The sequence below is a fragment of the Musa acuminata genome, chromosome BXJ3-7 (assembly GCF_036884655.1).
Source record: "Musa acuminata AAA Group cultivar baxijiao chromosome BXJ3-7, Cavendish_Baxijiao_AAA, whole genome shotgun sequence".
NCBI lineage: Eukaryota > Viridiplantae > Streptophyta > Magnoliopsida > Zingiberales > Musaceae > Musa > Musa acuminata.
Genome location: NC_088355.1, coordinates 13,983,455 through 14,127,633, shown reverse-complemented (window position 1 = coordinate 14,127,633; position 144,179 = coordinate 13,983,455). Strand labels below are relative to the sequence as shown.

General features: G+C 36.8%; 5 protein-coding genes across 7 annotated transcripts; 1 reads left to right on the top strand and 4 right to left on the bottom strand.

The window, feature by feature from the left end:
- Nucleotides 1-27,009: 27,009 nt before the first annotated feature.
- On the bottom strand, nt 27,010-30,015 carry LOC135584204 (type I inositol polyphosphate 5-phosphatase 5-like). 2 transcript variants are annotated; one of them, XM_065158741.1, is made up of 10 exons: nt 29,807-30,011; nt 29,612-29,699; nt 29,452-29,523; nt 29,256-29,346; nt 29,058-29,162; nt 28,284-28,803; nt 28,007-28,200; nt 27,784-27,892; nt 27,440-27,588; nt 27,010-27,356 (listed from the first exon to the last, which is right to left on the bottom strand). In XM_065158741.1, the coding sequence occupies exons 1-10, from the start codon at nt 29,858-29,860 to the stop codon at nt 27,140-27,142; spliced, it is 1,599 nt and encodes a 532-aa protein (XP_065014813.1). In that variant the 5' UTR covers nt 29,861-30,011; the 3' UTR covers nt 27,010-27,139. The 2 variants fall into 2 exon arrangements, with proteins under 2 accessions (XP_065014813.1, XP_065014814.1); XM_065158742.1 differs by having other exon boundaries at nt 29,256-29,523; nt 29,807-30,015.
- A 5,393-nt stretch (nt 30,016-35,408) lies between these two features.
- Nucleotides 35,409-37,083, top strand: LOC135643846 (FCS-Like Zinc finger 5-like). The gene is made up of 2 exons (XM_065161214.1): nt 35,409-35,801; nt 36,653-37,083. Exons 1-2 carry the CDS (start codon nt 35,500-35,502, stop codon nt 36,807-36,809), a joined length of 459 nt encoding a protein of 152 aa, XP_065017286.1. The 5' UTR covers nt 35,409-35,499; the 3' UTR covers nt 36,810-37,083.
- A 3,966-nt stretch (nt 37,084-41,049) lies between these two features.
- Nucleotides 41,050-49,089, bottom strand: LOC135642309 (uncharacterized). Its single transcript, XM_065158344.1, has 10 exons — nt 48,822-49,089; nt 48,454-48,746; nt 47,622-47,760; nt 46,964-47,085; nt 46,606-46,809; nt 46,099-46,158; nt 43,952-44,090; nt 43,707-43,825; nt 42,388-42,612; nt 41,050-41,784 (listed from the first exon to the last, which is right to left on the bottom strand). The coding sequence occupies exons 1-10, from the start codon at nt 48,982-48,984 to the stop codon at nt 41,590-41,592; spliced, it is 1,659 nt and encodes a 552-aa protein (XP_065014416.1). The 5' UTR covers nt 48,985-49,089; the 3' UTR covers nt 41,050-41,589.
- Nucleotides 49,090-50,902: 1,813 nt separating this feature from the next.
- Nucleotides 50,903-52,225, bottom strand: LOC135643872 (protein SODIUM POTASSIUM ROOT DEFECTIVE 1-like). The gene is made up of 3 exons (XM_065161261.1): nt 51,779-52,225; nt 51,350-51,425; nt 50,903-51,235 (listed from the first exon to the last, which is right to left on the bottom strand). The coding sequence occupies exons 1-3, from the start codon at nt 52,073-52,075 to the stop codon at nt 51,114-51,116; spliced, it is 495 nt and encodes a 164-aa protein (XP_065017333.1). The 5' UTR covers nt 52,076-52,225; the 3' UTR covers nt 50,903-51,113.
- Nucleotides 52,226-55,386: 3,161 nt separating this feature from the next.
- On the bottom strand, nt 55,387-69,191 carry LOC135641995 (protein CELLULOSE SYNTHASE INTERACTIVE 1-like). 2 transcript variants are annotated; one of them, XM_065157732.1, is made up of 8 exons: nt 69,033-69,191; nt 68,320-68,445; nt 65,578-65,651; nt 60,618-63,672; nt 57,889-60,433; nt 56,443-56,897; nt 56,020-56,136; nt 55,387-55,893 (listed from the first exon to the last, which is right to left on the bottom strand). In XM_065157732.1, exons 2-8 carry the CDS (start codon nt 68,383-68,385, stop codon nt 55,753-55,755), a joined length of 6,453 nt encoding a protein of 2,150 aa, XP_065013804.1. In that variant the 5' UTR covers nt 68,386-68,445; nt 69,033-69,191; the 3' UTR covers nt 55,387-55,752. The 2 variants fall into 2 exon arrangements, with proteins under 2 accessions (XP_065013804.1, XP_065013803.1); XM_065157731.1 differs by lacking the exons at nt 68,320-68,445; nt 69,033-69,191 and adding an exon at nt 67,046-67,237.
- Between the last annotated feature and the right edge of the window lie 74,988 nt (nt 69,192-144,179).

The window sequence follows — 144,179 nt, the reverse complement described above, 5'->3', positions numbered from 1 at the left end:
TGATATAGCAAATTTCTTCATTACAATTATCGAGCTAGCAATAACTTTCTCCCCTTTTGTCAATGCCAAAAAGAAGGAGAGGAACCAATGATTTAGACTTTTACATCAACTTTGCATCAATCAATATTTCAATCATCACATGATGCATACAAGATAATAATGCAAAGAAATCATTTTATGAAGGATACCAATGTGAAAATTCACCAAGGATCACATGAAACAATCGCAAATCATGATATCATTATGCGATACATCATGAGATGATAATTTATCATATCAATGAAAGATATCAATTGTTAAACATGATATGATAATAGTCTCAAAAAATTTAATTTATGATACATGTGATACATTGCGATACACTAAAAAATTTATTGCGATGCTTTTAAGGATATCAATATATTTTTGATACAAAGCATGGCAAGAACAATTTTGTTGCAAGTTTTCTAAGTTTTGCACTTTTTGCTTCTTTCAATAGGCACTATCTTTCTCTCTTTTTTAGAAGTGCAAGCTTGCAAGTTTTACTTAGAATGCTAGGAAGTTTACTTTCATTTTCAATGTACAAGCTAGCAAAACCTTCTCCCCCTTTATCAAAGTCAAAAAGAAAGGGAGAACTCAATGGCTAAAAATTTCAACCATTCAAGAAGCTAAATATGCAAAGAATTCATGAAATATATAAATAAGGATCAATTCATGAATACCAAAGATATGATTCATGGTTCATTAAAATTCTTCTTAACAAGTTCACGATCAAGATTCATATAATTCATAATAAAGCAAATTGATGTACAATCATCACATAAGGCATACAAGGCAAAGAAATCTTGTTATTTCTATATTATGAAATATATGATATCAAGGCTCATGATTTATTTGAAAAGATATAGCACAAAGAGCAACTTGAAATGTTCTTATCAAGATCACATTTTAAAATATTCTAAGTATCAAGTGTTTAGAGATAAAAAGTTCAATACATTGTATGAAAAAATTATAATATCAAGTTTTATCATCATGCAATGTAGCAATTAAAGATTTGCAAGTTTAGCATTTTTGCTTTTCATGAGATAGCAACTATTTGCTTCTCTACACGCTAGCAATTTTTACGATATGTAAGTTTTATTATATACAAGCTAGCAAATTTAAAGATTTACAAGTTTATACATTTTCTTGACTTGTGCAAGCTAGCTAATTTCTTTTTGAGATGACCCTTTACATCAATTCAAGATAGCACATTAGCAACTCTTTCTCCCCCTTTGTCATTGGCAAAAGGAAAGGAAGATTCAAGTCACGAATATCAAAATAATAATTTTATCATGAATATTTCATCATTGCGTGCATCATTATCATACGTTAAAGTATTGCATACATAATACCAAATCATCATATATATTTTTAAAACATATAAACTCATCATTATAATTCCAAATCATCATTCATATTATTTCAATCATTGTTTCAATCATCACTATAACTCATCATGCACAAAATGTAAAATCATCTAACATGATACAAGCATTTATTTTTAAAATATTTATCACTATTTTCATATATGATAATAAAGTATTCATGATACACATTATATGCATATATCATCACAATAAAAAGCAATTGCTTGCATAATTTCAAATCATAAATGTTTTAAATCATGATGGTATTAACTTGTCAAATTTCATTCTACCATTCATCATCATAACTTTTCATCAAAACAAATTAATGAATATTTCATGTATTCATATCATCACATAAGGAATATCAAGGAGAAAATAATTGGGTGATAAGATAAACATTTCATGAATACAAGGAATTACATAAAAATCATGCCATAAAATATTAGAATATGTGAATGCTAAACGACATGATTTCTTTTTGAAAAGCCTCCTCATAAATAATCAAAAGAAAATCTTAGGAGATCAAATAATAAGATATTTTTAAATAAAATTTTAAGTCAAGAATTTTCGAAAAGGATATTCTCTTTAGTAAATCACAAAAGGAAACATAGGAGAAAAAGATTTCAATTCATGTATAAGAACACTTATGATTCATATTGAAAATTTTCTCAAAATGTAAGAGAATAAAGAGTAAGAAATCTTGATTTATAAAGGATTTCATGTTATAAATTTCAAGAGATCAAGATCATGATTTCGATAAAAAATTATTCAAATTTAAATCATCAAAATCATTATCAAAATCCAAGAGATTCACAAAGATGATACAAATAGATTCATCAAAATCAATAAGATTCAGCAAAATAATTTTCAAGAATGTTTTCCTCTTTTCGATTGTTTCAAAACATATGATTTTATTTCATTTATGCCAAATAAAAACATGTATCATGTTTAAAACCAAGAGAGTAATATTTATTACAACAAAGATCAATAAGATACTTTCATTATGGTAAAATTCAATAATCCATAAATCGTAAGATTCATCATGCATAATTTCAAAATTTATTAAACATGATCAATATGCATGACACTAAAACATGGTTTCAAAATGTTTAATATTTTTATTACACAATTTCATCATTATGCATCATTATATATAACTTTACAATGTCATGCATAAAATCATCAAATCATAGTATTAAAATATTAATATTTTTATTACAACTTTATGCATCATTAAGTATACAATTATCAAGCATGACACTTCACTATTTCCTATAAGCATGCCTATTTCATTTATGTCAAATTAAAACATACATCATTTTTTAAAGCCACTTTTATGTCAAATCAAAAAAATGCATCATTAAGCATCATCATTATGTATTACTTCAAATCAAACATGATTTCATTTATTTTTAAAATTGAATAACTTCAAGACAAATAAATCATCATGTATAACAATCATCAAGTATGATACAAACTTTTCAAAACGTTTATCATGTTAAGACATATAAGCCAAAGAAACTATTAAATATAAGGCATATTCATCAATGATGGTTTCATTGGGCATAAGGCATTTTCAAACAAAATCATTTTGTTATTTGTTGTAGTCATTCATTTTTCTTTTTAGGTGAATCTATCTTTTCATGCTTAAATTTTTTTTAATTTTTCAAAGATGCTAAAAAGAAAAACATGATATAATTTTTGAAAAATAATTTTTTATTTCCTATTCCTACTATCTAAATTAAGCACTCATGAAAAACTTCAAGTAATTTCAAAATAATTCAAGAGAGTTGAGTGACTTACCTTGTAATCGAAGCCCGTCAAAGCCCAATTCGCTATTTCACCTTTGGAAGTTCTTGATTCATCCTTGGGTGCCTTCGGCCTTCAAGTTCATTATTTATTTTAGATTTTTGTTTAATGAACTTATTAAGATTTAGTATTCGAAGTTCAAGTTTATCATTGTCCTCATCACTTGAGTCATCGCTCAAGTGGTATTCATTTGTCCGGAGTTCCAAATCCTTCGTATTCTTTGGAAGGTGATTCAAGTGTTCATCATGTTCATCAAGTACATTACGCACCATTTCATATATCATTAATGAACCGATTAGTTCTTCAAGTGGAAAAATATTTAAATATTTTGTTTCTTGTATTGCAGTTATTTTAGGATCCCACCTTTTTGGAAGGGATCTTAAGATCTTGCTTACGAGATCAAAATTCAAAAATATTTATCAAAAACTCTTATATTATTGACGACATCCGTGAAACGGGTGTACATGTTACCTATAGTCTCACTTGGTTGCATTCGAAAAAACTCAAAATCATGCAATAAAATATTAACTTTTGAGTCTTTGACTCTACTAGTTCCCTCATATGTGATTTCAAATGTTCGTCAAATATCAAAAGTCATTTTGCACATAAAAATCCGATTGAACTCATTTTTGTCCAAAGCACAAAATAAGGCATTCATAGCCTTTGCATTTAAAGAAAAATACTTCTTCTCCAAATCCGACCATTCGTTCATCGGTTTAGAGGGAAGTTGAAAACCATTTTCAATAATATTCCATAAATCTAAATTCATAGAAATCAAGAAAACTCTCATTCGAGTTTTTCAATAAGTGTAGTCCAATCCGTTAAACAACGGTGGACGAACAACCGATAAACCCTCTTAAAAGCCATGAAGAGTCATTTCTCTCGAGTGTAAATCTGAAATGAGAAATACTAGGCTCTGATACCAATTGTTAGGATCGGAGAAGCACTAAGAGGGAGGGGTGAATTAGTGCAACGGTAAACTAACGTTGGTTTCAAAACTTTCGTACGATAAAAACCAATATTGATGAAAACCGATTTTGGAAGCTTGATAACTTAGAAGCGTATGGAAGCGTAGTGACTAAGTAAAGAAGTTTGCAGTATGTAAATGGTAAGAGTAGGATGCAAACTAGATAACACAGTAGTTTTAAAGTGGTTCGGTCAAAATGACTTATAGCCACTTACGAAGCCTTCTTCGAAGAGGCTCCTAACTTCCACTAGCAAATCTCTTTGTAGGGGAAGAACTAATACCCCTCTTACTACCTTTATAAGTGGTTCACACTCTTACAATTCTTTTCAACAAGATGGGAGGAGGTGAACACTCAATCAATTTGAAAAACAAAAACTTGCTAAAGACTTTGTTAAGACTTTTAACTCACTCTCTTACTTCTCAAAGGTTTTAATCTCAGCTAAGAATTGAGGGGTATTTATAGGCCCCAAGAGGATTCAAATTTGGGCCCCAAGTGGCACCGCCCAGAACTCGCCTGACACTTCGGGTTCTAGGCGGTGTCACCGCCCAGTTCGACGGTTCCACCGCCTGTCCTTACAGATTTCTGGTTGGGCTTCACGTCCGACCCAAACTAGGTCACTTTTGGGCCCAGTTGACCCCTACTTGAGTTGTAGGATTAACACCTAATCCTAACCCTAATTAATGTACTAACTACGAATCTAAAAACATTTCCTAAGCTATTACAAAATTCGCAAGTCAAGACTTCTTCCAGCGAGCTTCCGGTGAACTTTCGGCGGTCTTCCGATAAACTCTCGGAAACCATTCTACGGACTCCCGGCAAGCTCCTAGACTTCACGATTTGATCTTGGTGAGTTCCAACGAGCTTCTTTGGCAAGCTTCGATCTTTCTCGGTGAGCTCCACGAACTTCCAACGAACCTTCTGGCGAGCTTCCAAAAAACCCTTCGACAAGCTCCCTACTCATTCTCGGCTAGTTCCGGCAGCATTCCCGACGAACCTTCGGACTTCCATCGAACTCTCGAACTCCCAACGAATCCTTCGCGCCTGACTCCGACACTTTGTTTCGCTTTGTCTTTGTCATTATCGTAGTTATTCCTACACATACAAACTAAAACTCTACTCCGATCTAGACAATTATTACAATGCGAATTGACATTCTGTTGCCCGGCACGTCATTTGTTGGTGCTTTGTCCGATTCTTCAATGCATCGTCCTCTCTTGCGGCTTGTTGCCCAATCGGCAGTTGACCTCCACAACCCCGATATCCTTGGTGCAATTCCGCTCTCCTTGGCCCGATGCCCGATGTCCGAAGCCTTCTGCCGTCCAATATCCTCCAGCGTAACGTCAATTCCTCCTGCGTCAACTGTCTAATCCTGATCGAGTAGACCTACATCACTCAAAATATAGTTAAACATCTAAACACAATCAATTATTTTCATCATCAAAATTCGAGATTCAACACACTATAGGCCTTTCTTTAATAGGCGAAGGCCAACTACTTTTTTACAGTTTCACTCCTTTTGACGGGCTTAGGAGACAACCCTTACAAAATTTTCTCTCCTCTCTTAAAAGATCAAAACTTGGAAGAAAAGAGGGAGGAGAACTTCTAGCCTTTACAATACTTTTGAGCTCTAAAATCATAGAGTGAGATCAAGCTTTCGATGCCCTTTCATGCAAGAAAGGGTGGGGTATATATAGGCCCCAAACTAGTTTGAATTTGGAGTTAAAAAATATCACCTTCCGGATTTTCGGGGTCCTGGAGGTACTACCGCTAGACTGGGTGGTATGACCGCCTGATAGAGCTAGGAGACCGAGCTCTGGCGATGCCACAGCTTAACTAGGGCGGTTCCACCGCCCAGTCTCGCTCGGAGATTGAGCCCAAGCAGTACCACCGCCTAACAGGGGCGGTACCACTGCCCAGTCTCACTCAGAGACTGAGCCCATACGGTGCAACCACCTAGTCTCATTTTCTTGGGAGACCATCTCCTGGGCGGTGCCACCGTCGACCCTGGCGGTGTCACTGCTTGGCATGAATTCTGGTCTGAATGAGTTGATATATTGGGCCTAATTTGGGTCTCTCAAGGGCCCAATTGCCCCTAAATTAAGTTAATGGGATCACCTTCCATTCCTAACTTAATCTACATGCTAACTATGATATTTCTTAAGATATTTACTGCAACTTGCTCTAGTGCATCAATCGCTTCTTCTGGCAAGCTTCCGATAAACATTCGACGAACCTTCGGTGATGCTTCGGTGGACTTCTGGTAAACTCCTAAACTTGCGACAATCCACTTAGCAAGTTTCAACAAGCTTCTTTGGCAAGCTCCTAGACTTGTCGGATTTGTTCCCACAGAACCTTTGATGATCGTCCGGACTTCCGTCGAACTCTCGAACTTCCAACGTGATCATAGTCTTGACTTCGGAGTAACTCCTACTGTATATCTTACTTCTATCATCGTTAATCCTGCACATGTAAAACAAAACTTCTATCAAGATAATTAATCCTAAGCAATTAACCAAGTTGTCCGGCATGTCATTGGTCCCTCGAAGCTTCGTTTGATTCTTCGACGTATCGTCCTCTTCTATAGCCTATTGCCCAATCGGCCAGTTGACACTGCAACTCCGATATCCTTGGCATAATACCCGCTCTTCTTGGCCCAATGCCCGAGTCCACGGCCTGAAGCCTTCTGTCGATACGTCGACCGATCCACCGGCCCGACATCCAATATTCTGACATGTTCCTTTGGCCTAACATGATTTTTCCTACTTTAATTATCTCATCTTGATCAAAGCATCCTATGTCACTCAAAATGCAGATTAAAGCATAAACATAATTATCAATTGATTTCATCATCAAAATACGAGATTCAACAATCTCCCCCTTTTTGATGATGACAACCAATTGATGACGGAGTTAAACTTAATTCCTAGAGTTTAAACAAACTCCCCCCATCAATATGCCACATTGATAGAACCTTGAATTCAAACTGAATTCAAGTGATTGAAATATTCATCATGAATACTTGCAACACGTCATCATGAACTTATGCATAAACTTATGCATAACATCATACTTCTCCTCCTTTGTCATCAACAGAAAGAAGTCCAACTATTCTTGTGTTTGGAATATAAGTTTAACTCATTGCATGAAAAACATAATATCAAGTTTTATCATCATGCAGTTTTGAAGCTAGAAAATTTAGCTAGTGTTACATCATGCTTAGAACATTCAAGCTATAAAGTTTTAGATATGCAAGTTTTACAACATACAAGATAGCACTTGTGCTTTTTTTGATATAGCAACTTCTACATCATGCAAGCTAGCAAATTAGAGATGTTCAAGAATGCAACTCTTGCTTCTTGAAATTTGTAAGTTTATACATTTTACTAGGTGTGCAAATTTGGCATATTTTGCTTCTTGAGATAGGCATATAGCAATTTTGGTGATGTTCAATATAGCAAGTTCTTTTTCTCTTTTGAGAAGTGCGGTTTTTGCTTTCTTTGCAATGCACACGTTAACAATTTTTGCTTTCTTCTTGTATTGAGCAAGCTAGCATATTTTATTTTGAGATATGCACATTAGCAACTCTTTCTCCCCCTTTGTCATTAGCAAAAATAAGGAAAGACCCTTTACATCAATATCTAAATCATGACAAAGGTAAATAGCATCGATGAAAATTCAAGTCATGAATGTTAAAATAATTAATTTATCATGAATATTTCATCATTGCATGCATTAGTATCATAAGTTAAAGTATTGCATGCATAATGCCAAATCATCATATATATAAAATATAAAATTATCATTACATGCATGATTCTAAATCATCATTCTATCAGAAAATGATAATTATTGATTTTCACATTATTTCAAAAAAAAATCAAAGTATTGCATGAATTTTTATCTAAGAAAAAAATTATAGTATTGCATACATCATTCCAAAATATTTCAAGCCATGCAAGCCATAAATACAAAGAAATCATGTCATGGAGGATAAAATCATTTGAATACCAAAAGACATAATTCATATAGTAAATATCTTTTTTAAATAAAATATCAAGAAAAATCATAGGAGTATAAAGAAGATATCTTATTTTAAAATAAAATCAAGTAATAACTCCAAGAACTCACAAGGAAAAAATCATGATTCATTTAGAAAATATCAAGTAAAATCATAGAAGATCGATTAATGAGAAATTTTGATTCATAATAAAATCTCATGTATCGAATGTCGAGAAATCAAAATGATAATTTATATAAAAAAATATCACAAGTTATATTCAAGAGAAAAATCATCATTCATTTTCAACTCATTCAATTTGTCAAATCAATATTTCTTAGATATGCATGATACCAAAACATGGTTTCAAATGTTTGATATATAACATGCATAAATTCAAAAATTGAAAGGAGAAGAGAATAATTCAAATGTACAAAGATTTCAACCATCTCATAAACAAATGTAAGACTAAGTCATGAATCCAAAATTCCATGAATCAAAATAATCAAAATGATCATCAAAGGTAATCTCATGTTATTCCAAGAAATCAATATCATGATTTTGATAAAACTCATTTCAAATTCAAACCATCAAAATCACTTTTATGGTTCACAAAATTCATAACATAAGTAGATTCATGATTTCATTGATAATATATTTTCTCTTTTTTTAAGTATTTCATTTTAAGTGATTGATTTCATGTTAGCATACTTTTTCATTTATGTTAAATAAAAACATGCATCAACGTTTAGGATCGAAAAATGAATTTTGTCATAAAATCATCTAGATCAATAGATTCTCAAAAATGAATTATTAAGATCAAGAAAATCCGAAAATAAAATTTAACACTTTCATGCATTCGGACATGGTTTTGTCATATGTTTTTCAAATACACCCATGAAAATAACAAATGCTTATCATCATGTATAACTTAAAATCTCATGCATAAAATTATTAATCATGGTATCAAAATGTTTAATATTACATCATTATGCATTTCTTCAAACAGATTTTATTTAATCAAAATCAAGAAATAATAATGGAAATCAACATGATACACATTATTACTTCTTAACCACATATAGAATGATTTCATATTTTAAATCAAAATCATTTTGTTTATTTATCATAAAATATGTATTTTTCATAATTATTTTCAAAATTACGAGCATGATCATATTCTTGCATTTTTAATTTTTTAAATATGTAATTTTTAAGAAAAATAATTATTCTAAAAAAAATGTATCATGGAAAAAATCAAGTAATTTCAAAATAAATTAAGGGGGTTTCGATTACTTCATCATTGAATACCGTTAAGGTGTAGTTTGCCACCTCGCCTTTCTTGATTTTCTTCTCCTCTTCAGAGGAGCTTGATTTATCCCAATTTTTGTTCTTCTTCTTACATTCAAAGCAAGTAGTTTCATTCTTTTTACTTTTTAATTTTTGTTTCATTTGTAGTTTAAGTACACTATCACTTGAGCTTATGCTCGAGTGGTCTTCAAATGTTCTATGTCCCAAATCCTTCCTATTCTTTGGAAGGTTGTTTTGTTCATCATATTCATCATGTGTATTGTGTACCATTTCATATGTTATCAATGAACCGATAAGTTCTTCAAGTGGAAAAATATTTAAATCTTTTGTTTCTTGTATTACCATTACTTTTGATTCCCAAGCTTTAGAAAGTGATCGTAAAACTTTGCTAACAAATTCAAAATTTGAGAAACATTTGCCAAGAGCTTTTAAACCATTGACGATATCCATGAAACGAGTATATATGTCAACAATGGTTTTGCTCGGCTTCATTCGAAAAAGCTTGAAATCATGCATCAAAAAATTTACTTTAGAATCTTTTACACTACTTGTGCCTTCATGTGTGATTTCAAGAGTGCGCCAAATATGGATTGGGTGCATATCAATCTTTGATGAGAATTATAGAGTTGAGATAACCCCAACCCTTTTGTTTGATGAGAGACTCAAATTGAGTCTACTTTACGTCAGGTCGGTTGACCCAACTAGGGTAGATCGGGTTAAGCTACACATAATCAAGATTTAGGCCTCAACTCAAACCCAATTGTGCCTAAGATCAAGTTAAACAGTCAACTCATATGAGTCCAAGCCCCCTGCAAAACAACGAACCCAATTGTGCCTAAGCCGAAATTCAAGCATGGTCTAGGAGTAATCCGAGATGGTATAGATCATCATTTCAACTAGATTAATCCTAATTAGGTCAATCTAGTTCTTCAAGTTTTATCCAAACTAACTACGTCTTACTCTTAAACTTGCAATCTTTTTATTACTCTTAAACTTGAAGTTTGTTCAACTAGATTGATTAATGAGTAGCCTAAATGTTTATAAGTTTAGCCTGTCAACATAAGATGGTTGAGACCCTTTTTTTTTTTCCATTCTAGTATTTTATCTACATCAAGGCAAAACATGATAATGGAGAAACGCCAATCATCTCTTCATTCCAATCTTTCCAACATTCTCCCACCTTATCTTTTTAATATTTTTCTTTACTCTGTTCTTCATTTTGTTTGTTTGTTTCCTATATTTCACTACATTTATTGTACATCTATTGTTCTATATCATAAATCATCTTCACTTACCTTGAAATATATATAGAACACTTGTCAACTTTACAAGAGACACTTATCATCTATTATAGAGTAGAAATTAGCATAAATATCATTCATTAACCTTTTTTTATTTTTAATTAAGGTCAGTAGACAATTTATGCTTTCTTTACAAAGACATTAGCCTTCTTAGTACCATAGAGGTTTTTTTTTTCCCCAAAATTTAGTCTTATATATTAAGTTTATAATTAGTCGTATTAGTAGCTGGTATTGATATGTATGATAAGGCTTATACTACTAAAGACATTAACTTTATCTAATGCATTTCCTTTTGTTGTACATGCATTACTTGTTATACCTTAACTTTCTTTTTGCAATGGTTAATAATGCTCAAAGAAACAAATTGCATGGTCACTTAGCTTGATGAGAATATCTCCATTTCATCAAGTAAATTAATTACTAATTGTATTGGCTCCATTTATGATTATAAATAGATTATGTTTCCTTTTTTTAATTCCGAATGTCTATTCTATACCCTCTTTCTTCTTAAATAATATAGTACGCTAATGTTGTCATGGTATGGGTGATAGTTTCAAAAAGGCAACGTCAACATAAACAAGACAACTAAGGAAAATTTTGTAAGAGCAAAGAAATATGCACAACTTATACAATCACGTATGCAACCAGTTCAACCATGAATCTTTGATACCTACCATATACAGAAATCATGTAAGATGTATTTCATCACGATTGCTTTCAATAGCAGTTTAATTTGTAATATAGTTTATTCTTATACATATATACCAAAGAGAAAGAAAAATTATATTACCTTCAAAATATTAAGATCAATTGGCCACTCCTTAATTCTATCGAGCCTAGCAAAATTTGCTAATCAAACTGCAGATTGTTTTCCTTCCCGAATTATATGGATGGTTATATAATCCTAAAAGTAGCAATAGTTTTATTGTATAGTGTATGCTTGCATGTGTACATGACAGAAATAGCTATGGCACACCTTATGCTACTAAAATCTCTCGATTCGTTCAAATCAAGACGTGATTCTTTCTACTCAATCTTACGGTACTCTTGAATGAGCAGAAGATAAAAGAAAAAAAAGAGATGAGAAGAAGAGAAATAAAATTGACATTCTCCTAAGTGGACTGATTGGATAATTTTCTAGAGGTCCAAAACTTTTCCTTATTTTCTTAGATATTAGTTATGATCATGTTACTTTTCTCTACAAGCTAGACTAATGTGTCTGTCACCAAGTTATATGTATATATGTATGTATATATTTATGTATTACGGTGCTACGGTAGAAATTCAAGCCAGCGACAGACCAAAGTTTTTATGGCATAGGCGCTTCACTTGATGTTTTCCAGCACTCAGGTGTTTCGATGAACCAAGCAAGCTCATGCGGCATCCTCCTTTCCAATGGTAAAAGATGCCCCAAAAATTACTTCAATGCAGTGGAAGCTGGATGGCATGTAATTAATGATTGTCTTTTTGTAATGTTGTAGATGCATGAAATGGAATGTTTTTCACTGCCACATACATATATTATGGATCTCCAGGTGGATTATCAATGGGAGAGGGACGAAAAGCATCATTTATTCACATATTGGACTGTTAATGTTGTGAAAATTTTTTTGATTTGAAGTGATCGATAATTTTTATTGGTAATTTATTTTGTAAATATCAATTGAACTATATCAAATTATATAAAAATTATTTGTTTGAATATTTAGGTTATTTTAAGATAAAAATATATAACATTAATTTCTAACTTGCACTGTAAAATTGAGTTTAAGTCAATACAATAAATATTTGGATTTGAATTTATTTAATCAATAATTATAATTAAAGAAGATCAATAGGCAAATTTTTTTTATTTTACAACATTTTCAGAAAGATATTTGTACTTTACAACATTTGCTTGTAGACCCTTCAAAAAAAATTTATTTTTGGATCAATCTAGTAATAATAATATCAAATTTCCACTTTCATTTTAATTTATAAATTTTAATAAAATAATTTTTTTTATTTTATTAAGAGATGTTTTTTTTTCCAATTCATTCCCTTTGTAGCATTTGTTATAGTAGTCATTATACTTTATTCCTAAAGGAGTACAAACTAGAAATATAAAATATAGGAGTTACTTTTAGTATCTTCTTACTCGGTCTTAAATTATCACCCATTTATTGATGATGCTTAGAGCTCTTGTAAAGTTCATAAGTGTCTAAAATGTCTAGAAAAATTTACTGATAAGGAGTTGATTGTTAAATTATCTTACTATCACTTCCTCTCAAGTGGGGCCTTCAATGATCCTAATTTTATTGAGCGGAGAACGAGGTAGCTAAAATACCGATCTATCCCAATCTAAAATTTATGTCTTCTATTAATTTTAGTTTAAATTTTATATTAAATATGAGGACTATGGAAGCAAAAAAAAAACAAAATTTATCTACTTGGGTTAATAAAATATCTAAATTTAAATTTTAAATTGTTAGGATCGGAGCGGCACTAAGAGCGGGGTGGTGAATTAGTGCAGCGGTGAAGTACGATAAACTTTTCACGATTTAAACACTTTTCGGAAACTTCGTACGATAAAAACAAAGTTTTCGTTTAAAACTGTTTCGATTGCGTTTTAACTTGAAGAGATAAGTAAGACGGAGACAAAGAAGTATAGCATTAAAGTGCAAATGGTTTGCAATAATATAAATGACAATAAGTAAATGCAAACCAGAAATCACGTCGATTTTACGGTGGTTCGGTCAAATGACCTACATCCACTTGCGAGGCCCCTCTTCGATGAGGCTCCCACCTTCCACTAGAAAATCTCTTGAAAGGGAAGGGTAAATACCCCTCTTACAACTTTTACAAGCGGTTCACTCTCTTACAGATTTTCAGCAAGAAAGAAGGAGGTGAACACTAGCAAATTGAAAACAAGACTAGCAAAGACTCTTCGAAGACTTTTCTCTCAATCAATTGCTTCTCTAAAAGTACTGATCTCAGTTGAGATTTGAGGGGTATTTATAGGCCTCAAGAGGATTCAAATTTGGGCTCTAAAATTTGAATTCTCTTTGGGTTCCCGATGCTGGCGGTGCCACCGCCTGTCAGTTTCTGACACTGATAGTGGCTGGCGGTGCCACCGCCCAGCCAAGCGGTGCCACCACCTAGGCCAATTCAGCTCACTGGTTGGGCACCAAACTTGGCCCAAACCAGTCCGAACTCGGGCCCAATTGGCCCCTACTTGGGTTATAGGATTAACACATAATCCTAACCCTAATTAATATGCTAACTACGAATTTAAAGACATCTTCTAAGCTATTACAAAGTTCGTAAGTCAAGACTTCTTCCGGCGAGCTTCCGACGAACTTCCGACGGTCTTCCGATAAACTCTCGGAAACCATTCTGCGGACTCCCGGCAAGCTCCTAAACTTCACGATTTGATCTTGGCGAGTTCCAACGAGCTCCTTCGGCAAGCTCCGATCTTTCTCGGCGAGCTCCGTAAACTTCCAACGAACCTTCTGGCGAGCTTCCGAAAAACCCTTCGGCAAGCTCCCTACTCATTCTCAACTAGTTCCGGCAGCATTCCCCACGAACCTTCGGACTTCCGTCGAACTCTCAAACTCGCAACAAATCCTTTTTGCTTGACTCCAACACTTTGTTTTGTTTTATGTCTTCATCATTATCGTAGTTAATCCTACACACATAAGCCAAAACTCTACTCCGATCTAGACAATTATTACAATGCGAATTGACATTCTGTTGCCCGGCATGTTATTGGTTAGCGCTTTGTCCGATTCTTCAGCGCATCGTCCTCTCTTGCGGCTTGTTGCCCAATCGACGGTTGACCTCTGCAACCCCGATATCCTTGGCGCAATTCCGCTCTCCTTAGCCCGATGCCCGACGTCCGAAGCCTTCTGCCGTCTAATATCCTGACGTGATCTCCTCTGACTCAACGTCAATTCCTCTTGCGTTAACTGTCTAATCCTGATTGAGTAGACATGCATCATTCAAAATGCAGTTTAAATTATAAACATATATCAAGTGGTTTCATCATCAAAATACGAGATTCAACAATCTCCCCCTTTTTTATGATGACAACCACTTGATGACGGAGTTAACCTTAACTCTTGGAGTTTAAACAAACTCTCCCTATCAATATGCCATATTGATAGAACCTTGAATTCAAATAGAATTCAAGTCATTGCAATATTCATCATGAATACTTGCAACACATCATCATGAACATATGCATAAAACTTATGCATCACATGTCATGTCATCAACATACTTCTCTCCCTTTGTCATCAACAAAAAGGAGAAATACCACAATCAAGTGTTTGTTATATGGGTTCAACTCATTGCATGAAAAACATAATGTTAAATTTTTATCATCATGCAATCTAGTAATTTTACAACATTTTAGAACTTGTAAGCTAGCAATTTAGAGATGTTCAAGAAAGCAACTCTTGCTTTTTGAAATATGCAAGTTTTATAAGCTAGCAAATTCAAATATATGCAAGTTGGCATATTTGCTTTTCTTGAGATAAGCATGATAGCACATTTTTGTATTTTCTTGATGTTTCAAGCTAACAATTCTCGGTGATGTTCAAGATAGCAATGTCTTCTCTTTTGAGAAGTGCAATTTTTTCCTTTTTCTTGAATTGTGCTAGCAATCTATCTCCCCCTTTGTCATTGTCAAAAAGAAAGGAAAAATCCTTTACATCAATTTCTAAATCATGACAAAGGTAAGTAATCATTCTTATTTGTGCATCATTATAGTTTCAATGCATAAATTCATTAACACTACATTTCAATTTTTTTTTTTTTTATGCATGATACCGAAAAATCAATCTTCATTATGAGCATATCAAACATGATATTCAAGCATTCATGATATATCATTTTGGCAACATGATCGCAGCTATTTAAATGATGGTATCAAAATGTCAAAATTCATTACATCCTATCATGCATGATCATTAACTTCTCATTTGTATTTCATGCATTATTTCGTTTCATCTCATAAGGAATATCAAGAAGAGTTATTGGGTGATGAGATAAATATTTTATGAATACACGGAATTATATAAAAATTATATCATAAGTGTTTAATGTATTCATATTATCACATGAAGCATACAAGACAACGATGCCAAGAAATCATGTCATGAAGAATATCAATATGAAAATTCAGCAAAGATCATATGATACAATCGCAAAGCATGATATAATTATACGATATATCATGAGATGACAATTTATCATATCAATGAAAGATATCAATAAGGATCAATTTGTGAATACCAAAGATATGATTCATGGTTCATTAAAATTCTTCTTAACAAGTTCACGATCAAGATTCATATAATTCATAATAAAGCAAATTGATGTACAATCATCACACAAGACATACAAGGGAAAGAAATCTTGTTATTTCTATATTATGAAATATGTGATAACAAGGCTCATGATTCATTTGAAAAGATATAGCACAAAGAGCAAATTGAAACATTCTTATCAAGATCACATTTTACAAGAAATTTCAAGTATCAAATATCAAGTAATCATCATGTTTCTTCAAAATTCTTAAGTCAAGAAGTCAAGAGAAAGTTCATGATTCGGTTAAAACAAAATTTCATTCAAGTTAATTGATAAAAAATCATAATCAAATTATCATTTTTGAGATTCATAATATGAATAACGTTATTACTATTTCATCAAAATCAATTTCGAGATTCACACAATATCATGAAATCATTAATCTCGATAAGACGGAAAAAGCATTTTCTTTTTAAGTGATTCTTTTAACACATCATAAAAAAAAACTCATTCATAATTCAAGCGATTTACAAGATATCATAAATGAATTTATCACTTGTATTTCATCAAAATCGAGAACTCTAGAGATGGAAAATGATTGAAGCATTTAACATGATTGAAGCATGATTCATATTTAAAATGTATCTTATGTCGTAAATACGAATCAAGCATTTGTCAAATCTGAAATCATCCTTAAAATTACATTCAATAAATTCATATATGATAAGCATAGATTTATTGAAAAATCAATAAGATAGAGGATTACAATTCATTTTTATAAATTTCTATTCATGTGATTTGCTTCTTATGAGCATGCCTTTGCTTTTTTTTTTAAAAAAAATGTCAACATTCAAGATAGAAAGGTAAATTTCGTAAAATAAATTATCAAGCATTATTTCATGATAATATCCTTTTAATATCTTGATATTCATTATCAAGTATGATTTCAAAAAATATGTTCTAGAGAAATCATTAAGACCAAATGCATGATACACTCATTTATTTTCAAAATATTCATCATGTTTATTTTTATGAGATTCACAAGAATGATAAAATAAATTCATTAATCTCAATAGGATATAAAATTTATTTCCATTTTATACAATTGATTTCATGTGAGGGTGTTCAAGTCTTTTTGTGAAAACATGTATCATCATTTAAAATCAAAATATAAGTTTCGTCATAAAGCCATCAAGACCAAACACATCAAAAATAAAACATCATGATGTCACATCTATCATCATAAGACTATCAAGAAATTCATACATAGATATACATGCACTTGTAATCTTAATATGTCATAAAAATAATTCAACCAAAAACATGTTAATCCAAAATGAGAGTTTCAAATCACATTTACTTCAAAAACTCATGCATGACATAAAATCATCAAGATACACATGCATAGATTAATCCTAAGCATTATCACATATCATATAATTATCATCCCTAATGTTGCATATATCATTCAACATTTCAAAACATAACATACAAGAACCTTAGCAATATACTTTTCATTATCAACTTTTTTAATTTTTCAAAGATGCTAAAAAGAAAAACATGATATAATTTTTGAAAAATAATTTTTTATTTTCTATTCCTACTATCTAAATTAAGCACTCATGAAAAACTTCAAGTAATTTCAAAATAATTTAAGAGAGTTGAGTTACTTACCTTGTAGTCGAAGCCCGTCAAAGCTCAATTCGTCGTTTCACCTTTGGAAGTTCTTGATTCATCCTTGGGTGCCTTCCATTTCTTTGGCCTCTTCCTCCGTTCAAGTTCATTGTTCATTTTAGATTTTTGTTTAATGAACTTATTAAGAGTTAGTGTTCGAAGTTTAAGTTCATCATTGTCCTCGTCACTTGAGTCATCGCTCAAGTGGTATTCATTTGTTTGGAGTTCCAAATCCTTCCTGTTCTTTGGAAGGTGGTTCAAGTGTTCATTGTGTTCATTATGTGCATTGCGCACCATTTCATATGTCATCAATGAGCCGATAAGTTCTTCAAGTGGAAAAATATTTAAATCTTTTGTTTCTTGTATTGCCGTAACTTTAGGATCCCACCTTTATGGAAGGGATCTTAAGATCTTGCTTACGAGATCAAAACTCGAAAAATATTTACCAAGAACTCTTAGATTATTGACGACATCCGTGAAACGGGTGTACATGTCGCCTATAGTCTCGCTTGGTTGCATTTGAAAAAGCTCAAAATCGTGCAACAAAATGTTAACTTTCGAGTCTTTGACTCTACTAGTTCCCTCATGTGTGATTTCAAGTGTTCGCCAAATATCAAAAGCCGTTTCGCACTTAGAAATCCGATTGAACTCATTTTTGTCCAAAGCACAAAATAAAGCATTCATAGCCTTTGCGTTTAAAGAAAAATACTACTTCCCTAAATCCGACCATTCGTTCATCGGTTTAGAGGAAAGTTGAAAACCATTTTCAACGATATTCCATAAATCCAAATTCATAGAAATCAAGAAAACCCTCATTCGAGTTTTCCAATAAGTGTAGTCCAATCCGTTAAACAACGGTGGACGAACAAACGATAAGCCCTCTTGAAAGCCATGAAGAGTCATTTCTCTCAAGTATAAATCCGAAATGAGAAATACTGGGCTCTGATACCAATTGTTAGGATCGGAGCGGCACTAAGAGGTGGGGGGTGAATTAGTGCAGCGGTGAAGTGCGATAAACTTTTCAGGATTTAAACACTTTTCGGAAACTTCGTACGATAAAAGCAATGTTTTCGTTTAAAACCGTTTCGATTGCGTTTTAACTTGAAGAGATAAGTAAGACGAAGACAAAGCAGTATAGCATTAAAGTGCAAAGGGTTTGCAGTAATATAAATGACAATAAGTAAATTCAAACCAGAAATCACGCTGATTTTATAGTGGTTTGGTCAAATGACCTACATCCACTTGCGAGGCCCCTCTTCGATGAGGCTCCCACCTTCCACTAGCAAATCTCTTGAAAGGGAAGGGTAAATACCCCTCTTACAACTTTTACAAGTGGTTCACTCTCTTATAGATTTTCAGCAAGAAAGAAGGAGGTGAACACTAGAAAATTTAAAACAAGACTAGCAAAGACTCTTCTAAGACTTTTCTCTCAATCAATTGCTTCTCTAAAAGTACTGATCTCAGCTGAGATTTGAGGGGTATTTATAGGCCTCAAGAGGATTCAAATTTGGGCTCCAAAATTTGAATTCTCTTTGGGTTCCCGATGCTGGCGGTGCCACCGCCTGTCAGTTTCTGACACTGACAGTGGCTGGCGGTGCCACCACCCAGTCTAGGCGGTGCCACTGCCTAAGCTAATTCAGCTCACTGGTTGGGCTCCAAACTTGACCCAAACTAGTCTGAACTCGGGCCCAATTGGCCCCTACTTGGGTTATAGGATTTACACCTAATCCTAACCCTAATTAATGTGCTAAATATGAATTTAAAGATATTTTCTAAGCTATTACAAAGTTCGTAAGTCAAGACTTCTTTCGGCGAGCTTCCGACGAACTTCCGACGGTCTTCCGATAAACTCTCGGAAACCATTCTGCGGACTCCCGGCAAGCTCCTAGACTTCACAATTTGATCTTGGCGAGTTCCAACGAGCTCCTTCGGCAAGCTCCGATCTTTCTCGATGAGCTCCGTGAACTTCCAACGAACCTTCTGGCGAGCTTCCGAAAAACCCTTTGGCAAGCTCCATACTCATTCTCGGCTAGTTCCGGCAGCATTCCCGATGAACCTTCGGACTTCCGTCGAACTCTCGAACTCGCAATAAATCCTTTGCGTTTGACTCCGACACTTTGTTTCGCTTTATATCTTCATCATTATCGTAGTTAATCCTGCACACACAAGCCAAAACTCTACTCCGATCTAAACAATTATTACAACGCGATTTGACATTATGTTGCCCGGCACGTTATTGGTTAGCACTTTGTCTGGTTCTTCAGTGCATCATCCTCTCTTGTGGCTTGTTACCCAATCGACGATTGACCTCCACAACCCCGATATCCTTGGCGCAATTCCGCTCTCCTTGGCCCGATGCCCGACGTCTGAAGCCTACTGCCGTCCGATATCCTGACATGATCTCCTCCAACGCAACGTCAATTCCTCCTCCGTTAACTGTCTAATCCTGATCGAGTAGACCTGCATCACTCAAAATGTAGTTTAAATTATAAACAGATATCAAATTGTTTCATCATCAAAATACGAGATTCAACATAAATTTCTTTGCTTCAAGTGATAAATATAAGTAGAATACATAATTCTAAATTATTACAATAGAAATCTCATCACTTATAAGTTCAATCTTTTAATCTGAGATCATCTTTGTCTTTTCAAAATTTTATTCATATATTTTTTTCACAAAATAGTGACGTATACAAAAATTAGCATAAAATTTAATGTTTTAGCTTGTTATGAATTTTAATTAATGTTCTAACATGCATGCAAACTATTTGTTGTGAAAAGACATTTGTCTGATTTTTTTTATTTTCATAAAATTTAGCCTTATATGTTATGCTTATAATTAGTCGTATTGATGGCTTGTATGATATTAACTTTATCGAATATATTTCCTTCAAAGTTGTACATGCATTGTTCAACATACCTTAACTTTCTTGTCATAATTAGCTATTAGTATTTGTTATTTGTTATGAAAATAAACAGATTAGGATGGTTTCTATTTCTTTCTTTCCAATTATATAACTTTAATATTTTTATTTATTGATTGAGTAATAATATAGTGAAATAATGTTGTGTACTTAGCAGATGAAAGCCATATAGTTTCCAAAACAAATTGACAACACAAATGAGACATCAACAAAGCTGATATTTCCAAAACGATACCCTACAAGAATTGTTCTTATCAAACAAATGATGAACAAGGATCTAATAAGAGTAAAAAAGTTTGCACACCAAATACAATCAATCATGTATGCAACTAAGAGCTTCTCATGTAGGATGTACTTCATCATTATTGATTATTTTTTATACTAGTTGAACTTGTAATTTGGTTTGTTCTCTCTCATACAACATCATCATCCTCCATGAGAAAGATAATACATGAGTTAAATTAGTATTATGATCCAATCATTTGATCTTTTTATGAGGAAAGCAAGTTTGACAATTTTGATCCGTTGTGTGTCAAACCATATCAAATTGGTTGGTTTTAAGCTGTCAATATCCCTATTAGTAATTTGATTTGTAAATATCGATTAAACTACATCAAACTATAGTAAAATTATTTGTTTGAATATTTTGTTAGGATCAGAGCGGCACTAAGAGGGGGGGGGGGTGAATTAGTGCAGTGGTGAAGTGCGATAAACTTTTCACGATTTAAACACTTTTCGGAAACTTCGTTCGATAAAAGCAACGTTTTCGTTTAAAACCGTTTCGATTGCGTTTTCACTTGAAGAGATAAGTAAGACGGAGACAAAGCAGTATAGCATTAAAGTGCAAATGGTTTGCAGTAATATAAATGACAATAAGTAAATGTAAACCAAAGATTACGCCGATTTTACAATAGTTCGGTCAAATGACCTACATCCACTTGCGAGGCCCCTCTTAGTTGAGGCTCTCACCTTCCACTAGCAAATCTCTTAAAATGGAAGGGTAAATACCCCTCTTACAACTCTTTACAAGCGGTTCACTCTCCTACAGATTTTCGAGAAGGAATGAGGTGAACACTAGCAAATTGAAAACAAGACTTTCTAAGACTTTTCTAAAACCTTTCTCTCAACCAATTGCTGCTCAAAAGTTGTTATCTTAGCTGAGAATTGAGGGGTATTTATAGGCCTCAAGAGGATTCAAATTTGGGCTCCAAATTTGAATTCTCGTTGGGTTCCCGATGCTAGCGGTGCCACCGCTTGTCAGTTTCTGACCCTGAAAGTGCTGGGCAGTGCCACCGCCCAGCCCAGGCGGTGCTACCGCCCAGCTCCCGGGCCCTGGGCGGTGCCACCGCCTATAATGTTTTCAGCCCACTAGTTGGGCTTCAATCTTGGCCCTAACTAGTCCGAACTCGGGCCCAATTGGCCCCTACTTGGGTTATAGGATTAATACCTAATCCTAACCCTAATTAGCATGCTAACTACGAATTTAAAGACATTTTCTAAGCTATTACAAAGTCCGTAAGTCAAGACTTCTTCCGGCGAGCTTTTGGCAAACTTCCGACGGTCTTCCGATAAACTCTCGAAAACCATTCTGCGGACTCCTGGCAAGCTCCTAGACTTCACGATTTGATCTTGGCGAGTTCCAACGAGCTTCTTCGGTAAGCTCCGATCTTTCTCGGTGAGCTCCGCGAACTTCCAACGAACCTTTCGGCGAGCTTCCAAAAAACCCTTCGGCAAGGTCCCTACTCATTCTCGGCTAGTTCCGACAGCATTCCCGACGAACCTTCGGACTTCCGTCGAACTCTCGAACTCCCAATGAATCCTTCGCGCTTGGCTCTACACTTTGTTTCGCTTTATGTCTTTCTCATTATCATAGTTATTCCTGCACACACAAACTAAAACTCTACTCCGATCTAGACAATTATTACAACGCGAATCGACATTCCGTTGCCTAGCACGTCATTGGTTGGCGCTTCGTCCGATTCTTTAGCGCATCATCCTCTCTTGCGGCTTGTTGCCCAATCAGCGGTTGACCTCCGCAACCCCGATATCCTTGGTGCAATTCCGCTCTCCTTGGCCCGATGCCCGACGTTCGAAGCCTTCTGCCGTCCAATATCTTGACGTGATCTCCTCCAACGCAACGTCAATTCCTCCTGTGTTAACTGTCTAATCCTGATCGAGTAGACCTGCATTACTCAAAATGCAGTTAAACATCTAAACACAATCAATTAGTTTTATCATCAAAATTTGAGATTCAACATATTTAAGTTATTTTAATATGAAAATATATAATATTAATTTTCATCTTATATTGTTGGTTAAGTTGAGTTTAAGCTAATTCCACAAACATCTATATTTGAATTTGTCTTCAACGGTGATATATAAAGAAGACCAATAGGATAAATATTTTATGTTTCATAAAATTTTGGATTTTCTTTTTAACTTTTAGTAGCATTTGTTTTTGTAATCCTTATACTTATATTTCCCTTCCCCAGCAAGAGTACAATGAGGACCTTGAAGAGTCATGATGAAGTAGACTTATAAGATGAATTGTGCAAATGATGGAGATGTTTTCAGTATCTTTTTACTTCACCTTGAAGTATCATCTGTTGATTGATGATCTTAAAGTACTTGTGAAGTTGATAAGAGTCTAATATATCGAGAAAAAATTATAAATAGTAAAATAATTATTTCAAAAATCTTGTGTTAGGAAAGAGTTGGTACTAAGAGGGGGGGGGGGGCGGTGAATTAATGCAGCAGATAAAATTATATCAGATCAAAATCTCATTGCAATTAATTTCATAAAGATACTTAAATTTAAAGCATATGAAAGAGTATAGCAAGTAAAGAAGTTTGCAATTAAAGTAAATTGCTCAAAAGAAATGTAAACCAAGTTTATAATGGTTCGATTATTATTGTGACCCACATCCACTCTCGATTCCTCTTCCGTCAATACAATCAGTATCTACTAATGGTCTTGCTTCAATGGGCGAAGACCAATGACCCTTTTCTCCTTTTCACAAGTTTAGGACATAACCTTTACAAGCAACACAACTCCCTAAACAGAATTCTAAAGTTAGAACTAGATAAGAGTTTTTCCTCAAGTGATTACTATAGCGTTTTCTAACTTTTAAACTTTTTGTGCTTGTATATATATATATACTTATTTATTTATTTATATTTATACATATATATATATATATATATATATATATATATATATAAAATTAATTTATTTATTTTTTTATTTTTTTATTTATTTATTTATTTATTTATTTATTTATATTTATATATACATATATATGTATATATACATATATGTATATATATATATATTTATTTATTTATACATATATATATATATATATATATACAAGTTTTCTAATTTTTACTAAACAACATCAGCTCTAGTTTTATCAAAAATATGTTTATACAAATTTATATTCATCCATCTTTTAATATAGGCATTAGCTTTTCTATGTTGAACTTCTCATCCTTTATTGTCCATACTAGAATTCTTATCTTTAATCTTGTTAAGTTTATATAAATCTTTGCAATAGAGCAAATCTTCCATTATACGCTTCTAAGTGGAATAATTTGATGAGTTCAATTTAATCATACTATCTGATTACTCTCTTTCAATCACATAAGAAAAACTAGTACCAAATAACTTGGCTCTAATAATTGTTGGGAAAAACCTATTAAAACGAAATAATTCTTTTCCCTCTTTGTGCATCAAAATAGGTTCCTCATCAAAATACGAATTTGATATTAAAATGCTAATATCAACTAGAAACAAGATAAACAGTAAAGCAATAAATCATTCACATAGTGATATTTCTAATTTTTGCCAAACAACATCAGTTTCATCAGAAATATGCTTATACAAATTTATATTCATCCATCTTTTAATATAGGCATTAGCTTTTCTATATTGAACTTCTCATCCTTTATTGTCCATACTAGAATGTTTATCTTTAACCTTGTTAGGCTTATATAAATCTTTACAATAAAGCAAATCTTCCATTATACGCTTCCAAGTGGAATAATTTGATGAGTTCAATTTAATCATACCATATAATTACTCTCTTTCAATCATATAAGAAAAACTAGTACCAAATAACTTGCTCTAATAACAGTTGTTGGGAAAAACTTATTAAAGCGGAATAATTCTTTTCCCTCTTTGTGCATCAAAATGAGTTCCTCATCAAAATACGAACTTGATATCAAAATGCTAATATCAACCCGAAATAAGATAAATAGTAAAGCAATAAATCATTCACACAGTGATGTTTTCTAATTTTTGCCAAACAACATCAGCTCTAGTTTCATCAGAAATATGCTTATACAAATTTATATTCATCCATCTTTTAATATAGGCATTAGCTTTTCTATATTGAACTTCTCATCTTTTATTGTCCATACTAGAATGTTTATCTTTAACCTTGTTATGCTTATATAAATCTTTGCAATCAAGCAAATCTTTCATTATACGTTTCTAAGTGGAATAATTTGATGAGTTCAATTTAATCATACCATCTGATTACTCTCTTTCAATCACATAAGAAAAACTAGTATCAAATAACTTGGCTCTAATAACAATTGTTGGGAAACACTTATTAAAGCGGAATAATTCTTTTCCCTCTTTGTGCATCAAAATGTATTCCTCATCAAAATACGAACTTGATATCAAAATGCTAATATCAACTTGAAACAAGATAAACAGTAAAGCAATAAATCATTCACACAATGATGTTTTCTAATTTTTGCCAAACAACATCAGCTCTAGTTTCATCAGAAATATGCTTATACAAATTTATATTCATCCATCTTTTAATATAGGTATTAGTTTTTCTATGTTGAACTTCTCATCCTTTATTGTCCATACTAGAATGTTTATTTTTAACCTTGTTAGGCTTATATAAATCTTTATAATAGAGCAAATCTTCCATTATACGCTTCCAAGTGGAATAATTTGATAAGTTCAATTTAATCATACCATCTGATCACTCTCTTTCAATCAAATAAGAAAAACTAGTACCAAATAACTTGGCTCTAATAATAGTTGTTGGGAAAACCTTATTAAAGCAGAATAATTCTTTTCCCTCTTTGTGCATCAAAATAGGTTCCTTATCAAAATACGAACTTGATATCAAAATGCTAATATCAATCCGAAACAAGATAAACAGTAAAGCAATAAATCATTCACATAGTGATGTTTTCTAATTTTTGCCAAACAACATCAGCTCTAGTTTCATCAGAAATATGCTTATACAAATTTATATTCATCTATCTTTTAATATAGGCATTAGCTTTTCTATGTTGAACTTCTCATCCTTTATTGTCCATACTAGAATGTTTATCTTTAACCTTATTAGGCTTATATAAATTTTTGCAATAGAGCAAATCTTCCATTATACACTTCCAAGTGGAATAATTTGATGAGTTCAATTTAATCATACCATCTGATTACTCTCTTTCAATCAAATAAGAAAAACTAGTACCAAATAACTTGGCTCTAATAACAGTTGTTAGGAAAAACCTATAAAACGGAATAATTCTTTTCCCTTTTTGTGCATCCAAATGGGTTTCTCATAAAAATACAAACTTGATATCAAAATGCTAATATCAACCAGAAACAAGATAAACAGTAAAGCAATAAATCATTTGAGACCAAATTTTTAACATGAAAAACCAAATACGAAAAAAATTATAGGACCATAGTCCACCTTAAACTTTACTTTCAATAGCAATGATAATAGGTATATAATAAGTCTTTTTTAAAATAATAAGAGGATCAATAAGATCATTTATCTTCACTCAAAAATAACATATCTTCGATCTCATCATAATAAAATTTTATATCTCAAAAAATAGATATAATAGGAAAATATCTCAGAGTAAACTACATGTCAAATAGAATTCTCCTTTTGAGCCAAAATGGATAAAGTTGAACCGTTGATCTCTAACTGCACAAACGCACGTCACTGCACAAATCCCTTTCCTTTTTACCGCCCTAAACCGTACGCCTTTTTTTTCTTTTAATTATTGATTTAGGCTCTTTTAATTATTGATTTGGGCTATAAAGCTCAATTGTTCGGTCCAAGCCCACGGCTGAACCCAACACAAAATAACTACATATCTTAGTGAAGATTACTATGGCCTTTCACCATACTTTTAGAATAATATTGATGCAGTTGTCACAAAATTGTCCACCATCATCTTCTTTTTTGAACTAGATGATGAAGCCTAGTTTCTTATATTGCATGAGCACTGGGTTAATTCTATGAGATAATCAAAATGCTTTAAGTATATTAAACTTAGTAGTGCATTAGTAATAAGAACAACAAGCAAGACTCTATGATTAGGCTTCTTGATATCCATGTTAGCATGGTATCATCAGCAAGAGCTATAAGCCATCCACCAGATCATATTCGACAACTATGTCGAGTTGCATAGCACAAATGCCTTTTAGTTAGTACTCAAAGAAGCTGTGCCTTTGAGGCATGACCTCATCCAAGGGGATCCCCGCACCCACACTGGAGCAGCGCTTTCTGTGTCTACCATTATTGCTGTTGTCCACCCGAGCCTTGAACACAGCACAGACAGGTCTGTGATCAGAGAATCTCGACTCTCCTCTTATGTACTGAAGCTGTTCTATGCCATTGCCATACCATAATATCCTATCACACCTATGTCACAAAGATTAATTATATTAGATTTCCTGTAGCTGCTAATAACTGGTTTTGTTCTCGCATCGAAAGATGGTTATTACCATGCCGGTGTTCTGCGCTTCCTTTTAGATTTGGTCATCTCCCCGGCATATGCATCGGAGTTGTGCCAGTACTTGTATGTAGGAGCGAAGTAGATCTTCCCTTCTTTCCACCCATCGAACACCCTTCCCGCTTCGCGCTCTGTCATCAACTGTAATCAGCAGTTCAACAACAAAAAGGATGTAAAATTAAGCATCAGTCTTCTGATGCATATCTATTCATATGAAGCATTCCATAGGAGAAGCTAAAGATTTGTAGCTCAAACTGAAACTGTACATATCAAGTAATGCTGCACGTACTTGAGTGCATTTGATTACTTGATACTGATGAGTAGATAATTCCGTACCTGGTCTTTGTCTAGAAGAGCATCCCAATCATTAACCTCCAGTAATGTTCGTGCGTCATGATAGCTCAGTGAAATCCGGTAGTTCAAATCACCGAGCCATATCACGCGACTACAGCAGATTGAAATGCACTAGATTAGCATGTCAAAAAACAACGTTTACATTTCTAGAGTTTGCATGAAAGAGAGAGAGAGAGAGAGGGAGAGAGAGAGAGAGAATAGATACTCATGGTCAAGGATCTTTTCAGGGATTTGACTATCTGGTGTCTTGCAAATCGTCGGGAATTGTGTGCTCTTAAGGATCTCAGCAACATCCGCGTTCCTCTTCAGCTCGTCACCTTCCTTCTCGCCCGAAGTCAGGTGGCTGCAGACGAAGCAAAAGCTCGTCCGGTGCAACGACATGCTCATCGCAATGCAACCCTAGCAAGATCACACTTCCTGTCAGCAACCACCAGAGCTTTTATCTGTGTCATTGAAGCTGAAAGTTATGTAACTCCATCAACCTTGTTACCCAGGCAGCCCATGATTCCTCTCCCGACAGAGGCCATCCTTAGATGACCGATGTGTTGCACGAGCTCGCTTCGGACCCATACGGCGAGGAAGATGCCCACCATTTGCTTGCTCGCGATGAGGCAGTATTTCCCGTTGTTTCGGACTTCATAGCTCGCGTGACGTGACATGGAGTAGCACTCCTCCGACGAGCCTGAGCAGCCGCTGTCGACGAACTCCCTGGGCTTCCTTGTCCTTCGTCCGACGCCGCAGGCCTCAACTTCACAGTTGCATGTCTTGACAAGGGGATTGTCGACACCGTAGTTCTTGCTGAGGACTTTGAAAGAAGACTTTTGGGACAAGTGGCCGCTCGTCGACCTGGATTCCTTATAGTATATTGAGACATTTGAGTCGTCGACCTCGTCGCGGGGCTCGTTGAGGGCTTGACTGATGAGAGCAAGCCATTTGGCAGCAGGCTCGTTGTCCTCCATCACCAACACATTCCCTGCATTTAACGGAACTATTTCCTGAAACCTGTGAAGGAGATAGACGAGGAAGGAATCCAAATCATTAGCGACCGTGTCATAAGGGTTCTTGATTACATAAGTCTAGAATGTTTTTAACAATCCATAATGACAATTGAATTGATCGATGCCATGGCTCATGATCATTTGTCAGCAACTTTCAACCTCTCTAGCTATAGGTTTTGGTGCCGTACATCCTTTGGATCAGCTGTCACAATGCAGGAAAAAAGAAGAAAGGCAATGCATGGCCGTAGAGCTTCTTACCCTAATACATAGATATCAGAGTATCCTCCTACTTGTAGGAAATCTTGAAGGTCGAGGCCAATGTTTGGAGACTTTCCTGCAACATTCCATGTTCCAACAAATATCCTGCAATGCATGTAGACTTGGAACTTAACATATAAACACAACGTTTAGCCAATATTAATCCAACATGAATATATAGATTGCATGTAATCTTACCGATACTCCTGGCCTCGATCAAAACCTTTTATTCTGGGTCTCTCCAGAACAGACAGGTTCAGACGTCCAACTCGTGAACTCCTGTTTCTGCCTGAAGAGAAAGAAGTTTTAGACGACATATCAAATGCTAGATTTAAATCATCTTGCCATTTAACACGGGTATCACGTTCGTTTGTGCAATGGATCCACGAACCACCTGAAAAGCTTTTCTTTATTACCGGATATGCCTCCGCAAGACCTCTCTTGGACATGTACCTGCTCTCCAGATCTTTTTCGAAAGAAGAAGAAAATCTCAAACGCTTTAGATGAGCAAAATTGTGGAATAAGACATAAATATGAGATAAAAGATCTAGTACCAAAAAGGATCTCTTTTTCTGCGATTATATCTCCATCCGGGCCTCTCTTGTTCTTTCCCTTTCTCCTGAAAATTCTTGGCAATATGGACTGCAACACCGTATATATTAGTGAGACGAGAAAGCTAGCCAATCAAGAACATGTTCAGCTTCTGGCAAGAACTCAAAGCAGCAGCAGCAGCAGCAGCAGACACATACCTTTTTGCTTTTGTCGTCCTTTACAGATTCATCAGCTGTTCTGGATTTCGTCATGTCGTCAGAGAGCCCGTTGAATGGCTTCCAATTCAGGAGTGCCTTTGGTTTGTATGCTGAGCCGTCGGATGTCCTACTTCCACCAGGGAGATTTTTATGGCAGAAACGAGCTGAACTGTGTTGGCTAAAGGAAGAAAGCTCTGGATGGCAGGTAAATGATAGGAACAAAGAGGGAGACAGTGGTTGAAGAGAGGTTCTATTTCTGTGTCTGCAGTTATTGGCTTTAGCTTGTTTTTAGCTATTGTTTGTAGAAAAGAAACGCTTGTGTCACCTTCTTTAGAAACCTAACCTACAGAAAGAGAAGACTCAGTCTTCATCCCCCAATCCTATCCATGTATTGCACCTGCATGGCTAGCATATAAGTAGAACATAAAGCAAAACTAATTAATATATGAATTATCTGATCACATCCTGACCAATAATACTTATGCCAAGAGAAAAACCATTAGATACAAATATGCTGAAATAAATTATATCTACACATTTGTTACCACTTTGGATAATTATATTACTAACTTTATTGAGTTTAAATCATTGATCCAAAATACGTCCGTCGATGATCAAAGGGAAAAGATAGAAAATAAAATATCTTTTTGCCCTACCATATTTCCATGCCATTAGAAATTATGAAGATTATATCATATCTCAGTCTTAAGTACCGATTGCAATCCCTTTTACTTTCAACTACATGTTCGAATAGGCATCTGCGACAAATCTATGCCGTATCCTTGTAGATAGGATCGTGTTAGATTAATGGGCTAAGAACAGATGAAATCGAGACACAAGTATTGGTCTATCAGTGAGTTATTTCATGTTTGACGTACGCAATCATCAAGATACGTAGTGAATGACCCAAACTTAAATGCCATGGTTTTTCAAACCTAATTGATGCTTTGACTGGAGAGAGAATGAATCAAATATACTAGATGAATGTTTTCCTGGGTTGCAAGCATCTGATATATGAAATGGACATGATTGGTCCCTTTTGATTTGGTGATTGTACCATTGTCTATCTAGGAGAGATCGTGTTGTTTTGACTAAGAACGTGGCATGCACCCCCTCTTGTTGGAACAAATTCCATTCAACTTTTATGTTCCGCAAATCTGATCAGAAAATCTCGGTACCTTTTTAGTGTGGTCGTAGCATTGATTCAAAAAATTTACTCAAGCTTCAAGGATTGATGTAAAAAGTCCAGATCATCAATGTATCATGCAGCAGAAGTTGCTGAGAATGACTACCAACACTAATCAAGATGAAAATATCACCCAGTTAGCAAGTGAAAAAAGAAATAGTGGTGCTGCAACAAGTAAAGATGATCATATGATGGGTGTGTTGGTATCAGCAAATTGAGATTCCAAGGAATTTGTTGCCATAGCAATCCTGCATCTGATGATACTGATTGATCACAACCACCAAATAAGCAATATTGAGTAGAAAGTGATGTCTACTGCTACAGCTATAGAGGTCATGTATCTGATGATGACCTTTGACAGTGGAAAGTCTCAAGTAGCTGATGTGCCACAGGACCTGCATAATAATGGCAGACTAAGTACATGGTAGGCAAAGAATGAGGGGAGAATAGAGAAAGAGTGAGTAAAAGGACACTCCAAAGTTACTGATGCATGAAACTTCATTATCGTTCATTATATCAGGACTAGAAAACCTGCTCTATGGTGATTTATTTTCAGAAATTGAAGACCATACTGTGCTCCAATTAGGACTCCTGAATCAAAAGATTTACTGATCGAAGCTGTTCTTCTGTTTTGTAAACAAAAAGGGATTACATGAAATTCTATGCATCATTAACTTGCTAATCCTAAATCCTAATCGCTTAAGAACTTTAAGCCAAAATGGAATTTACATAGGACTCCACAACATTATAATAAGAGTGTATGTGATAACAAAATCCACCTAAATATACCGAAAAAAAGAAAAAACAATTGAAGCTGGCATGATTATGTTCTAACTCAGGCTAAGCTTCAAATTAGACTCACAATCTATACTGTCCTACACTAGTAAATGTTTTCTCACTGAAATATGGATCTTTCATGTCGCTTTCTGTCACTTGTGCTATTTGTATTCTGAACTATCTTGATTTTACTACGTTATTTTCTTTCCATGTACTTTAGGATGATGCCTTTCTGGAGAAATGCTATTAGGGAAAAGATCCGAGAAGGATCAATGAAATGAGTGCAGTTTTTACTCCTGCAAGCAAAGAGGTTATCCTCGTGACTCGTTCTGTAGTCTCTCAGATCACAAATGCGCAATTGTGTCAGCATCAAGGCATGCTTTCTTGAGAAAATAATTATTGACAATTGTGATTGTGGTCCAATATTTGGATTTTATCGGTTCGTCGGTAGTCATCAGAAGATTTCGGTGTGTCATTCCAAGCATAAGCTTGTTCTCCATGGCTCCTATGTGCAGTGCAGTGTTCCATTACGTTGTGGTCATATCACGCTATATGATGCAAAACAGGCACAAAGGTGAAAGATCTTTATGCTTTTGGAAAGCTTTTGATCTCACTCATGATATCAGCAACCAAAGTCTAGCTCAAGTGGGTGAGCAGCATGTCATATGCCTTACTTTTCCTTTTGGTAGGGCCAAAACCTGAATCATTCCTGCTTGTTATGCTTCCCTGCACGGGAAAGATACGCACATAAAACAAAAGCTAGTGGAAGATGAACTCTCTGAGCTGTGATTCGTCCCATGCGTCCTTGAAGAAGGAAGCGTCAGCATTAGCACCTCCGTGGGAAATACATATTCTTGGGCATGGTTGTCTTTTGGGTTCATTGTTATGAACAGTTTAGTTAGTTCATGTTGAACAACAAAGTGGAGGCTGATGCCAAGCCAACGCTTTGCGAAGGCCAGAGGGTCCGTACAATGATCAGGATTGCTTGGACAATGAAGCTGAGAGAGTCGTCAAGATTCATACTATCATTAAACAAACCATGAGAGGAGCACTATTCCAAGTGAAAGATAATTTGAATAAATTTATAAGGGTTAGATAAGTCTACTATCATTAGCTTAGCTTAAGTATTTTAGATCGTTCATTCGGACTCGATAATTTAATATATGAAGTATTATTTGGATCATAATAAACGACATCCGACCCAATATAGATATTATAAGAGGCTCGAATAGAAAACTAGGAGACACCACAATGCTGAACCACTATAGATCTATAGACAGATCCATAAATAATACTAATACCTAAAATCTTAATTATGTTACACAAATTTGTGACCATTACAATCTCCTCTAGTTTCTGATGCAAGTAAGATGATGGCAGAGGCATGGAGATGGAAGGCAATTCATCTGTTTATAGCTGACACATAAACGAGCTTCGTCAGCTTTACAAGCTAAGACCACATCTTAGTTTCATCTCAGTGCCCCAAACAAGTGGACAATTCAAGGCCTACTTCATTTGTTATGATGGTGCTTGGACTCCAGCATATACTTTATATGATTTGCTCATTCTTTGTACTTTGGAGATACTACAAGTGTATTCTTGTATTGATTATTGGTAACTTGATATAATCTTTCTATCTCTTTCATCTTAGCTTGGAACCAATATTGATGTTGTTGGATATTATATGCATGCTGAAAATATAAATAATTTAACTTGTCTTGAAAAAAATATCAACTCATGCCTTAATAGTTTCCACCTAGTCAATGAATGTGTGTGGATAGGAATGAATGAGATGTGACATGAAATTAATGAAATTGGGTACGTGGTGATCCACAATTAATCTTTTTCAATAAGCATCGCAAATTGGATTGATTTGGTTATAATGCAAGGAGATTTGATCATACGAGTCATATACATTTTGTTTAAAATGAATTAATTTTATGATATTTGATGTGATTTAACCTGAAATTTATATGGATCAGTGATGAAATTACTAAATTGGTCACATATAGGTTTGAATTCTTAACAAAATCGATATTTTTATGCATGTGATGAGACACTCTTAACACAATTTATACTTTGAACATCAATTATTATTATACTACATATGATTATTTATTCATGCAAATAAATAGACTACATGTAATTGTTTAACAATACCACCTAAAACTTTTGCAATGTGTTGGATTTGGATTGACAACTTTTTCTACACGATATGCACAAATCAATTCAACTGAGTTATTGGACTCCACATCAACGTCTTAGGCACAAATGAATCTATCTTAAACGGTTAGGCTTCTCTGATATATTTGATGTAATTGCATATGATGAACATAGACTTGAGCATGAGCTTATGAAAAGAATAAATGAGGCACAAGCGAACAAAATTAGAGAAAATGAGGTATAACTTAGGACCACTTCTTGACACCATTAATGGCCGCATTCTTAAATAAACACATCTACCACATCGATTCTTCAATAGTCTCATGTATCATTGCACACCAACCAATGGAATGCTTGTCACGTAACCTATAAATTTCGAGATGTCAATGGTACGACCAAATCTACACAAGAATCTATCTTATAATAATTAGGAATAAGAAACGTACCTCAATAATTTGATGTCAACTTTATATCATTGCGAACTCACACCGACTCCACAGTATTAGTACATCTCTTTAATTTCTTGGGTTTGTATGTGATCTCTTTTTTCTTTATTATTATTAAGTCGTAGATGACGAGTTTTTATAAGCCTTTTATTGTGATAACTTTTGTTAAATAAAACGAAGGAAATAAAAATATTTTAACTATCAAAACGACACTATATTAGATCCACTTATTAAATGTTAAAGAGTTTGAAGAACTTACTTTTAGGAACAAATCTTATATTCACCACTTAAATATTTGTAATAAAAATAAAAATATTTTTATCTCTTTTATATATATATATATATATATATATATATATATATATATATATATATATATATATATATATATATATATATATGAGTAGATGGTTGACATTAGGAGTTGAGAAGCTATCGTTTATCATCATCGACACTCATTCGATTTTGTCCTCTCGATGTGTTTATAAAGTTCTGATTCCCTAAATGAACTTTCATTTAAGATAATATGAAGATGTAAAAAGGAGAGTTAATGGATAAATGCTATAATTAAATGAGATGATATAATTTGAATTAGTGGTGCAATGAGAAGCAAAGAGGACCTAAATAAATTACTGAAACTAAATGTAAAATTTTAAATATTATTAATTTAATTAAGATTTTTTTTATCTTAGTCAAAGTGATTACAAATAACTGAGACATTATGATTTGTTGAGATTTTTTATGTACTTAAAATATTGGCATGTAAGTTGTGTACGATTTATTAAAAATTGAGAACTTAAAATTTTATCCTATGATAAAATTTTTTATTTTGATGATAAAATATTGGAATGTAAGTTGTTAGAATTTTTTATTTTGATGAACCTCCTCTTTATATATATATATATATATATATATATATATATATATATATATATAGAGGAAAAGTATAGGTTAAAACCTAAAAAAGGACAGATCAAGATTGGACGGTCCAGATCTATTCTCTTCTTATTTATCTCCCCTACCACCCTCCCTCCGTTTCCGCACGCTCGGTGATCTCCGGTCTTGTAACCGCCTCCTCACCTCGCTTGCACTGCTCCGAAGGAAAAGAAGAGTGGACGGTGATGTTGCTGGAGAAGCGGCCGAGGCCGCCGATGAGGCGGACCACGAGCTCGACGGAGTTCGCATCCAGCGTCCTCTTCGACGTGGAGGCACCGCAGCCGTTCGATCAGGTGGCGATCGGCGTTCGTCACCTTGAGTCGCGGTGGGGCGCGGACTGGCGAACGACGTGGTACACGGGGTCCATGCTGTCGCCCCGAGGCGGCGTGCACAGGAGGAGCTCCGGGGACTTCGCGGCGCCTTTCTTGAGGGCCTGCGGCCTCTGCAACCGCGGCCTCGGACCCGGCCGCGATGCTTACATGTATAGGTACTTTCACTCCGTCACGAACCTTTTGCGCTATAAACCCCGTCTTTTTGGGTTTTGTCGACAATTTCCTGTTTAAAGATCGAATCTTTTCTCACCATAAAAGATCTCGATTCTCTGCTTGTAGGTTTCACTTCAATTCTTTCTATTGTTTTCGAGACGAGGATTTGGAGTTTCCTTGTAGTTCGTTAACATATTGTGTCTAGAAGATCTAATATTGTTGATAATTTGGGGAAAACCGCAGTTAGATCTTTAGCTTCGATCCCAGATTGTGCTTGTCACGATGATAGTTCTGAGAGGAAATTACTGATTAGATCCGAAGAGATCTGTGTGCGGTGCTCCAACATCGTAACTAATGTTGTTGCATACGTGTGGATAGAATAATATTACCATCGTCTTGATTTGTTTGTATGGAAAGATTTAGTTGAATCCAATTAGTTGTCTTTTACTTTATAGTAGTTACTGAGTTTCCATGTTTAGATTCCATATGGTGTTGTTATCAACTCCATGTTGGCTTAAGCAGAAGCCTTATTGCCCTGTTTTATGTTAATTACTCTTATGGAATCCATAAAATTATAATCTCTGAAGCTTCCATTCAAAAGCAGTCTTATATGTGTCTATGCAGCAGTGTTATGAATTAAACATCTTGTGCGCATGCATATTATCTATTCGATAGTGTTATGAGTTTCATGTCTTTGTAGTTCAACAAAATGACCGATTGGTCTTTCATATCTCCTCCATGAGTGAAGGTTTTAATTCTTTTTTGTAATTCAAATTTCATGGTATTATCAGTAAATGTTTTAACTCTTGCTCTTACAAGCTTTGCATGCACATGTTCGTCTTTCATGTTGCAGAGGTGACATCGCATTCTGTAGCCTCGAATGCCGTCAGCAGCAGATGAACCTCGATGAGCAGAGAGAGAAATGCTCCCTCACTTCCACGAAGGAGATGCCCTCTGCTGCTAGTGGCTCCAAGCCATCCGACGGTGGTGGAACAGTCGCTGCCGCTTAATGTTTCATCGTCTTTGCCTACGAAGATAACTACAGATGTTATGATGCAACCAAATAGTTGTTGTGGGGTTTCATAGTTCTTGCAGCATCAACAAAATTAGTACAAGTAAACATATGTAGCCGATCTATATTGGTGCTTATGACGAGTAACATCAGAAGGACACTACACTGTCTTTTAGATTCCTTTGTTCTTCTGTAAAATGGTACTCTCTTTTTGTAATGGAATGTGATTTTGTTTGATCGGTCAGAATCATACGAGTCAAGTGATTCTCCTCCTTCTGGTGGTTCAATCTGACGTTTTCAGTTTGATAAGAGTCAAGTGTTTGAATGAAGATGGAGGAAACACATTTCTTTTGCTGACTTCAACAAGGATTTGTGGTGATTCTATTACATTTCATTCTGATATTGACATGGAGACTTAGTAGAATGTTCATAAGAACATACATGATCATATAATTGGTATTCCTGTTTAATTCCCTGATGGCAATCACACAACCATCGAGGAATATTATTTTATTTATCTATAAAAGTTACCAAACAACTGATGTGCAGATCTACCAAATAACTGTGCATCAACTGATGTGCAGATCTAACTGATGAAGTAGAAAATATAGTTAATGTTCATCTACCGCACACCATTTACCTTCTAAACTGTGTGGCCATCAGCAATCAGAGAGGGGTATCATAATACAAAGATATATAAAGTCTATGGTCTCATGTGAAGATGACATTATGACTTGTGAGCCATGGAATAATCTCCGGCGATCATCCTCATGAGAAAGACTCATCAAAGTTCCTACTAAATTATCAGTAGAGTGGTGGAGAATAGGAATCTCGTGGTGGGATCAGCGTCAGTTTGTGCGGTGTGGGACTCATCTTGACGTGTGACTGTGTGTGTGTATGTGTGTGTGTGTGAGAGAGAGAGAGAGAGAGAGAGAGAGAGAGCATATGAAGATCTCTGAAAACAGTAGGTTTCCAGCTCTCCGGCGTAGCTGCTTACATTGGCTGAAATAAAAATGCCAGCATCATTCTCAGCATGCGTGTCATCACAACATGTTTCTACAGTTCCAAATTTATCGAATAATTTGACCATTACCAGCATCGGTGAATCATCTGAAAGCTGTGTAGTCCAAATCTTCAGCATAAAAAAAAATTATTATCGTGTAGTTAAGAAGCTCTAACTTTGAGCAGCTCTATGTGGAATCATGTCAGACATAAAGAAGCGGAAATTTTAGGATAATATATCAAGTTAAATTAGGGGCTGTCAAATCTATTTATATTGTTTGTAGTAATATTCTCTTAACTCTTCTCTATTATTTCTCATAAATTTCTGGTACAGTTGAGGCAAACAAAGAATATATTTACTTTTAGAGGTAATGTAACATTAGTTTGTCCCAGAATATATATATATATATATATATATATATATATATATCCTTGTCTACTTGTGCATTTCATGTGAGTCACTTGATGAATTCAACCAGAGTATCTCTCATTTCAAAAAGCACTTGCTCCTCTGTTGACAAGAGAAAAAGAAAAAGAAAACTCTGTGATGTTTTTTGAAGCTTGTTCTTCAATTAAAGACATAAAAACTCTTCATCATTGAACTTCAACATCAGAGATTCCAAACTGTGCTCTGAAATGTCTTGCTTACTGTTTAGCCACTCCTGTCCAATGTGTCATCCTGTGTACTTGTGTTCATAGTGATTGGACTCCAAAGTGAATCCACTTTTGTAAAAATTCCTCCTAAATGTTCTGTGTGATAGCATAGCACAAATTTCAGGTACAAAAATATATTTCTTCATAGGGGCCTTGTTGGATTAAGTGGTGAAGATCTAGAAAGAATGCAGGTAATGGAACAACTGAGTGCTTCCAAAAGCATCATATTTCTTTTCCTTTGGTCTGATCGATCACCTGGATATTATATATAATCAATCCCATTTGAAAAAAGAGTGGCTTGCAGCAATCTCATATCTGTGTCATCTTTAGACTGCATTACAATATTTGTTACATGACATAAGATATTGCAATCTCTATTCAAGTTGGTAAAGCCTAGCCATAAAATGATGATGGGGGTTTTGTCATCATACATTTTTTTCAGGTCAACCACAGTGATCACTGTCTCCCTTTTCACATCAAAACTTGCCTTGGATGAGGAGGCCACGCCAATTTTCTTGATAACCTAATGAATCTAGTTTTCTCAACTTGGGTCTGGCCATGGGATTGCTTGTGTTGAGGGTTAGGGGACTGAGTGCCTCCTTTAATATGAATTTATTTGCTGGGTTCTTCCACTGGTCCAACTTAAAAAGTAATGTCACCACCAGCCAAATCAAAAGAATCATCTATCTAGCATTCATTAAAGGCAATGACTCCAAAGTTACCTGAGCAAGTGGAGATATAGAATTGGATTTATGGTTGGCGAACGAATCATCATAACATCTAGAAAACATTTATATGAGACCCTTGACATGCACTCCTGATTTAATTAGGCTGGTTGGATAAGGAATGGGACGACAAGCCCTTTTAGCCTCTGCTCAAGGAACAAGTTCTACACAAGAGCACATGGTTGGTGGTGGCTTTATGCAGCGAGTGGTTGAACTTGGAGGCATAGATTTAGATTCATGTAGCTTTTCTCTGAGTCTTTTATATCTACAAAGAAAATTGATGAGTATGTTTCACTAATGAAGGCTTGGTACTAAAGATGTTTCAGGGAGGGCATTCAAGTGACCGGAAACTGCCCTCTCTCTCTCTCTTCTTCCTTGACAACTTCATCTAATTTAAGGTTGTAACTGTGGATTGTTTAGTCTCGGGCTACAGACTGTATCTTTGACTCGAGTTCTGTAAGAATGTTGGAAGGATGAGCTTTAGAAGAGACCAAATGACAATTATCTGCCTTTCGATGATAATGCAATTTCATTTGGGCAGCAATAGGTTGGTGACCAAGTTAACAACGGAACACACTGCCCCTTTTTCAATAAGCTATGAAAAATACTATTCTATTTTTTGACAAACCCTAGGAGGCCGATCCCCTCGAAGCGATCAAGGATGGCCGATCCCCTCGAAGCGATCAAGGAGGCTGATCCCCTCGAAGTAATCATTATCATCCTCATTTCTTCCTTTATCATCCTCATTTCTCTCTTTCTTCGACGATAAGACTTTAGGGTCTTACCATTTGGTATCAAAGCCTACGATAAGACTTTAGGGTCTTATCATTTGGTATCAGAGCAGCGATCCTTCGCGTTCTTGTTGCAACGAAGCTATCAAAAAAAAAAAAAAAAAATCACTGAGGTCAGTCCTCGTTGACAGCCATGGTGTGAAATCTGAACTGCTCTAGTCTCAAGAACATCTTCCCTGATCATGCACTGCTATGTTCCTGATTAATCTTAAAGCTTCATGTGTATCAAAACAAAGGACCTTCATGTGTATCACACCATGACCTTCATGTGTATCAAAACAAAGGACCTTCATGTGTATCACACCATGACCTCAAGACAAGAAGCTGACTGCTGGCAAGATGTGCATGGATTCTTCTCCGCTGGAAATATCACTGAGGTCAGCCCTCGTTGACAGCCATGGTGTGAAATCTGAACTGCTCTAGTCTCAAGAACATCTTCCCTGATCATGCACTGCTATGTTCCTGATTAATCTTATCCACAACTACAATTATTGAGCCAAAGTTTTCAATAATGATATCACCAGGACAAAATCTACCACCGCAACTTGTTATTAGTCCAATTGTTAGCCTGGATTAAATTTTGATTTGCACATGCTTTGGAGAGCAAGAGATTCTGCTATTACAGTACATCACAGGGTTACTATTGGAAGGAAATCTCACCTTAGCATCCATCATCTGGGGCTGGAAACTATTTGATTTCTTTCATGTATTGAAAATGGATGCTAGCCATGGCCTTTTCATGGAAGAGATATGAATGTTTGGTTAAGACCAGCTGAAGTTGAACCATGGAACAATATTACATCACAAGTAGCTATCCATCCACTTCATTGTTGTCCTGTTCTCTACTATTGCTCTCATCCATACAAATACTGTACAAAGTTGTGCACTGCTTGGTCAATGTACTCTCCTGACAGCTGAGGGTTTAGGTATCCAACATACTTCTTTCTTTTCCTTGGGCACCTGTATATGAGCATGAGCCAGCCTAATTTTTAGATGTGCACCTGTACAAGAAAACAAATTTGTACCTCCACTCAAAATGAACTATCTGCCCAACATCTACAGCATGTAATAAATTTTAGCTGCAAAGTTTATAACATGACTGGGAGCAAAAGAGCAACAACAGAATAATGTATCATTTCCTTTGGTTCATTTTTACATAAAAAAATTGCAACTGCTAAATAACATTTATACACTGGACTTTAGCAGCCTCCCACTAAATTATAGAAATCTTATGTAAAAGAAAATGTTTACAGTGGACAAGGTATCCGACTGACATATGTTGGAAAAAATGATTGACTTCCACCATATTTCAAATCCAGCTGATGCTCAGAACCTCTCCTATGTTGCCACCACATTCTCACAGGGATGATATGTGCCATCCTCTTATCATAAATTCACACGGATGCATCCCGATCTCCAATCTCAGTAATGTTCTTTAGGCAAACTAATTTGGATGTCTTGACAAGACATGTCAAAGTTATTGGGCCCAAAATTTAGAGTCACACACAAATTTCATAACTGTCTTAAAATTTGCTGAACTGTGTGAAAGGAAAAATTGTAGAGTCATATACCGAAAAAATGCAACAAATACAACCTCACCAGTGGATCACTTGCCAATGCAAAACTTGCCAAATATGTTTGATAACACTTCTTCAGATATGTTCTCCCCACTTATTTCCCCAAGGGCCAATGCCGCTTCCCTCAAGTCTATCGTCCAAAAATCCATGGGCAATTCCTCACTCATTGATAATTTCAATCTGGATAGAGACTCTTGGGCTCTGAGCAGCTGCTCAAATTGCCTCTGTTTAAGTCATAAAAAATAACTCACAGTCAGATAATATATAGCTGCTATAAATCTTATATAATCTTAAATAACACATAAATCAGTTCCAATCAGACAACCTTTCTAATACATAATTAAAACGATAGACCTAGTGCAAAAAATCCAATCAATGCGGGCTCTAGAGAGAGACTGTTTTTGCAACTAAAACCTTGATCACTTAGGATTGTAAAAGACCTGGTACTTTTCTAGGTTGCAAATTTTATAATTATCATTGCAAGCCTATGGATGGCCAATTTGGATTCAGAAAAATTATACCTAAAGCTAAAAATTCTAACAGAAGAAATTTACAATCATGCAATTTCTAGCTTATCCAACATTGGTAAATCATTAAGAAACTGATTTCCAAATTGACTCCTCCAAAGAGAAATTAACAGTTCTTTAAAACACATGATTATTCAAAACATTTTTTCTTCAAATTACAAAATGTATGCAGGTATAAAGCTTTCTCTAGTTTTATAGAATAAATGTTCAATAACAAACAAAGTTGACCAAAATTTGTTAACAAAACAGTATATATGTAAAAGAAAAGAATGAAAAACAGCAAATTGTTTAGATACTAACCTGATTAACTGCCCATCTGGACCCTCCTAATTGAATTGTGTCAAAACCTCTGACCTCTAGCACAGCCCTCTCCAGTTCTGAAATGCCTTTACCATTGACAGCACAAGTTTGAATATGCTTCACGAAGGAGGTTGTACCCATCTTAAATTGTTGCATTGAAACACATGGGGCACAATCTATCTTATTAATAACAAGTATCATGGGCACAGCAGAACCTGCTGAGTTCTATTATCAAAAGAAGAAAATAGTCAGCTTATTTGTTTTTTGCATCAGCTAAGTGACAACTCAACAAAGGAAACAATAACAGAAGGGTGCATAAAAAGTGGAAAATCCAGTATAAATTAAAGCTAATACCATAGAACAGAGACACCTAGAAATGTAACATAAAGTGGAACATGTGATCAATGTGATGAATTCCAGATATCTAATTAAACATAGCAAGAGGATGACCACCTCTACACCACTATTTGGATACAAAAACATGTACTGAAGCATATGACAAGTGAATGACATCACTGTCTCATGCTTGATTACATCAAGTATATGTAGAAACACACTAGTGATTTGATCAAATTATTTCTTAAATGATGAATTTGAATTTTGCATATATATCCAATTCAGTAGACTCACTAACATCAGCAATGATGTTGGTGACTCAACTATATATTTTCAACATTACGATAATACACTGATTAACTAATTTTTAAAACAACTAATTTCAATTTCCTCAATATCAACTGATACATGTTTACCAACCTTTTACATCCTGAATTTTGCTCAGCATTAATGAGACAATGCTTTCAAAGTTCATTTGAAACTCAATTTACTGTTCCTGACAACATCTAAACATTAATTTGAGCATTAGAACACACACAATAACCAAAATCATTAAAAGTTATTTTCCTTGGCATCAGCGACATAAGATTATTTACCTTAAATGAATCAGATTTCATAATCTAGCAAGCACTACACCACCTATAAGCTGCATTTCTCCAAAACTTCAACAATTTAAAAAAATTTAAAATAGCATAGCAGCATTGGCAGCACAAAATATCAAAGACAAGGGTCAAAATTGTAATAACATATTGTCACAACTAAAAAAATGATAAATTTGTAAACAACACATAAAATGATTACTTTAGCAACTTGTTTTATTATCTAATTTTAATTCCATTGCTGTTCATATATGAAGAAAAACGCAAATCCATCAGAAAGCACTGGCTTGCAAAGTTTTCATCACTTATTTTTTCCATACTAGTCCTACATGTCGCCAATCATTTGATCTTCCAACAATAATATAAAATGTGGCATATGAAAACCTGATTCTTTCGAATGTGTTCAATAAGTGTCCTATCATCCTCAGTCCACCCATCAACCGCACTTGTCACCATAATTATCACATCTGCAGCCAGGGCAGCAGATTCTGATCTCTTTACACCTTCATGCATGAAAAAAATAAGGGTAACCCCTTTTAGCCTCTTTCCTTCTTCAGTATAAAAAATTTGCAGAAGTGTACGAAGCTAATTTGCATTTTTCTATGAGAAAACAAAGATGATACACTTACCAATTTTTTCTACAAGATCATCGGTTTCTCTGATGCCAGCGGTATCAAGAAGAGTAACAGGAATACCCTTAACAGTAATACTGGCTTCTATAACATCTCTCGTCGTTCCAGCAATATCAGTAACTATAGCTCTGTCACTCTGCATGCTATTACAGAACATTAAGAATTTAATAAGACAAATTACAACAGACAGAAAACACAGATTTGCATACACAAAGAGACACAAGAAAGAGAAATAAACGAATGAATGAATAGTTCTAGGAACCATCAAGTGTCTAACTCCTGATGTGACACAAAAAATTTGATCATGAGAATATTTTAATCATAATAAACACAAGCCAGATGAATCCAAAAATTGGTAACAAGGTAGAAACATCAGTTCTTGTCAAGATCTCAATGCAGTCATCAACTATAGTGATATAATCAGCTTTTACTTCTTTTAGTACCTGCTTACAACATATAATGATTAAAATTTTCCTATTCCATATCTAGTAAACCCAAGAAAAATTCAGGTTTTAGATGAGGAACGTCACAGGTATGCATGAGTCATCATAACTAACCACTTAAGAACACTTCAGCTTTATGATTAATGATAACACATTAAGCACATTGGCAGTGCTTTCATTTGTTTGTTCCAATGTTTTCTTTTATTGGTCTTACTATGTAGTTGCATACACAATGTAGATGTTTACAGAATCTCACTTTAAGGATGCCCATATTGGTCAAAATTTTAACTTCCAATACTCACAGAGAATTAAGTTTAATTCCTGTCCCTTTGGTTTGAGATCTTCATCCCTCCCAAAATGCTAAGAACATATCAGAGAATTCCTGAGATCATATGGATTCTAGAAAGCATCGTTGATACTGTGTAAAACATAACAAATGTGTAATGAAAATTCAGGCATAGAGATCACAAACAACAAAGTTTAAGATTGCAGAGAGAGAAAATTGATCCAGGGCAAAAAGTTACTTTCTAAGTCTAATATGCCAATGCAACATTCTAACACATCATAGAGAATACTTGTGGCTATTATGATCCATAAAATCGCTGCAAGCAATACTATGATATTATCATCACAACTCACCAAGAAGACAATAAATGAGTACCACATACAAGTTTCTCAAGATGGAAGTACCTAAACTGCAAGTTCCAGCAGCAGATTGGCAGTAATCAACCAGAATACACCGATCTAGATTAAAATTTGTCAACCTTGGCCATTTTCTGTCAACCAAATTTTTATTGGTACAGATTAAGAAAATTTCAAATCCAAGCAGAAACTAGACCAATTGAGCAATCCAGCCAATCTGATTCAGGATTTTCACATTTTGAGAGAGAGTACATCAATGACCCCTTTCAACTTCCTAATTCTCATACCCTCTGTTAGGTCTGATCTCCCATCTTCATCCAAGCTCCCCATTTCATCCATCCATATATGGTAGAAGCAAGCAGAAAGATTTTATAGGCAACTTCCCCATTACAAATTGTTCTTTTTTTTCTTCAGGCCTTAAGTTTAGTGGTTAATATCTCCTTCTGGTTTTCCTTCTACAGACTTTCATCTGTAATTAATCAAAATGTTTTAGCTCCTGCATTTATACATGTGTCAAATTTGTGACTACCATAGAAATACTAGTTGTTTAATATAACAAAATGTGACAACAAAACCCTTACTTTTACCTTGACTTTGTAGTGGTCTAAGGCTAGGTTTCATGGGTTTCCTAATTTTTTTCTTATATTTCCACCTTTTTTGTCTTTGGTACTTAGTTTTTTATTCATAAGTTATTTTTCTTCAATATGCTAACTTAGTGAATCCAGCTCCATTAGGGACTTTGGAAACACTCTCTTGCAGAATTTTAGAATTGCACATTTACACTTGAACAAAGTCCTAAAATATAAGTAATTTTTAGTTGTATATGTAAACAATCAAAGTTAGTCATGAAAGCATATTTATGCAAAAAGATCTAGCTCTGAGGCTTTCAGCACTTTAAATGGAATTCAGGTTTAGCAAATTTCATAATGTAACTTGAGACTATGGGCAACTTTATGACAAAAAGATGACTAAAATGAGCAACATAATACTACATAAAATACAGCAGCAAGAAACATGCATTATTCTCTGCACTCAACTGACAAAGATGGTATAACTTACTTTGCTCCAAGCATTGAGCAAGCTTGACTTCCCAACATTTGGCCGGCCAATGATTGCTATCTGCAAATCACCATGTAACAGTCTTGGAACAAGACAAAGTAAAATAAAAGAAACAAAGTTAAAATATACACTCATGCAGAGCTCATACGGACAGGACAGATAACAAAATGCCCCTCACAGCAAGGTGGTAGATAACTTCTAATACAATGACAAGCATACAAAGGTTCTCTAGAAATAGATATGTACTGCTACATTGCAGGTCCAAATAATATATCCAACTTTATCTAAGATATATCCTACTCATATGTGATCAGAGTAAGACCCAATGCAAAACCATATACATGTATATCTACTAAAAACGAAATCACAACATCAATTTTTTTTTAAGTTTTAAGCTTAATGCAAAATCTTGAATGAAAGTCAAAAGAAGACAGCAAGTAGAGAGATTGTGTTTCTTAAAACAGACAACAAGATAAACATTTAGCAAATTGACCAAAAATGAAATACCTGGAGACCAGACTGCAAAAGTTTGTCATAGTTAGCTGTATCCATCGCTTGTTGGAGAGTATTCCACATATCATCAATCTGATTTACCAGAAGTTTAGGGTCTAGAGCTGGCAATTCATCATCAAAGTCTAAGCGTGCCTCAATTTCTGTAAGCAGCTCGATACACTTCTTTCTCAGTGATTTGACCAGGTTCGAGAAGCCTCCCTGCAAAAGAATATATTTCAATCATTATTTCATAGCTAATGACTAGATGCTTTATTATACCATCAGGAAATTGCAGTATTGCAACACAAAATCAAACAAACATCTCTCTGCTTTATACAATTTATATTATGAACTAATGTAACTAAATATATACCTGTATACCAGCCAATGCAGACTCTGCTGCAGCCACAGACTTTGCTGCTATCAATTTTCCAACATTTTCGGCCTGAGATAGGTCCAAGCGTCCATTAAGAAAAGCACGAAGGGTGAACTCCCCTAAGTAAAACACAATACACTTTGATCAGCAAAATCATATAAAGACCAATAAATTAATTACCAATTGGGAAAAAAGGAAACATAAATTAGGATAAAACTTCCAAACATACAGCTTCCTCTCTACACAAGAAGCACAGGATTTAATATTTCTTTCAGGAAAAAGTTGCAGCAACTGTTCAACTCAATTTAAGGAGAATAATCACAGGTATAGCCACTCGAGGAATTTCAACTCTGCCTATCAATGGAACTAGGATTTTAGATACAGACACAGGCCAAACAATTTGCTACAGTTGTGATTTTAAACAAGAAGATATGCTTCCAAAGAGCAGAGTAAGGTGAAAGGAACTTCTTGGTTGAGTCCAACAGAGCAAGTTTGATATGAAAATTGACCTGACAAGAAAATTATGAAAATCTAAAGGAGATAATTTTAACAAATTTCTTCCTTTACAGCCAAATGCTAGACTAACTTGCCATGTACTATAAGCCTATGAACTCTGGACAAATAAAAAAAAAGCTACATAAAGTAAGAAACCAACCAGGTTCCGCAAGCCTTGCCCCAGCCTCTAGGCAGGCTCTTAATACTCGGTTCAAGCATACATCGGTTCCATGACACTGGAGCTCAACCACATCTTCTCTGGTATAAGATCTTGGTGCCAACATAGGAATTGCAAGGACCTAACAGAAGTCATTGTAAACTAAATGCAGAATGGTACAAAAAGGTGCACTTAGAAACAATTAACTATTGGAAGAAGAAATAAATGTGGTCAATATATGCTGCGCGAAGACATGTAACTGTTATTACTCAAGCAACCGATTATTATAAAAATAAAACCCATGCCGATTCTAGATTTGATTTTTTTTTTATTTTATCACAATAAAACGATCGTATAAAAACTATTGCATAATCAATTTTAAAAAATGATGTCCAGAGAAAAATAATCAAGTGTTTAACATCCATTAACAGCGAAAAATGAAATTAGCTTGAAAGAACACAAATAGTAACTTCTTTATCCAATTTTCCCCTATTGTAGCAGAAGAATACAGTAGGGTTTCTGCAGCTAAAAATTAACAATCATTTTCACGGCTGAGATTTCTGAATGCATCTGCAGGATGACAATAGAATTTTTTGTGTTTCTCACAATAACGACTATGAGTTGTCGGTTACATGCCTAAGGATCACAAGCAATAAACATAGGGATCACATAAGTGCGAAATGATATGGGCGCATTGTAAACACTGAAAACAAAATGAATGAACATAACTTAGTAACAATCAAAGCTCAACTGAAAAATGCGATGGTTGTAACAGAAGCCAACAATTGTCTCATTCCAAATAGCATTAAAAACCAATTAATAGAATGGCAAGTACCTCGTCAATGACATTGCCCTTCCGGTCCAAGACGAAACCATACTCCACAAAGTGGCTTCTAGGCCTCCAGGAAACCACACGAGACCCTTCCTTGGACGTCCTCGCAGGCCGGAACACCCTTGCTGCGACGTCCACCGCCGTCGGACCAGACAGCCGGACGATGCCGACGGCTGCCGAACCACCGCCCATGGAGGTAACAATCGCCGCGATCGTCCCCCAACCTGGGGACGCCTCATTCCTGCCCGCGTCCTCGGACCCAAAGCGCTCGTCTTCGGTGAGAATTAGGGTTTTTCCTAGAACAAAGAAAACAGGAAAAAGGTTAGATTTGCAGGCGGAGGAAGAGGGAGAGCTAAGGAGAAGCGGAAAACCTGAGGTGGAGAACGAAGAAACCAGGGTTTTGGAATGGGTGATTAGGGTTTTGGGCGAGGAGAAGAGCTTAGGGGGTTTAGGGTTTAGGAGATTTGGGAGGCGGGAATTGGTATTGGTCCGCCGGAACGGGGTGAGGAAGAGGCGAAAGAGGGCGAGAGCCATTCGTTCGTTTTGGATTTGGGTGAGAGAGGATTCAGGGAGCGAAAGAATACATCGAGGCTTTGGGATTCGAAAGGGGCAAGTGAATCCGTTCGATATGACTTCGAGAACTGAGATGCGACGAAGGGGGTACCTTTGTGGGCGTTGTGAGCTTCAAGATTGGAGAAATCTTACTTGACCGTTCGATCAAAAGCGAGCATGCGGATCCATTTCTATGACTGCATCTACGTGCATCAAACTTTAAGAGTCGCGTGGGACTTCATCTCTTTTTCTTCATCATTCGTCCAATGAGTTAAACCAAATAGTTGACTAAAACAGAACATCTTAAAATCTACAGTAACGAAATAAAATCTCATTCATATATTTCACATTTACAAGATTACATTAATACTTGTTAATTGAGTGTGCTTTTAATATAAAATTTAGAGAGTATCAATTTATGCAATCTTATGTCGATAATTAGGAAAGGATAAAGCTTAGCCAATGGCAACACTTTGTATTGTTTTCTTAACAATAAAAAATTCTTAGAATATCTGTATTAATTCCCAATATTGTCATACTTATATATATATATATATATATATATATATATATATATATATATATATATAATTGGCATCAGAATATTATGAATTGTTTTCCCGAAAGTGTACAGTATGAACTTTCAATGGCCAGCTTTGCATGGGGCACTAAATTCTCGTCCTAAGAGAGAAAAGTGTACATTGCTTTCAAATCACCATCTAAACGAGCAGTGGTGTTACCATGCACGTTTCATGCACAGTTTGAACTTTTTCTCTTCTTGCTTGCTCAAATGCATATCACCATACTGTCAACAAGCTTTTACTGTCGATCTATGCCCACTTTATTTCTCACCTTTTGTCTCATCCTCAAAAGCATCCGAAGAAGTTGAGAAGAAAGAGAAGCAGTAAAGAAAGAAACTACAACAAGAAGATAGAGAAACCAAACCGAAAACTTTGCCTCCTCTTTGAGGAAAAGGGAAGACTTGAATGTATCTACACATATCAGAAGTTGGGAAAGTAAGAGAAACAACAGAGGAAAAAACTACAGCAATAATATGGAGAAACTAAACCGAAAACATGACGGAAAAGAGAAGATTTCTCAGAAGCATTTATGTATACACACATACCAGAAGTTGAAGAAGTCGGAGAAACAAGTAAAGAAAGAAAGTACAACAAAAACACAGAGAAGCCAAACTCAAAAACATTACTCCTTTTCAGAAATACAATATGTGTGTGTATATATATATATATATATATATATATATATATATATATATATCAGAAGAAGTTGAAAGGGAGGTAAGAGAAACAGTAAAGAAAGAAACTATAACGAGAATACAGACACCAAACTGAAAACATTATTACTTCTCTGAGGGAATCAGAAGAAGACGAGAAGAAACAAAAGAGAAAGAATCTACACCAAGAAAACACTAAAACTCAGCTGAAAATATTGCTTCATAACAATATGATATGAAAGCAGAAACAGCCCATTCCACACTGTTGGTAGCTAAATCAAAGGACTGGCCACCCACCGAAGTGGTGCCCAAAAGGTTGGTGGTCAGTTGCCACTGCCATGAGTGGAGGATCATTGCCATTTCCCAAGCTGACGTACACTGTTCTCACTCCACGCCACCATGCCATCAACCCCACCACAATCAAAAAGTCGCCGGACCACCTCACTTGCCACAGTTTTTGGTGCCCAAAGCACTCCCCTGCAACTACCAACCCTAAATACTACTGAAAGGTGAAATCACACAGCAATAATATATATATATATGTGTGTGTGTGTGTGTTCATCATGATCAGGTGGTCCTGAAACGACAGACAGTGGTCCTCAGAAGGACAGCAATTAAACTTTATATTTTGGTGTTGATCAATAATACTAGATCGATGGCCACATATTAGGGTAAAACATGGTTCAATCAAGTAATGTACAACGGTACAGTAACATGAGTTCTAAGGAAATCATGGAACTTGGAACACTCACTATGCATCACCAATCGGGGCACATTTTCTTCCATGCCAAAGCCACAACACGGACAACCAAACATAGCTAAAGAAAGAAAAGGCATGATCCATCTTATCACCGAAAAGAGTGACTCCAAGCGCAATTCAGCAAGGCCACAACTCGGCCTTCTTCACCTTTGATATGCTCTCCAGGACCCCCACCGGGGACACATGTCCCATCACTATTACCCTCTTGGATTCCAGATCTATGCTGAAGGATGTCACACCTGTCAGATTTAGTTGTCAGAAAAAGTTCAGTAGATGGGAATATTAACGCAGAACAATAGACAAAACCCTTTTTCTTTCGGAGTGCACATATATGTGTATACACACATACATACCTTCCATTTTAGAGATGTGCTTCCTTACTTTTCCTGCACAACCTTGGCAGTGGATCGAAACTCTCATGACCACCACCTGTCAAATAGAAACGAAGGATCAGAAGAGAAAACAAAAGAAGAATATTTGTAGCGGATCAAGACAAAACAATAGTTTGGTGTTTATGGATGAATGTAACTGTGAAAATTATCCATAGAGAAGGGGGACACACAAGTGGTCCACTACTGCCTGTGTCTCCTCCGCAAGAAAGAATATAGTATCATTATATCAGTGTTGGTATTTGTACTCTCTGTAGCTCATACTGATCCTCCTATTCTAAATCTAACTTTTTTCTCTCTTCCCTTAGATTGCATCTGAGTTTGAAGAAGAACATAGAATAAGCTGCTTACATGGCACGAAAGGTAGAAGGCTAACGAGCAGGAAGGTTTTACCTGGAAGACATGGTCATTGGAAGGAGGACGGGAGGGGACAGTACCGGTGGCAGTGGTGGTCTTAGCAGGCCTTGGTTCTCTTTGCTTCTTTGTGACCATTGGAAGGGTGACTGCGCGGCTTCGTTCGCCGGAGTTGAATCTCCGGGAGTCGACGAGGCGCGAGTACTTCAAGTCGACGAGCCTCGAGTGCTCCGCCAGCGTCCTGTCCGGCCGCCGTGGCATGATCATCGACCGTGGATCCCCGGGAATGCAAACTGCATCAACATGCGACCGGCATAGGAAGCCATTGGCCTTCATTTGTGTGGGTGTGTGCGCGCGCGCGCTGTAGAGAGCGAGACAACAAGGGTCTACAAAGGGGAAGAGAATGAGGCAAGAGTGGTACTTAAAGAGAGAAAAGTTATGGTGTTCCTGCTGCACTTTTAAGTTTGGCAGACGGAGTTACTAGAGAGAGAGAGAGAGAGAGATTTATGATCTCTGTGGTTTTACCTCTTACAAGATTGCAGTGTTTCTTTGGTAACTCGATAAGATGAGCTACACATAATGATCTCTCTCTCTCTCTCTCTCTCTCTCTCTCTCTTACATAGTTCTCTGGAGAGCAGTGTAAAGGAGACATGCTTTCTTTATGATCAAACCAACATGAACGGCAGCAGGAAACAGTGGCATCTCCTAAACCCACTTATGGGACATGGGTTAAACACCAGTTCACCATGAACTGTAGCAGTGACTCCTCAAACCTGGACCATCTGATCAGAATCAGATGGATGGGGTTTTGCATAAGGGGGGTGGAATCATGACAGCAAAAGTGAGTTGTTAGGATAAAACAGCGGTCAAAACCATATGGTAAAGGAGGGAGAAAGAAATGGAAGCGCAAACAGAGATGGTAATGATTCAGTTAAAGTTCAGTACAGTTAATGCTGTAAACAGAGGGAAAGATTCGGCAACTGAAGACTGCACAGTTCTGAGTCTTCTGACGCATTACTACTGTACCATGTTTCTTTCTTTATCCCTTCCACTGCACGCTCTTAAGTATATAGATCGCAAGTAAGTGACCAATGATCATTATTTGCATATAAAAAGAATAATCACGTCTCTCCATTTACGCACTCTCAAAGACTATCACCATGTTCTCATTCACAAGAGTGTTTCTAGCTGCACTTGTAACATTTTCATTCATGTTTCTGATGGTCGTTTTGCACGGCATGCATGAGCATAACAATGGTGTTTTAGAAGACTTTGCTAGTTTTTCTTGATATGTATTTAAAAGGCAGAATACAACCAAAGAAGGATCGACCGATTGCAATATCATTTGCAAGAACCAATACGAGAAATCTTCGTTAGTCTATTACTTGGATAGGAAGCTAGTTTTAAGGATATTGTCGTCATAGTAATCTCCTCCAACATGATAAGGTTTGCGAATCTGCTTTCTTGTTCCCTCGTTTATCAGGAGAGTGGTGCAATTTGGTTGTCCCCCTCATCTGAATATGGACAATCTACTAACAAAGAAAGGAAAGAGAGAGAGAGAGAGAGAGAGAGAGAGAGAGAGAGTAGCTGTTGGAGTTCATCTAGCGATTACGAGGCAACTACTGGCTTTACCATTATGAAATTATATGATTATCAAAATATTTATTATAACTGCATATTATTATGCCTGTAAAACAAATTATTTTTTCTTATGTATACTCTAAATTCTAGTTAATCGTGTATATAAATTATAACATCTTTAAACTGACAGACACTAACATATTTTTCAAAGTGATTATGATCTTAAAAATATTAGGAATATTTTAAGCATATCACTATTTTCTGACTCAAACTAACTAATGTTAGTCGTAAGTATTTTAATTCTTTTTATGAATATAAATTGCTGAGGATGTTAATATTTATAATGTAAAAGCCTTATAATATTTGAACTGAGATGTGCTTCGTTACAGAGACGCAGATTGGGACAGGAATTGACGCCACTTCCACGATGAGGTGCATCTCCTCGGAGAACTCTTGTCGTTATATACGGCAGGTGGTCCTGCGTTATGATGACACCACGCGGCGCGTCAAAGTTCGCACTCTAGTCGTCAACCGGCGGTAGCAGCGACGTGGGCGGACGCAACCGGGCGCTTACCCTCCTCAACTTGGACCCGGCTGCGGGACCCACGAAACAAGATGGACCCACGAGAGTCTCGCTTTCATGGTAGTAAAATGATGTAGCATGGATTAATATTTGGAGTACTTATTAATGACGACGTGTCATTCCAGTAAAATGTTGGTTTCGATAAATCTTTCGTATGATAAGAACGAAACTTGAAAAGCTTAACTTGAAAGCGTATTCTTAAAGTTGTACAGCAAAGGTAGTAAGGAAATAAAGTACGTAAGAAGGTTTGCAGTAATATAAATAACAATAATGAAATACAAACCAGAGATCACGTCGATTTTAAAGTGGTTCGGTCAAATGACCTACATCCACTTGCAAGGCCCCTCTTCGATGAGGCTCCCACCTTCCACTAGCAAATCTCTTGAAATGGAAGGACAAATACCCCTCTTACAACCTTTTACAAGTAGTTCAACCTCTTACAAATTTTCAACAAAAAAGAACGAGGAGAACACTCTAGCAAATTGAAAATAAGACTTGCTAAGACTTTCTAAGACTTTTCTCTCAATCAATTGCTTCTCAAAAAGTTATAATCTCAGTTGAGATTTGAGGGGTATTTAAAGGCCTCAAGAGAATTCAAATTTGGGCTCCAAAATTTAAATTCTCTTTGGGTTCCCAATGTTGGCGGTACCACCGCCTATCAGTGGCGGTGCCACCGCTTGTCACTGTCAGACATTGACAGTGCTGGGCGGTGCCACCGCCCAGCCTAGGCGATGCCACCGCCCAGTCTGGCAGTGCCACCGCCAGACCCTTTGGTTCATTTGTTGGGCTTCAAATTTAGCCCAAGCCAAGTCTAATTTTAGGCCCAGGATTTGATACTTAGAACAATTGAAGACCACTCGAGCAAAAGCTGATAAACTTGAACTCCTTACTATGAAACTTAAAAGGTTCATGAAACAAGAATTAAAGAACAAAAATAAACTTAAAAAGAACGGAAATACTTGCTATGAACGTAAGAAGAAGGAAGTACTCCTAGATAAATTAAGCTCATCCGATGAGGAGGAGCAAACCGATGAAGATGAAACGATAAACTTCACTTTGATGACTCTCTACAATAAGGTAAACAACTCAAACGAAACTCCTACACTTTATTTTGAAATTACTTGGAAGATTTTCCATGAGTTGTTTTTATATTAATTAGTAAAAAAAATAAAAAAAATAAAAGAAAAGTGGTATGGGATGAGAGCCATTTCCCGCCTCCCAACCCAGTCCTGAAGTTGATGCTCTGCTCTCGACCCTCACCTCATCCACCCAACAACACTCTTCTTCCATGTTAGATTAGATCAAGCTTTTGGAGTTAAAAGTCATCTAATTCAAAATTTTTTTATCATGGTAGCAGAGCAGGTTATGACTTGCTTGGAGTCAACAGAGCTTGTTTTAGTTCATCTACAGCTGCAAACAATCAAGCAAATGGGAATGCTATATGCAAGATTATGAATGATTAAAACACGAGGAAAATCCCGCATGATAACAATAAGCTGACTATAATCTAGCAGCTTGAATTGACAGACATTATTATTGGGGCTAGTCAGTACTCGGTTGTAATATTTGAGCACATCTCTTACAAAGAAAGTGGGAAAAAACTCAAAGATTAGAGATACATTTTTCTCCATCTTTTGTCATTGAAATGTGTTGGAACACAAAACAAAGAGCAATATACTGCACACAAGATAACCTTTTTCTAGTGAAGCAAACTCAATAAGAATAATTCCTATGCAGACCCTATCTGATGGATACAATACCACAAGAAAGCATGATCAAGTGCAGAAAGAGGAGCAGTTTTAATTCTTTGACATCGATTTACAAGGACGGCATACCTCGAATGAGGATGTTATTTGTTTGACCACTGGAATTCTATTTCCAAGTGCCGAGGAGGGCCACTTTTGCTTTCGGGAAGTAGAATATACTCTCCGGCAGCCGATCCTAGCACAACCACCTGATCAACTTGGATCGTCACCTTTCCAAACGATTTCTGCAGTCAAATCAAATAATCGGGTCAAGTTTGAAAGGACCGAAAAGTCCAGTATTCTAAATCGTTATCGACAGCTTGTTAGAAACCACAAGCTGCAGTGTTTCTATCTTGCGTTTGTTGAAGTACCTTTCCGAATTTACTCTTGTTCTTGCAAGATATGTGGAGCTTTTGGCCTTTAGGAGGACTATCAAATGCCCACGTGAAACTTTCATCCCATTCAGGTGTAGGACCAGTTGACACAATCTGGGGAACCACAAGTACTATTAGGAGAAAAGAGTAGCAAAGTTATAAAACTAAGATGTTCTGGTTCACAAATATGCCAAGGCAACCACAAACAGACAATGGTTTTTTATTGCTTCCTCGGATGTCAAGTTCAGCTTCTTAATATTGAAAAATAACGAGTATTCCTGAAAATTATCTTCAGGCAATTAGAGATATCCATCTAAATCATATACTGTGACTCTCTTTCCTTACCAAAAGCTTAAACTACTTAAATAATTATTTCTTCAAGGATTAATGCACAAATGTAAGTGAAGATCACTGTTTTACCTTGGTGTGTATAGGTGGGTTGCTGCCAAGCCTAAGTTTGCAGTAGACACTTGGGTTTCCCACCGATTGTCTCAAATTGTTTCCACGTTTTATTATAACAGTTAGTGTCCCCGGTAAACTCTGCAGCAGAAGTTCAGCTTTCTCCTGAAATCGGGGTGGGCCACATTGGATCAAGTATTGCAGTAAAGGAATAGCCTCCGAAGCAGCAACAGTCTGAGCTTTGAAAACTTCAGCCGGGCACACAGACCATGCCTGCCTGAGAAGGAACAGTGAATCTAATGCTGCTTCCTGAGACACCTCTGATCCGGTTTTGAGGCACTTTACCAGAAGGGGAATACTCAGTGTAACAGGTTCAGTGGCTCTCAAGCGAGGAAAGTTACTTAGTAGTGCATTTAGTGCTTTTAAATACTCCTCATTCACACTTCCAGAGGCCAATAAATCCTTTTCGATTGCAGCTGCACATTTACCAAACAGTCTAAGAGATTCGAAAAAAGAAATACAATGTTTTAAGAGCTCAAATATGTGAGAAGAAAAACAGAATAGAATTAGCACAGGTAATAACTACATGAATAGATATATACGAATGATATTAGCCATGATTATCGATTACAGATGGCGCTTCTTAATATATGATGGACAGAGATCTCCCAAATTTCATCTCAGAAAGACAAATGAAAGCTATCAAATATAAGCCAGGTTTACTTGGACTCTTGTGTCCACTCTCATGAGTTGTGTTGAAGAGTGAGATGAGTTTTGGGTATGGATCTGTATGTTATTGTAGATATTTAACCAGTAAAATCTACTACAACAAAATGAGAAACAATTGTCTAGATTTTTGAGGATTGTAGCAGAGTCATCTTACAATATTTTGTATCATTGCAAAGGTGTCATTTACAACATAGTATAAGTTTGTCTCCTATGTATCCTCACATCTCATCCTGGTCTCCTTGCTGAATCAGGCACTATAAGATGCCCATGTATATGAAAAACTGATAGATAAGTGTACAATTGAAGTTCCTGTTTAGTGGTTATTCAGATAGGTGTAAAGCTGACAACAGAAGGTGCCGACAACTAGTTGTACCTCTTAGATTATTTTACAACAGAATATTCAGAAAATTATTGAATCAAATATTTTATATCTGGCGAATACCAATGAACAAGCAAGATCTAGAATATTCTTAAAATTAGTTGAGTATAGATGCAAACTTAATATAGCAGCAAATTCCATGAGAATAACTCGAGGATTTAGTAGAAAATGATAGTAGAACAAGATACTGAATGAACTATGTACCATGCTGAATAAAATCACAGATCTACCAGGGCACAATTTGGCAGCTATATGCTTCATGAAAATAAACTAAACAGCTAAGTTAGACATTACTGAACCTTCCCATTTTTTCATGAGATTTAAGCTTCCAAAAAATGATAAGGGGTTTAAGACAATACCAGTAATTGTTGTTACAGTCTCACTGGAAGCATATTCTTGGATAGTTTGAGTAGAAAACAGAAGTTTAACAAACATCGCTGCCTGGGCTGAAGTATCTGGATTGCTGGAATTGATCAGCTCAAGCACAACTTGGACACCACCAGCTTCTGCAACAGCTCTCTTATTAGACCGGCTGTAAGTTACTAGGTTTTGCAGGGCACATAAGGCTACAACTTTCATTTCTTCAGTTGGTTGATCTTCAAGGAGATTTATCAGAGCCCGGCATGCTGAAACAGCATCTGTAGTTCGAGCAAGACCTTCATTCTGGAATAGATCACCTAACGCAAGAGCTGCAAGCAACTTCCCCTGCTGAGACTGTGTTTGAGGATCTAGAAGGTACATTGATAATGGTAATATGGCAGATTTAGCAGCTTTTGAGTCTCTAATCTTCACATTGTTCAATAATGATTCCAATAATCTGGCTGCAGCTTCCTCACACTGATGACTCCTGACAAGTTCTAGCAGAGCCTCCACTGCGCCACTTTCAGCCATTGCTTCTGCGCTAGTTGAATCATCACTTTCCAAGACAAGGAGGGCATTCAGTGCACCAATAACTGTAGTTTCTGTTCCAGAGTGAAGCAGTTGCACTAGAACAGCCACAGGCACCTCCAGAAAATATTCAGAGCTATACTGCAAGATAATGGACAGAATCGAAGCAGCAGATTCCCATATAGCATGAGGCAAGGGAGTGTCAGATTGCAGTATGACCTTAGATATTTCATGGACACCACCTTGTTTTGCAATTGTGTTTGACCAGATCATGACAATTTTAACGAGAGCTTTTATTGCTTTCTGCTGTAAGATGCATATACCTGATCCAAGAAGTTCAATGAGAGGAATAATTGCTTGCTGTGTGACTGGATCCTTCTGCAGGTGTTCCTCCAAAAGAAGAATTGATAGAAGTTCTGCAGCTAACTGTTTTACCGCTTGACTGGGTGAATCCAGTAGTGCAATGACTGGTTCAATAGCCTGTTGAGGTGTCAGGTTATAATTAGCTCGACACTGGGATTGCTCCAAAATATTAACAAGAACCTTTAATGTACTATGCTGTCCATCAGCACCAAATTCAGATCTTGTAAGTAAAAGAAAAAGTGGATCCACAACTTTGGCAGCTGATGGACCCTTAACTATGCTAGCATTGTTAGTCAATATTCGAAGAAGTTCTGCAAATGCAACACAAAGAAAATCTGGAGCTTTGTGAAGAATATCAAGTATTCTTTCTATTACTCCGCACTTTACCAATTCCAACTTACAATCTGGCCTGTTTTTGCCTAATTTTATGAATGCACTAGCAACTGCCTCATGAAGGCTATAATTTTTACCAGATAGCAGATCAACCAGTGGGACAACAGCTCCATGTGCAGCAATTACTTCCGCCAACTGATCTTCATCTAAAAGCTTATCCAATGTTCGAACTGCTGAGTGTTGAGCAGAACTAAACTCACCTACTAGTAGAGACACCATAGGATCCACACAACGTGCAGCAACTGCAGTAGATCGGATTCTTGTATTTCCAAAAAGAACAGCACATAACTCAGCAGCATCTCCCTTCAGTTCTAGTGAACTATTTGAAGAAAGAATCCGGACGAGAACATCCACAGCGCTCAGTTCCACATCCACAATGTTAAAGGCTCTTGATGGGTTATCATGAAGCAGCCTAACAAGTGCAGCGATAGCAGCATGTTGCTCCCTTGCAGAGCCAGTACTCAAAATCTCTACAAGAGGTTGAATAGCTTGCCGAGCTGACTCTCCATGCCTGATATGATCTGATGAAAACAAACTCTCAAGTGCTTTAGCTGCACTATACCTGGAATTTCTTCCTCCCAAACGTAAGACTGCAATAAGTTGATTAACAGAACTATGTGCTGATTCATGATGCCTTACTTCAGCGGTGCTGAACAGAATGCCCAGTAGATCTGTTGCGGCTTCTTCTGTTGTATCTTGTGGGCCAAGTGACAGGTACTTATTAAGTGCCTCCAGGGCCCCAGAATCAACCATTACCAGCTTGTTTGATGGGCAATCTACTGCTAGCTGTGCTAAGAGGCCTAATGCAAGAAAAGGTGCACCTGGTCGATCTGGAATTGGCTTGAGTAGATCAACAAGTGCAGGTATTGCTTTCCGTGAAGTTGTGCCAATCCTAATTTCATCAACTCTGAACAACCTCTCCAGTGCAACTTGTTGTGGATTTGGCACCAAAGAGAACTCCTCTGCCAATTCTAGAAGATCAGCTATATTATTGTCAGCACAACCAAGCAAAGATATAAGCCCATTAGCTGCCCCAGAATTAGCAACAGAAAGCAAAGTTCCTCTGCTACCACCAGAAACTAGACTTGCCAAAGCCTGTGCGGCAAAGTATCTGTTCACAGACTGCTCTGATCTCAACAAACTTGCAAGCACTGGAATAGAGCGCATTGTTGCATTTGAACGTATAATATCCCTGTCTTGAAATAGCAATGCTACGAGTAAAGCAGAAACCCACATACCGTTATCTTCTCTAGAATCGCCCTGCCAGTTTCATGTTCCAAAATGCAAATAAGCTATGAAGTGACTAGGGCTATAGATTTTATGGACAAACATAATGAATTTTGAAAGCCATCATAAGCATAAAAATTGTCAGCTAACAGATATAGAAAAATATTTAAAGTTGCTTTACTATGGAATGCAACAGCAGAACAAGTTGCTGACTTACCTGTATAGACAGGAGTCCATGACAAGAGATTTTGTCAGCGAGGATCTCAACTGCCCCAGCCTCCATTATAATTGCTTTGGTATGATTATCATGAATAGCAAGTTTAGAAAGTAGCCATAGGACAATCATGTTACCGGAGATCAAAGCTGTGCTGAGTTCCACTTCACCAGTAATGGGATGCCTTTTGGGATGCCTGTTGATTATAATACCAGTTGGCCATTCATCATTTCTGTGGTCAAATGAAGAACTTGTGGGGTGTAGCATCTTCACAAGGGAATGAATAAGTCGCATGCATAAGCTTGTTTCATGCAAGGCATCTACCAGCTTCTGGCTCTGGGCTTCTGCAGCACAAATAAGGAGAGCACTTCCTCCGACTTTAATTTTGAAACTGTTGGACTCAACTACTCGTCTTGCAATGGATGGCATACACACAGAGGCTCCAGATACTAGAACACCGAGTATAGAGTGTTGATTATAACAGAGTCTTGACAGTACTTCTATAGCTTTATCTTGCAACAAGGATGTTCCTTCAGCTATACAAGAAACTAAAGGGGCTATCTTGTGGGGATTTTCAGCAAGGATTGACCATGGAGGATTTACAAGGTCTATTGAATTTTTGGACCTCGATAACATCACAAGTGCATCAAGAACTTCTGAAGTAGCTGCGTCTTGAATACTTGCAGATTCTAGAGTGTCAATGAGTGTGAGAACTGTCCCAGCACGGTTTACAATATCAGCCAATGTCTGATCAACAAAGTGACACTGAAGAAAATGAGAGATTGCTGCTGCAGCATGAGTTTTCCCTTCCATAGTGCCATCTTGCATAACACGTGTAATAGGGAGAATAATCTCCTCAGGAGATGCTTGTGTGGAAATTTCATAATCCAGAAGAAGATTAGCTAAAGCATGCGTTGCCTGCTCAGCCACTTCAAGAATTGGGGAACTGGCAAGAATAACTAATGGAGCCAAAGCATCTCTAGCAACTGCAGCAACCTCCTTGTTCTGCATAATGGAAAGAAAAATAGCAGCAAGGCAGCACGAAGCCTCTGTCAGAAATTTTTCAGACTCAACATTAAGTAGATTCATGATAGACACAAGAGTCTTCAAAGCAAAATGAGTTTCTCTTAAGTCTTTGCGGCAGTGAAAGAGTGCTGCAAGAGCTGATGCTGATTTAGCTTGAGTCTCTTCTCTTGCAGAGCTAAGGATTTTTATCATGGTCTCAATGGCATCATTTGCAGCACTTCCTTCACGCAAGATGTCATTCAGGGGTGCCACTGAGAGCAAACTTCTTAGTGCATCCAATATATGAACTTTAGACTCAGGCTCACTGCTAGTTAGCAGAGCTGACAGCTGGCTGATAGTTCCAGTGTCCGACTTTTGGATTAAATAGTTTATAGTTCTTGATGCAATTTCCTTCCCATTATCACTTCCATTCTTTAGCAGCCACAGTAAAGCAGGTACTGCATCAGCGCTTTCAACACATGCTCTTATATCTTCACTGTGGTTACAGAGGTTGCCAAGGATCATTGCAGAATCTTCTTTTGCTTTGGAAGATCCTGTTTCCAAGATTTGAACAAGAGGTGGTATTCCTCCAGCAGCAGTTATGGCCCATTTGCTTTCATCATTCTCATTGGACAGAAGGCAAAGCAAAGCAACTGCATATTCCTGCTGTTGCTCTGAAGAGAGACCAAGAAGAGATATCAACAACTGAACACCATCACGACCTTGCAATGCATGCCATAGACTGCATTCTTTGTTGCACAGTATAACCAGAGATTTAACAAGCTCCTCTTGCGCCTCGTTCATTGTTATAGTTATTAAACAAACAAGCAAGCGCTTTGCATCAGGATTTTCAAGCGTCCTTGAGAGTATGTTGTTCCCATACAAGCTGGCTAAGGCTTCAATAGTACGCTCCTGCACAAGAAACGCCATCTTTGGTTTGAATTGCTTTACTAGTATCTTCTCAATAACCAAAGGATCTGATGGCCTGATAGAGTCAGCATTTATATCATATATCATTAAGGCTGAAGCTAAAGCACCCAATGTGTCAGCAACCTGTGAAGGTGAAGAACATGATTCAAGGCTCTCACCAAGGCTGGAAATGACAAACGACAACCCACCAGATATATTTGCCAATGCACACATTGCATTTTCCTGCAATGCTTGAGCAGATTCCCCTTGCATAAATTCTTTTGATGGAGCTATAGTTGCATTGATTAAAGCAGGGATCCCACCTAAAGTAGCAATCTCACGTCTGGCTTCCTTACACTGTGCAGAAAGAGCTTTAAGTGTGCCTGCAGCCTCAGCTCTGACAGAGGCTTCATTTCCAGGCCCAAGCAATTTGAGGAGTTGTTTGGTGGCTTCTGCAGCTAAGACTCGAGAACAAATTGATGCATCTTCCATCATTACACATCCAAGAAGACAGCAAGCATTTGCCAAGGTACTTATTTGCCCGGAAACAATCAGTTTTATGAGTATATCTACCCCACCATATTCTATAGTTGCCAACCAAAATCCCTCTGCATTCTTGGATAAGTTTTTTAATGCAGAAATAAGCAACCCATCAACCATGCTTCCATTTCTAGGACTGTTCTTCAGTTGGTCCCATAAGGCAGGAACAACTCCTTCAGTTGAGAAAATCTTTGATCCAACATGGTCCCTTGCCCCACCTTGTGAAACAGCATAAATAGATTTGGCAGCTGCAGTTTGGCCCTCGGCTGAGCTAGACTTAAGGAGAGCAAGCAAAGGAGGAATGCATCCACCAAGTAGTACTTTTACTCTTACTTCTTCCTCCTTGCAAAGAGATCCTAATACAGAGGCAGATAGCATTTTGACTCCCAGTGATCCTGATCTGAGAAGAGCAACAAGTACTGGAACTGCTTGTGTGTGAGAGCCAACAGCCCCAAAAGCACTATCACGAGTTACGACAAGATCTAGTAACTCTTTCAAAGAGTTCTCTTTTTCTTGATCTGTTGAAGAAACCTGACGCAAATGTTCAATGCACTGGGCAACACTTGAAATCGTTCCATCTGGATCTCCCACATTGCCACGATCTCTGGAAGCAGATAATGAATGAGCTTAAAGTAAGTTAAAATTGATACAACTACAAAATTAAGATGACAATTCTGAGCTATGTCAGACATGGTAAGATCAAGCTTTTTAATACATCTAATTCAATGCTCACTAAGAGAGAATCAAACTCTGGGGTAGTCTTTCAGGGGGTGCAAAATGACAAGCCCAACAACATCAACATTCTGAAACCCAGGCAGATGGCAGATGAGATTGTAAAAGATTATATACACCTAGGACAACTGTATGTTGATTTTAGTCATGAGCAATTGGATGTTTAACTATATTTCTTTCTGTCTTAACAGTTTATTTCTAGACAACCTGAACTTAGTGCTCAATGGACATAATAAACTGTCCCAATTTTGTGCCTGACCCAAGTTTTGGCACATAGTTATGGCAGAGCTGTTCATGGTTTGGTCCATTCGTGTCATCTGTTATTCTCTTATACTGCCATTACCATCTGTTATACTTGCATCATGCATCTATCTTGCCAACATGGCTAGCACAAGCACCTTGGCTCGCACAATGTCAAAAAGGATTAGCACTCCAAAAGGTGGACTTGTTCATGCTAATGTCACTAGAGATGTCTAGAAGGACTAACTGTAGTAACTTATTATTTATTTATATATATATGTGTGTGTGTGTGTGTGTACATGTTTTTATTAATAATCGTATTGTTCTTACTTACAAAGTTTTACTTTCACATGTACTGTAAAGTGTAAAATCTGTCCAATTTAAGCTTCCATATTAGCAGCATAGTATGAATAAGGCACTGATGGCAGGGCAGCAGTTGCAAGCAACAACTTCAGTTTCAAGTTGTCAACAAAGAGAAAAAGGATATTTCAGACTTCTAGAATAATGGAACTTATCGTCTACCATGGTATGTAATTTTTACTTGTCACTAGCTTAGTAACTACTTTTTTGTCTTTTTCATTTTATGCTCCATATATTCCAAAGTAAAGAAGGAAAGGTGTACATGCTAATATGTCCTATGTGATGTATTGAGATATGCTAACCAATCATACTGCCATAACCCATTATGCAGATTGTAAACAGTGATCTTACTCACAAGTACACAGTAAAAGACAAAAATGTTCTTTTTAAAGTACAACAGATGCAGGATCATTAAGGAGATTTTGGCAATTTGTAGTTGCAATGTTTATACATCCATGGTATTAGAAAAGAACATTTTCTTATAGCTAACCAAGATATGTCTCCTTTTGACCAAGGTGAAATGTACCCAGATACTCCCAAAATTTTCAAGATATTAAGGAGGAATTAACACCCCCAAGCTTCTTTTGAATAATCAAGTGGATCAAGTAACAAAAGTTCACGAAAATGACACAACAATTCTCAAAAAAATTATATATTTTACATATTAAAATGTTAATAAATGTCATAAATGTGTCATGGTCACACAGGTCAGCTCTTCTTCCTATTTGCTTGAAATAAACAAGATTTCACATTGTTCAACCATTTAAAATTGCTAATATTTTCAAAATATGTACATGCAAATGAATTTTCAGTTAGTTCAGATGCAAAAATTCAAAAAAAAAAAGAACTGTGTTTTTTGGAGAACTTTTAAATTAGTTGACCATTCAACAAAAGCATACGGATTCTCTACCTTATATGTACCATGAATGCTGACAGCCATTAAACATGTTAGCTCCAAGATATGACAACAGTTTTGCCAAGATAAACAGTGTCTCTATCATTTATTCATTGCATATGAATTTTCGGTAGAAAGATTGCAAGTTTAATGTTTTTATCAAATTATGACTAGTTTACAGATCTGAGCCATTACACATGCAAGGATTTGATGCACCTTGTACCACTACTGACATTAGGCAATGAGTGTTTAAGAAGCAAAAAATCAAGATATTTCACTCACCTCAAGCCCATCTTTGTGACTGAATATGGAGTTGGTGGCTCCGATTCTTGAATCTTAGAATCCAACTTTTTCTCCTGTGACAATATAAACAATGCAAATCAGATGCTGAATCAAATGAGACAAAACATCCATTTAAACAAACTTCTTAGGTCTGCATGGACATCGGTAGTTCATAAAGAGATAGATAGCTCATGTATTATTTAGATACAGAAATGATCTATTTTATGAATGAATCACTAATTGGTCCTCCCCATAATAATAATTTTAAATGTGTTGGAAAAAGAGTTAAATTTTGCTGGCATAAGTTCAGTAAAATCAGTTAATCCTCATTCCTCAGTTCCTCACAATATCTGATCATCAATCAATGAGATTTTGGCAGTTTTCACGATGCCCAATCATGCCATTGCATGCCACAATAAAGAAGAAGCTTAATGGATGTAAACAATATGGAATCCATGGTTTGCTGAATGAGGCAAATTCAGAGAATATTGACACAGATTTAGTTTTGAAGTATTGTAACAGCAACTAACAAATGAATTTTAGTATGGTATTTCATGCACAGTATTGTGGGATATTGCGGCTTGTGATGTGATTCCATGTGAGATGTATATCGATCATACTCAGCAAGTGCAGCATTAGGAAATTCTGATGATTGATCTGTCCTTTTATTTTTAAATTTTCAATATTCATCAAATATGATGTAATAAAATGATGGTCAAGAAGATGGTCAGCCAACAAGCAATTTCAATTTGAGGGCAGTTACAAGCTCTTACTATGATACTACACATCAACAATTGCATCCTCACTGGAACTCTCACAGAAGGTTTAGTGAATTATCATTTTTCAAATCCTTGCAAGTGGATGTAAATTAAATTAAACTGGAATATCAGTTAAATATACAAAGTGAATAGTATATCTAAGGTTTTCGGATTAGAAAGGCAATTATTCTTGCATTATTTGGAACTAGGCATTTGGTAATTGTATTCACATATACCTTTTCTCAACACTGAGATTGAAGTGCATCTCCAATAAGCACTCTCATAATCTTCCTTTTTAAGATCAAATCCTCTTGGGGTATCAGTTTTCAAACATAGTCTATTGTATTTCTAACAAATCAAGAGGACACAACAAGCAAACACATTAAGAACTTCACACTACATAGAATTTGTGGCATCTAATGTCATGTATAAAGGAAAAGTTTGAAGCCTAATATTGTGGCATTTCTATGCAAGGATTTTAATTTCGAATAATACCGCCCGTATCGGGAGGTACATACCGGTCCGCTAGTAGACCAGTACATAGACTGTCTGCTACCAGGCGGTACCGTCGATTGGGGCTGCTTCCGCCCTGTTACTATCCTAAATTGGTCAATGACAGTCGATTTCAACTGTCGCTGCCCTCTATCGGGTGATACTAGCCAAGGGAGAGCCGAGGGAGAAGAAAGAAGAGGGAGAAGAGAAGGGAGAACCTGAAGATCCGACGTTGCTCTCCCTTGACGATCCCGATCTGTTGCTGCCCTCCCTTGCCGGATGCCATAGATGAGATGTTGCCTCCTCATCATTTGAGGTGATGTAGCCTCGGCGTTGTCGGCAACTTCTCCTCATCTATGTGGGGAGAAGAAACCTCGGTGATGTCGCGAGGAGAAGAAATGTTGCCTTGTCGAGGTGACATATCTTCTCCCCATGCGGGCAGAAGAAACAAGGCGGCGACATCACCTCGTCGCCCTTTTTTACACAGCGGGCAGAAAAAGGAGGCGAAGTCGTCTTTTTTTTTTAACTTATATATATATGCATATATATATATATGTATATATGCATATATATATACATATGTATACACACACACACACACACACACACACACACACACACACACATATATATATATATATATATATATATATATATATATATATATATATATATATATATCGAGTGGTACACCCTAGTGTACCACTCGGTACTCTGTACCGTACCCTACTGAGCTATGCTCGAAACTCTAATACAGTACGAAATTACGATCCTTGTTTCTATGTAATATCCCTCTGACCTGCAAAGATGCCAATTTAACATTCAATTGCCAAAAAATGTCCAAAGCAAATAAAGAGGATCAATATAAAAGGAGGAGCTAACATGGATCAAAATGTTAAAAGACACTCTAGTTACCAACAAGTCTCATTCTCAAAAATAAAAATAAAAAAAACCTTGAAGAAGAAAATTATTACCTTGTGAAGCCTATTTTCAGTTGATGCCAACCACATTTAGAAAGTATATACAGATCAATCTATCGTCAATCACAAAAAAAATACTAAGAAACAAAAGTTAGCATCACGTTTGTATATACTTGATAAGAATTAGGAATTCTTTTCTGCAAGCAGCCCATTCATTTGGTACTGCAATTAGGGGTTGACATGGTTTTATCATCGTGCCCTCTACTTACAGTTTTATATTTCTTTTTCTGTTTTGAGGATAATGAGATAACTTGCCCAATATTAACCTAGAACCATATTAAAAAAAATAGTTTGCATTGAGCCATAATCATATCAACAAAGCATTATAATTCCCAACAAGACTGTTAAGAAAACAATGACTAGCAAAGATCAGCTGTAAAAGAATAGTAGCTTCAAGCATCTGCTTTTCTCTATGATATTACAGAGGAGGAGGATTTCTACAAATGGCACCAAGAAAAGGCAATCAATTTTATTTACAGAAACGGGAAAGAAACAGTCAAAAGACTAACTACCAGATCTGATGCTCCATAGCTGCCACCATTGCTGCTTGTGTACCTCCAAGCAAGTGTTGTCGCCATCTTTACTGCAACCGAGTGATCTCTTTGCTAAGTAGATCTAGATGTCCACTTTGCAACAACCTATCCCAATATTTATTCAGGAGAAGCAGAACAACCAAAAAGAGATAATCAAGATCCACATTCATAAAAGTACAGTAACTAGCTATGCGACCAAATTAGGGCGAATTCTATGCTGACGAATAGCAATCAGTAGTAAATCTAATCAATAAAGACTCGACAAAGAGACACATTATGATTCTTTAATGCGTAATAGGGAGGGACAAAGATCCTCATTTAAACCAAATCTGCATTCGCCTTTTTCAGATCTGAGGATTTCTCGCTGCTCCCAAAATGGTCTCGAACAAGAACACCAACCCATGCCAGAAATGTACAAATCCATCGAGCGCATTCGAATCACAAGCTCGTCAGCTAATTCCTACCACCTCCCAAAGAAACGACGGAAAAATGAATCCATCTCCGGAACCGAAGGCTCCAAGATCGCGATTTTCGATGAAATCGAGGCAGCAAATAATCACATCCATGTCCGATTCCTCAAACGGGACCAGATTGTCGCCTCTTGGGCACAAATTCTTCAAAGATCCAGAATTGAAACTCGCTGACGAAAAACACACGTCACAAATTCCGCGAAAAGAAAAGCCAAGACAAACCTTTACAGGGATTCTGCAGAAAGAGGGCTTGATTTCCAGAATCGGAGCGTTGTTGTTCCTCCTCCACTTCCGATCGAGCGGAGAGGAAAAAGATCCCTGGATTGTTACGACTACTGTTATTCTTCTTCTTCTTCTTCTTCTAGTTTTGCTCGCTCTGAATCGAGTTTCAATGTATTTATACAGTGAGCTTTCTCTCTCTCCAGCGCCCGCCGACAGTTAAAACCAGTGAGGGGATGGAGCGGCGGCTCGTAGAGGAGCGGCGCCAGCCGACACCGTTGTCTTTTATTGAAGGAACTTTAGTTGCTAAATTATGCCCATTTTATTTCATTTTCCACTTACCTTGACGTGGAAAAAGAAAAAAATAGACTATCTTCAAAAGAATATCTTTACTCTATCTTCTAAGTGTAAATTAATAGCATGATGAAATAGCTTTCAAATCACAAGATAAAACATTAAAAGCTTAATATGAAATTGGATTCTTTGATCCAAGTGCTCTCGAAAGATGATAAATTATATTTTATCATCATTGATCGGATGGATTTGTAAGGAATTATTCATCTAAGATGGTAGGTGTTTATGTTTTTGAGAATAATTCGATGAATATATGAGTTATCGATTCTCCTGCTTAAGACTAAATATAAGGTGGTGTTTTCGAGCATAGAAATTAAAGTTGAATATTTTAAATATTGATCGATTTAGTATTCCTCGGTAGTAGCTTCTTATAGGAAAAAAAACTGAAAGTAAAATGACATATGATTGATTGATTAGGGCGGACTACATGGCAATTGCTTAACTGTGTACTAATCATGTTAGTAGATACTAATTAATAATATTATTTTTTTTTCTGAAAGTATTCGATTAACTTGAGAGCTAATTTGGTAATCACATAAGAACATAATTTCTTTTCCCTGTCAAACGCAAATGCTAATTTGTAGCCAGCTACGAAGGCCGAGCCGAAAACCCCTCTCTCTCTCCACTCATACATCAAGCAACAGCTGGCACAACAGCGGTAGGTAGTACAATACTCGGCACTAATCAGTGAGACTTTGATTCAATTAGCTGATAATGACGTCGGCCATCTCTCACCAATATGATGCGTTCTCCCGACCTCCCTGCGGTTGAGACACAGCCATATAAGAGTTCGTGGACTTGGGAGAACACAGTACACGCATCACCACCGTCAAAATCTGACCATTTGCACCATAGTCGGGGGTTTCTTTATGGCCTCCCACGGCAACCGTGATCGAGACCGGGCAACGGGCACGGACCTTCGCAAGCTGGGTGATTTGGACGTTACAGCAGGTCGATTGGAATAATAAACTATGTAAAGCTTCTTATAATATACATGTCGAAGTTGACGTAATGCGTTGCTCATGACTCTGCGTTGGAGTAACCCAAGTTAGACGCTGTAAATATTCAATACCTCAAAACTATTATCATAACTATGTTATGTGGTCATCATGGGACGGCTCGGTATCTTTTAGATAGGTAGGATTTTGCTTTTAAAGGTATTTATTCCTCTCTCTCTCTCTCTCTCTCTCTCTCTCTATATATATATATATGGGATATTTTAATGATTAATATATTCTTTTTTAATGCTTGTAAAAAAGTAAACGTGAAGCTTTCTCCATCATCGACCGTGAGTGACTGTTGGTAGTCCTCTGGTCCTTCTCCTTGGTCACTAAGGATGAAATCTACTTAAAGAAAGAATTATCATGCTCGGTAAACGAAGCAAATACGAAGAAGGATCACTTGTCAAGATGCATCAGTTTTATAAGAATTAAGCAGTGCTAAGTGATGGTGATAGCATATAATATTTTTCCAATTCTTACTGATCAATTGAGAAAAATCTTCTTTTCTAATATATATATATATATATATATATATATATATAAATAGTCATTACACTCAACTACTTCAAGTGTGCTTTATAATTACATCTTATTCTATCATGATATAAGATCCATTGCCTTAAGAGCAATACTTATCTCTTCATCGACGAGAATCTGCATTTTTTGCTGTCAACGCTCCCCATGGACACAATCTGCCATTGCTCCCACGACACTTGTAAAGTCCTCGAGCGACGACACCACCACTCCGGTCGGAGCTCCAAAGGCTTCTAACCAGCCTCCTCTGTTGCTCCAATGGCTAGCATTGCACTCCCTGTCGAGAGTCCAAGTGTGAGTGTCGTCGATGATGCTATCTTCTTCTCGTCATTGTTTGATCCGCACAAGCGACTGCCCCTCTTCTTCATTAGTGAAAAGTCCCTCTCTAGTAGATCTACACCCTCTCTTCCGACGACTATGATCCATTGGTCGTAGACCCCTCTCTTTTCTTTTACTTGCTATTGTCAATCACTATCACACTACTGCTCTCCAAGAGACGATCCTCGCCAAGTGATTATAACCTCTGGTTCGCTGATAGTCTTTCTCAGCGTAGAGAACTGCTACAGATCATTGCAAACAGATTCTCTACTGAACTGCAAATAGCGTCGCGCTGCCGCAGCTATCCTTTGCACTGCCAATAGTGATGCAGCTCTCTCCACCACTGCAAACAGCATCGCACTGCTACAGCTCTCTTCAGCACTGCCAACAGTGTTGCAGCTCTCTCCCGCACTTCAGCACTACAACGCAACTAAACCAAGTGGATTTAGATAGAACTCAGTTCCTAAAGTTGATTGTAACATAACTAATGATCTATAATTAACTAATATCTTTGGTAAATAAAGATACCATCGTGTTTTCATTTGAAGCTATCAGTTAGTACAAGAAAAGAAGTTAATATGATGTTTAGCAGCAGTAATTATCTTTGGTTTCTTTCATAAATGTATTTTATTAAGGTATCAATTAATAGTGATCGACATTAGAACATGCGTCTCTATATGTAAATTTGGTAAACTTATCATTTTTGTTGTAGTTGATTCCTCCGCTGGCAAAATTTGGCAAGAATAGAGTAATGAATTTACTGGCAAACATGAGTCGAGTGGTAGAACTATCTTGTGTCTACCCTTTTGGCTGTTGGGTTTCGACTGAACTTTCTTTGGTATGTCGAAGAAGTATCATTTGCTTAAATATCTTATTTCATGCCAAGATCCTTTGTGGGGTCAAAGCAAAACTTTACTGCAAAGTTAATAGCAAACATATGGAGGTGTGCATTTGCTATTAGTCAAAGCAATGCATATAAGTAGAAAAGTAAAATCCAAACATCAGTTTTACAATATACTGGATGAAACCTTATTTAGGAATAAACATTTGACATAAAAGTTATATACTGGACAAAAACTAAAGCATAACACCAAAAGTCAATGGCACAAGCATTTAAATCAAAATAAAAATTGACATATCATATAATGTCATTTTTCTGTAAAAATCATAATTTAATTTCAGCTCATTAATAATAGAGATTATGTAACATTGCATCAGATATCTAACGATTTATGCTAGGAAATATAAGTATACCCAGATTTGATGGTAGGAATTTAAGTACTCCCAAATTTGATGATTTCATAGAGGTTAAATGGAAATGAGAGTCACGAAGGACTTTGCAATGGATCTTATAGCTACAATATGCTTCCATCACCAGGGTCACTAAAGGCCCTACTCAACCTAAAAAATTATTAATGCACTACTTAGACCTTAAAAATTTATTAACTATTTAAAAAATTAAAAACCACAAAAGTTTCTAATAAAAAAATTAGAGAATCCAAAAGTTTCCAATCAAAAGTATTATGAAGATGATTTATGATATAGAACAATAGATGTACAATAAATTTAGTGAAATATAGGAAGCAAACAAACAAAACGAAGAACAGAGTAAAGAAAAATATTAAAAAGATAAGGTGGGAGAATGTTGGAAAGATGGGAATGAAGAGATGATCTATGTTTCACCATTATCATGTTTTGCTTTGATGTAGATAAAATACTAGAAGAAAGAAAATGATCCCGACCATCTTATGTTTATAGGCTAAACTTATAAACATTTAGGCTGCTCATTGATCAATTTGGTTGAACCAACTTCAAGTTTAAGAACAATAAAAAGGTTATAAGTTTAAGAGTAAGACCTAGTTAGTTTGGATAAAAATTGAAGAACTAGATTGATCTAATTAGGATCAGTCTAGTTGAAATGATGATCTATACCACCTTGGATTACTCCTGGACTATGCCTGAACTTAGGCACAATTGGGTTCATTGTTTTGCTAGGGCTTAGACTCATATGGGTTGACTGCTTAGCTCGATCCTAGGCTCAACTGGGTCTAGGTTTCCTTGCTTAAGGCCTAGATCTTGATTAGGCTCAATTAGGTCCGGATCATTTTGCTCGGGCTTGGATCCTAATCAACTTGACCTAATCTCTCTAGTCGGGTCAATCAAACCCAACTTGAGTTGGACCTAATTTGTGTCCCCTCTCAAATAAGAGGGTTGGGCTTATTTAGGATTGGCCTAACTCTTCATCCAGGTTTATGATAAACTGGAATACACCCAATCTATAACATCAATGACATAAGTATTTGACTCAAAATAAAAGTTGATATTTTATATAACATCATTTTTCTATCAAAATCACAATCCACTTTCAGCTCATCAACAATATAGACTAGGTAATACTGCATCAATGCATTAGATATCTAATGATCGATTATAACCGTACAAGTAAACCTAGATTTGGTAGTTCATAGTGATCAAAGAAAAATTAGGGTTACTCACGAAGGTGCTTCATAATCGGTCTTTTAGCTACCATATGATTATGTGCTAGAGATTTGTTAACTCAATCTAAAAAAAATGTTAATTATTTTAAAAAACCTCAAAATTTTCTAATTAAAAGACCAAAGAATTCAAAAGTTTCTAATCAAAAGTATTGTGAAGATGATTTATAATATAAAATAAAATTTGAGCCTAAGTATCAACTCATTACGAATGGACTTATAATAAAGGTAGAGAAATGAAGGAAGCGAACGTAGGAAAAGAAGAAAGTAAAGAAAAATGTTAAGAAGACGAAGGTAGGAAAGAAGGGATCCAATCAATATGTTTCATGTTGCTTCGCTTTGATAAGTAATATAACAAAATGAAAAGAAAATGACCTTAGACATTTGATATTAATATACAAAATAAGTAAACATTTAGGTCACTGGTTAACCAATCAAATTAAAGCTGAAACGATGATCTAGCCCACCTCGGACTACTGTTAGACTATGCTTGGACTCTAATCTAAGCTAAACTAGGTTTGTTGCCTAGTTGGGGGTTCGAGCTCACATCATGTATGATACCAAAAATAAGTCAATCATCATTATGGGCATATAGATAGGGGGAGATAAGGTTAACTCCGTCATCATTTGGTTGTCATTATCAAAAGGGAGAGAAATGATGATTAATATCAAAAAGTTGATTTAATGTATGAAGTGATAAATGCTTAAAATTTTTAATATCTTAGCATCATGAATGTTATGCTCAAAATGATGTATCATGAATGCTTTAGTATCATGCATGGGAGAAATGATGAATGTTTGGTATCAGAGTCACGTTTTTCTTATTTGGTTTAACACCCAAGAGAAATGGCTTTTATCGGATTTCAAGAGGGTCACTCTATCATTCGTTCTCTTATGTTCAATAGGATGAATTACACTTATTGGAAAACTCGAATGAGAGTTTTCTTGCTTTCTTTGAACTTCGATTTATAGAATATCATTTAAAATGGTTTTCAAAAGTCTTTTAATCCAATGAATGAATGGAATGATTTGGAGAAGAAAACTTTTTCTTTAAACACGAAAGATATGAATGCTTTATTTTACACCTTAGATATAAATAAATTTAATCAAATTTCTATTTACAAAACTACACATGATATTTGGCACACTCTTGAAATCACACACGAATACACTAGTAGAGTTAACGATTCTAATATAAATCTTTTGATGTATGATTTTGAGTTGTTTTGAATGAAGTCAAGCGAAAATATCGTTGACATATACACCCGTCTTATGGATGTCATCAATAGTTCAAAAAGTCTTAGTAAATATTTTTTTAATTTTGAACTTATTAATAAAATATTAAGATCATTTTCAAAAAGTTGGGATCCAAAAGTGATGGCAATACAAGAAGCAAAGGACTTAAACAACCTTGCTTTTGAAGAACTTATCAGGTCATTAATGACCTATAAAATGATGTGCAAGACATATGATAAACTTAATGAACATGAAAACAACATTCCAAAGAACATGAAGGATTTGACACTTCGAATAATAGAAGACCATTCGAGCGAATGCTCAAGTAATGATGACATAGAACTCCTCATAAGTAAATTTATGAAATTTATAAAATATGAAACTGAGAATAAAAATGAATTTAAAGATAAAAAGCTACCAAAGAATAAGAAAACACTCCAAGTGACTTGGGATGAAATGAGTGCATCTAAAGACGAGATGCAAATCGATGAAGACGAAGTTGTGAACTATGCCTTGGTGGCTCTTGACAATAAGGTAAATTACTCGCCCAAAACTCCTTTGTTTTACTATAAAAATTACTTGATGCTTTTCATAAGTTATTTATAAATTAGTTAGTAAAAAATAAAAAAAATATTAAAAAAATTATCATGCTTCTCTTTCTAGTGATTTTGAAAAAAAATTAAAAATTTGAGCATGACAATTACATGTTAACTCCTAGCACTAAGCATGAAAAGTTAGATTCATTTAAAAAGAAAAATGCATTGCTACAACAAACAAAATGATTTTGATTGAAAATGCTCTATGTTTAATAAAATCATGCTTGATGATGTAATGATGCAATGATGTAATGAAAATGTTAAAAGGTTTGGTATCATGCTTGATGATTTTATATTTAATTATATATGATGATTTGAAGTAATGATGATTTTTGGGTGATTATGGTTTATTGATCTTGATGATTTTTGTGATAAATCTTATTTTTTGAGTTTAAACGATGATGCATGTTTTGATTTGGCATAAAAAGATAAAGACATGCTTGCATGAAATCAATCATAAAATTTGAAACTAAAAGAACTTAAGCTATTTTTAATCTTATAGGAATCTATATATGTTGATTTCATTGAATTATTCGAAAAGTGATAACGATGATTTTGGATTTCTTTTTATATGATTCATTTTAATAATGAGATGATATATCCAATTGAATCATTTATCATTGTTTACGACTTGAGATATATTTTATATGAAAAATTTTCCTTGAGTCTCATATAATTTACTCTTTTAAAAGAAGAGATTCATCCAAATGAATCATGATTATTCTTTTGATTACAACTTGAAAGTTTTCTATCAATCAAGAGTTTTCCTTTGATTACAAAAAAGTGCTAGCTTGAATGATAAACTTAAATCTCCCAAATCATAAACTTATACATTTTTCGGATCATGATCTTGATTTCTTAATTTTTATGACTTGAGTATTCTTTTTAAATCAAGATCTTTTCCTATCATTCTTTCTATTTAGAAGAGAAGAAAGAACTCATTAGCTTATCTGTTCTAAAGTGATGGGAAATTTACTAAATTGCTAAGCCTATATCTCTAAAACATTGATAGTTGCACTTCTCTTTTTTGTTGATGACAAAGGGAAAGAAGTTATGATGACAATCATGCATGAAATGATGTATTGAAAATTTGATTATGCATGATTTTATGATGACATGTTGCTTGGATTCATAATTTATTTCTAAATTTATGTTTCTATCAATATGACATATTGATAGGGGGAGTTTGGTTTAAACTCTATTATCAATTGGTTGTCATCATAAAAAAGGGGGAGATTATTGAATCTCGGATTTTAATGATGAAACTAATTGACAGAGTTTGTAATATAATCTACGTTTTGAGTGACACAGGACTAGCTTCAATCAGGAGAGGCAAATTGATTAAAGTAGGAGGAATCAGATGTTGGGTTGGAGTTGAAAATGTTAGAAGATTGGACGTCGGGCTGGAGGATCAATTGACGTATCGACAGAAGGCTTCGTGTCGTGAATTTAGGCATCGAGCCAAGAAGATCGAACATTGCGCTAAGGAGATCAGATGTTATTAGAAGGCAATACACCGATTGGACAATAGGTTGAAGGAGAGGATGATGCGATGAAGGGTCGAACGAAGTGTTAGATGAACCAATGACATGCCATACAACTTAGTATTATTGTAATAATTTGTCTAGATCGAAGTAGTTTCAGTTATAATTGGGTTGGTTTAAAATATAATTAGGCCAACTCAATTAGGGACCAATTGGGCCTAAATTGGGATTGTTTTGAGCCAAAAGAAAGGCCCATTCAGTGACCCAAAAGTTAGGTCAAGCGGTGATAATGCTAGTGTCTCGATCTCCGAGACATAGTCTCCAAGATTGTGTCAGGCGATAGTACCGCTAAACTGGGTGGGGGTACCGCCCAGTGTCAAGTGGTGGTATCACCAGACTAGGCACTTGTACCGCCCAATGTTAGTGCTATAAGTGGTGGTACCGTCAGTACCCTGAAAATCAGTAATGAGACACTTTTAGGCTCCAAGTTTGAATCCATTTAGGGCCTATAAATACCCCTCTCATCCCTACTCAGCATACTTCATCCTCTCCCATAGATCTATAGGAATTCAAGGATATACGATATCTCTAGGAAATACAATATTATTATATGCGTAGCTTTTTAGTTTTGCAGCTTTTTACAAACCAATCTTTCACATGACGATGAACACCTTTTTTTTTTTAAATCTAGGAATTTTATTTTCTATTCTTCCACTGCATATGTAATGCTCTGCCTAGGTTTTCCAACAAGTAGATTAAGATAAAAGTTCTTATCTAAATTATTTTTTTTTTACAAAATTTGTTAGACAACGTAGGTTTCATGATTATAATTATCATATCTTCATCGAAGTAATTTAGAGTTCAATTAAGTTGGTTTTTGGTGTAATGATGCTAACTAAATTAGGGGCCCATTAGGCCTAAATTAGGGCTAAATTTAGCCTATTGGAAAGCTAATTCAGTGACCTGAGGTAGTTCAAGGGGTGGCTATTAGAATCAAGAGCAACACTAAGAGGGGTGGGGGGAGGGGGGTGGGTAGGGGGCGTGAATTAGTGCAGTGGAAAAAATTATCGATTTTATAAAATATTCATTCATTGAAAATCAATCTCAGAAAGTGTTTGACTTTAGAGTAAATGAACTAGCAATTAACTTAGAAAGTAATGACAGTAATTAAAAGCATAATGGAAATGAGTACACCAGAATTTATAGTGGTTCGGTCGTTATGACCTATATCCACTTCTGATTCCTCCATTGAGGTCACCGATATCCACTAATAGTCTTCCTTCAATAGGTGAAGGACCAACCACATTTTTACAGCGCTTTCTCCTTTTCATGGGTTTAGGAGATAATCATTACAAGCCTCACACCTCTCTTGAATAATCACACACTAGAAAGGGGGGAGGAGGACTCTTTGCACTTTTACAACACTTTCACACCCCAAGACTTCAATATTTTATTCACACTTTTATGCCCTTTTATGCAAAAAAGAGTGGGGTATTTATAGGCCCCAATAGCTTCAGAATTGGAGCCAAAAAATATCATATCCCTAGATTTCAAGGTAATGGCAGTACTATCACTAGCAAACTAATACTAAGCGGTGCCACCGCTCAGTCTGGGCAGTACGATTGCTTGATAGAGCTCGGAGACCGAGCTTTGGCGATACCACTGCTTGATAGGGTGGCACCATCGCCTGATAGCATTAACTGCCGACCAGTCTATGTGGCACCACTACCTAGAGCTCCTGGGAGATTGAGTCCTAGGTAGTGCCACCGTCGGTCCTGGCAGTGCCACCGCCATGACTTTAAGCGCTGAATGAGCTATTTAACCGGCCAAATTCAACCCTGTCAAGGGCCCAATTGGCCCCTAATTGAGTTAGTGGGATTAACTAAGATAATTAAGATATTTAAACAAGCAATCTCTGTCTGGTATGTCAATTGTTCTCTCAGCGAATTTTCGACAAACTTCTCGATGAACTTCTGGCGAACTATCGGTGAAATTCTAACGAACTCCCTACAAACTCTGAGCGAACTCAAGACGAACTCTCGACGAGCTCTCGATGAACCCTCGGCAAGCTTTTGGCAAACTTTCGACACATCATCTGAATCTTCGACGTATCGTCTGATCTTTGAAAATCAGACGTGAATTAGTGTAGTGAAAAAAATTATCGATTTTATAAAATATTAGTTCGTTGAAAATCAATCTCGAAAAGTGCTTAACTTTAGAGTAAATGAATTAGCAATTAACTTAGAAAGTAATGGTAGTAATTAAAAGCAGAATGGAAATGAGTACACTAGAATTTATAGTGGTTCGGTTGTTATGACCTACATCCACTTCTGATTCCTCCTCCGTTGAGGTCACCAACACCCACTAATAGTCTTCCTTCAATAGGTGAAGGACCAACCACCTCTTTACAACACTTTCTCCTTTTCACAGGTTTAGGAGATAATCATTATAAGCCTCACACCTCTCTTGAATAATCACACACTAGAAAGGGGGGAGGAGGACTCTTTGCACTTTTACAACACTTTCATAACCCAAGACTTCAATATTTTGTTTACATTTTCATGCCCTTTCATGCAAAAAAAGGTGGGGTATTTATAGGCCCAATGGCTTCAGAATTGGAGCAAAAAAGTATCATATCCCTAGATTTCAAGGTAATGGCGGTACCATCGCCATTATTGGGCGGTACTATCGCTTGCAAACTAACACTAAGCGATGCCACTATTCAATTTGGGCGATACGACTGCCTGACAGAGCTCGGAGATCGATCTCTAGCGATACCACTACTTGATAGGGTGGTACCATTGCCTGATAGCATTAACTACCGACCAGTCTAGGTAGCACCACTACCTAAAGCACCTAGGAGATTGAGTCCTAGGTAGTGCCACCGTCGGTCCTGGCGTGCCACCGCCATGACTTCAGGTGCTGAATGAGCTGTTTAACCGACCCAATTCAACCCTGTCAAGGGCCCAATTGGCCCCTAATTGAGTTAGTGGGATTAACTAAGATAATTAAGATATTTAAACAAGCAATCTCTGTCTGGTATGTCAATTGTTCTCTCAGCGAATTTCTAGTGAACTTCTCGACGAACTTCTGGCGAACTATCGGTGAACTTCCGACGAACTCCCTATAAACTCTCAATGAACTTCCGACGAACTCTCGACGAGCTCTTGACGAACTCTTGACAAGCTTCTAGCAAACTTTCGACACATCGTCCGAATCTTTGACGCATCGTCTGATCTTTGACTCTGGCCCAATATATGCTTTATGCCTTACTGCTATCGTAGTTAGTCCTACAAGCTTATGTCAACATAAAGATTAGATCAAACGATTTACTAATTGATTTCATCATCAAAATCCGAGATTCAACAATCTCCTCCTTTTTAATGATGACAATCAATTGATGACAGAGTTAATCGTAACTCCCCATATCTATTTGCCATACTTGAGAAAAGACATTCTTAAATTCAAGCATCAAACCGATAAGTTATATTCATTTACACTTATCATCATGCACATCATGATACTTATCATGATTTACCAATTCAAAATATGATACCACGTATTTATCAAATAAAAAATAATGTAAAGGCATGACATCCATTTTCAAGTCAAATGATGATAGACAATTATCATTTTCAAGTATGATGCGAATTTCGAATATAAAATTTAGCAAGATGACAATTCTCGATAAAAGATGATAATTCATCATTCCGAGGCATGATATCAATTATAAATAGCATGATAAATTTGATACCTCATCATAATGATAGACAATAATCAAGGATTCATAAAACATTTCAAGTATCTACAATATAAATGAAGTATATTTTGATATGTTTCAAGTATTTGCGATGTGTTGCGATGTATTTGACGATTCCAATTATGTTTCAAGCATTCGCAAGACCTTCAAGTATTTACAATAAGATACATTTTATGCATTTATCTAAAACATTCATAATGCCAATTTGTCATTAATTTACCATATTTCTCCCCCTTTTGTCATAAAAAAAAGGAGAACAATTCAACAATAAGTGTGGTAAAAAAAAAAATTTAAACAAGTTTGACACCAATTTATCCAAGCCATAAAGGAAGATAAGCAAAAACTTTGCATGATAACTTTTTGGATAAGCTAATATTTTTACTTCAGATGCACAAAAGCTTTTGATTCTTCTGTGCAAGTTTCTTTCTTCCTTTGTCATAAAAATAAGAATAAGAGGAAGAAGGCTAAGGAATGAATCCATTAAAAACCAATTTCATGAAAGGATTTGAACCAATTCAAATTCAAAATAATAAATGAGTTTCATTAAATGATACTTCAATTTTTAACAAAGAGAAGGGATTCATGAAAAGGATCAAAATATCCATACAAAATCAAATCCCTATTCTTGCAAGTGATTATCACATGCCAAAAATTTATAAAAAAATCTTCTTTTATGAGAAAAGGAAGAATTCATGGGAAAGGAGCATCATATGAAGGATAAAAAGAACTCCATGAATAAAACTTCATAAATCAAACCTGTTTCTCATTAAAAATTCACAAGAGTGAAATTAGTGAGAGATGCATTTGTCAATGAATTCTATGAGTGAAGGGACTAAGTGTATCAAGAATCATTAAGCTTGTATGAAATAAATTTGATACCTAATAGATTGATATACCGGATTTCATGAAAGCCTTATTTACAAAATGAAATAATTTCATGAAAGCTTAAAAAAAAATCGACAAAGTCCGAAAAATATATACATCAAATTCATGGATTTGGATAATTTAACATCCCTGACTTTTCAAATAATCATCATATTGTAAGAAATCATTGAAACCAACTTATGTTTCTAAATCATTATAATTGAAACACAATAAAAACTAATGCGGAAATAAAATAGCGTACCTCCAGCCATTGTTTTCAAGAATTTATGCAGATATTTCTTCTTGAACTTTGGCACTTCTCGGCTCAGAACTCTTGCTTTAGATGGTGTAAGAAAGCCTTTTTGCTTCAAAGAGATGATTGAGCCTAAGGACCAAAATCCTCATATATATAGATGTTCTCCCATCAAGAACATTTATCATCATCAATTCATAACGTTCAAGAATTAATTCAAATTTGTAATGTTTGGACCATAATGAAGAACTTTAATGATATTAAATATTTACTTTAGTAATAACGGTTTCATGTATAAAGAATAAAAAATAAAATCATTTAAACCATAATAAATGAAGAAATTCATGACAATGAATTATGAATCTTAATGAGAACGGTTATATTATTATTAAATAAGATATTTAATAATAACGATTACATTCTCCCACTTGGTCCATACGTTCATCTTAATAATTTGAATTAATCTTTCTCGAACAACTTTCTTAAGAAATAAATACACGAATCATAGTGATAAGTCCTCTAAGAGCGAGTATTATCATCCATGTATCACGATGTATTTAGTTTCTTAATCTTAATATGGTAATATTACTTAATGAATAAATCTTATGTTTATTCTTGGTCTAGTAACAATATATTTTCTCAAAATAATATGCACATTAATGAGAAAATTTCATAATATATAAGAGTTTCAATATCATTACAAAGTGGAACCAAGTATCATTTTCTCTACATGATCCTTGAATTTCAGAGGTGGCATGCCTTTAGTCAAAGGATCAACAATCATCAATTCAGTGCTAATATGCTCAATGACCACTTTGTTTTCTTTTATACGTTCTCTTATGGCTAAATACTTAATGTCGATGTGTTTACTTTGACTTACACTATTATTATTTTTAGCCATAAAGACAGCAACTGAATTGTCATAGAAAATTCTTAATGGCCTAGATATAGAATCCATGATTCTAAGCCCAGAAATGAAACTCTTAATCCATACACCATGTGAAGTAGCCTCAAAAGAGGAGACAAACTCAACTTCCATGGTAGAAGTAGCAGTCAAGGTTTGCTTAGCGCTTCTCCAAGAAATAGCTCCACCAACCATCATAAAAATATATCCTGATGTTGATTTATGAGAATCAACACAACCGACGAAGTCTGAATTTGAGTAACCAATCACATCCAGATTGTTTGTATATCTATACATAAGCATGTAATCTTTGGTTCCTTGTAAATACCTTATCACTTTCTTTGCAGCTCTCTAGTGGTCTATACTTGGATTACTCTGATATCGACCTAGCATCCCTACAATAAATGCAATATCAGGTCTAGTACAGACCTAAGCATACATAAGGCTTCCTACGACAAAAGCATATGGTATGGTTTTCATTGATTCCCTTTCAAAGTTGTTCTTTGGGCATTGGTTCAAATTGAACCTATCACCTTTCATAATGGGAGCAATACTTGGTGAACAATCCTTCATCCGAAATCTTTCTAAAAGTTTATCGATATAGGTTTCTTGTGATAGACCTAAAATACCTCGAGGTCTATCTCTATGGATCTTAATGCCAATGACATAAGATACTTCACCCATATCCTTCATGTCAAAATTTTTAGAAAGAAATTGTTTCACCTCATATAGCAAACCCTTATCGTTGGTTGCAAGCAAAATATCATCTACGTATAAAACAAGGAAACATATTTTACTCCCACTAACCTTCTGGTATATGCATTGATCCATGGGATTTTCAACAAATCTGAATGAAGAAATCAGTTCATGAAATTTAAAGTACCATTGGCGGGAGGCTTGTTTTAAGTTGTATATAGACTTCCTAAGCTTGCAAACTAAGTGTTCACCAACACTAGAGGAGAAACCTTTAGGTTGTCTCATATAAGCCTCTTCCTCTATATCTCCATTAAATAATGACGTTTTCACATCCATTTGTTGCAATTCAAGGTCAAAATGAGCAACTAAAACCAAAATTATACGTAGAGAATCTTTCTTAGATACAGGAGAAAACATCTCCGTATAATTGATTCCCTCTTTTTGAGTAAATCCCTTTGCAACAAGTATTGTCTTGTACCTCTCAATGTTGCCTAACGAATATTTCTTAGTTTTAAAGACCCATTTGCAACCAATAGCTTTTGCTTCATTAGGTAACTCTATAAGATCTCAGACTCTATTGCTCATCATGGAATTCATCTCTTCTTTCATGGCATCATGCCACAAATTTGACTCTTTGCAACTCATGGCTTGTGAAAATATTTCAGGATCATTTTTGGCTCCAATATTATAATCAGATTCTTGTAGATATACAACATAATCACTAGGAATTATTGATCTTTTATTTCTAGTAAATCTTTTTAATGTTGTACCAATGGTTCCTTAAGGAACTTGTGGTTCAACTAGTTGTTCAAGAGCTTATTGTAATTCCTGAACTGCTTGATCTATTAGAATACTATCAACAACTTATGAAATTTCAATGATTGGTTGTTCAGCACTAGTTTATACTTGAGGAGTGCTATGAACTATAACCAATCTATCATTTGATGTAGAAGGTTGAGATTCTGTATGATCATGTGTGGAAACTATGTTCCTGAAATGATCGCTCCCACTAATCATATCATCCTCAAGAAATTTAGCGTTTCTTGATTCCACAATCCTAGTTGTGTGAGATGGACAATAGAATATGTAACTTTTGGACTTTTCGGCATATCTAATGAAATACCCACTAATAGTCCTCAGGTCCAATTTCTTCTCTTGTGGATTATATATCCTGACTTCAAATGGACATCCTCAAATGCGCATATGTCGCAAACTCGGTTTCCAACCTTTCCATAATTCAAATGGTGTCTTTTGGATAGCCTTGGTTAGAATTTGATTTAATATATACATAGTCGTCTTTAGTGCTTCAGTCCACGAGAACTGAGGAAGACTGGAGTTGCTAAGCATACTCCGCACCATGTCTAATAATGTCCGGTTTCTTCTTTCTGCAACACCATTCTAGTCTGGAGAACCAGACATAGTGTATTGGGTAACAATCCCATGTTCTTGAAAAAACTTAGCAAAAGGACCAGGTGCTTGTCCATTTTCAGTATATCTACCATAATATTCTCCACCCCTATCTGCTCTCATAATTTTAATTTGCTTCCCACATTGATTCTCAACTTCAGCCTTAAAGACTTTGAGAAGGAATCCAATGCTTCATTTTTGTTATGAAGCAAATATATATACAAATATTGTGAGTAATCATCTATAAAGAAGATGTGTTGAATCTCAAATTTTGATGATAAAACTAATTGATTGTGTTTAGATGTTTAACTGCATTTTGAGTGATGCAGGTCTACTCGATCAGGATTAGACAGTTGACACAGGAGGAATTGACGTTACGCCAGAGGAGATCACGTCAGGGTATTGGACGATAGAAAGCTTCGGACGTCGGGCATTGGGCCATGGAGAGCGGAATTACGCCAAGGATATCAGGGTTGTGGAGATCAACTGCCGATTGGGCAACAAGCCGTAAGAGAGGACGATGTAGTGAAGAATCGGATGAAGCGCTAACCAATGATGTGCCGGGCAACAGAATGTTAATTCGCGTTGTAATAATTGTCTAGATCGAAGTAGAGTTTTGGCTTGTATGTGTAGGATTAACTACGATAACGATGAAGACATAAAGCAAAACAAAGTTTCGGAGTCAAGAGCGAAGGATTTGTTGCGAGTTTGAGAGTTCGACGGAAGTCCGAAGGTTTGTCGGGAATGCTGCCGGAACTAGCCGAGAATGAGTAGGGAGCTTGCCGAAGGGTTTTTCGGAAGCTCACCGGAAGGTTCGTTTGGAAGTTCGCGGAGCTCACCGAGAAAGATCGGAGCTTGCCGAAGAAGCTCGTTGGAACTCGCCAAGATCAAATCGTGAAGTCTAGGAGCTTGCCGGGAGTCCGCAGAATGGTTTCCGAGAGTTTATCGGAAGACCGCCGGAAGTTCGCCGAAAGTTCGTCGGAAGAAGTCTTGACTTACGAACTTTGTAATAGCTTAGGAAATATCTTTAAATTCGTAGTTAGCACGTTAATTAGGGTTAGGATTAGGTGTTAATCTTATAACCCAAGTAGGGGCCAATTGGGCCCGAGTTTGGATTGGTTTGGGCCAAGTTTGGAGCCCAAACTAGTAAGCTGTAAGGGTTTGGCGGTGGCACCGCTTGGCTGGGCGGTGGCACCGCCAGTCCATTGTCAGTGTCAGAAACTGACAAGCGGTGGCACCGCCACTAACAGGCGGTGGCATCGCCAGCATCGGGAACCAAAGAGGATTCAAATTTTGGAGCCCAAATTTGAATCCTCTTGAGGTCTATAAATACCTCTCAAATCTCAGCTGAGATTACAACCTTTTGAGAAGCTAGAAGTTGAGAAAAGCTTTAGGAAAAGTCTTGTTTTCAATAGCTTGAGTGTTCACCTCCTTTCTTTTCATTGAAATCTTTGTAAAAGGGTGAACCACTTGTAAGAGGTTGTAAGAGGGGTGTAAGAAGGAGGTTGATCTTTGCCTAGTAAAGGAAGATCGTTAGTGGATGCCGGTGGCCTCGACGGAAAAGGAATCAAAGGAGTGGATGTAGGTCACGATTGACCGAACCACTATAAACTACCGTCTTTTCTGGTTTGCATTTACTTCCTGCTATTACCTTACTGCAAACCCCTTCAATAGCTTACTGCCTTCAAGTTAAAACGCAATCAAAACGGTTTCAAACGAAACATTGCTTTTATAGTATGAAGTTTCCGAAAGTGTTTAAATCGTCGAAAGTTTATCATACTTTACCGTTGCACTAATTCACCCCCCCCCCCTCTTAGTGCCGCTTCGGTCCTAACAATTGGTATCAGAGCACGATATTTCTGATTTCGGATTTACACCCAAGAGAAATGGCTCTTCATGGCTTTCAAGAGGGCTTATCAGTTGTTCGTCCACCGTTGTTTAACGGATTGGACTACACTTATTGGAAAACTCGAATGAGAGTTTTCTTGATTTCTATGAATTTGGATTTATGGAATATCGTTGAAAATGGTTTTCAACTTCCCTCTAAACCGATGAACGAATGGTCGGATTTGGAGAAGAATTATTTTTCTTTAAACGCAAAGGCTATGAATGCCTTATTTTGCGCTTTGGACAAAAATGAGTTCAATCGGGTTTCTTTGTGCGAAACGACTTTCGACATATGGCACACTCTTGAAATCACACACGAAGGCACTTCTAGAGTTAAAGATTCGAAAATCAACTTTTTAATGCATGATTTCGAGCTTTTTCGAATGAAGCCGAGCGAAACCATTGTTGACATGTACACTCGTTTTACGGATGTTGTCAATGGTTTAAAAGCTCTTGGCAAATGTTTCTTGAATTTTGAACTCGTTAGTAAAGTTTTACGATCACTTTCTAAAGCTTGGGAATCAAAAGTAATGGCAATACAAGAAACAAAAGATTTAAATATTTTTCCACTTGAAGAACTTATCGGCTCATTGATGACATATGAAATGGTGCGTAATGCACGTGATGAACACGATGAGCACTTGAACCACCTTCCATAGAATAGGAAGGATTTGGATCTTCGAACAAATGAATAACACTTGAGCGATGACTTATGTGATGAGGACAATGATGAACTTGAAGTTCGAACATAAATCTTAATAAGTTTATTAAACAAAAATTTAAAATAAACAATGAACTTGAATAGAGGAAGAGGCTAAAGAAGAGGAAGACAACCAAGGATGAATCAAGAACTTCCAAAGGTGAAACGCCGAATTGGGCTTTGACAAGCTTCAACTACAAGGTAAGTAACTCAACTCTCTTGAATTATTTTGAAATTACTTGACGCTTTCCGTGATGCATTTTTTTATATTTAGTTTAGAAAAATTATTTTGTAATGAAAATTTTTTTTTTTTAGGAATCATGCTTATCATTCTAGTAATTTTGAAAATAATAATGAAAATTATATGTTTATGATAAACAAAATGATTTTGATTAAAATTGCCTTATGAAATATGATATCATGCCTAATAAATTTATTTTTTGAAACTATACATGATGATGATGAGTTTTGGATAATTTATAGTTTATTGATTTTGATGATTTCCATGATGATATTTTGCGATTTATGGATTATCAATTTTTACCGTGATGAAAGTTGCTTTTAAAAATGATGCATGGATTTTGTATGCAAACTAAGTATGAAAAGATAGATTCACCTAAAAAGAAAAATGCATGACTACAACAAATAACAAAATGATTTTGTTTGAAAATACCTTATGCCAAATGAAACCATCATTGATGAATATGCTTTATGTCTAATAGTTTCTTTGGCTTAGATGCCTTATCATGATAAATATTTTGAAAAGTTTGTATCATACTTGATGATTATTATACATGATGATTTATTGGTCTTGAAATTATTCAATTTTGATTAAATGAAATCATGTTTGACTTGAAGTAATGAGTTGAAATCAATATTTTTTTTGGAATTATGTGTTGCACTTTTTTATCTTGATGATTTTTGATTTTTTTTTTGTTTTAAAACGATGATGCATGGATTTGAAAGAAAAGGACATGCATGCATGGAATCAATCAATAAGTTGAAACAAAAGGAGGAAAGATTTTTTATTAAAAATTTTCTTTTTCTCTATCTTATTGATTTATACCTAAGAGACCAATAAAATTATTTATGCCATTTTGAATCTATTGAAAGAAATGTTGAGATTTTGATGATTTAGACGATTTGAATTTAATGGGTTTTATTGAAATCATGATCTTGATTTCTCGTAATTTTCTATTGAATGCATCAAGATTGTTTTCTATTTAAAAGGAGATTTGTCAAAATGTTTCATGGTCTTTTAGTATTCATGATCTTGATAATTATATTTTGAAACTTTATGTAAATCAAGATTCTTCATCATGATTCTCTCTTTTTATAAAAGAGGAGATGTTCTATGTGAATCATAAGATTTTATATGCATGAATTGAAATTTTGTTCTCCTACGATTCTTTTTGCTATTAACTAGCAAAAACTTGTTTTTGTAAACCATGATATGCTACTTGACATCTTGATAATTTATAGCTTGAGTTTTCTTTTTGAATCAAGATTGTTTCCTATCATGCTTTCTATCTACAAAAGAAGAAATTTGTCAAAAATAATATATGTCTTTTGACATTCATTTTTCATCTTTATTATTTACCCTTATCATGATTTGAAGATTATAGTAAAGAGAAATGAATTACATGATTGTATTGTTATTTCCTTCTATTTGACAATGACAAAGGGGGAGCAAAACTTGCTAGATAGCAAATTTGCTAGCTTGCACAATTCGAAAAGAGGCAAACTTGCTAGCTTGCTAATCTCAAAAAGGAAGCGAGAAGTCCTATCTTACAAATCTCAAGAGAAGCAATGGATGCCAAGTTACACACTTCAAAAAGAGGCAAAATAGTCCATCTTGCACATCTCAAAAGATGTAAAATTTTGCTAACTTTTTATGTGCAAAAGTTGATAGCTTGTATACTATAAATTTGCATACCAAAAATGCAATCTTGTCTATCTCAAGATGCAAAACATGCTAACTTGCACTTTGCAATGGAAGCAAAATTGCTAGCTCAAACATTGCAAAGGAAGCAAAAATTTGCTAGCTTACAACTTGCATATTTCAAGAAGCAAGAGTTGCTTTCTTGAATATCTCTAATTTGCTAGCTAGCATGATGTAGAACTTGCTATCTTAAACATTACAAAGAAATGCTATCTTGCACATTACAAAGAAAAACAAATATGCCAACTTGCATATCTTTAAACTTGCACAACTTGATAGCTTGAATGTTCTAAGCATAATGTAACACTTGCTAAATTTTCAAGCTTACAAATTGCATGATGATAAAACTTGATATTATGTTTTTCATGCAATAAGTTGAATTCATATCTTTAAACACATAAGAGTAGGAACTTCGCCTTTTTGTTGATGACAAAGGGGGAGAAGTATGATGATATGACATGTTATACATAAGTTTATAATGACATTTTGCTTGGATTCTTGAATCCAAGAGTTTCTATCAATAAGCCATATTGATAGGGGGAGTTTGTTTAAACTCCGGGGAGTTAAGGTTAACTCCGTTAGTCATCAGTTAGTTGTCATCATAAAAAAGGGGGAGATTGTTGAATCTCGGATTTTGATAATGAAACTAATTTATTGTGTTTAGATGTTTAACTGCATTTTGAGTAATGCAGGTCTACTCGATCAGGATTAGACAATTGACACAGGAGGAATTGACGTTGTGCCAGAGGAGATCACGTCAGGGTATTGGACGGCAGAAGGCTTCAGACATCGGGCATCGGGCCAAGGAGAGCGGAATTGCGCCAAGGATATCGGGGTTATGGAGGTCAACCGCCGATTGGGCAACATGCTGCAAGAGAGGACGATGTGCTAAAGAATCAGATGAAGCACCAACCAATGACGTGCTGGGCAACAGAATGTCAATTCGCGTTGTAATAATTGTCTAGATCGGAGTAGAGTTTTGGCTTGTGTGTGCAGGATTAACTACGATAACAATGAATACATAAAGCAAAACAAAGTGTTGGAGTCAAGCGCGAAGGATTTGTTGCGAGTTCGAGAGTTCGACGGAAGTCCGAAGGTTCGTCGGGAATGCTACCGGAACTAGCCGAGAATGAGTAGGGAGCTTGCCGAAGGGATTTTCGGAAGCTCGTCGGAAGGTTCGTTAGAAGTTCGCGGAGCTCACCGAGAAAGATCATAGCTTGCCGAAAAAGCTCGTTGGAACTCGCCAAGATCAGATTGTGAAGTCTAGGAGCTTACCGGGAGTCCGCAGAATGGTTTCTGAGAGTTTATCGGAAGTTCGCCGGAAGAAGTCTTGACTTACGGACTTTGTAATAGCTTAGAAAATGTCTTTAAATTCATAGTTAGTACGTTAATTAAGGTTAGGATTAGGTGTTAATCTTATAACCCAAGTAGGGGCCAATTGGGCCCGAGTTTGGATTGGTTTGGGCCAAGTTTGGAGCCTAAAACAGTAAGCTGTAAGGGTCTGGCGGTGGCACTGCCCAGCACCCGAGAGCTGGGCGGTGGCACTGCCAGTCCACTGTCAGTGTCAGAAACTGACAGGCGGTGGCACCGCCAGCATCGAGAACCAAAGAGGATTCAAATTTTGGAGCCCAAATTTGAATCCTCTTAAGGTCTATAAATACCTCTCAAATCTCAGCTGAGATTACAACCTTTTGAGAAGCTAGAAGTTGAGAAAAGCTTTAGGAAAAGTCTTGTTTTCAATAGCTTGAGTGTTCACCTCCTTTCTTTTCATTGAAATCTTTGTAAAAGGGTGAACCACTTGTAAGAGGTTGTAAGAGGGGTGTAAGAAGGAGGTTGATCTTCGCCTAGTAAAGGAAGATCGTTAGTGGATGCCGGTGGCCTCGACGGAAGAGGAATCGGAGGAGTGGATGTAGGTCACGATTGACCGAACCACTATAAACTACCGTCTTCTCTGGTTTGCATTTACTTCCTGCTATTACCTTACTGCAAACCCCTTCAATAGCTTACTGCCTTCAAGTTAAAACGCAATCGAAATGGTTTCAAATGAAACGTTGCTTTTATAGTACGAAGTTTCCGAAAGTGTTTAAATCGTCGAAAGTTTATCATACTTTACCGTTGCACTAATTCACCCCCCCCCCTCTTAGTGCCGCTCCGGTTCTAATAAGATGAAGTATTTCTGTCCATGTATATCCATGTCTGGACAACATATATCAGTATTAATTATCTCTAATAAGTCTGAACTCCTATTAGCACCCTTTTTGGACTTATTGGTCTGCTTTCTCTTAATACAATCCACACATATTTTAAAATTAGTAAAATCAAGAGTACTAAGTACCCCATCTTTAACTAATCTTTTAATTCTCTCTATGGAGATATGTCATAATCTCCGATGCCATAATATAGAGGAGTCCTTATTAATATTACACCTCTTAATGCTAGCGTGAACATGCATTGAACTTTGAGTATTATCATTTTGTAATAAAATACGATAAAGACCATCGGACAAAATACCATTCCCAACACAATCAGATTTATGTAATAAACAAAATGATGTGTCTTTAAAATTAAAGGAATACCCAAATGGTACGAGTCTGCAGAAATTAAATTTTATGAGAAACTTGGTACATAAAAGGTCCTTTCTAATTTTAAAACAAAACCACTACTTAAAGTTAAAATGCATGTTCCAATTGCCTCCACATGTGAGCCCATATTATTTCCTGATAAGATGTTTTACTCACTTCCCACTAGCTTCCTTAGGTTTTGCATACCCTACAAAGAGTTTGCAATATGAATTGTTGATCCAGAGTAAGTCCACCAGGTGTTAATATTAACATTGACCATATTAGATTCATAACATACATATGAGGTTGGTTTACCTTTCTTTTCAAGCCACTGTTAGAATTTCATGCATTCCTTCTTCATGTGTCCTTTTTTTTTTATAAAAGAAACACCTTTCTTCTTTCTTGATATCAGCTTGGGGTGGTATTTTACCTTTTCCCTGTTGATGAGCTTTTTGATTGGCTAAATGTTTATCAGTTTTGTTCTTCCTGCGAGTGGTTACTACCAATGTACTCTCACCCAATTCCATCACTAGCTTCTCTTCTTCTTGAACATACATGGTCATTAATTCATTGATTAACCATTTGTCCTTATGTGTATTGTATGAAATTTTAAAAGGGCCATATTGAGGTGGAAGGGTGTTCAGAATATAGTGCACTAGGAAGGATTCTGACATATTAACCTCAGGTTTCTTAAGTTGAGCCACAATATCTCGCATTTGCATTATGTGCTCACGCACACCCTTTATGTTGGTAAGTCTAAGGGATGAAAATTTCATTATACGGGTACTTGCTAATGCCTTATCCGAAGTGATGAATTATTCGTCGATAGCTTTTAGCAAGTCTCAGACATTTTCATGTTGGTCAACAAAACCATGTATAACAGTAGTCATCTTAGTTTTGATAAACATCACGTTGAGCCGATTGGATCGCTCCTATCGCTCATATACCATGATCTCAATTGTAGTGCTGGTATTAGTTGTTAGGATCGGAGCAGCACTAAGAGGGGGGGGGGGGGGGGGGGGGGGTGAATTTGTGCAGCGGATTAAAACTTGTAAGTTCGAAAATGATTCTATAAAATACAGAGAGATTTAGCTTTGATAGTAACTTGAGTAAAGTAAGAACCGGAAACTCACTGCTATGTAGATAACGATTGCAGAAAGGTAAGTATTTACATATTCAATGAACACACCAATTTAAAGTGGTTCGGTCAAATGACCTATATCCACTTGCGAAGCCTTCTTCAATAAGGCTCCCAACTTCCACTAGCAAATCACTTTGAAGGAGAAGGACTAATACCTCTCTTACAACCTTTTACAAGTGGTTCACACTCTTATAAATTTTTGAAGAGAAAGAAGGAGGTGAACACTCAAGTAATTGAAAACAAGACTTGCTAAAGACTTCTCTAAGACTTTTATCTTAATCTATTGCTTTCTCAAAGGTTGTAATCTCAGCTAAGAATTGAGAGGTATTTATAGGCCCCAAGAGGATTTAAATTTGGGCTCCAAATTTTGAATTCTCTTGGGTTTCCGAGGTTGGCGGTGCCACCGCCTGTCAGTGTCTAACACTGACAGTGTACTGGCGGTGCCACCGCCCAGTACGGCGGTGCCACCGTCGGACCTCTCGGGTGTTGGACGGTGCCACCGTCTAAACTGGCGGTGCCACCGCCTACACTATTTCAGCTCACTAGTTGGGCTCCAAACTTGGCCCAAACTAGTCCGAACTCGGGCCCAATTGGCCCCTACTTGGGTTATAGGATTAACACATAATCTTAACCCTAATTAACATGCTAACTATGAATTTAAAGATATGTCCTAAGCTATTACAAAGTCCGCAAGTCAAGACTTCTTCCGGCGAGCTTCCGGCGAACTTCCGACGGTCTTCCGATAAACTCTCGGAAACCATTCTGTGGACTCCCGGCAAGCTCCTAGACTTCATGATTTGATCTTGGCAAGTTCCAACGAGCTTCTTCGGCAAGCTCCGACCTTTCTCGGTGAGCTCCGCGAACTTCCAATGAACATTCCGGTGAGCTTCCGAAAAACCTTCGGCAAGCTCCCTACTCATTCTTGGCTAGTTCCGGTAGCATTCCCGATGAACCTTCGGACTTCCGTCGAACTCTCGAACTCGCAATGAATCCTTCGCGCTTGACTCCAACACTTTGTTTCGCTTTATTTCTTCATCGTTATCGTAGTTAATCCTACACACACAAGCCAAAACTCTACTCCGATCTAGACAATTATTACAACGCGAATTGACATTCTATTGCTCGGCACGTCATTGGTTGGCGCTTCGTCCGATTCTTCAGTGCATCGTCCTCTCTTGTGGCTTGTTGCCCAATCAGCGGTTGACCTCCGCAACCCTGATATCCTTGGTGCAATTCTACTCTCCTTGGCCCGATGCCTGACGTCCGAAGCCTTCTACTGTCTAATATCCTGACGTGATCTCCTTCAGCGCAACGTCAATTCCTCCTGCGTCAACTGTTTAATCCTGATCGAGTAGACCTACATCACTCAAAATGCAGTTAAACATCTAAACACAATCAATTAGTTTCATCATCAAAATATGAGATTCAACAATCTCCCCATTTTTGATGATGACAACTAATTGATGACTAACGGAGTTAACCTTAACTCCCCGGAGTTTAACCAAACTCCCCCTATCAATATACCATTGATAGAACACTTGGATTATCCCAAATCTAAGTAACAATCATCACATGTTATGAAAAACATTTAAACCATCATGCAAATATATATAAAATATTCAATTCAATGTATGAAGTCATCAATATACTTCTCCCCCTATGTCATCAACAAAAAGGAGAAGTAGCTCTAGCTATTTTAAAAGATATGCAATTTTTTACAACATGAAGCTAGATTTTCATCATAACATATAAGTACAAAAGCATAGCAAGAATATTAAGTTCAATCATGGCAATTCAACACTTGAATTTTTGTGAAAGATTGCACTTTGCTTTTCTTTGCAAGTAACAATATTTATGATGTTTGATGTAGCAAATTTCTTCATTACAATGATCGAGGTAGCATATTCTTCATTCAAGTGTGCAAGCTAGCAATAACTTTCTCCCCCTTTGTCAATGTCAAAAAGAAGGAGAGGAACCAATGATTTAGACTTTTACATCAACTTTACATCAATCAATATTTCAATCATCACATGATGCATACAAGACAATAATGCAAAGAAATCATTTCATGAAGGATATCAATGTGAAAATTCACCAACGATCACATGATACAATCGCAAATCATGATATCATTATGCGATACATCATGAGATGATAATTTATCATATCAATGAAAGATATCAATTGTTAAACATGATATGATAATAGTCTCAAAAATTTCAATTTGCGATACATGTGATACATTGCAATACACAAAAAATTTTTAATATGATGCTTTTAAGGATATCAACCTATTTTTGATACAAAGCATGGCAAGAGCAATTTTGTTGCAAGTTTTCTAAGTTTTGCACTTTTTGCTTCTTTCAATAGGCAAGATCTTTCTTCTCTTTTTGAGAAGTGCAAGCGGCAAGTTTTACTTCCTTAGCATGATAGGAAATTTACTTTCATTTTCAATGCACAAGCTAGCAAAACCTTCTCCCCCTTTATCAAAGTCAAAAAGGAAGGGAGGACTCAATGGCTAAAAATTTCAACCATTCAATAAGCTAAATATGCAAAGAATTCATGAAATATATCAATAAGGATCAATTCATGAATACCAAAGATATAATTCATGGTTCATTCAAATTCTTCTTAACAAGTTCACGATCAAGATTAGTATAATTCATAATAAAGCAAATTGATGTACAATCATCACATAAGGCATACAAGGCAAAGAAATCTTGTTATTTCTATATTATGAAATATATGATATCAAGGCTTATGATTCATTTGAAAAGATATAGCACAAAGAGCAACTTGAAACATTCTTATCAAGTTCACATTTTAAAATATTCCAAGTATCAAGTGTTTAGAGATAAAAAGTTCAATACATTTTTTGAAACAAAATATAATATTAAGTTTTATCATCATGCAATGTAGCAATTAAAGATGTGCAAGTTTAGCATTTTTGCTTTTCTTTAGATAGCAACTGTTCGCTTCTCTACAAGCTAGCAATTTTTACGATATGCAAGTTTTACTACATACAAGCTAGCAAATTTAAAGATTTGTAAGTTAGCATATTTGCTTTTCTTTGCGATGTGCATGATAGCATTTCTTTGTAATGTTCAAGATAGCAAATTGTACATTATGCTAGCTAGCAAATTAAAGATGTTCAAGAAAGCAAGCTCTTTCTTCTCTTTTGAGAAGTGTCATTTTTGCTTCCTTAGCAAAATGCCAACCTAGCAAGGGACAATGTTTTACATGAGGCAAGCAAACAATTTGGCAAATATTGCATTTGCATCTTCTCTTTAGATGTGCAAGAAAGTAAGCAAGTTTTTGCATTTTCTTGACTTATGCAAGCTAGCTAATTTTTTTTTGAGATGACCCTTTACATCAATTCAAGATAGCACATTAGCAACTCTTTCTCCCCCTTTGTTATTAGCAAAAGGAAAGGAAGATTCAAGTCATGAATATCAAAATAATAATTTTATCATGAATATTTCATCACTGCGTGCATCATTATCATACGTTAAAGTATTGTATACATAATACCAAATCATCATATATATTTTTAAAACATATAAACTCATCATTATATGCATGATTCCAAATCATCATTTATATTATTTCAATCATTGTTTCAATCATCACTATAACTCATCATGCACAAAATGTAAAATCATCTAACATGATACAAACATTTATTTTCAAAATATTTATCACTATTTTCATATATGATAATAAAGTATTCATGATACCGAACATTAAATCAACATTTTTAAGTATTTATCACTTCATGATTATTGGTACCAAACATTTATCATTTAAAGTATTCATGATACACATCATATGCAATACATCACATACATCATCATAATAAAAAAAAACATATGCATCATTCCAAATCATAAACATTTCAAATCATCATGGTATTAATATGTCAAATTGCATCCTACCATGCATGATCATAACTTTTTACCATTTTATCATTGTAAACAAGAAAGAATAAGGGAAGAACAAAATAGTGCATAATATTTCAATTATTTCAAAGCATACAAGCCATAAATCCAATGGCATCATATCATGAAAGATAAGACCTCTTGAATTACAAAAGACATGATTCATTTTATCAAATATCTTCTTTTTATAAATAACAAAAATTATAGGTGTACAAAGATTGTGATTAAAAAAAATCTCAAGTAGTAAATCCAAGAAATCAAGATCATAATTTGAATACAAACTCATTCAAATTCAAATCGTCAAATTCATCAAAATCTCAACATTACTTTCAAGAGATTCAAAATGGTATACATAGATTTATCATAATAAACATCAAGATCAATAGGATAGAGAAAAATAATTTTTCAAGGAAAAAATATTTTCCTCTTTTTAGTTGTTTCAATTCATATGATTATATTTCACTTATACCAAATAAAAACATGTATCATGTTTAAAACCGAAAGTGTAAGATTTATTATAATAAAGATTAATAAGGCACTTTCATTATGGTAAAAATCAATAATCCATAAATCACAAGATTCATCATGCATAATTTTGAAATTTATTAAGCATGATCATTATGCATGACACTAAAACATGGTTTCAAAATGTTTAATATTTTCATTACATAATTTCATCATTATGAATTATCATATTTTCAAATTCGAACATGCACAATTTCAAAACTATAGCTTTCATTTTTCATGTATGATACAAATAACTTTTAAAATCTCATGCATAAAATTGTCGATCATGGTATCAAAACATCATTATACAATGGTTTCATTGAATATAATTTTGAATGATTCTTATAGATAACTAAAACTTCTTTAGTTTTAATTTATGTGATTGACTTTATATTAGCATGCTCAAGTTTTGTTCTTGTGTCAAAAACATACATCATGTTTGAAAACCAAAGACAAGGTTCATAAAAAAATCATCAAGCCTTCCATATAAAAACCATGCATCGTCATCGAAAGTCAATATGGAAATTATCAAAATACACATTCTTGCTTCTCAAGCACATATGATTATTTAAATCTAATATTTTATTCAATTAACATAAAACATACAATTTTTAAGAAAAATAATTATTCAAAAAAAAAGAGAAAATGCATCATGGAAAACATCAAGTAATTTCAAAATAATTCAAGAGAGTTGAGTTACTTACCTTGTAGTCAAAGCCCGTCAAAGCCTAATTCGCCGTTTCACCTTTGGAAGTTCTTGATTCATCCTTGGGTGCCTTCCTCTTCTTTGGCCTCTTCCTCCATTCAAGTTCATTGTTTATTTTAGATTTTTTTTAATGAACTTATTAAGATTTAGTGTTCGAAATTCAAATTCATCATTGTCCTCATCACTTGAGCCATTACTCAAGTGGTATTCATTTGTCCGGAGTTTCAAATCCTTCCTGTTCTTTGAAAGGTGGTTCAAGTGTTCATCGGGTTCAAAATGTTCCAAAAGTGTCATTTCATAGGTCATTAATGTCCCGATTAATTCTTCTAATGAAAAATTATTTAAATTTTTTGTCTCTTGTATTGCGGTTATTTTAGGATCCTAACTTTTTGGAAGGGATCTTAAGATCTTGCTTATGAGATCAAAATTTGAAAAAGATTTACCAAGAACTATTAGATTATTGACGACATCCATGAAACGGGTGTACATGTCGCCTATAGTCTCACTTGGTTGCATTCGAAAAAGCTCAAAAACATACAATAAAATGTTAACTTTCGAGTCTTTGACTCTACTAGTTCCCTCGTGCGTGATTTCAAGTGTTCGCCAAATATTAAAAGCCGTTTCGCATGTAGAAATCCGATTGAACTCATTTTTGTCCAAAACGCAAAATAAGGCATTCATAGCCTTTGCATTTAAAGAAAAATACTTCTCCAAATCCAACCATTCATTCATCAATTTAGAGAGAAGTTGAAAACCGTTTTCAACAATATTCCATAAATCCAAATTTATAGAAATCAAGAAAACTCTTATTCGAGTTTTCTAATAAGTGTAGTCTAATCCGTTAAACAATGATGGACGAACAACCGAAAAGCTCTCTTGAAAGCCATAAAGAGCCATTTCTCTCAGGTGTAAATCCGAAATGAGAAATACCAGGCTCTGATACCAATTGTTAGGATCGGAGCGGCACTAAGAGGGGGGGCGGGGTGAATTAGTGCGGCGGGTTAAAACTTGTAAGTTCGAAAATGATTCCGTAAAATGCAAAGAGATTTAGCTTTGATAGTAACTTGAGTAAAGTAAGAACTGGAAACTCGCTGCTATGTAGATAATGATTGCAGAAAGGTAAGTACTTACATATTCAATGAACATGTCAATTTAAAGTGGTTCGGTCAAATGACCTACATCCACTTGCGAAGCCTTCTTCGATAAGGCTCCCAACTTCCACTAGCAAATCACTTTGAAGGGGAAGGACTAATACCCCTCTTACAACCTTTTACAAGTGGTTCACACTCTTATAAATTTTTGAAGAGAAAGAAGGAGGTGAACACTCAAGCAATTGAAAACAAGACTTGCTAAAGACTTCTCTTAAACTTTTATCTCAATCTATTGCTTTCTCAAAGGTTGTAATCTTAGCTGAGAATTGAGGAGTATTTATAGGCCCCAAGAGGATTCAAATTTGGGCTCCAAATTTTGAATTCTCTTTGGTTTCCAAGGCTAGCGGTGCCACCACCTGTTAGTGTCTGACACTGACAGTGTACTGGCAGTGCCACCGCCCAGTACGACGGTGCCACACTCAGTCCAGCAGTGCCATTGCTCAGTTCTCGGGTTCTGGGCGATGCCACCGCCTACACTATTTCAACTCACTGGTTGGGCTCCAAACTTGGCACAAACCAGTCCGAACTCAGGCCCAATTGGCCCCTACTTGGGTTATAGGATTAATACCTAATCTTAACCCTAATTAACATGCTAACTATAAATTTAAAGACATTTCCTAAGCTATTACAAAGTTCGTAAGTCAAGACTTCTTCCGGCGAGCTTCCAGCGAACTTCCGGCGGTCTTCCGATAAACTCTTGGAAACCATTCTACGGACTCCCGGCAAGCTCCTAGACTTCACGATTTGATCTTGGCGAGTTCCAACGAGCTTCTTCAGCAAGCTCCGACCTTTCTCGGTGAGCTCTGTGAACTTCCAATGAACCTTCCGGCAAGCTTCCGAAAAACCCTTCGGCAAGCTCCCTACTCATTCTTGGCTAGTTCCGACAGCATTCTCGATGAACCTTCGGACTTCCGTCAAACTCTCGAACTCGCAATGAATTCTTCGTGCTTGACTCCGACACTTTGTTTCGCTTTATCTCTTCATCGTTATCGTAGTTAATCCTACACACACAAGCCAAAACTCTACTCCAATCTAGACAATTATTACAACGTGAATTGACATTCTATTGCTCGGCACATCATTGGTTGGTGCTTCGTCCGATTCTTCAGTGCATCATCCTTTCTTGCGGCTTGTTGCCCAATCGGTGGTTGACCTCCGTAACCCCGATATCCTTGGTGCAATTCTGCTCTCCTTGGCCTGATGCCCAACGTCCGAAGCCTTCTGCTGTCCAATATCCTCATGTGATCTTCTCCGACGCAACGTTAATTCCTCCCGCGTCAATTGTTTAATCCTGATCGAGTAAACCTACATCACTCAAAATGTAGTTAAACATCTAAACATAATAAATTAGTTGCATCATCAAAATCTGAGATTCAACATTAGTGACTTTAGGTAGTTCATCTTTTCTTATAGTATAATCGATATCCATCCACCCTGAATAGAGGAGAACCCTCTCCTTCTATATCTTATAGTTATCACCATTAAGTTCGGGAATATCACATCGAATATCAGAGAAATTAATAGTTTGAGAAACTGCATAAAATCAAACATGCGTATGTCAAAATTTGAAGCTTAATAGACTAAATTACATGTTTTACCAATGTGAAACATGCCAAAAATATGAATCTCATGACATAAAAATTGCTTGTGGGCTGAATTCTTTATTCAAATATATTCAAATGATCTTTATGATAAAACTATCAATTTATATTTTAATTCATAATTCCTGTGGGTAAATTATGAAAATAATCTGATATTTTATCCTGATTAATTATATTAAATATAATAAAAGATCCTGTGAGATAACAATTATTATATGAAATATAATCAATCACAATATGCTGTCTAATTACTTATGTGATCCTTATTTTAACTTTATATATAATTTTAATTAATTAAGGATGTTGTGGCTAATTCTTAATTAATTAAGATCATATGGATCACAAGACATTTTAAACATAAAAAATTTACTCATAAGTATAATTTTATATAACTAAATATGCATACGTAATATGAGCATTTTACCGACTAAAAATGTTGAAAATGATATTTCCTCATGATTTTCAACAAAATACATCAAGAAGTTTCCAAGAAGAAACCAAAATCAAATCATTTTCATGGCATAAAAATGAAAACTATTTTGTATCAAGGCAGAGGTCAAAAGGCTCTGATACCAAATGTAAGAAATCATTGAAGCCAACTTGTGTTTCTAAATCATTATAATAGAAACACAATAAAAACTAATGTGAAAATAAAATAGCGTACCTCCAGCCATTGTTGCCAAGAATTTCTGCAGAGATTTCTTCTTGAACTTTGGTACTTCTCGGCTCAGAACTCTGGCTTTAGATGGTATAGGAAAACTTTTTTGCTTCAAAGAGATGATTGAGCCCAAGGACCAAAATCCTCATATATATAGATGTTCTCCCATCAAGAACATTTATCATCACCAATTCATAACGTTCAAGAATTAATTCAAATTTATAAAGTTTGGACCATAATGAAGAACTTTAATGATATTAAATATTTAATTTAATAATAACGGTTTCATGAATAAAGAGTAAAAAATTGAAATCATTTAAACCATAATAAATGAAAAAATTCATGATAATGAATTATGAATCTTAATGAGAACGGTTATATTATTATTAAATAAGATATTTAATAATAACGATTACATATATGATAAATAATATATCAAGGTAAATACCAAAAGTCAAATCTTTTCTTTGGTAAATATCATGAGAAGGAAAAAAAATACGTTCTTGATTTAAAAAGAAAATTGAGAAATTTGAAGAATGTATCAAGAAATTTATGCATTCAAAAGATTTATCAAGTATAATTCTTAGAGTGATGCAAGCATTAAACCATCATCAAGAAGCGCATCATTATATTCAAAAGCACATGACGTCAAAGGTTACGTCATAGAGTGTAAAAGTATAGTATATCAAGGAGTATAACTCATCAGGGTACTTTTAAGTTCTCTACTCCCTTTTATTAGCAAAAGGAAATACATAATCTATTCAAGTGGTAGTAAATCAAAATGTCTAAACAAAGTATTGAGTTACCGACAAATTTGCTACATTTCGGTTAAGATTTGATCTTGACATAGTTCAATTTACTCTTAATGTAGTTAAATTTGATCCAATCGAGTCACTATTGGATCGATAGATAAGGAGGGTGCTTGCTCTGTTGAAGGTGCTGCCTCAAGGGGACTGGTAGGAGGAGAATGACTTTTTGGCTCTGTTCAGGTGGGGGAAATTCACTCCTAGGTAATCTAGTCCAGATTCTATTTTTGCCTATGTATCTTAATCTCCTTAATAGGTTTCCATTAATGACATTGAATCGATCTAGTTTTAAGGTTTCTTCATCAGATGGAATAACCATATTATGTGCACACATTAGTCTAGTGATTAAACTATCATAAGGAAGCATCATATCTTTTGTTGATAGTTCAATCATGTTTTGTTTTATCAGATATCCAAAACAATTATTGTGTCCTCTCATAATCTAATACATTGTTCCCAATTCCATTTGACTAATTTCATCATGATGGTGTTGTTTTGGAAGTAGGATACTTATCACTATGTGATGTAGTAACTTTGTGCTTAAGAGTAGCAAATGTTCACAACTTTTTTTAACAATGGAAAGATTTGGGTTACCAAAGATAGTTCCTAATGCCTTAGAATATGTAATCCCAATTGATTCTTCATTTCATAGTCCTCTAAAATAACAACCTCTTCTTTTCTCAAGAATTCCTATAAGGTTGTAAATTATACTATCCGTGATGGGTTTGTGATGCCCTAAGAGATAAGCGGACACCCTATCATTTTTATCTACTTGCAAGTTGTGATGACCACTTTCTTTCAAGTGATTTTCATGAGTTCTTAATGTCATATCCTTTCTGTTATTTGGAAGGTTATTCTCAAGCTCTTCATGAGCATTGTGAGTCATCTAATAGGTCATTAGTGACCTGATATGTTCTTCGAGAGGGAAGTTATTCAAATCCTTGGCCTCTTGAATTATCATTACTTTAGGTCCCACCTCTTTGGAAGGGATCTTAAGATTTTATTAACAAGTTCAAAGTTTAAAAAATATTTGCCAAGAGCTTTTAAACTATTGATGGCATCCGTAAAATGGGTGTATATGTGAATAATTATTTCGCTTGACTTCATCCGAAATAATTCATAAGTATAAACTAATAGATTTATCTTCGACTCTTTTACTCTACTAAGTGCTTTCATGAGTGATTTCGATTATATGCCAAATATCAAAAGTTGTTTCACAAATAGACACTCGATTAAACTTATTTTTATTTAAAGCACAAAATAAGGCATTCATAGCCTTGGCAATTAAGGTGAAAGTCTTCTTCACCAACTCATTCCAATCATTCATTGGAGGAGAAGACTTTTGAAAGTCATTTTTCACAATGTTCCATAACTCAAAATTCATATAAACTAGAAAAATCTTCATTCTAGTCTTCCAATAGGTGTAATCCGTCCCATTGAACATGGGTGGGTATGCACTTAAATGACCCTCTTGGTTGCTGACAAATATCATCTCTCTTGGGTTTCAAACCAAACCGAGAGTAACTTTTGCTCTGATACTAATTGTTTAATTGTTAGGATCAAGAGCGGCACTAAGAGGGGGGGGGGGGGGGGTGAATTAGTACAGTGAAAAAATCATCAATTTTGTAAAATATTCGTTCATTGAAAATCAATCTCGAAAAGTGCTTGAATTTAGAGTAAATGAACTAGCAATTAACTTAGAAAGTAATGACAATAATGAAAAGTAGAATGAAAATGAGCACACCAGAATTTATAGAGGTTCGGTCATTGTGACCTACATCCACTTCTGATTCCTTTTTCATCGAGGTCACCGGCATCCACTAATGGTCTTCCTTCAATAGGTGATGACTAACCACCTCTTTATAGTGCTTTCTCCTTTTCACGGGTTTAGGAGATCACGGGTTCAGGAGATAACCCTTACAAGCCTCACACCACTCTTGAATGATCACACACTAGAAAGGGAGGAGGACTCTTTGCACTTTCACAACACTTTCACACCCCAAGACTTCAATATTTTGTTCACACTTTTATGCTCTTTCATGTAGAAAATGGTGGGGTATTTATAGGCCCCAATGCCTTCAGAATTCGAGCAAAAAAATGTCACATCCCCGAATTTTGGGATACTAGCGGTACCACCACCATTATTAGGTGGTACTACCGCCTGCAGACTAACACTTGTTAGGATCGGGGCGGCACTAAGAGGGGGGGGGGGGGGTGAATTAGTGCAGCGGATTAAAACTCATAAGTTTGAAAATAATTTCGTAAATGCGAGGAGATTTTGTTTCGATAGTAACTTGAGTAGATGAAAATCGAAAGCTTGCAGTAGTGTAAATAATAATTTCAGGAAAGTAAGAACTCACACATTCAAGGAACACGCTAATTTAAAGTGGTTCGGTCAAAATGACCTACATCCACTTGCGAAGCCTTCTTCAAAGAGGCTCCCAACTTCCACTAGTAAATCACTTTGAAGGGGAAGGACAAATACCCCTCTTACAACCTTTTACAAGTGGTTCACACTCTTACAAGTTTTCAATGAGAAAGAAGGAGGTGAAAACTCAAGCAATTGAAAAACAAGACTTGCTAAAGACTTTGCTAAGGCTTTATCTTAATTTCTTACTCCTCAAAAGGTTGTATTCTCTGTTGAGAATTGAGGGGTATTTATAGGCCCCAAGAGGATTCAAATTTGGGCTCCAAATTTTGAATTCTCTTGGGTTTCCGAGGTTGGCGGTGCCACCGCCTGTCAGTGTCTAACACTGACAGTGTACTAGCGGTGCCACCGCCCAGTTCGGCGGTGCCACTGCTCGACCTCTCGGGTTCTGGGCGGTGCCACCGCTCAGTCCAACGGTGCCACCGCTCAGTTCTCGGGGTGTGGGCGGTGCCACCGCCTAATCTGGCGGTGCCACCGCCTACCCTATTTCAGCTCACTGGTTGGGCTACAAACTTGGCCCAAACTAGTCCGAATTCGGGCCCAATTGGCCCCTAACCGGGTTATAGGATTAACCTTTAATCCTAACCCTAATTACATACAAACTACGAGCTTAAGAGATAGTCCTAAGCAAGTTTTTAACCGGTAACGTCGAGTTTCCTTCCGGCGAGCTTTTCGACGAACTTTCGACGGACTTCCGATACACCCTCGGATTTCTTCCGGTGGACTCCCAGTAGGCTCTCAGTCTTGTGGCGAGTTCTGTGAGTAGCCGAACCTTCTCGGTGATCTCCGCGAACCTCCGATGATCTCTTCGGCGGACTTTTGAAAACTTTGACAAGTCCCTGATTCCTTCTCGGTTGGTTCCGGTAGCATCTCCGACGAATCTTCAAACTCTCGAACACCCATCGAACTTGACTCCGGTAGACTTGCTTTATGTTTTCAAGCTTTCATAGTTAATACTGCATACTTAAAACAAAACTTCGATCGAGACAATTAATACAAAGCAATAATTAAGTTGTCCGGCATGTCATTGGTCCTACGACGCTTCGTCCGATTCTTCAGCGTATCGTCCTCTCTTGCGGCCTATTGCTTAATCGGCTAGTTGACTCCGCAACTCCAATATCCTTGGCGCAATACCCGCTCTTCTTGGCCCGATGCCCGAATCCATGGCCCGAAGTCTTCTGTCGATACGTCGACCGATCCACCGGCCTGACGTACAATCTTCTGACATGTTCCTTCGGCACAACATGATTTTCCTGCTTTAATTGTCTCATCCTGATCGAAGCATCCTACGTCACTCAAAATGCAGATTAAATCATAAACACATATCAAGTGTTTCATCATCAAAATATGAGATTCAACAATCTCCCCCTTTTTAATGATGACAACCACTTAATGACGGAGTTAACCTTAACTCCCGGAGTTTAAACAAACTCCCCCTATCAATATGCCATATTGATAGAACTTTGAATTCAAGCCGAATTCAAGTCATTGCAAATATTCATCATGAATATTTACAACACGTCATCATGCTTAACATGATCATACTTCTCCCCCTTTGTCATAAAAAAAAGGAGAAGTGTCACTTTCTATTGTGTTTGAGATATCTAAGTTCAAGACATTGCATGAAAAACATAGTATCAAATTTTATCATTATACAATCTAGCAATTAAAGATGTGTAAGTTTAGCATATTTGCTTTTCTTGAGATAGCAACTGATTGCTTCTCTTTAGACTACAAGCTAGCAATTTTTATGATATGCAAGTTGCAAGTTAGCAAATTTTTGCTTCCTTTGCAATGTTTGAGCTAGCAATTTTGCTTCTGTAGCAAGTTAGCATGTTTTGCATTTTGAGATAGGCAAGATAGCACATTTGCTTCTTTTGAGATAGTAACTCTTTTGAGATAGATACATCATTCAAGGTAGTAAATTTTTGTGATGTTCAAGATAGTACATTCTTTCTTCTCTTTTGAGAAGTGCTATTTTCGCTTCCTTTACAAAGTGCAAGCTAGCAAAGTGTTTGAAAAAGTAAGCAAGTATTGCAACATATAAGCTAGCAAAAATTTCGAAAGCAAATACAAGATAGCTTTCTTGTTAAAGTGTGTAAGCTATCGATTCTTGCTTCCTATTGTAATGTGCAGGTTGCAAGTCTTGCTTCTTGAGATAGGCAAGATAGTGATGTTCAAGGAGACAACTTTTGCTTCTTGAAATAAGCAAGTTAGCAATCTTTGCTACTTAAGATAGGCAAACTAACAATCAAGTTTTTGCATCTTCTTAACTTGTGCAAGTTAGCTATTTCCCCCTTTGTCATTGTCAAATAGAAGGGAAGACCCTTTAGATCAATTATGACAAAGGTAAGTATCAATCTTATTTGTGCATCATTATATTTTTAAATTAAAATATGTATATTTTCAAAAACCTTATATTTCATTCATGCACGATATTGAATAAATCGATCAACATTATGAGGATATCAGACATGATACTAAATTTTTTAACTATTTATCAACATTTTGATCATGATACCAAACATTCATCATTTAGAGCATTAATGATACAAAACATTAAATCAACATTTATAATACATCATTTTAGCAATAACTCATAGTATTTTAAATCATGATTTACATTATATGCAATACATCATATCATAATTAGAAAGTACAAGTATTGTGTGCATCATTGCAAATCATAAATGTTTCATATCATGATGGTATCAACTTGTCAAATTATATCCTACCATGATCACAACTTCTCCCCATTTGTATTTCATGCATAATTTCATTTCATCACATTAGGAATAAAAAAAAAATGGTGATGAGATATTACTTCATGAATATAATAAAATTCATATAGCATATCATGGTTTATTAGAATTAGTCTTCTTTTTGGTAAATAGCAAAAAGAATAGTAGAAGAGCAAGATCTAAATTCATGCATATCAAATATTCAATCATCAAAATCATAATTCATCTAGAAAATTCTCCTCTTTATATATTCAAAGAGAGAATCATGATGAACATTATTGATTTACATAAAGTTTTAAAACATAATTATCAAGATCATGAATACTAAAAGACTATGAAACATTTCGACAAATCTCCTTTTAAATATAAAACAATCTTGATTCATTCAATATAAAATTCAAATTATAATTATGAGAAATCAAGAACATTATTTCAATAAAATTCATTAAATTCAAATCATTTTTATAATCCATGAGATTCATAAAAATAATACAAATGGATTCATCAAAGTCAATAAGATAGAGAAAAAGAATTTTCAAGAAAAATACTTTTCTCTATTTAGTTGTTTCATACAAGCATGCCTTTGTCCTTTTTGTGCCAAAAAAATATATATATATCATCAATCATTTAGGATCGAAAATAAATTTTGTCATAAAAACTATCAAGACTCCAATTATTATCTCAATCTATACATCATGAGGACAATAAATTTACACTATAGACAATCTCATGTTTTATCATTCAAGATAGCATATATTTTTGCAATTAGCAAGCTAGCAATTTCCTTTTTCTTTTATAACAGTGATTCAATCATATCATGCGATAAACATATCATAATTACAAAGGGTATTGAATCATAAAGAAAATCAATTTATGTATAAAATGTTCCAAGCATCAAGGTACATTTTCTCAAATTGTGGTATCAAAAAATCAAGAGAAAATAGCTTAATTATTCACTTTGAAAAATGTTCTCTTTGATAAAATGAGAGAATCATGATTAACAATCTTGATTTACAAAATGAATACTCAAGTTATAATTCCAAAAAATCAAGAGAAACCGTGATTCATTTTAACAAATCTCCTCTTAGATAAATAATGTAAAGAATTCTTAGGAAATCATGAAAAAGATAGAATTCATTCAATCTAATAAGAGAACAAAACATTACTTCATGCATATACAATCTTGACTTAAGCATAAGAAATCTCAATTTATAAATTTAAAAAAATCAAGATAAAGCCCATTTAAATCATCAAATCAAGATTATTTTCAAGAGATTCACAAAAATTATACAAATAGATTCATTAGTTTCCCTTTTTGAAAAATCGATAAAGTCAGGAAAAATATTTTTTTTAAGAAGAAACCTTTCCACTTTTTTGTTGTTTTAATTCGTGTGATTTATTTTATTTATGCCAAATAAAAATATGTATCATGTTTAAAACCGAAAGTGTAAGATTTATTATAACAAAGATCAATAAGGCACTTTCATTATGGTAAAAATCAATAATTTGTAAATCGTAAGATTCATCATGCATAATTTTGAAATTTGTTAAGCATGATCATTATGCATGACACTAAAACATGGTTTCAAAATGTTTAATATTTTCATTACACAATTTCATCATTATGCAATAGTTTTATGAACATAATTTTGAATGATTCTTATAGATAACTAAAACTTCTTTAGTTTTAATTTATATGATTGACTTTATCTTAGCATGCTCAAGTTTTGTTCTTATATCAAAACCATACGTTATGTTTGAAAACCAAAGACAAGATTCATAAAAAATCATTAAGCCTTTCATTCAAAAGTCATGCATCATCATTCAGCATGATATTAGACTTCTCAATATTTTCATTAAGACATCAAGCATGGTTTCAACCAAAATCGGAAATAATCAAAATACACATTCTTACTTCTCAAGCACATACATAAGATTAATCTTACTAGGTGTACAATCATTAGATTTATATCTAACATTTTATTCCTAAAACATGCAATTATCAAAATTTCGAGCATGATTATATTTTTACATTTTTTTAAATAAAAAAAAATTAATTAAGAAAAAGCATCATGAAGAGCATCATGTAATTTCGAAGTAAATTGGGGGGATTTCGATTACCTCATCGTTGAAAGTGGTTAAGGTGTAGTTTGCCATCTCGCCTTTCTTGATTTTCTCAACATCTTCGGAGGAGCTCGATTCATCCCAATTTGTGTTCTTCTTCTTGCGTTCAAAGCAAGTAGTTCCGTTCTTTTTGCTTTTCAATTTTTGTTTCATTTGTAGTTTAAGTTCACCATCACTTGAGCTTATGATCGAGTGGTCTTTATGTGTTCTATGTCCCAAATCCTTCCTGTCCTTTGGAAGGTTGTTCTCAAGTTCTCTTTTTGTCACATTGTTCATTTCGTAGGTCATTAAAGACCCAATAAGTTCTTCGAAAGGGAATGTTTTAAGGTCCTTGGCCTCTTGAATGACCATAACTTTTGGATCTCAACTTTATGGAAGGGATCTTAAGATTTTAGTGACTAGTTCAAAGTTAGAAAAACTTTTACCAAGAGCTTTGAGTCCATTGATGACATCCGTGAAACGGGTGTACGTGTCTTCGATGGACTCACTTGGTTTTATCCAGAAAAGTTCGTAAGAATGCACAAGAATATTGATTTTAGACTCTTTCACTCGGCTAGTGCCTTCATGAGTGATCTCAAGAGTTCTCCAAATATCAAAAGCCGAGTCACACATCGAAACGTGATTAAATTCATTTTTGTCAAGTGCACAATATAAGGCATTCATAGCCTTTGCATTTAGAGAAAACATCTTCTTCTCCAAATCATTCCAATGGTTTATTGGAAGAGAAGACATTTCAAATCCATTTTCGACTATGTGTCATAAATTCAAATCCAAAGAAAGTAAGAAAACTCTCATTCGAGTTTTTCAATAAGAGTAGTTCGTCCCATTGAAAAAGGGAGGACGAATGAGAGAGTAACCCTCTTGAATGCCGAAAAGAGCCATTTCTAATTGGGTGTTAAACCAAAGTAGAAAACCATGACTCTGATACCAATTGTTAGGATCAGAGCGACACTAAGAGGGGGGGGGGGGGGGGGGGGGGGGTGAATTAGTGCAGCGGATTAAAACTCATAAGTTTGAAAATGATTTCGTAAATGAGAGGAGATTTCATTTCGATAGTAGCTTGAGTAGATGAAAACCGAAAGCTTGCAGTAGTGTAAATAATAATTTCAGGAAAGTAAGAACTCACACATTCAAGAAACACGCCAATTTAAAGTGGTTCGGTCAAAATGACCTACATCCACTTGCGAAGCCTTCTTCAAAGAGGCTCCTAACTTTCACTAGCAAATCACTTTGAAGGGGAAGGACAAATGCCCCTCTTACAACCTTTTATAAGTGGTTCACACTCTTACAAGTTTTCAACGAGAAAGAAGGAGATGAACACTCAAGCAATTAAAAAACTAGACTTGCTAAAGACTTTGCTAAGGCTTTATCTTAATTTCTTACTCCTCAAAAGGTTGTATTCTCTGCTGAGAATTGAGGGGTATTTATAGGCCCCAAGAGGATTCAAATTTGGGCTCCAAATTTTGAATTATCTTGGGTTTCCGAGGCTGGCGGTGCCACCACCTATCGGTGGCGATGCCACCGCCCGACCTCTCGAGTTCTAGGTGGTGCCACCGCTTAGTCCAATGGTGCCATCGCTCAGTTCTCGGGTTCTGGGCCATGCCACCGCCTAATCTGGCGGTGCCACCGCCTACACTATTTCAGCTCATTGATTGGGCTCCAAACTTGGCCCAAACCAGTCCGAATTCGGGCCCAATTGGCCCGTAACCGGGTTATAGGATTAATCTTTAATCCTAACCCTAATTACATGCAAACTATGAGCTTAAGAGATAGTCCTAAGTAAGTTTTTAACCGGCAATGTCGAGTTTCCTTTCGGCAAGCTTTTCGACGAACTTCTGGCGAACTTCCGATACACCCTCGGATTTCTTCTGGCGGACTCCCAGCAGGCTCCTGGTCTTGTGGCAAGTTCTGTGAGTAGCCGAACCTTCTCGGTGATCTCCGCGAACCTCCGACGATCTCTCCGGCGGACTTTCGAAAACTTCGACAAGTCCCCGATTCCTTCTCGGTTGGTTCCGGCAGCATCTCCATCGAATCTTCGGACTCTCGAACACCCATCGAACTTAACTCTGGTAGACTTGCTTTATGTCTTTAAGCTTTCATAGTTAATCCTACATACTTAAAACAAAACTTTGATCGAGACAATTAATACGAAGCAATAATTAAGTTGTCTGGCATGTCATTGGTCCGATGATGCTTCGTTCGATTCTTCGACGCATCGTCCACTCTTGCGGCCTATTGTCCAATCGGCTAGTTGTCTCCGCAACTTCGATATCCTTAGAGCAATACCCACTCTTCTGTTGAATCTCGGATTTTGATGATGAAGTCAATTGTCATTTGTTGTCTAACCTATATGTTGAGATAAGTGTGCAGGATTTACTACGATGAAAGTAAGACATGTAGCAGGAGTTGCGCCGGAGTCATGACAATGATCATGTTGGGAGTTCGAGAGCTCGACTGAAGTTCGGAAAGTCGTCGGAGGTTCTGCGGGAACAAATCCGAGAAGTCCATAAGCTTGCCAAAGAAGCTCGTCGGAACTCGCCAAGTAGATCGTCGCAAGTCCAGGAGTTTGCCGGAAGTCCGCAAGAGCATCACCGAGGGTTCATCGGATGATCGACGGAAGTTCGCCGGAAGAAGCGATTGACGCACCGGAGCAAGCTGCAGAAATTGTCTTAGGATTTTTCGTAGTTAGCACTATGATTAAGTTGAAAATGGGAGGTGATCCCATTAGCTTAATCTTGGGGCAATTGGGCCCCTGAAAAACCCAAATTGGGCCGAATGGATCAACCCATTCGGACCCTGGTAGCTGTGGGAGGTGCAACCGCCCAAGCCAAGAGGTAGCACCGCTTGGGCTAAGTCTCCCAGGGAGACTAGGCGGTGCAACCGCCCTAGCCAGGAGGTGCAACCGCCTGGGCTCAGTCTCCAAGCGAGACTGGGCAGTGCAACCTCTCCTGACAGGAGGTAGCACCGCTTGAGCTCGGTCTTCGAGCTCTAGCAAACGGTGCAACCGCCCCAGTCAGAATGTGCAACCGCCCCAATCAGGAGGTGCAACCGCCTGATCCCGGAATTCCGGGAATTGACAGTTTTGAGCTCCAAATTTGAACTGGGTTGGGGCCTATAAATACCCCACCCATTCAGCACTGAAAGATAGCAACTTACACTCGAAATCTTGATATCTTTCTATGATTCTTAGAGCTCAAAATTGTTGTAATGGCCAAAAGTTCTCCTCCCTCTGTTCTTCAAAGTCTTGAGTTGTAAAAAGAGGAGAGAAATTTTCTGTAAGGGTTGTCTCCTAAGCCCGTCAAAAGGAGTGAAACTGTAAAAGGGTGGTTGGCCTTCGCCTATTGAAGGAAGGCCTTTAGTTGACGTCGATGACCTCGTCGGTGGAGGAAGACAAAAGTGGAGTAGGTCAAGATTGACTGAGCCACTCTAAATCTCGGTTTGCATTTCCTTTGAGCATTTTATCTTTACTGTAAACCTCCTAAATAGCTACTGCCTTTTACGCTTTTACGAACAAGTTTCTAAGTTAAGAGCTTTCCGAATCTGCGTTTAGACTTAAATTGGCTTTTTCGTATGATCATTACATTTCAGTTTACGTTTACGTTTTGATTTCAATCATAACTGCAAACTGCCTTCTGCGCATTTATAAAACATATCTCAAAGTTCAGTATCTTCATAATCGGCATTTGGACATAAACCGATTTTATCGTACGAACGTCGCAATTCAGTTTGTGCTTGCATTTTGATTTTCATCATAAACTGCAAACTGCCTTCGTAGATTTACTTTAATGTCATCTCGCTTAATCTTAAGTTAAAGTAATCTTAGAATTGGCTTTCACATCGAAATCGTTTTTATCGAACGAACGTAGCTTTCGGTTTTAATCGCTGAAAAATTTCCGCTTCACTAATTCACCCCCCCCCCCCCCCCTCTTAGTGCTCTTGATCCTAACAATTGGTATCAGAGCGGGGTTAACTCTCAAACGGATTAAAACCCAAGAGAGATGGCTTACGCCGGAAACCAAGAGGGCCATTCTATTACACGTCCACCTATGTTCAATGGGACGGACTACACCTATTGGAAGACCCGAATGAGGATCTTTCTTATTTTTATGGATTTTGAACTTTGGAATCTTGTCGAAAATGGTTTTTCGAAGTCTTCTCTTCCAATGATCGATTGGAATGATTTGGAGAAGAAGGCTTTCTCTCTTAATGCAAAGGCTATGAATGCCTTATTTTATGCACTTGATAAAAACGAGTTTAATCGTGTTTCGATTTGTGAAACCGCATTTGATATTTGGCACATACTCAAAGTGACTCATGAAGGCACAAGTAGAGTGAAAGAGTCAAAAATCAATCTTTTGTTACACTCTTTTGAACTTTTCCGGATGAAACCGAGTGAGTCTATTGGCGACATGTTTACCCGTTTCACGGATGTCGTCAACGGTCTAAAAGGACTCAGAAAAAGTTTTTCGGATTTTGAGCTCGTAAATAAGATTCTAAGATCTCTTCCTAAGAGTTGGGATCCTAAAGTCACTACTATTCAAGAGGCGAAAGATCTAAACAACTTCCCTCTTGAAGAACTAATTGGGTCATTAATGACCTACGAGATGACTTGCAAAGTTCATGAAGAGCAAGAAGACATCCTTCCAAAGAACAGGAAGGATATGACACTTAGAACTTTGGAAGACCACTTGAAAGAAAACTCAAGTGATGAGGACTGTGACGATGACTTGGCACTTCTAACAAAAAAATTTAAAAAGTTCATTAAAAAGAAACAAGTTTAAGAATGATACAAAAAACAAACTTGAACCCAAGAAGGACCAAGTTATTTGCTATGAGTGCAAAAAGCCGGGACACTATAAGAGTGATTGTCCCCAAGTAAAAAAGAGAACATCAAAGAAGAAGGCTCTCAAAGCAACATAGGATGATTCGAGCACGTCCGAAGAAGAGGAGTCCAACACCGAGCAAGTTGCTCATTACGCCTTAATGGCCATCGGAGAGGAGGTAACAAATTTATTAGATGCAGATTTATCTTACTATGAATTATTAAATGCCTTTTATGACTTATTTGATGAATGCAATATTATCAATAGAAAATATAAATTGCTAAAAAATGAGGATGATAGTCTTACTTGTGATTTTGATAAGTTAAAAATTGAATATCATGATAGTTTAGATCCATACATCAAATGTCATGATCTAGAAACTCTCCAAAAAGAAAACTTGCTACTTAAAGACACCTTGAAGAAATTCGAGGTTGGTAGCAAGTCATTAAACATGATCCTTGCAAACAAGGGTCACATTCCCAAAAGAAGTGGAATTGGATTTGTGAGAAGTTCTCACCAAAATCCAACCACCTTCATAAAAGGCACCAGCCTGCATGTTCGACACCAAAACAAATGCAACTTTTGTTGCAAATTTGGACACAAGATGCATTATTGTCCATTCAAGAAAATTAGTCCAAACAAATTGATTTGGGTTCCTAAAGGAACCATGATAAATTCTATGCAACATGATAGACAATATAGATCTATTTGTGAGGCACCCAAAAGCAAATGGGTACCTAAAAATCATCCCTTCCTGAAAAAACATTAAAAACATAAAAATTTTAGGCTGGAGCAAGAAATAATATTCTGCTCCTTGATTCTCGACCCAAGATCCAAAAAGGAACTCGCAATGCTCTCTAGCTTAAATTACAGATAGAGATTCTAAATCACAAATGCGATTTAGATGCAACCTTATTTGACTTTTCAGAATTAGAAACGTATGATTCCCAAATTCACATTTCCCTTGGATTTTCGAACCCATCAATTTCATCCGTTCATAACCTTCGAATCCAACTCTGTATCATGAAGTGACTAAGTCTGTCATGAACTTGCAAGGCTTACCAACTTGAACAAACTATCACAAACATGTGCACGACATTGAGAGTATGCACGTTAAAAGATCTATCTTGATCGTGCAAGAGTCCTTGCCTTAAACTGAAAACTCTTACGTAATTACGTAAGTAAAGTTGATTGCTCTGAATGAAAATTCTCCTCAAAGACAAAAAACTCTCAGATCAGATCACACTGATCAGAACAAGTGCTCACCGCCCGCAGGCGGTGGCACCGCACCAGCTGGAGGTAGCACCTCCAGCTGTCACGTGTTGCAAGCGGTTGCACCGCTCCAGCCAGAGGTGCAACTGCCCGCAACTCTGCCCTTTTTAACCCAAGCTAGGGCCGACGGTGAAACCGACCCCAACTCACTCCCTTCCCTCCTCTACTCTTCCAAGCCTCCTCCATCCCCATTTCTCCTATCTTATCATCCCAAATACCCCTCATTTCGAAGCAAAACATCAACAATCCTTCCTTCTCTTGAAGATCTCACTAAGGTACTCTCCAAGAAGCCCTTAAACTCCTTTTTGATTCATTTACTCTTGCTCATCACTATTCTTCTAAACAACAGTAGTTATGGGATCTAGAAGATCCTCAAGGGACAAAGGAAAGAGGAGATTAGTAGAAGATTTTGATCTCACCCTTTTCGATTCAAAATACCATGCTGAAAAATTTTCCTCTTTTGAACTTAGGAGTGTCAATAAGGAAAAATACGTAGATTTAAGTGAACTAAGAGACTTAGAGACAATTCAATGGTTTGCAAACTTAGATCTACTTCCAATTTTATAAATTAACGAACCCATCAATCCAAGACTTGTTAGATTGTTTTACAACAACATACAAGTAGATGAAGAAGAAAGAATGTCCACCTATCTTTTATGACAACACATCTCAATTACGGATAGATTCATTTGCGACACGATAGGCATTCCCATGAAAAGTAGAGGACTTTACTTTAGAGGATCATGGGATGATGAAACTGTTGGAACAACATATGTTGAAGCCTTAGGAACAATTTTTGTCAATCCCAACTTAGCATTTGTTCCTAAAAGTTGTGAACATCTACTACCTCTAAACACTAAGGTACTTCATCATATCCTAACTAGCATCATTCTCCCTAAATAATACCATCATGATGAAGTAAGCCAATTAGAATTAGGAACTATGTATTTGATCATGAAAGGACATGACATCTGTCTTGGTTATCTTATCCAACAAAACATGTTAGAACTATCTAAGAAAGACATGATGCTCCCATATGGTGGTATAATAACTAGAATAATGAAAGCCTACGATATTCTAATACCACCGGAAGAAGAAGTAATAAAAGTAGATAGATTTAGCATAATTAATAAAAATCTACTTCACCGATTAAGATGTTTTTATAGAAATGGTAATTGGGTTAGAATGCCAAGAAGAACTGATCCCCCTCAACCTGAACCAGAACCGAAAACACCAGTATTTAGGGGTACCCAATCTCCTCTGATCTGTCCCTTTGAGGAAACACATCCATTTGAGCAAACTCATACATCATCTGTTGAAGATATTGGGATTCGGATGGACCGATTCGAGCAAAGACAAGAACGGCTTGAACAACGACAAGATCAAATCCTATCTTAGCTATAGCAAATTCATCGTCAATTTGACTCCTTGTTTAGGCACTTTAATTTTCCACCTCATGAATAAACTTGTATGAACACAATCATCTGTTGTTATTGTAAACTTCTTATGTTACTCACCATGATGTGCTTTGACTTGATATGGTTACCTGATATATTTTGAGCATATGTAGAGTTGTAAACATCTATCGTGGTAAATATATGCCTTGTGCCTTGTGGTGAATATAAACTAAATGGTTATCTCGGATTTTATATTGAAACTAAAAGCTTTGAGAACCTTGTGCTTTGATTTCCATGATAAATATAGTCTGAAAAAAAAAAATAATATACCAATGCAGTTAATAAGTCATTGTCATTGATACTAAATATCAACTAGCTGACATGTTTGATTTCATAAGAAGAGAATTAGGAATGTTGTTGTGTCCGAATAGATAAACTAATCAAAATTATTTTTCGGATGATCAAATCACTTGATTGCCATATGTCCGAATGATCAAATCACTTGATTGCCATGTGTTGAAATGTTTTGATTTTTGAAAAACTGTAGCATAATCTTGTCCGAATGCATGAAAGAATTCATCTCATTTTCAGACTCGCTTAACAGTTGGAATGACAAAAATCAAATACACTCTTATGAAAAATATTTTTTTTCGAAATGGATTTGATAAAATGACTTTCCTCCTTCATGCACAAAGAATTATAACATACAAGGAGAAGAAGTATTCAAAGCATTATACGTATCATGTCTTCCTTTATATGCTTGATAATTTACTTGTATTGTTCTCCTGGTATCATATCTATCATGCTTTTTGTTGATGACAAAGGGGGAGAAATATATGAATTGATGCTATAAACACTGATGCTATGCCATGCTTGCATCACCAAAAGATATATGAATAGATGCTATGATTTGCATTATGCCTTGTATCGTGTCAAGATATCAAACAAAAACTTGCGTCGTAATTTTCCGAGTTGATATCTTACCGTGTGATGAAATGAAATGTGTACATCATGTAATGATATCAAAATCTTACTTCACAGCTTTGCATGTTGATATCGTACAATATGATGAATTGCTACTATTACCATCATTCAAAATTGTTATGTAAGAATGAATGTCAAGCCTTGACATCATCTTCAAAGATGTCACTTGAATTCTTAGGTCTTGAATTCAAGAATGACTTATCTCAAGTATGGCATATAGACAGGGGAGTTAAGGTTAACTCCATTATCAATTGATTGTCATCATCAAAAAGGGGGAGATTGTTGAATCTCTGATTTTGATGATGAAGTCAATTGTCATTTGTTGTCTAACCTATATGTTGAGATATGTGTGCAGGATTAACTACGATGAAAGTAAGACATGCAGCAGGAGTTACGCCGAAGTCATGACAATGATCACGTTGGGAGTTCGAGAGCTCGACGGAAGTTCGGACAGTCGTCGGAGGTTCTGCGGGAACAAATCTGAGAAGTCCATAAGCTTGTCAAAGAAGCTCGTCGGAACTTGCCAAGTGGATCGTCGCAAGTCCAGGAGTTTGCCGGAAGTCCGCAGGAGCATCACCGAGGGTTCATCGGATGATCGACGGAAGTTCGCCGGAAACTCGCCGGAAGAAGCGATTGACGCACCGGAGCAAGCTGCAGAAATTGTCTTAGGATTTATCGTAGTTAGCACTATGATTAAGTTGAAAATGGGAGGTGATCCCATTAGCTTAATCTTTGGGCAATTGGGCCCTTGAGAAACCCAAATTGGGCCGAATGGATCAACCCATTCGGACCCTGGTTGTTGTGGGAGGTGCAACCGCCCAAGCTAGGAGGTAGCACCGCCTAGGCTAAGTCTCCTAGGGAGACTGGACGGTGCAACCGCCCCAGCCAGGAGGTGCATGCTAGTCATAGGTGCCCAGCAAGCCAATCACGTGAGTGATGGTACGTGTGACTTGATACAGAATCTTTTTGCTTATTATATTTTGGCGTATATCACTTTATAACTATTGCATAAATGCATATATATTGTGATGTCCTTGGATTTGTGCAATGGGAATCGGATCGTGATGAGATCACGATAATGAGATCGATTCACCTTTAAACACATATCCTAAATAATCCCGGTCATAGGTTACTCGAGAGGGACATCGTGATAACCGGATAGACTGGTGTGCTGTATACCCGTCCATATGATGGATGCAGCTGGTCTCATAGCTGCTCGTGTAGGGACACTAGGGATACAGTACAGGTGCTCATTGGAGAATGAGTTCACTGATTGATCCGCTTACGGAATACTGGATGGTTGATGATGCCTTATTGTCAGACAGTGATTCCGTAGTCCTAGTGGTGTATCTGGTCCTTAGACTTGAGACACCAAGGATGTCCTGTATGAGTGCTCCACTCTTTGATACCAGACTTATAGGTTTGGCTGTCCCCAGATCTAGTACAGCTGGTCATTGGGAGTGGTAGTCGACCTTACGAGGGCTATTGAGTGTCAATAGAGGATCATCCACTCTCGGCATAATGAGAGGAATATCCCATGTGTTCTTGCTCAGACAAATCCCTAGCCAGGGTCATTCGGGTTGAGAGAGAAAGAGTTCTCCGGGAGAATCCGATTAGAGCGAGACTCGAGTAGAAACCGTATGGGTCTGACAGCACCATGCTCGATATACGGTCTCTGGGATATTAGATGGATGAGGGACTATAGGTACATGGTAACTGAGGACAGACAGGTCCAATGGATTGGATTCCCCTGTATCGTCTGGGGACTACGGCGTAGTGGCCTAGTACTTCCGTAGTCGATGAGTCGAGTGAATTATTACAGAGATAATAATTCACTCAGTCAGAAGGAGTTCTGACAGGTATGACTCACGGCCAGCTCGATATTGGGCCTAGAGGGTCACACACATATGGTAGGCATTGCGATGAGTAGAGGTTCGGATATGAGATATCCGACGGAGCCCTTGTCTTATTGGATGCAGATCCAATACCCACTAGGGAAGGACTTATTAGGGTTTGACACGGGATCTCTATAAATAGGAGGGATTCACAGCCTCATAGGCTAGAGTCTTTGCTTGCCCTTCCTATTCTCCTCTCCCTCTCCCCCTCAGAGTAGGCCTGGAGTTTTGAGGAGCGTCGTCGCAACCCTGCTGTGTGGATCACCGCTAGAGAGGAGGACGCTTGACCTCCTTCACCCTCTCCTAAGGATCTGCAAGGAAACAGGGATATACGATCTCCCTAGGTAACACAATCTCTATACGCAGTTTTGTGTTTTTGCGAATTTTGCGCACCAATCTTCGCACGACGATGAACATCTTTTTTGGGAATCGGGGATTTTTGTTTTCTTGTTCTTCCACTGCGCATATGATGTCGCCCCCCCTATGATTTCCCAACAGTGGTATCAGAGCCAGGTTGTTCGTGCGAATGATTGGTTTTTTGAACTGCGTGTGTTGTGTTTAGGAAGAATATTGACGTCAAAATCGTTGACGCAAAAGCAAGGAAGGGCAGCAACAGTTGCTGCCCTCGATCTGCATGCCTGCAGCCAGCCGCAGCCGCAGCCAGGCAGCACAGCGCCGGCGCATGCGCAAGCGCTGTGCCTGCAGCAGCCGGCCGGCGGTCTGCTTGCAGCAGGCTTGTGGCCGGCGGGGCTGGCAGCCCGCTCGGTAGAAGCGCCTGCGGCCACTGAGCCTGCGGGCAGAGGCGCCGCGGGGCAGCAGCGCGGGCTGAGGCACCGCAGGGCAGCGGCGCCTGTGGCCGCTGCTCCCACGGGCAAAAACCCCGCAGGGGCGGCCGCCAGCGAGACAGCACCACCTGCGGGCGCTGACTCGCGGGCAGAACCGCCCGTGGAGGCGGCGGCGCCCGCGGGGGCGCCCACCTGCAGCGGCAGCGACCCCAGCGGGCGTGCCACCTGCAGGCGAGGGCAGTGCCCTCGCCCTCACCGCACAGGCCGCCGCCAGCAGGGTGGCGGCGGCGGCGGCGCAGCAGCAAGGGGGAGAAGGGCATTAGGGTTTTCTGGGCAAAAAGACAGTTTTGCCCCCTCGGAATTTGAGAAATTCCAGTTTCTGTCTTTTGTCCAAATTACGAAAATACCCTTAGGAATTGAGAAATTCCCTATATATCCCTGATTTCAGAAAATATTAATTAATTAAAAGGTTTAGTTGATTATTATTTTTATTATTATCTAGTAGTCCTACATGATGATGATTATTTATACATGTGATGTATGATGTGTGGACGGATGATCATGGACCGTGTGATGTGTGTACTTGTGATTATTATTATTGAGGTCTGCGAACCTCCATTATATTTCTCGTTTATTGTCGGGCCTGCGTGCCTATGATTAAGTTGTAATCACATGAGGAGGCGCAGCGGGAGCGTGGATGTCATAGCGGGACCCACGAGACGGACGATCGTGATGTATGGAGATGCATCAAGATGTCGACGGAACCGACGAGGACGAGATGGACGATCACAAGGCATGGAGATGCACCGTTGCACACATAGATCTTGATGTGAGTGATTAGGCCTACTGGCTCGGGCCTAATCATATTAGGTTGTGGTCCATGATCATCTGGTGTGATTGCTTATACACATACTAGATATGTATATATATTTGCATGCGATGTAGATATATATTAAATATGCATATGTGTGACATGTCATATTAGGAGACCAAATCATAGAAACATCTCTCGATAATATTAAGTCGGTAAACGTGAGGCAATTAGATTGACCCACGTGGCCTTCCATCGTTATGAGTAGGAACCGAATCCCGGTGTAGGTTGAGTTGGTCGAGTCCCTCGAGACTCACCTATATCGCGATTCGCTATCTTGCTTACGACATAGAGATGTCACCGGTGACCTGAGGGCATGATATGCTTGGTCGAGTCCCTCGAGGGTATATCATCAAATCAGACTCATCTTGTAACGAAGGTGTTGACTTAACCGAGCATCATGGTTGGTCGAGTCCCTCGAGGCCATGGTGATTCGAAGGCCGAACAGGACGGGAATCACAAGGAGTTGTGATCGGCAAGAGTTGTCTACCTTTTAGGCTTAGTGTGATTGGTCGAGTCCCTCGAGGTTACACTAAGACGCTGATTGGATCCTGATCCCCACTAGAAGTCTGCCGGAGACTTCCGTTTCACGTGCTGAGGGTGTCGCGTGACTCGTTAGTAAAATAGTGGGAGCATATTAAGATAGAAGTCCATATATTGATAGTTTATTTCTTGCAAAATCTGCATGTTATTCATTTTTGCTACATCTTTATTTTCAGAAAATGTCGCTTTCAAATCCCTTACGTGGCATACTTGATGTCAACCGCCTCACTGGTCCAAATTATACGGATTGGCTCCGTAACTTGAGAATTGTTCTCACAGCGGAGAAAATCGTGTACGTCCTTGATACAGTGATGCCTACGCCCGAAGAAGGGGCAAGCGAGGATGAGATCGCTCGCTACGTGAAGTACATTGATGACTCCACTCTTGCTCAGTGCTATATGTTGGGCTCTATGACTCCAGAGTTACAGAGACAACATGAAAAGATGGATGCCAGATCCATTCTCCTACATGTCCGTAAATTGTTTGAGGAACAGGGAAGGACTCAACGATATGAGATATCCAAGAGCCTTTTCCGCGCTAGGATGACTGAGGGGACACCGGTTCAGAACCATGTCCTAAAGATGATTGAGTGGATAGAGAAACTCACAGGTCTAGGAATGGTCCTAGAGGATAACTTGTGTGTGGACATTGTGCTTCAGTCCCTACCAGATTCCTTTTCACAGTTCATAATGAATTTTAATATGAACAAGCTTGAGGTGACTCTCCCAGAGCTCCTCAATATGTTGAGGGAGGCAGAGAGTACTATTAAGAAAGAGAAGCCAGTTCTCTACACTAGTGAGACCAGAAAGAAAAGGAAAGCAGAAAGGTCCCTTAAGAAGGGAAAGGGCAAGGGCAAACAAGGTAAAGCAAAGGTTGCTAAGAAAGACCCAACAAAGGACAAAGGCCAGTGCTTCCACTGTGGTAAAGATGGGCACTGGAAGAGAAACTGCAAAGAGTACCTTGCAGAAAGGGCGAAACAAAAGCTTGATGAAGCTTCAAGTACATTCATGATCAGTCTCCATTTGTCAGACTCTTATGATAACACATGGGTATTAGATACCGGTAGTGCTTATCATATATGCAATTCGTTGCAGGTTCTGGCAAGGCCTAGGAGGCTAGAGAGAGGCGAGATGGACCTCAAGATGGGTAATGGAGCAAAAGTTGCTGTATTAGCTGTTGGCGAGGTCGCCCTACATCTGCCTAGTGGAGCTTTTATTGCATTAGATGCATGTTATTTTGTTCCTTCTATTATCAAAAACATTATCTCCATTTCATGTTTAACAGTTAGTGGATATAAATTTGTTTTTGAGAACAATGATTGTTCGATATTATTAGATGATAAGATCATCACGAAAGGAACATTGCATAATGGTTTATTTATGTTAGACACCACTCCACATATCATGAATATAAATGTGTCCAAAAGGAAACGAGATGAGTTGAACAGTGCATACCTGTGGCATAGTAGGCTAGGTCACATCCATGAAAGAAGGATTCAAAAGTTGCTAAATGATGGATATCTAGATCCATTCGACTATGTGTCATATGCAACTTGTGAGCCTTGCATTCGTGGAAAACTGACCAACTCTCCATTTAGTGGAACTGGAGAGAGAGCCACTGAGTTGTTGGAACTCATACATAGTGATGTATGTGGACCCATGTCAACTCATGCCATTGGAGGTTACTCCTACTTCATTACATTTACTGATGATTTCTCAAGGTATGGATATGTGTACTTAATGAAGTACAAGTCCGAGGCCTTTGAGAAATTCAGAGAGTATAAGAATGAGGTGGAGAACCAGACTGGAAAGAGTATCAAAACTCTTCGATCAGATCGAGGAGGTGAGTACTTAAGTACAAAGTTTACTCACTTCCTCAAGGACCATGGGATATTATCCCAATGGACACCTCCTTATACACCTCAGCTCAATGGTGTCTCTGAAAGGAGAAATCGTACATTATTAGATATGGTACGGTCCATGATGAGTTTCGCTGACCTACCCATCTCATTCTGGGGATATGCCCTAGAAACCGCAGCTTACCTTCTGAACAGAGTTCCAACTAAGTCGGTAGTGTCTACACCATATGAGATATGGAAAGGGAAGAAGCCTGATCTTAAGGTTGTTAAGATTTGGGGCTGCTCTGCCCATGTTAAAAGACACAACCCCGATAAGTTAGAATCAAGGATAGGGCGATGTAAATTTGTGGGATACCCCAAGGAAACTTGTGGGTATTACTTCTATCATCTCGAGGACCAAAAGGTCTTTGTAGCTAAGAGAGCAGTGTTCCTTGAGAAGGAACACATTCTTGACGGAGACAGTGGGAGAATGATAGAATTGAGCGAGGTTGGAGAACCAAGCTCAAGCACCACTCTACAGCTCGAGTCTGTTCAGGTACCTAATACACAAGTATCAACTTTACGCAGGTCTGATAGAGTATCCCATCCTCCTGAGAGATATGTGGGACATATTAGAGCAGAGGATGTAGAGGATATTGATCCTCAGACCTACGAGGAGGCTATTATGAGTATAGACTCCGGGAAGTGGAAAGAAGCCATGAATTCTGAGATGGATTCTATGTACTCCAATAAAGTTTGGAACCTAGTTGATGCACCCGAAGGTATTGTACCCATCGGTTGCAAGTGGATCTTTAAGAAAAAGATCGGAGTAGATGGAAAGGTAGAGACCTATAAAGCAAGGCTAGTGGCTAAGGGGTATCGTCAAAGGCAAGGTGTTGACTACGACGAAACTTTCTCACCCGTAGCAATGCTAAAATCCATCAGAATTCTATTGGCTATTGCAGCACACTATGATTATGAGATCTGGCAGATGGATGTGAAAACCGCATTCCTCAACGGGAACCTAGAGGAGGAGGTGTATATGATGCAACCTGAGGGATTCGTGTCCAAAAACTGCCCAGATAAGGTGTGTAGGTTGCTTAGATCCATTTATGGACTAAAGCAAGCTTTCCGAAGTTGGAACATAAGATTTGATGAGGCAATTAGATCTTATGACTTCGTTAAGAACGAAGATGAGCCTTGTGTATACAGAAAGGTAAGTGGGAGCGCTATTAGCTTTTTGGTGTTATATGTGGATGACATCCTCATCATTGGGAATGACATAGGAATGCTATCCACAGTAAAGGCTTGGTTATCTAGACACTTCTCCATGAAGGACTTAGGAGAAGCATCTTATATCTTGGGGATTAGAATCTATAGAGATAGATCCAAAAGGATGCTTGGCTTGTCCCAGTCCAGGTATATAGAAACTATTGTCAAAAGGTTTGGCATGGAAAATTCCAAGAGAGGTCTCATACCGATGAGACATGGGATATCGCTTTCTACGAGTATGTCCCCAAAGACTCCAGAAGAAAGGGCGAACATGGATATGATACCTTATGCCTCAGCAATAGGGTCTATCATGTATGCCATGCTATGTACTAGGCCTGATATAGCGCATGCTCTGAGTGTCACGAGCAGGTATCAGGCGGATCCAGGCTTGGAGCACTGGAAAGCAGTAAAGTGTATCCTTAAGTACTTGAGAAGGACTAAGGATCTTTTACTAGTATATGGAGGTAATAGCCTTAAGGTTGAAGGCTACACTGACTCAAGTTTTCAGTCTGATGTCGATGATAGCAAGTCGAATTCAGGGTATGTGTACACCTTGAATGGAGGAGCAGTGTGCTGGAAGAGTTCCAAGCAAGATACCACTGCTGACTCGACCACAAAGGCGGAGTACATTGCTGCATCAGATGCAGCAAAGGAGGGAGTCTGGTTGAAGAAGTTCATCACAGATTTGGGAGTCGTGCCGGATAGTGAGGAGCCGATCTCCCTATATTGCGACAACTATGGGGTGATTACTCAAATAAGGGAACCCGGGTCTCATCAGAAGTGTTCTGAGGAGGTTCCAATTTATAAGAGAGATCGTAACCCGAGGAGATGTAGTAGTGGAAAGAGTTCCATCCGAAGATAACATTGCAGATCCACTGACAAAGCCGTTGTCTCAGATTGTCTATGAGCGTCACAGGAGTCTGATGGGGATCAGACACATAAGTGATTGGCTTTAGGTCAAGTGGGAGATTGCTAGTCATAGGTGCCCAGCAAGCCAATCACGTGAGTGATGGCACGTGTGACTTGATATAGAATCTTTTTGCTTATTATATTTTAGCGTATATCACTTTATAACTATTGCATAAATGCATATATATTGTGATGTCCTTGGATTTGTGCAATGGGAATCGGATCGTGATGAGATCACGATAATGAGATCGATTCACCTTTAAACACATATCCTAAATAATCCCGGTCATAGGTTACTCGAGAGGGACATCGTGATAACCGGATAGACTGGTGTGCTGTATACCCGTCCATATGATGGATGCAGCTGGTCTCATAGCTACTCGTGTAGGGACACTAGGGATACAGTACAGGTGCTCATTGGAGAATGAGTTCACTGATTGATCCGCTTACGGAATGCTGGATGGTTGATGATGCCTTATTGTCAGACAGCGATTCCGTAGTCCTAGTGGTGTATCTGGTCCTTAGACTTGAGACACCAAGGATGTCCTGTATGAGTGCTCCACTCTTTGATACCAGACTTATAGGTTTGGCTGTCCCCAGATCTAGTACAGCTGGTCATTGGGAGTGGTAGTCGACCTTACGAGGGCTATTGAGTGTCAATAGAGGATCATCCACTCTCAGCATAATGAGAGGAATATCCCATGTGTTCTTGCTCAGACAAATCCCTGGCCAGGGTCATTCGGGTTGAGAGAGAAAGAGTTCTCCGGGAGAATCCGATTAGAGCGAGACTCGAGTAGAAACCGTATGGGTCTGACAGCACCATGCTCGATATACGGTCTCTGGGATATTAGATGGATGAGGGACTATAGGTACATGGTAACTGAGGACAGACAGGTTCAATGGATTGGATTCCCCTGTATCGTCTGGGGACTACGGCGTAGTGGCCTAGTACTTCCGTAGTCGATGAGTCGAGTGAATTATTACAGAGATAATAATTCACTCAGTCAGAAGGAGTTCTGACAGGTATGACTCACGGCCAGCTCGATATTGGGCCTAGAGGGTCACACACATATGGTAGGCATTGCGATGAGTAGAGGTTCGGATATGAGATATCCGACGGAGCCCTTGTCTTATTGGATGCAGATCCAATACCCACTAGGGAAGGACCTATTAGGGTTTGACACGGGATCTCTATAAATAGGAGGGATTCACAGCCTCATAGGCTAGAGTCTTTGCTTGCCCTTCCTATTCTCCTCTCCCTCTCCCCCTCAGAGTAGGCCTGGAGTTTTGAGGAGCGTCGTCGCAACCCTGCTGTGTGGATCACCGCTAGAGAGGAGGACGCTTGACCTCCTTCACCCTCTCCTAAGGATCTGCAAGGAAACAGGGATATACGATCTCCCTAGGTAACACAATCTCTATACGCAGTTTTGTGTTTTTGCGGATTTTGCGCACCAATCTTCGCACGACGATGAACATCTTTTTTGGGAATCGGGGATTTTTGTTTTCTTGTTCTTCCGCTGCGCATATGATGTCGCCCCCCCTATGATTTCCCAACAGTGCAACCACCTGGGCTCAATCTCCAAGCGAGACTGGGCGGTGCAACCTCTCATGACAGGAGGTAGCACCGCTTGAGCTCGGTCTTCGAGCTCTGGCAAGCGGTGCAACTGCCCCAGTCAGGAGGTGCAACCGCCTGAGCTCGGTCTTCGAGCTCTGGTAGAGAGGTGCAACCGCCCCTGATAGAGGTGGCACCGCCCATAGGCTCAGTCTTCGAGCTCTGCCAGGCGGTGCAACCGCCCCAGTCAAGAGGTGCAACCGCCTGATCCCGAAATTCCGGGAATTAATAGTTTTGAGCTCCAAATTTGAACTGGGTTGGGGCCTATAAATACCCCACCCATTCAGCACTGAAAGGTAGCAACTGACACTCGAAATCTTGATATCTTTCTATGATTCTTAGAGCTTAAAATTGTTGTAAAGGCCAAAAGTTCTCATCCCTCTGTTCTTCAAAGTTTTGAGTTGTAAAGAGAGGAGAGAAAATTTCTGTAAGGGTTGTCTCCTAAGCCCGTCAAAAGGAGTGAAACTGTAAAAGGGTGGTTGGCCTTCGCCTATTGAAGGAAGGCCTCTAGTTGACGTCGGTGACATCGTCGGTGGAGGAAGCCAAAAGTGGAGTAGGTCAAGATTGACCGAACCACTCTAAATCTCGGTTTGCATTTCCTTTGAGCATTTAAAATTTACTGCAAACCTCCTAAATAGCTACTGCCTTTTGCGCTTTTACGAACAAGTTTCTAAGTTCAGAGCTTTCCAAATCTACGTTTAGACGTAAATCGGCTTTTTCGTACGATCATTACATTTCAGTTTACGTTTACGTTTTGATTTCAATCATAACTGCAAACTGCCTTCTGTGCATTTATAAAACGTATCTCAAAGTTTAGTATCTTCAAAATCGGCATTTAGACGTAAACCAGTTTTATCGTACGAACGTCGCATTTCAGTTTGCGCTTGCATTCTGATTTTCATCATAAACTGCAAACTACCTTCGTAGATTTACTTTAATGTCATCTCGCTTAATCTTAAGTTAAAGTAATCTTAGAATCGGCTTTCACATCGAAATCGTTTTTATCGAACGAACGCAGCTTTCAGTTTTAATCGCTGAAAAATTTTCGCTGCACTAATTCACCCCCCCCCCCCCTCTTAGTGCTCTTGATCCTAACATCTTCTTGACCTGATGCCTGAATCTATGGCCCGAAGTCTTCTGTCGATACGTCGACCGATCCATCGGCCCGACGTCCAATCTTCTGACATTTTCCTCCGGCACAACATGATTTTCCTGCTTTAATTGTCTCATCCTGATCGAAGCATTCTGCGTCACTCAAAATGCAGATTAGTATCATAAACACATATCAAGTGGTTTCATCATCAAAATATGAGGTTCAACAACACTGAACGATACCACCGCTCAGTCTGGGCGGTACGAATGCTTGATAGAGCTCATAGACCGAGCTCTAGTGGTACCACCACCTGACGATATTCACTCCCAACGGTATCACCGCCCAAAGCACCTAGTAGACTGAGTCCCAAGTGGTGCCACTGTCGGCCGTGACTTTAAGTGCTAAATAAGATATTCAACCGGCCCAATTCAGCCCTGTTAAAGGCCCAATTAGCCCCTAACTGAGTTAGTGAGATTATCTTCCAATCTTAACTTAACTTATGGTCTAACTATGATAATTAAGACATTTAAACAACCAATATTTGTATACTATATCAATTGTTCTCTCGGTGAACTTTTGGCAAATTTCTCAATGAACATCCGACAAACTTCTCAGCGAACTTCTAGCAAACTCCTAACTAACTCTTAGCAAACTCCCGATGAACTCTCAGCGAGCTCCCAACAAACTTTCGGCAAGCTTTCGACAAACTTCTAGTACATCATCCGAATCTTCAACGTATCGTCTGATCTTTGACTCCTATCGTCTGATCTTTGACTCCTGCCCTACATCTGCTTTATGCCTTACTGCTATCATAGTTATTTCTGTACACTTATCTCAACATATAGATTAGAACAAATAATTTACCAATTGATTTCATCATCAAAATCTAAGATTCAACAGTGGCATTACCAGACCAAGCGATAGAACTGCTTATAAGCTAAAAAGTATGAAATATACTTTTTCGAAAAACCCGACTATGGTACCACCAAGGTCAGTGGTGGTACTGCATAGTGTTAGGTGGTGGTACTATCAGGACTTAGTCTTCTAGACTGTGTCAAGTGGTGGTACGCAAGTGCTCGGTGGTGGTACCACCTAGTGTAGGCGGTGGTACCGCCAGTACCCCAAAAACTCGAGGATTTAAATTTTTGACTCTATTTCTGAGGCCATCTGGGGCCTATAAATACTTCTCTCATGCTTGCTTGTAAGTGCATAAAAAAAATTATGATTTTAAGTGTGTAAACTCTTTTAAAGTATTGAGTCTCTTCCTCCTTGGGTTTAGAAGTCTTTCTAAGGGAGGAGTGAGATCTTGTAAAAGAGGTGTAAAGGTTCTCTCTTGTGCCTACGAAAATGAGAAAGGCTTGTAACAAGGGTACTTGATCTTTATCTATTGAAAAGAAGATCGATAGTAAAAGCTGATGGCCTCGAGAGAAGAGAAATCGGGAGTGGATGTAGGTCGGGATGACCGAACCACTATAAATCTAATTTGTATTTTCCTTTATGCTTTTCATTCTTATTACTAACTAATTTAGTTGCTCACTACCTTTACTCTTATTATAAGTAAACATATTTTTGATATGAGTTTCATCGAACGAAAGCTTTCAAATCGAAGTTTTTTTGAAGGTACTCCCTCTTAGTGCCTTTATGATCATAACATCCACTACTAGGACATGGGAGAATATAGGGAAATCCCCCTCATTGTCGAGGCACCAACCAAGGAGGATATAAAGGAATACTCTTCTCTCCTCTAACATTAAAATACTAATCAAGGAGTCTCTCTCGAGACACTTGCCTCTTACTCTATTTCTCTTTTTTCCCCTTTATTTATTAAACTATCAATTGAGGAGGATATGAAAAGATACTCTAGGCGCCATCTACAAAATATAGCCCATGATTACATAGCCCCAATCAAGTCAAGGCGGTCTACCACTCCCCCATAAAGTAACCTTCCATAACTAAGACAAAGCACCTCATCGGGATCATTTCAATAAGGTACATGTTGGGGCAAGCTTGGCCCCCGTAAGAAGAAATATACTATGGTAGAAAATCAAGCTATGAAGGTACTTAAGACACATGATTTAGGCACACCTAACCTGCATAAGAAGAAATCTGCTATGGCAGAAACATGAGCCAAAAAGGTACCCAAGGTATGTGAGTTAGGCAAGCCCGACCTGTGTAAGAAGATATCTACTATGATGAAAAATTGAACTAAGAAGGCACCCAAGGTGCATGATTTGGGCACACCTAGCCTATGTAAGAAGAAATCTATAATGATGAAAAATCATACTAAGAAGACGCCTAAGATGTTTGAGTTGGGCACACTAGATTGCGTAAAAAGAAATCTGTTATGATGAAAAAGTGAGCCAAGAAGGTGCCTAAGATACATGAGTCGAGCACACCTGACCCATATAAGAAGAAATCCACTATGATAAAAAACCTCAAGCCATGAAGGTGCCTAAGATGCATGAGTTAGGCACACGTAACTCGCATAAGAAAAAATCTATTATGGTGGAAAATCAAGCTAATAAGGCATCCAAGACACGTGAGTCAAGTAAACCTGACCCATGTAAGAAGAAATCAGTTATAATAGAAAACCAAACTAAGAAAAGTACCCAAAGCACATGAGGTATAAAAACTCGACCCATGCCTAATAAAATCTACTACAAAGGAATGAGGTGAAGAACACTCAAAGCACATAAAGGCCAAAAAGACGTGCTCTGAACCCTAGAAGCTTTGAAGCATACCTTTGAGGGGGGACAAATGATAGGGAATATAAAATTAGCTAGCTACCATTTTGCCACCTCAATGCCATATCAAGCCAACATTCTCCTATCCATAAATATCAAAGCCCAAAAGGTAGCTTAGGTCAATTACCGAGATGTCGAGTTGTCAGGCTATCTCATTAGTGGAATATTCACAAGAATATTTCTAAAAGACCAAAAGGCTGTTTAGGTTGGTTACAAACTAGCTCCCCTACGAAATATTTATGAAAATTTTCTTAAAAGATTATAAGATAGTTCATGTCGATTATAAATCGGATGCCCTACAAAATATTCGTGGGAATATTTCAAGAAGACTAGAAGGTAATTCATGTCAGTTATGAATTGACTCTCCTATGAAATATTCATAAGAATATTCTCAAAATATGATAAGATAATTCAAGTTAGTTATGAACCAACTACCTACGGAATATTTGTAGGAATATTCCTAAAAGATCAAAAGGTAGTTTAGGTCAATTATACACTAAATCCCCTACAGAATATTCATGAGAATATTCTTAAAAGATTATAAGCCAATTCATATCGATTAAGACTCCCTTATGGAATATTCATAGGAATATTCCCAAAAGATCACAAGGCAATTTATGTTAATTATGAACCAACTCCCCTATGGAATATTTGTAGGAATATTCTAAGAAGATTAAAAGGCAATTCAGGATAGTTACAAACCACCATCTGTATAGGATCTTTATAAGATATTCTCTCCCCTAGAAGTTATTATAAATATATATATCTTTAGCGGGAAAAAAAAAGAGAAAAAAGAGAGAATTAAGGACTAACTTAAGCATCAGAGGGATTGACTCAGAAAACCCCTCCCAATTTCGACCTTTGTGTAGGAATAAAGCTAAAGAAACCCCCTCGGGCGACTCCTAGCATATAGATCAGGGCCACATCGTACTGACATTGGCGTCAACAACATCTTTCCTTAGCAAAAGTGAAACATGATAAAGGTGAAACATGTTGATTGGATCATCTCTTCATTCTAGCCTTGGTAGCATTCTCCTACTCTAATCTTCTTAACATCTTTATTTACCCTCTTTGTTTTTTCCTTTCATTTACTTCCTTTATTTTTCTACATTTATGATAAATTCATTCCTAATGAGCTAATACTTGGGCTTATATTTTGTTTTGTATCATAAATCATTTTCAAAATACTTTTGGTTAGAAGGTTTTAAGTTTTTTTATCTTTTGATTGGAAAACTTTTGAGTTTTATGATATTTTAAATAGTTAACAAATTTTATAAGTCAAGTAGGGCCTTCAGTGACCCTAATTTCTATTGACGAAAGTACGTTTGAGTTATAAGACTAATTGTGAAGCCCTCCATGAGTGACACTAATTTCCATTTGACCTCTATGAAATCAACAAATCTAGGCATACTTATATCCTTACCATGGATCATTTGATATATGTTATAGTATTGCTTAGTCTCTATTATTGATAAGATAAAAGTGGGTTGTTATTTTAGTAGAAAAATGATTTTATGCGAAATATTGATTTTTAATTCAAGTCAAATGCTTATATCATTGACATTAGGGATTGGGTGCATTTCGATCTCAGACCTAAATGAAAAGTCGAGTTGGCCCCAAATGGGCCCAACCCTCTTGTTTGAGGACGAGCCCAAATCAGGAACAACATAGATTGGGTTTGGTCGACCCAACTAGAGAGATTGGGTTAGGCTCGACTTGATTGGGATCCAAGCTCAAGAAAGGCAACTTAGACCTAGTTGAGCCTAGGCTTGAGCCAAACAGTAAACCCATATAAGCCCATGACCCAATCAAGCAACAAAGTCAATTCATACTTGGTCAAAGTCTAGGTGTGGTCTAGGAGCAGCTTAGGATGGTGAAGATCATTGTTTCAATCTGCAGCTTAGGATGGTGAAGATCATTGTTTCAATCTGACCAATCATATTTAGCTCGGTCCACTTTGATTCAAGCCTTATTCAATCCAACTTACTCTAACACTTAAATGCTTTTTATTACTCTTAAACCTGAAGCAACCTAGACTCAATTGGTTAATGAGAGGCCTAAATGTTTACTAGTTTTGCATGTTAGTGCCAAAATCAAATGGTTGAGACTATTTTCTTTCCATTTTGGTGTATTACTTGTATCAAAATGAAACGTGATAAAGGTGAAACATATTAATTGGATCATCTCTTCTTTCTAGCCTTGGTAGCATTCCCCCGCCCTCATCTTCTAAACACTTTTTTTTGCCCTCTTCATCCTTTTATTTGTTTGCTTCCTTCATTTCTCTACCTTTATTATAACTCTATTCCTAATGAGCTGATACTTGGGCTCATAGTTTGTTCTATATCATAAATAATCTTCATAATACTTTTGATTTGAAACTTTTAGTTCATTGATATTTTGATTGAAAACTTATGAATTTTTTTATTTTCTAAATAGATAACAAATAAGGTTGAGTAGGGCCTTCAACAACTCTTATCTCTAGCACAAAAGCATGTGGCAACTATAAGACCAATAGCAAAGCTCTCCGTGAGTGACTCTTATTTCCCTTTGACCTCTATGAAACCATAAAATCTAGGTTTACTTATATTCTTCCTTTTCTTTGTTTGCTTCCGTCATTTATATACTTTTATTGTAAGTCCAATCATAATGAATTGATCCTTAGGATTATATTTAATTTTATATCATAAATCATCTTTATAATACTTTTGATTAAGATATCTTTGATTTTTTTATATTTTAAATAGTTAATAAATTTTTGACGTCGAGTAGGGCCTTCAGTGACCCAAATCTCTAGCAAGTAAGCATATGGTAGTGATAAAACCTATTGCAAAGTCTTCCATGAGCAAACCTCCTTTCCTTTTGACCTTAATGAAACCATCAAATCCAGATTTATTTATATTACTACTATAGATCATTAGATATCTAATGCAGTATTACCTAGTCTCTGTTATTGATGATCTAAAATTGGGTTCTGATTTTGAAGGACAAATAACGTCATGAGAAATATCTGCTTTAGTTTCCTGAATGCAGAGTTGGGCCAACCTCAAATAGGTTGAACCCTCTCGTTTGAAAAGTGACTTGAATCAAATCTAATTTTGATCAAGTTTGGTTGACCCAACTAGGGAGATTGAGTCACACTAAACTTGATTGGGATTTAGGCTCGAGCAAGGTGAATGAGACCTAGTTGAGCCTAGGATTGAGCCAAGAAGTGAACCCATATAAGTTCAGGCTCGAACAATACAAGGAACCAAATTAAGCTAATGTTAGAGTCCAAGCATGGTCCAAGAGTAGTCCAAGATGGTCCAAATCATCATTTTAGTAGACTGAGCCTAATTAGGTTAGTCCAATTTGATGCCTTATCCAATTTTACTAGATCCTACTTTTAAACCTATAGCAGCCTAAACATGATTGGTTAATGAGTGACCTAAATGTTTATTGATTTTGCATGTCATTGTCAAATTACTAAGATCGAGTAGGGCCTTTAAAGTCCCTAATCTCTAGTACATAAGCATATGATAGCTAAAATATTGATTGTGAAGCCCCTTTGTGAGACCCTCATTTTCCTTTGATCACTATGAACTACCAAATCTAGGTTTACTTATATCACTACAATGATCATTAAATATCCGATGTAGTATTACCTAGTCTATATTATTGATAAGCTGACAGTGAATTGTGATTTTAGTAGAAAAATAATGTTTTGTAAAATATCAATTTTTATTTTTAGTCAAATGCTTGGGTCATTAACATTATAGATTAGGTACATGCCAATCTTAAACCTAAATAAAGAGTTGGGTTAGTCCAAAACAAGTCTAACCCTTTTCTTTGAGGGGGGACTCGAATTATTTCTAACTCAAGTAGGGTTTGATTGACTAGACTAGGGAGATTAGGTCAAGTTGATCTGAATCCAAGCCCTAGCAAAGCGATTTGGACCCAATTGAGCCTAAGCTCAAGCCATGCAATGAACCAATATGAGTCCATGCCCCAGCTAGGTAGCGAACCAAGTTAAGCTTAATTCAAAGTCTAAGAGTAGTCCGAGGTGGTCTGGATAATCATTTCAATTAGACTAAGCTTAATTAGGTTGGTCTAGTTCTTCAAGCCTTATCCAATCTAACTAGGTCTTACTCTTAATCCTAAAGCCTATATTTACTCTTAAAATTTAAATAGGCTTGACTAGATTGGTTAATGAGTGGCCTAAATATTTATTGGTTCAGTTTGTTAGCATCATATGGACGAGGCCATTTTCTTTACATTCAAATATTTTACCTACATCAAAGCGAAACATAATAAAGATAGAACATCGATCATCTCCTTATTCTAACCTTGCAACATTCTCCCACTTTTTCTTTACCCTATTCTTCCTTTCATTTTATTTGCTTCATTCATTTATCTACTTTTATTATAAGTCCATTTCTAATGGGCCGATACTTGGGCTTATATTTTATTTTGTATCACAAATCATCTTTATAATACTTTGATTATAATCATTTGAGTTCTTCAATCTGTTTACTAGAAACTTCTAACTTTCTAACTTTTATACAGTTAACAAATTTTCAAGGTCGAGAAGGGCATTCAACAACCCTAATCTAATCTCTAATATGGAAGCACATGATGGGTATAAAACATATTGCAAATCCCTCCTTGAGCAACTCTCATTTCCCTTTAACTTGTGTGAAACAATCAAATCCATATTTACTTATATCGCTACCATCGATCATTAGATATATGACGCAGTAGTATCTAATCTTCATTATTGATAAGCTAAAAGTAAATAATGACTTTGGTGGAAAAATTGCATTATGTGAAATATCAGCATTTTTTTTTGTTAAATGAAGAGTTAGATCAACCCTAAACAAGCCCAACCCTTTTGTTTGAGGAGTTGCTCAAATTAGGTCCAATTTAGGTTAGGTTTGGTTAAACTAAGGAGATTGGGGCAAGCTAGATTTATCCAAGCCCCAACAAAGTGACCTAAACCCAATTGAGCTTAGGCTAATGCCAAGCAGTAAACCCATATGAGCATAGGTCCTAGCCAAATAGCAAATCCAATTGAGCCCAGGGCTGAGTCTAGGCATGATCTAGTAGTAGTTCAAGGTGGTCTAGATCGTTGTTTCAGTTAGACTATGCCTAAGTAGGTTGATCTATTTCGATTCAAGCTTATCCAACCTGACTTGGTCATTCTTCATCTTCTTAACATTTTTCTTTGCCCTCTTCTTCTTTTCCTTCATTTTCTTCCATTATTTCTCTACCATTATTACAAGTCCATTCTTAGTGAGCTGATACTTGGGCTTATATTTTTTTCTGCATTGTAAATCATCTTTACAATACTTTTGGTTATAAACTTTTTAATTTTTTGATTTTTTTATTAGAAACTTCTGATTTTTTTGATTTTTTAAACTATTAATGCATTTCCAAGGTTGAGTAGGGCCTTCAACAACCTTGATCTTTAGCACAGAAGCCCGTGATAGCTATAAGACTAATTGCAAAGCCTTTCATGAGAGATCCTCATTTCCATTTGACCTCCATGAAACCACCAAATCTAGGTTTACATGTATTGCTATCATATATCATTAAATATCTATTGTAGTATTACTTAATCTCAATTGTTGATGAGCTAAAAGTGGGTTATGATTTTGGTAAAAAGATTATGTTATATGAAATTTCAGCTTTTATTTCAAGTTAGATGCTCATGCAATTGATATTATGGATAGGATGCATTTCAATCTTAGACTCGAATGAAGAGTTAGGCTAGCCCTAACCCTCTTGTTTGAGGAGAGACTCCAATTGGGTCCACTTTAGATCAAGTTCGGTTGACTCAACTAGCGAGATCGGATTAAGCTATATCTGATCCTGATCTAGACCCCAAACAAGGATACTCGGACCCATATGAGTCTAGGAACAAGTTAAGTAGTGATCCGATATGAGTCTAGGCCCAAGTAAAATAGCAAACCTAATTGAGCCCAAGCCAAAGTTCAAGCATGATCCAAGAGCAATCTAAGGTGGTATATATCGTCATTTCAACTAGACTGGTCCTAATTAGGTCAGTCTAGTTCTTCAAGTCTTATCCAAACTAACTAGGTCTTACTCTTAGACTTGAGGCCTTTTTATTACTCTTAAACTTGAAGTTGGCTCAACCAGATTGGTTAACAAGTGGCCTAAATGTTTATAAGTTTAGCCTGCCAACATTAGATTATTTTCTTTCCATTCTAGTATTTTACCTACATCAAAATGAAGCATGATAATGGTGACACATGAATCATCTCTTCATTCCAACCTTGCCAATATTCTCCTACCTTGTCTTCCTAGCAATATTCGAGGTTGAGTAGGGCCTTCAGCAACCCTTGTATCTGGTAATCGAAGCACGTGATAGTTATATGATAGAACCCTTACATATTCTAAGCTTAGGGTTGATCTCTTTAGGGGATCGGCCTCCTTGGAACTCTATAAGGGTTTCTTCCTCCAAATTACTACTCAAAGACTGTAAAAAATATTTATTTATTACATGTGAAAAGAGGATAAATGCATGCTTATTTATAGGGCTTCACCCTTATATATTCTAAGCTTGAGGTTGATCTCTTTAAGGGATCGGCCTCCTTGGAACTCTATAGGGGTTCCTTCCTCTAAATTACTATTCAAAGGCTATAGAAAAGATTCATCTATTGCTTATTAAAAGAGGATGAATACATGCCTATATATAGGGCTTCTAAACCCTAACTTCTAATATGACTCCTACTCAAGACTCTTATTCCTTTACGACTTCTAATGTTTCTCTAAGAAATAACCTCCTAACCCTAGCCGGCCTCTTCACCTCTTTAATAGGGGTCGGCTAGGTAGGTTAACATAAATGCCCCTCTCAATTAGGACTCTCCTAGCTAGAGTCCTAATAGACTCTCCCTCTTTAATTTAGCCTTGTCCTTTAGGTTAACGATTCATGAATTCTGGGAAGTTGATCTTCGAGTCGTCATAGTTCTCCCAGGTGGCACCTTCTGCTGGTAAGTTTGCCTATTATATTAGCACTTCAGTAGTGGGTCGTCATCGTCAAATCACGATCTGTTAATCAATAATGGCACTCGGTTGGGTCCGGAGTTCTCCTTGGGTAGTTATATTTGGTAAATAGTTTTAGGCTATCTCCAAGCACCTGTTCACCACTTCCTGTCTGGCCATTAGTTTACGGGTGATACATCATACTCCCTTTCAATTTAGTGCCCTGTATCTGGAATAACTCTGTCCAAAATCTGCTTGTGAATATGCAAGTAGAATTTAGCACTAGCACAATGCATCCCTTATAACATAATTCTTTTAAGTCCTAACTGTAATGAGCCACGGAGTTTGGTGCTTCCTTCAATTTTTTTATGATCTTACTAGTCTCTAGATCTTCTTGTCATTCTTCCCTAATATCCTCAAGGAAGCTGGTGGTAGGAAGGGATATGGCTGAAAACTTAGCTTGCTCAGGTAGCCATGAGAGTACATCTGCAATAACGTTTTTTTTTCCCTTTTTGTAAATAATTTCATAATCAAATCCAAAAAGTTTGGTTACCCATTTTTACTGCTCAAGGGATGATATCTTTTGCTCCAAAAAGTACTTGAGGATTCTATGATCGGTTTTAATTTGAAATCGCTGACCGATCAAGTAGGGTCTCCACCTCATTACTATTTGCACAATGACGAGCATCTCCTTATCATATATTAAAATATTTTAATGGGAGGGAGATAATGCCTTGCTTGTGTATACAAGTGGTTAATCATCTTGCATAAGAATGGCTCCAATTCTGACTCCAAATGTGTTGGCCTCAATAATGAAGGGTTGGATGAAATCTGGTAGCGCTAGCACCGACATCGTTATCATGGATTCCTTAAGTTTGTCGAAGACAATGGAGGATTTGTCTGACCATTGGAAGATATCTTTTTTCAATAGAGAAGTAAGGGGTGTGCTGATCTTCCCATTGTCCTTAATAAATTTTCGATAGTAGCCCATTAGTCCAAGAAACCCGCGTAGTAATTTCACATTTATAGGTTTCGGACAGCCTTGCATTGCTTCAATTTTTGTTGGGTCTACAACCACTCCTTCTGATATTATGTGCCCAAGGTACCATACTTTTTACTAGAGAGAACTGTATTTTGGCTGCTTAACAAAAAGAGTATTCTCTCGAAGGATCATCAAAACAATTCGTAAATGCTGAAAGTGAGTCTCAAGAGAAGGGTTGTAAATGAAAATGTTATCGAAAAATACCAGTACAAATTTACAAAGAAAGCTCTAAAAAATATCATTCATAAGACTTTAGAAGATTGAAGAATCATTAGTGAGTCCAAAAGGCATTACCAAGAATTTATAATAGCCGTTATGTGTGCGAAATACAGTTTTTGGAATGTCATCTTCACATACCCGAATTTGGTGGTAACTGGATTGGAGATCCAACTTCGTGAAGACTCGAGCTCTTTTTAACTCATCAAGAAGTTCATCTACCATTGGTATTAGGTACTTGTCCTTGATGGTGATGCCATTTAAAGCTCGACAATCGATGCACATCTGCCAAGTTCCGTCCTTCTTACGTACAAGTAGCACCGATAAGGAATAGGGGCTGCAACTTGGCCGAATCACCCCTGTTTCAAGCATCTCCTTTATGATCTTTTCAATTTCATCCTTTTGGAGGTGATAATATAGGTACGGTCAAGTGTTTGATGGTGGCTTACTTGGAAGGATTGGAATACGATGGTCATGTTGTTGAGTAGGAGGAAGATCGCGCGACTCAGCAAAAATGTTAGCAAATTTAGCAAGAAATTAGGCGAGATTTTGATCTTTAATTTCTATTTTCTTCCCCTATGGTTGCTACTAGAGATGCATAAAAAAGCCACCATTTACCTTGTGCAAAACTTTCTCCATTCGTTGGGTCAAAATGATGGTTACGTTGTTTCCACGCTTCTCGTGTAGGATGATATGTTTGCCTTTGCAGTAGAATTTCATAATTAATTTGGAGAAGTTCCAAGAGATATCACCTAGCGTCGTCAGCCACTCTATGCTAAGCATGGCCTCATAGTTATCAATTGGTAGGAGGAAGAAGTCGGTGATAATTTCTTAGTCTTGTAGTAATAGTTTCACCTGTGGACATCTTTGGTCGCACTTTAGGATTCTTCCGCCGGCGACCTTTACGTTGAACTTGCTGCAACCTTCGATGTGAAGCATCATCTGAGCAGATACCTTACTGTTTAGGAAGTTATTAGTGCTTCTCATGTCGATAAGAATAGTGATCGGTTGTTGTTTGAGAAGGCTTCTTTCACATATTTTTCTTCATGTTCAAGGCTCTCTTCTGGATATTCAATGACTTCTTCTTCTACTGGTTCAATCACAAGAATTTCTCCTTTTTTATAGCGATGCTCGTGGCTCCACGACTCATTGTAGTGCCAATATAATCCCTTCACAGATTGCTCTCGAAGCTCTTCTCTTGTCAACATTTTTGGTGTAGAGGCTCGGTTGATAGTAGGGGGGGCTGAGAGCTTCAGTATTGCTAGTTGGGGAGCAACTTTAGTCCTCCAAGCTTCATGGTTCAATCGCTCCTCTTGAAATCGTGCGAAAGAGATGACTGCCATAAGCGTGTACGGTTGTCATGCTTTAACTTCTTCCCGAATCTCTGGCTTCAAGCCCTCAATGAAGGTCCCTAATGGCTATTTTTTAGATTAATCATGAGTTTGATTAGATAACCTTTCAAACCTGGTTTGGTACTCCTGAATGGTAGAGGTTTGTCGGATCTTTGCTAGTTGTCCATCTATGTTCTCGTAATCGGTTGATCCGAAGTGGATCAACAGTCCTTCTTTGAATTGTCACCATAAGAGGACTCGATAAGTGTATTCAAACTAGTCAAACCACTATAGGGCATCTCCTTCAAGACATATAGCTGTAATTTCCACTATAGATGCGTTTGCAGTTTTGTGGGACCAAAAATATCGCTCCGCACGCAAGATCTAACTAATCGGGTCTCCTTCTTCACATCTAGGGAAGTCCACCCTCATACATAGATAGTTGGGATCGGTTATAGAGCCTCCCCTCTCTTGGAAGTCATCTCTTTGAGCTTGGTATAATTGGTCAAATCTCTCTCCTTGATGTGATTTCTTCGGGCTTGGTGGTCGGCCTAAATTGAGTTCGGTAAAGAGAGTCTGAATCTTATCCTCCATTCGCACCTCGAAGGCTTCGAATTTAGTAGTGATTGCCTTCTCAAATGACATAATATGTCTTCAAATCTGTAATGTTAAGATCTCTCTTTTGTTGTCAGGTTAAAGGTATGTATGAGTTGAAAGAAGTGATGGTCGAAAGGGTTGGTGGATTCGTGGATATAGGTTGTGGTTTAGGCTTGTTTTGTGGCTGTTTTGGATATAGTTTGAGGGTGTGGTTTAGTAGAATTTTAGGGCTATGATGGTAGTGGATGAAGGTTAGGGAAAAATATTTTAAATTTGTGATAGATGATAATAAATATTTGATAGAAATAAGTAGAAGTTGCTGCAGATATGTGTTGTCTTATTATAACAGAATTGTCGTCAAAGAAACAACGATTTCTCGATGAAATTTTCAACAAAACCCAAGAGATTTGAGGAAATTTGATAACAAAATCTCAGTTTATATAATAGAAAAGATGACCAATTTAATCAAGAAAATTTCGGTAGTATAACAGTAAGGAAATTGGTGCAAGTTGCAATCGTAGAATTCTCGTCGAAAAATTTTAATGGTTTGTGACGAAAATTTACAACAACAGAAGAATGTTTTTAGAGATAAATTCCTCGATAGATTAATATTAGATAGAAGGCAAGATGATCTATGATATGTATAAGAAATTTCATTTAACAAGGGTTGCAAATAGATCAGTTAAGGCAATAATATGCGGTTGAAATTTTCTACGGCAATCCTTAATTCACAAAGATGATAACTTTTGTGACGAAAGGAATTCACAGGAATATAGAAACAATTTTTTTACAGATTTTTGAATAAAGATAACTAAATTATAATAGCAGTAAGATAGGAAACTAGGACCTGTTGCAATTCACGGGGAGATCAAAGGATGATCCGCGATGGTGGAGATGATGGCAAAATTTGGCGATGATCTTTTAAGCAATTATGGGAATTGCTTTGGGCGATTATGGAGGACTGATAGATGGCTATGGAAGGGAAGCGAGATACTAAGAATACTGCTCTAATACCAAGTGATAGAACCCTTGCAGATTCTAAGCTTAGGGTTGATCTCTTTAGGAGATCGGCCTCCTTGAAACTCTATAGGGGTTCTTTCTTCCAAATTGCTACTCAAAAGTTACATAAAAGATTCATCTAGTGCTTGTGAAAAGATGATGAATACATACCTATTTATAGGGCTTCTAAACCCTAACTCCTAATAGGACTCATACTCAAAACTCCTATTCCTTTACAACTCTTAATACTCTTCTAAGAACAACTCATAATAGGACTCTTACTCGACTCCTATTCCTTTACAGCTCCTAATGCTTCTCTAAGAAATAACCTCCTAACCCTAGTCTGTCTCTTCACCTCTTTAATAGGAGTTAGCTAGATAGGTTAATATGAATGTCCCTCTTAATTAGGACTCTCTTAGGTAGAGTCCTAATACTATAAGATTGATTGCAATGAGCAATCTTAATTTTCCTGACCCCTATGAAATCATCCCAAGACAGTTCTAGCACTTGACTATGTTTGCCAGTGAATCATTACTCTATTCTTGCCAAATTTTGCCTGCTGCTAAACATCATATTAATTTCTTTTCTTGTACTAACTAATAGCTTCAAATGAAAACACGATGGTATCTTTATTTACCAAATATATTAGTTAATTATAGATCATTGGTTATGTTACAATCAACTTTAGGCACTGAGTTCTATCTAAATCCACTTGGTTTAGTTGCGTTGGGAATTACTTCTCCAAGTATTTATGTTGTACATATTGCAAAAACAATATTTCTTTCCTCTTCTGTTTCTAAATGACATTCTTTTAGATCTTTCATATGGTTGATTACTTCAGTTTTAAGGTGACAAAAGATTGATGAGAAAAATGATATAAAAGAACTCTACAAACGATGACAAGAGGTGCTTTACTCCATAATAGTGAGATTTACAACATCCAAATTGATAAACCTCATCAAGCAGATTTTAAATGCTTGAAATGAGGTGATTAACAGATTAATAACACTGATTAGATTTTGAAGAAATTAGATAGGTAAGAAGATGGAACAGGAAGTATTCTTTCCATTGGGCACAACATGCAATTTCTTAGAGCCTTTATTCAACTAAGCAGTTAAGACTTTCTCAACCCATTTCATACCCAACACACAATA

Bases quoted from the DNA above. Each gene is read 5' to 3' on its own strand.
- LOC135643846 (XM_065161214.1), top strand. From the start codon at position 35,500: ATGTTGCTGGAGAAGCGGCCGAGGCCGCCGATGAGGCGGACCACGAGC. The intron at 35,802-36,652 runs GTACTTTCACTC...TTCATGTTGCAG, and splicing joins CGCGATGCTTACATGTATAG to AGGTGACATCGCATTCTGTA.
- LOC135584204 (XM_065158742.1), bottom strand. From the start codon at position 29,860: ATGACGAAATCCAGAACAGCTGATGAATCTGTAAAGGACGACAAAAGC. The intron at 29,524-29,611 runs GTACTAGATCTT...CTTTCGAAAAAG, and splicing joins AGAAAAAGAGATCCTTTTTG to ATCTGGAGAGCAGGTACATG. The intron at 28,201-28,283 runs GTTGATGGAGTT...TGATCTTGCTAG, and splicing joins TGGGCTGCCTGGGTAACAAG to GGTTGCATTGCGATGAGCAT.
- LOC135643872 (XM_065161261.1), bottom strand. From the start codon at position 52,075: ATGAAGGCCAATGGCTTCCTATGCCGGTCGCATGTTGATGCAGTTTGC. The intron at 51,426-51,778 runs GTAAAACCTTCC...TCTATTTGACAG, and splicing joins CCAATGACCATGTCTTCCAG to GTGGTGGTCATGAGAGTTTC. The intron at 51,236-51,349 runs GTATGTATGTGT...TAAATCTGACAG, and splicing joins GCACATCTCTAAAATGGAAG to GTGTGACATCCTTCAGCATA.
- LOC135641995 (XM_065157731.1), bottom strand. From the start codon at position 67,138: ATGATGAGGAGGCAACATCTCATCTATGGCATCCGGCAAGGGAGGGCA. The intron at 63,673-65,577 runs GTGAGTGAAATA...ATCTGCTTCCAG, and splicing joins GTCACAAAGATGGGCTTGAG to AGATCGTGGCAATGTGGGAG. The intron at 56,898-57,888 runs GTATTGTCTTAA...GTAAATGTGCAG, and splicing joins GACTGTAACAACAATTACTG to CTGCAATCGAAAAGGATTTA.
- LOC135642309 (XM_065158344.1), bottom strand. From the start codon at position 48,984: ATGGCTCTCGCCCTCTTTCGCCTCTTCCTCACCCCGTTCCGGCGGACC. The intron at 47,761-48,453 runs GTACTTGCCATT...GACTTCTGTTAG, and splicing joins AGGGCAATGTCATTGACGAG to GTCCTTGCAATTCCTATGTT. The intron at 46,810-46,963 runs GTATATATTTAG...ATTCTTTTGCAG, and splicing joins CTGCATTGGCTGGTATACAG to GGAGGCTTCTCGAACCTGGT.